General features: G+C 33.6%; 12 protein-coding genes, 1 long non-coding RNA gene, 1 other non-coding gene and 1 pseudogene across 24 annotated transcripts; 8 read left to right on the top strand and 7 right to left on the bottom strand.

Annotated features, from left to right (window-relative positions):
• Positions 1-5,243: 5,243 nt before the first annotated feature.
• Positions 5,244-8,417, bottom strand: LOC112328993 (uncharacterized). The gene is made up of 4 exons (XM_024610928.1): positions 8,304-8,417; positions 7,260-8,255; positions 6,768-7,175; positions 5,244-6,392 (listed from the first exon to the last, which is right to left on the bottom strand). The coding sequence occupies exons 1-4, from the start codon at positions 8,415-8,417 to the stop codon at positions 5,244-5,246; spliced, it is 2,667 nt and encodes an 888-aa protein (XP_024466696.1).
• Positions 8,418-9,835: 1,418 nt separating this feature from the next.
• Positions 9,836-11,924, top strand: LOC112328607 (hypothetical protein At1g04090). Its single transcript, XM_024608068.2, has 2 exons — positions 9,836-10,053; positions 10,197-11,924. The coding sequence occupies exons 1-2, from the start codon at positions 9,930-9,932 to the stop codon at positions 11,747-11,749; spliced, it is 1,677 nt and encodes a 558-aa protein (XP_024463836.1). The 5' UTR covers positions 9,836-9,929; the 3' UTR covers positions 11,750-11,924.
• A 1,254-nt stretch (positions 11,925-13,178) lies between these two features.
• LOC18095012 (cleavage and polyadenylation specificity factor subunit 2) lies at positions 13,179-18,025 on the top strand. Its single transcript, XM_006369425.3, has 17 exons — positions 13,179-13,633; positions 13,714-13,810; positions 13,886-14,012; positions 14,091-14,206; positions 14,399-14,493; positions 14,581-14,732; positions 14,914-14,971; positions 15,057-15,164; positions 15,347-15,599; positions 15,697-15,881; positions 16,051-16,143; positions 16,254-16,352; positions 16,877-17,008; positions 17,101-17,145; positions 17,240-17,407; positions 17,506-17,580; positions 17,686-18,025. The coding sequence occupies exons 1-17, from the start codon at positions 13,316-13,318 to the stop codon at positions 17,785-17,787; spliced, it is 2,223 nt and encodes a 740-aa protein (XP_006369487.2). The 5' UTR covers positions 13,179-13,315; the 3' UTR covers positions 17,788-18,025.
• Positions 18,026-22,892: 4,867 nt separating this feature from the next.
• LOC18095011 (protein SOSEKI 1) lies at positions 22,893-27,701 on the top strand. Of its 7 annotated transcripts, none has more exons than XM_052449958.1 (7): positions 22,893-23,188; positions 24,948-25,147; positions 25,331-25,400; positions 25,500-25,621; positions 25,779-26,439; positions 26,566-26,673; positions 27,384-27,701. In XM_052449958.1, the coding sequence occupies exons 2-7, from the start codon at positions 24,976-24,978 to the stop codon at positions 27,550-27,552; spliced, it is 1,302 nt and encodes a 433-aa protein (XP_052305918.1). In that variant the 5' UTR covers positions 22,893-23,188; positions 24,948-24,975; the 3' UTR covers positions 27,553-27,701. The 7 variants fall into 7 exon arrangements, with proteins under 7 accessions (XP_052305918.1, XP_052305920.1, XP_024438489.2 ...); XM_052449960.1 differs by lacking the exon at positions 22,893-23,188 and adding an exon at positions 24,408-24,718 and having other exon boundaries at positions 26,569-26,682; positions 27,384-27,524; XM_024582721.2 differs by lacking the exon at positions 22,893-23,188 and adding an exon at positions 24,408-24,718 and having other exon boundaries at positions 26,566-26,682; positions 27,384-27,524.
• Positions 27,702-33,964: 6,263 nt separating this feature from the next.
• Positions 33,965-35,181, top strand: LOC18095010 (uncharacterized). Its single transcript, XM_052449957.1, has one exon. It carries the CDS (start codon positions 34,327-34,329, stop codon positions 34,870-34,872), a length of 546 nt encoding a protein of 181 aa, XP_052305917.1. The 5' UTR covers positions 33,965-34,326; the 3' UTR covers positions 34,873-35,181.
• A 1,705-nt stretch (positions 35,182-36,886) lies between these two features.
• On the bottom strand, positions 36,887-41,502 carry LOC18095009 (uncharacterized). 2 transcript variants are annotated; one of them, XM_006369422.3, is made up of 12 exons: positions 41,161-41,502; positions 41,011-41,080; positions 40,614-40,810; positions 40,259-40,334; positions 40,058-40,141; positions 39,900-39,979; positions 39,427-39,553; positions 38,998-39,057; positions 38,848-38,898; positions 38,596-38,754; positions 37,845-37,977; positions 36,887-37,403 (listed from the first exon to the last, which is right to left on the bottom strand). In XM_006369422.3, exons 1-12 carry the CDS (start codon positions 41,325-41,327, stop codon positions 37,234-37,236), a joined length of 1,374 nt encoding a protein of 457 aa, XP_006369484.1. In that variant the 5' UTR covers positions 41,328-41,502; the 3' UTR covers positions 36,887-37,233. The 2 variants fall into 2 exon arrangements, with proteins under 2 accessions (XP_006369484.1, XP_024460165.1); XM_024604397.2 differs by lacking the exons at positions 38,848-38,898; positions 38,998-39,057.
• Positions 41,503-47,262: 5,760 nt separating this feature from the next.
• LOC18095008 (non-specific lipid transfer protein GPI-anchored 14) lies at positions 47,263-48,564 on the bottom strand. Its single transcript, XM_006369421.3, has 3 exons — positions 47,939-48,564; positions 47,728-47,835; positions 47,263-47,615 (listed from the first exon to the last, which is right to left on the bottom strand). Exons 1-3 carry the CDS (start codon positions 48,285-48,287, stop codon positions 47,479-47,481), a joined length of 594 nt encoding a protein of 197 aa, XP_006369483.1. The 5' UTR covers positions 48,288-48,564; the 3' UTR covers positions 47,263-47,478.
• Positions 48,565-59,722: 11,158 nt separating this feature from the next.
• LOC18095006 (AAA-ATPase At4g25835) lies at positions 59,723-61,893 on the top strand. The gene has a single exon (XM_024606865.2). The coding sequence runs from the start codon at positions 60,157-60,159 to the stop codon at positions 61,729-61,731; it is 1,575 nt and encodes a 524-aa protein (XP_024462633.1). The 5' UTR covers positions 59,723-60,156; the 3' UTR covers positions 61,732-61,893.
• An 11,255-nt stretch (positions 61,894-73,148) lies between these two features.
• On the top strand, positions 73,149-74,023 carry LOC18095005 (uncharacterized). The gene has a single exon (XM_006369416.3). It carries the CDS (start codon positions 73,251-73,253, stop codon positions 73,689-73,691), a length of 441 nt encoding a protein of 146 aa, XP_006369478.1. The 5' UTR covers positions 73,149-73,250; the 3' UTR covers positions 73,692-74,023.
• A 365-nt stretch (positions 74,024-74,388) lies between these two features.
• LOC127905487 (uncharacterized) lies at positions 74,389-76,051 on the bottom strand. 2 transcript variants are annotated; one of them, XR_008059573.1, is made up of 2 exons: positions 75,271-76,051; positions 74,389-75,187 (listed from the first exon to the last, which is right to left on the bottom strand). It is a non-coding gene; the product is annotated as an uncharacterized LOC127905487 (long non-coding RNA). The 2 variants fall into 2 exon arrangements; XR_008059572.1 differs by having other exon boundaries at positions 75,689-76,051.
• Positions 75,865-75,946, bottom strand: TRNAS-GCU (transfer RNA serine (anticodon GCU)). Its single transcript has one exon. It is a non-coding gene; the product is annotated as a tRNA-Ser (tRNA).
• Positions 76,052-76,154: 103 nt separating the features above from the next.
• Positions 76,155-78,703, top strand: LOC18095004 (probable E3 ubiquitin-protein ligase RHC2A). 2 transcript variants are annotated; one of them, XM_006369415.3, is made up of 2 exons: positions 76,155-76,888; positions 78,472-78,703. In XM_006369415.3, coding segments are annotated over exons 1-2 (576 nt in total). In that variant the 5' UTR covers positions 76,155-76,313; the 3' UTR covers positions 78,473-78,703. The 2 variants fall into 2 exon arrangements, with proteins under 2 accessions (XP_006369477.2, XP_052310062.1); XM_052454102.1 differs by having other exon boundaries at positions 76,180-76,888; positions 78,284-78,703.
• Positions 78,704-89,929: 11,226 nt separating this feature from the next.
• LOC18095002 (VQ motif-containing protein 18) lies at positions 89,930-91,047 on the top strand. Of its 2 annotated transcripts, none has more exons than XM_024610185.2 (2): positions 89,930-90,522; positions 90,773-91,047. In XM_024610185.2, exons 1-2 carry the CDS (start codon positions 90,070-90,072, stop codon positions 90,791-90,793), a joined length of 474 nt encoding a protein of 157 aa, XP_024465953.2. In that variant the 5' UTR covers positions 89,930-90,069; the 3' UTR covers positions 90,794-91,047. The 2 variants fall into 2 exon arrangements, with proteins under 2 accessions (XP_024465953.2, XP_006369475.3); XM_006369413.3 differs by having other exon boundaries at positions 89,930-90,612.
• A 4,445-nt stretch (positions 91,048-95,492) lies between these two features.
• Positions 95,493-106,309, bottom strand: LOC18095001 (GTP 3',8-cyclase, mitochondrial-like; annotated as a pseudogene).
• Positions 106,310-109,369: 3,060 nt separating this feature from the next.
• On the bottom strand, positions 109,370-111,580 carry LOC18095000 (F-box/kelch-repeat protein SKIP25). Its single transcript, XM_006369411.3, has 2 exons — positions 110,252-111,580; positions 109,370-110,085 (listed from the first exon to the last, which is right to left on the bottom strand). Exon 1 carries the CDS (start codon positions 111,456-111,458, stop codon positions 110,259-110,261), a length of 1,200 nt encoding a protein of 399 aa, XP_006369473.1. The 5' UTR covers positions 111,459-111,580; the 3' UTR covers positions 109,370-110,085; positions 110,252-110,258.
• Positions 111,581-116,676: the final 5,096 nt, after the last annotated feature.

Here is a 116,676-nt window from a genome sequence, read left to right as displayed (position 1 = left end):
GGCTTAATTAATTTTATTGAGGACTTGTTTGCAAGGAAAATCAGTTTTTGGAGTCAATTTGGCTGTTAATTGGAAGAAATTGAAGTTTGGGGTTAGAAATTAAACTTTAGAAGGTTTAATTAGTTAAATCAGGGGCCTAATCATGAAAAAAAATAAAGTTCGGAAGCCATTTAAGGACTTAATTTCAGATTCACAAGACTAAGAACCAACCTGTAAGTGGTCAATTAAGGATGAAATTGAATAAATTGAAACTAATGTCTCGTTTGTAAAAGGCGCTGAATTCTAGGGCTGATATTTGAGTCTGACAAGGGTGCAGTTGTATGCAATAAAAAGTTAGAAGACAATTATGGGTGTAATTAAAAAGAATTGAAAAAATTATTAACTAGATTAAAATTGGTCAAATCCCAAATTAAAAAACTCTAATTTCTAGAGTTTAACCTAGACGATGTTTTTATTCATCCACTATTCATCTCCTTTCTTGGTAATTTTGGATAATCAAGGAGCATGTTCAAACGAATGAATGTGGCATCTCCAACCATCTTAAAGGTTGTAACCACCACCGTTCAACTTAGAAACACCTCCTCTATAACCCCATACCCATGAAATTAGACATTTACACCTCAATTCTTCCATAGAAGCCTTCAATATCTTGTCCCTGATCAGCTTCCCTATATTTTTAGATTCTAGGTTGATCGATTTGACACTTTTGAACGAACGAATGAATGTAAAGCTACGGACCTCCAAATTGAGCAAGGTTGAATCCAAATAAAATGTGTGCACCTCCTCTACCAACTTTAGGTAGTTTTTTTTTTATTATGTTTACATCAGAGTTGCTATGGTGACATCTTAAAAGTGGTCAACCCAGTTAGCCTCCATTGTGACACCTATTTAAAAAAAAAACATATATTTTTTCATGTGTTCACATTTAAAGCTTCTCAAATGGATTATATCAATGGCTTTAAAGCCTCTATCTCAAGATCAAAAGGCCAAAAATAGTTCATTGCCCTTTAAGTCTAGCAAAACCACCACGTACCCTTGAAACCAAAATCACAATTACAAAACCAGCCTAATATAACAGCTTCTAGATATTAGTTTTTATCCAGAACCCTCTCACTTTGATCAAAGGGCTAAGTTTTGATCAATTTTTAAGGGAATCCACCAAAAAATCTAGAAAAAACCCTATAAATACCCTTAGAAATCAGAGGAGAAAGAGAGAGAAAGAAAAAATATGGGGATATAGTTTGTTAATAGATCATATTGTAAAGGTTCAAAAGCCTAACATAAAAGGTCTAGTAAGTTTTGGATAGAAAAAGAGTGAAAGGGAAAGAAGGAATGAAGGAAAAAAGAAGTAGAAATAGTAGCCTATAGTCAACAAGCTTTAAGAAGGTATAACCATGTAAAAACTTAATGGTGAAGTCAATGTGGCCTGCCCATTCATGCTTTCTTAATGTTTAAACCTCTTTTGATGTTTTTTTTAACTTGTTTTAGTGTTATGATGTTTTCTAGTTTTATTTTGATTAATAGATAAAAATGTTATTTTTATTATTTAAATCTTGTTTGGAGTTGTTATTGATGTTACTAAGTGTTAAGACAATATATTTGTGACTGATATTGATAAAATAAAAGAGTTTTGGATTCTGTCAAAAGGTGGCAATGGGTGTTTAATGCCTTTTCTGTTTTTGTTAATGTATGTTCTTAGTTCCTAAATATGGTTTGAGTTCCAATTGTTCAAAGAATCATTTTTTAATCAAAATTTGATGTTTTTGTTGGCTGTTATTGGGGTTCCAGTTATGAAATTGGAATTTAATGCATATTTATGATCATTTGATATTTTTTGTTAGCTCTTTGGATTAAACTATACTTGGTATAGGTAATGTAGTTTGCGAGGACCAAAACCACTGTATTTAGAGGCCTAGAAGGCTATATATAGGTTTTGGCATTAGTTCTTCAATTTCTGGAAATTTTCCAGATTATGGGTTCATGTTCTCGCATGAACTTTGCCTTAACCTCTTATTTATGAGTTGTTTTGGGTTAATTCTCGGCATAAACATGTTAGCTTGCCATTTTTAGCAAATAATCTAAGTTTAAAATGCATCAATAACATGTATTCATGCATTTAGATTCTAAAATTCTTTCGACTGTCCAAACATATTTTGATCAAATTGTGGTTTTTGAGTGTTAATTGAAGAAAATGGATGCTTGATTCTTGATCTACGTATGATTACAAATAAAAGTGTGGCCTTGATTGCATGAAAACTTGTTTGGTTTGTGATTTGTGTTTGCTGGGTTTCAGTTTGAATATTTATCGTATTCTTCATATTCTTGGTGTTTGATCTATTTTTGTTAGGAAAATTTTTTTCTTCTAGTTTTGATTTGTTTTTAGTTTAATTGTTTGTTTTGCTTTAGTTTCGGGTCAAATAATGATGTTCAGTTTGTTCAAGGTTGAACTAGTGTTTTCTAGTCAACCCGATTGGTTTTGTTTTGGGTCAGGTAATAAGACTTTGTTTGGTTGATAACTTTTTTTGTTGTGGAATTTTTTACCTAAGGGGTTGTTTGGCAAACACATCTTTAGATCTATTTTCATAGTTTTGCTTTGAATAAAAAATATTTTTTTTGCCAAACAGACCCTAAATAAAATTCCAGAAAAAATTCTAAAAAAATTCAAGGACCAATTTAAAATTATTTATGGGTCATTCACATGTTTTTTCAACAATTTTATTTAATATTGAGATTATAGACTTATATTGTAAGATGTTAACATGATATTAAAATACTCGTTTTTCATCGAAATCTAAAAAACTTCCAAAATTTCAAAAAAACATTCTCATTTCAAAAAAATACAAAAAAAAATATTTTTTATTTGGTGTGCATATGACCAAGTCTCTCAAAAAATAAAAAATCATATTTTTGCTTAAAAAATATAAAAAATTACATGGTATGATTTAACATTTTTTTTCTATACACAAAAGTTCAAAAATATCTTTACATGAATTTTTGGATTTAATAACCAGTTTATTGAATCCATGAGAACTTGATCAATATTTCAAAAATCCTAATTTTTTTTTAGAATTAATGGTCAACATTCTGATATGAATATTAGACCTACGAGTAGACTGATATTTAAATATCAAGAACCTACGAGTAGACTGATATTTAAATATCAAGAGTTGATTAGAAATTCTCAGAATTTTTTTGGATATTCACCAATTTTAATTAGGAGTATTTTTCACCATGATATATGAATTGTGGAAAACTCTTTTGTCTTCCATGATAGGTGAAGCATGTCAAAGCACCTAAATGAATTTTTTCATACAAGAATTTATTTGGGTATACAAGCCTATAATAAATTCAAAATACTATATTTAATCATGAGCATAAATCTTTATTTTAAGACATAGACGAACCATCAATATCTTTAAATCATATCTAGACCATACAATGCAGTTTACCTTAGGTAACGTGCACTCGGGATGTTAATACATTCTCTAACTACAATCAGTTCCTTACTTTAAAATTTCATATAAGACTAGTCCATCTAAGTCTCTTAGTGACCTTGAATCATACAACAAAATGGCTACTCCTTGATCTCGACGTTCTGTCATGCCGTGTGCGCACGTGCAACAACACTAACATTAAAAGATGTGTTATTAACGAGGATTCTTCTATTTTATAGCACTGATGATTAAGACATATCTCCATAGAGAGAATTAAGATATTAGTAAATGATGAGATATTTAGTAATCTTCATTTTACTAATTTTAAAACTTGTGTGGATTGCATTAAAGGAAAACAAACCAACAAGTTAAACAAAGGTGCCAATAGGAGTTCAGACATATTAGAAATCATTCATAATGATATATGTAGTCTAGACATGGATTCACATGATCATAAATACTTCATCTCTTTTATAGATTATTATTCACGATACATGTATCTTTACTTGCTTCATAACAAGAATGAAGCATTAGATGCCTTTAAGATTTTTAAGGCTAAAGTAAAGAAAAAAAAAGGAAATAAATTAAGATTGTAAGATCAGATAAAGGTGAGAAATATTATGAAAGATACATAGAGGATGGACAAGCACCTGGTCCATTCACAAAGTTTTTTTTAAGAGAATAAGATAGTTGCCTAATACACCATGTCTGGTTCATCATATTATAATGGTGTAGTAGAAAAAAAACAAACATTATTGGGCATAATGCGTAGTATGCTTAGTAACTCTAATCTACCTAAGTCCTTGTGGACTGAAGCATTAAGACAACATTATACATATTAAATCGAGTTCCAACCAAGGTTGTTCCAAAAATGCCATTTGAGTTATTAAAAAGCTGGAAACCGAGTTTACGACATGTGCGTGTTTGGGGATGCCCGTCTGAAATAAGAATTTATAATCCACAAGAAAATAAGCTAGACCCATGAACCATTAATGGGTATTTCATTGGATATGTTGAAAGGTATAAAGGGTACACATTTTATTGTCCATCTTATAACACCAATATTATGGAATAAAAAAAATGCAATGTTTCTTAAAAATGACTTGATCAATGGGAGCAATCAAATCACGAACATAGTTTCTGAGAAAAATTATTCAGAATCACAACCTTCCATATCAAGTGATAAATCAGCTATTCTTCACAACATCCTCAAGTACAAACTGGTGTTGAATAATCAATTATTGAAGTTCCACAAGTTGTTGACAACTTCCAGTAGATTAGGAAGTTCAAGCATTACCAAGAATTTCTGAACAACCAGTTGAACCAAATACTTCTCAAGAAGATGATTGATGCAAATCAGGAGGAGACAGAGGAAGGAACCCTGTAAAACACAAAGACTACTGGAAGACAGAGACATGGGAAACCAAGGAATCGTGAAAGCTGATTAAAAGCTTATTAGATGTAGTTATTATTTCCTAGTTAGATTAGGATTTGAGTTCAAATACGTAGTACATTATAATTCATTAGTAGAGGGTATTTAAGAAGAGAGCATAACATAAGATAGACAGTTTTCTTGTAATCAGACAATTTGCTATTCTTGATATCTCTGTCAGACACAATGGAGAGGGGTACACCATGTAGTCGGATCACTTCTTGTAGGAATAAAACTACTACCTTGGATGCATCAAAGGTCTTGTTGCAGGGGATGAAGTGAGCCATTTTTTAGAATCGATCAACTACTACCATAACTGAATCATTTTGTCGAACAGTCCTGGGCAATCCGAGAACAAAATCCATGCTAATGTGCTGTCATGGGTGGTCTGGGATTGGGAGGGGTGTGTAGAGTCCAGCTTGGCTTTTAGTCCATTTGTTTAGTTGGCAAATCCTGCACCGATCAACCACTTTGTGCACATCTTTACGCAGTCGAGGCCAGTAGAACCGATCAGCAGCTATAGCATATGTTTTGTCATAGCCAAAATGTCCAGCCAATCCGCCACTATGGAGTTCAGTGATGATGAATTCACGGAGTGATCCTTTGGGGATGCAGAGCCTAGTACCACAAAATAAGTAATCATCCTTCAGCGAATAGTCTCCTCCAGTTATCGTGATTTTGGCTTGTAAATTGCTCCATATTGTGCCAAAATCATCATCATCAGTGTATTGAGTCTTAATTTCTTCAAAGCCCGTAGCATGAATTGAGAACATATGCAACATGTGCGGTTGTCGACTTAGCGCATCAGCCGCTTTATTCTCTGTTCCTGCTTTGTGTTTGATGATGAAATCAAATTGTTGCAAGTATGTTGTCCAACGAGAATGTCTTGGGTTGAGTTTGCTTTGAGAGCCAAGGTGTTTCAAGGAGTCATGATCTGTGTAAAGGATAAACTCTCTATGGATCAGGTACGGGTGCCAATGCTTAATGGTCTGAATCAAGGCATAAAATTCCATGTCGTATGTTGAATATCTCTGACGAGTGTCATTGAGCTTTTCGCTGTAAAAAGCGATTGGATGTCCTTCTTGACTTAGGACTCCCCCGATTCCTATATGTGAGGCATCATAAGCCACTTCAAAGAGTTTGGAAAAATCAGGGAGTCTTAGGACTGGTGCATTCCCCAGCTTATCCTTGATGTTAGCAAAGGCTTTGTTTGCTGCTGTTGTCCAATTGAAATTGGTACCCTTTAGGCACTCTGTTATTGGGGCCATGATAGTGCTGAAATGACGAATAAAACACCGATAAAATGTAGCTAGACCATGAAAGCTACGGACCTCAGAGACGGTTCGAGGTGTTGACCAATTCTGAATGGCTTGTATCTTAGCGGGATCCACTTCAACGCCTTTGCTGGAAATGATAAAGCCTAAAAAATAGACTTTCTTCTTCAGGAATGAACATTTGGCATAATTTATATAGAGTTGCTCTGTCTGTAATGTTGTTAAGACTTGTTCCACATGGGCTAAATGATCCTGCAAACAGTTGCTGAAAATTAAAATATCATCAAAGTACACCACAACACATTTCCCCAGGAATGGTTTGAGAATTTGTGTCATAACACGTATGAAGGTGCTTGGTGCGTTGGTTAATCCGAAGGGCATGACTAGCCATTCGAATAGCCCATCTTTTGTTTTGAAAGCTGCCTTCCATTCGTCACTAGGACGGATGCGAATTTGATGATATCCACTACGTAGATCAATTTTGGTAAAAATGGAGGCGCCGTTTAGTAAGTCCAACATGTCATCCAGCCGTGGGATTGGGAATCGGTATTTGACCGTTATTTTATTAATTGCTCGACTGTCGACACATATCCTCTAGCTTCCATCTTTTTTTGGAGTGAGCAATACTGGAACTGCACAGGGACTAAAGCTCTCTCGAATGAATCCTCTGTCCATTAGCTGTTGGACCTGTCGGTTGAGCTCTTCATTCTCTGCAGGGCTCATCCTGTAATGGGGTAAATTGGGTAAATATGACCCTGGGATGAGATCAATTGCGTGCTGTACATCCCGCATTGGTGGCAGTTGGTGGGGCATCTCATCTGGCATGATGTCTTGGAATTTTTCAAGTATGGATGCCAGCTCCTTGGGCACTAGGCCATCAGTTTGTTTCACTTCGCGCCTTACTACAAACAACAACATTTGTTCTCCATTTACAACTTGAGAGAACTGCCGCATATTCAATACTGGTACCTGTTTTTGTGTTGTTTCAAATTCTGCAATCGGTAATGGGACTAGGACTAGCTTCTTGCCTTTAAACTAGAAGGAGTAGGTATTGGTGTAACCATTATAGGAGACTCTTCTATCGTAAAGCCATGGTCATCCCAATAACATGTGGCAGACGGTCATCGGAATGATATCGCACCATGCTTCATCTACATACTCTCGTCCCAATGAGAACTGTACTAGGCATCGGTGTTTTACTAAGACTGAGTTGTGTTCATTGACCCAACTTATTCGGTAAGGAGAAGGGTGTGTCTCGGTCTTTAAATGCAGTCGTTCTACTGCTGTTTCAGAGATTACATTGATGCCACTACCGTTATCGATTATCACATTTAGTGCTCTGCCCCCATGTTCTAATCGTGTATTGAAGATGTTGGTGCGCAACCATTCCTGATTGGTTTTGAGTTCAATTTTGTTTCTTGTTAATATTCGATGAATAACACAGCTTGGAAGATCAGAAGCATCTAGGTGTTCCTCCTCCTCAGTTGCAAGTTCTTTAGTTTTTTCTCCTTCCGCCTCACTCATTACTGTCAGCTCTTTTTCACATATAAAGGCGAGTTTCTTATCTCTGGTGGGACATACCACAACATAGTGTCCAAACCCTTTGCATTTGTAGCACTGTGGACCATCACTTGTAACCTTTGCTTTTCCTCTTTGTTCTCCCAATATTGAGCCTCCCGGTCTGTCATATGGTAAGTGTGGTTTTTGGATGGAAAAGTTTGTCGAATGTCCTAGTTTTCCCTCCATTGGCATGACTTTCCTGCCTGTTGTGTTCCCTAGTTGTTTCTCAATACGCAGTGCTAGTTGGTATGCTTCTTCCACCGCAATGAGTCGTGCGATCAACATTTCTTTGTATAGTTCTCCACATAATCCATTGCGATATCGGGCTAGTGTCTGTTGGTCGGTCTCTGCAATTCTGCTACGAACAGTCAATTCATGGAACCTGTCTGTATACTGATCCACTGTTAAGGACCCCTGCCTTAGTTGCAGCATTTCTTCAAACATCATCTGCTCATATTCAATGGGTAAGTATTTCTCTTTTAGTCGTTCCTTCATCTCCTCCCAGTTTGAGATCGGTGGGCGTTGAGTTCGTCGCAGTTGTTCTTCCACGCTTCCCTACCAGACACGAGCATGTCCCTTCAATTTCATCCTGATATACCGGACCTTTCGATCTTCTGATACAGCAAACCAATCAAAATAGTCTTCAATGGCGATTAGCCAATCTTCAAAAGCATGTGGTTCCAGTTTGCCATAAAAATCAAGCACATCCACCTTCATTCGTTTAGTGAGTTCATCGATTGGTTAAGTCTCCAGCCCTCGCCTGTCACGGTGTCGTGGAAGTTCTTCTCTGTGATGTTGCAGTCGGTGGTGCTGGGGTTCAACGTCTCTATAATCAGCGTCCAGGTTTTCCCCTAGTGCCTCCTCACGAAATTGTCCACGCCCCCTTCTATTGGGAGACCTTGCTCTACGTTCACACACAACATCTATTCAGTTAGCAAGCTGTTCTAACATAGTGATGATATGGATGATTTGTTGTTGTAAGTCTGCATGTTCACATGGAGAATTAGTAGGGGCTGAACTGTTCGACATTGGATAGGAATTACCGCTTCGGGTTACAGTTATGAACCGCTCTGATACCAAATTGATGTAATTGCTCTCTATTGCAACCTCTCGTGCTTACAATAAGAACAATAATCTAAAGCAGAATCTCTCTGTAGAGGAATCACTCCAGATTTTGTATTAAGAATAGCAAATTGTCTGATTACAAGAAAACTGTCTATCTTATATTATGCTCTCTTCTTAAATACCCTCTAGTAATGAATTATAATATACTACGTATTTGAACTCAAATCCTAATCTAACTAGGAAATAATAACTACAACTAATAAGCTTTTAATCAGCTTTCACGATTCCTTGGTTTTCCATGTCTCTGTCTTCCAGTAGTCTTTGTATTTTACAGGGTTCCTTCCTCTGTCTCCTCCTGATTTGCATCAATGATGGTACATCATTGAGAAAATCTACTAGAACAAAGAGATCAACGATTTCTAATAGTTATGTTGTATATCTACAAGAATCTGACTACAACTTTAGAGCCTAAAATGATCTTGAATCATTTTCATAGGCTATAAGTTACAAAGAATTAGAATTAAGTATAATTTCATAAAGGAAGAGATGAATTTTATGAATAACAAAGGAGTATGGGATTTTATTGAGTTGCCTAATAATACAAGAGTCAATGAATGTAAATGAATAATGTAAATGTATCTTTAAGACAAAGATAGATTTATTGGGCAAACATTGAAAGATACAAGAAAAGAATTGTTGCTAAGGAATTCACTCAAAAGGAAGGAATCAAAAACTTTTTCCTGTATATCTAAGAAACATTCTCTACATATTATTTTGGCATTAATAATATATTTTAAATTGGAATGCAACATTAAATTTTAAATCTATCAGAGCTTAAAAATACCAAATTTTTTTAAAAAAATTGTGATTGTTTTTATCAAGTAGTAAATTTCGAACTATTTATTTTTCCACGTATCTAAATATAAATTGTTTTAAAACCATATTTATATCTGTAAACAGAATATATGTATCCCTTACGCTGTCCTATAAACAGAATATATGTATCCCTTACGCTGTCGTATAAACAGAATATTCGTCTAGTCTCGGCTTTGATCTCCTTGTACATGTGCCTTTAATATTTATAGTATAGCTAGCAAGCAGTCCGTAAGTGTTCCTTTTCAAGCTTAATCCCTCTCTCTTTGAAAAAACTGTCAGCCGGCAGTTATGGGGAGCTGTCTTTCCTCGAGACAATCTGCAATAAGTTGTGAAGGTGTCTCCAAGAAACAAAAAGTATTGCCAATTGATGCTTCTTTCAAGCTTCCTGCTCCATTACCATCTTGGCCACCAGGTAGGTTCCTTTTTCTTTTTCCTTTCTAGTCCTTCTTGCCTTCCTTAATGCTGTCGCACTGTTTATATCGTCCTGCCAATCTTGTTTGTTTTATTTTGCTCCTTAATTCGAAATACATACGCACGCTAATGATAGATGAACAGGTGGTGGTTTTGGGAGTGGAATCATTGATCTAGGCGATGGATTACAAGTGTGCCAGATATCATCTTTCAACAAAGTCTGGGCCACCCATGAAGGAGGACCAGATGATCTTGGAGCTTCCTTCTTTGAACCCTCACAATTGCCACAAGGTTTCTCTATGCTTGGCTGCTACAGCCAACCCAACAACAGGTCGCTCTATGGATGGGTTCTTGCAGGGAGAGACGAGACAGGCTCGGCCTTGAAGCAACCGATTGATTATACTCTGGTTTGGAGCAGCGAGTCTTTGCAAATCAAGCAAGACGGCGTTGGCTACATTTGGCTACCTACTCCTCCCGATGGTTACAAAGCTCTTGGCCATGTCGTCACCAAATCTCCTCAGAAGCCTCCCCTTGGAAAAATCCGCTGTGTCCGGTCTGACCTCACCGAACAATGCGAGTTTGACTCTTGGGTATGGGGACTAGGTAAGGAGAGCGATCTAAATGGCTTCAATGTTTTCAGTCTGTTTCCTAGCAATAGAGGGACTCAAGCTATGGGTGTCTGTGTAGGAACATTTGTAGCCCAAAAAACTACCACCGCTCCTGTTTCTCTATCTTGTTTGAAGAATGTCGTGTCTAATCTGTCTTGTATGCCTAACCTAGACCAAATTAAAGCAATCTTTCAGGCATATTCTCCTTGGATATATTTTCATCCTGATGAAGAATACCTTCCTTCTTCAGTTGAGTGGTATTTTGTAAATGGGGCATTACTATATGAAAGAGGTGAGGAGTCCAAACCTGTCCCAATCGAATCCAATGGTTCGAACCTTCCCCAAGGGGGTTCAAATGATGGTGCATATTGGCTGGATCTTCCTGTGGAGGAAGGGGCCAAAGATAGGGTAAAGAAAGGAGATTTACAAGACTCGCGAGTCTATCTACATATAAAGCCAATGTTTGGTGCCGCATTCACTGATATAGTTGTGTGGGTGTTCTACCCTTTCAACGGTCCTTCTAAGGCTAAAGTTGAATTCATAAATATTCCATTGGGAAAGATAGGAGAACATGTTGGTGATTGGGAGCATTTGACCTTAAGGATCAGCAATTTTAATGGAGAGTTATTGAGTATCTATTTTTCGGAACACAGTGGGGGAACATGGGTCAATTCTTCAGAACTAGAGTTTCAAAACGGCAACAAAGCTGTGACCTACTCATCCTTACATGGCCATGCCATGTATGCCAAGCCAGGTCTAGTCTTACAAGGGAGTGGGAGTATAGGAATTAGGAATGATACAGCTAAAAGCAAGAAATTCATAGATACAGGAACAAATTCCTTAGTGGTGGCAGCTGAGTATCTGGGCATGGCCATCACTGAACCACCATGGCTCAACTATTTCAGGAAATGGGGTCCAAAACTTACCTACGACATTGCGGAAGAGATCAAGAAGGTGGAGAAACTATTGCCTGGAAAACTCAAATCTGCTTTTGACAAGTTTGTCAGGAGTCTGCCAAATGAAGTGCTTGGGGAAGAAGGGCCAACAGGACCCAAACTAAAAAGAAATTGGACTGGAGATGAAGTTTGAAGGTGGCTAATTACATGTCATGATTAAGCTTGAAATTCTTTCTTTCCTTTTCCTTTCCTTTTTTTTTCTCCCTGAAAGGGTAGTTTTAGCTTTTATCGCCTTCGATATTTGCACCAAAAAATAATCAGGCGCTTTGATTAAATTCATTAATAAAAGAAATCCCGATTTGTAGAGTGGTGGTTCTGTTCCTGACCCTGATCATACTATAGATAATTAGTGCGCTGTGTTGCCGGCGGATAATTTTTCTTTAACGTAAACAAATTATTCAATTGTTATTAACGTGTTTTTTTATAAAATTTTTTTAATTATAATTTAAAATATAATATATATTAAATAATATTTTTTATATATCGATAATATATTAGATGATATTTTTTTAATTATTAAAATTATATTATATTAAATTAACTCAAGTTATTACGTTAAATTTACGATTTAAATCATAAAATCATAATAATTTTATAAAAAAAAATAAAAAATTCAATTACTAATCAATCCAATATTAAAAAACAAAATTAAAAAAAATTAAAAAAAATAGAAAACCACTAGAGTTAACACATGTAAACATTCCAAACCTATAACCCATCCGGGTTCTAAGATCATGATAACAATATAAAAAGCAAATAAAAAAAATTATGAAACTCAATTTTTAATCAATCCAATGTTAAAAGATAAAATAAAAAAATCAATTAAATAAAAAAATCTATGTCAATCAGGACTAACCTGTTAACCCACGACTTGAGTCATGAAATCAGGATAACTTTATAAAAAACAAATAAAAAAATTAAAAAATTCTATCTTTCAATATATTCACTATTAAATATTGAAATTGAAAAAAAAATTAAAACTCTAGAATAACTCAACATAAAAAAACCAGAATCAACTAAACGAGGATCAATTAAACTTGGATTATTCTATTAAATTCATAACTTAAATCATAATTATAAAATTAAAATAAATTCATAAAAATAAATTATGTAACCGAACTTCCAGCAAGTCTCTAATGTGTTCTACTTAATTAACTCCTGAGATCAAATGAAACTATATATATATATATATATATATATCCACCACACCATCACTTTTATTTAACTTAAGGCTTAGACTATTCGTGTTGTTAGCACATGTCGGGATAAAAAATAAAATTAATTTGGTTAACTTGAAATTATTATTTTTTAATTTTTTATTAAATAAAATTGTTTTGATGGGCTTGGGCTTCTTCTAATCTAGATCAGTTTAAAAAACAAAATCAATTGACTTGAAATATATATATATATTTTCTTAAAGCAAAATTATTTTGTTTCTCTCAATTTTTTTTAGTAGAAGATAATTTTGAGCACCAGAATTTAATAACTATGATATGCATGGCTAATTATCAGATGGATTTATAAACAGTATTGCTTTTATAGGTAGTTATTAAAAAAAACGCCGTCGTCTTGCGGCTTCTCCTACTCCTCCTTTAACAGAAGCGCCCTGCTCCTAACACCCTCTAAAACCCTCGAATCTAGCCAGCCAGCTAGCCTTTTCACCTTCACAGAAGGAACGAGGAGCAGAGCAGCAGAGAAAATGGGAACATCAGTGCAAGTGACACCACTCAGCGGTGTATACAATGAAAATCCACTCTCTTACTTAGTCTCCATCGACGGTTTCAATTTCTTAATCGATTGCGGTTGGAACGATCACTTCGACCCCTCTCTTCTTCAACCTCTCTCTAAAGTTGCTTCCAAAATCGATGCAGTCCTGTTATCTTACGGTGACATGCTTCACTTAGGCGCGTTGCCTTTTGCTATGAAACAATTCGGACTCAACGCTCCTGTTTTTTCCACTGAACCTGTTTATCGATTAGGTCTTCTCACCATGTACGACCAGTCTTTCTCTCGCAAGGTCAGTTTTACTCATTTTCAGTGTTATTTTATTATGGTAGCTGTATTTGTTGCTAATTTCTCATTTTAATTGCATTGCAGGCGGTTTCGGAGTTTGATTTGTTTAGTTTAGATGATATTGATTCTGCTTTCCAGAATTTTACTAGGCTTACATACTCTCAAAATCATCATCTTTCCGGTGCGTACTTCTTTTTTGTTTTTTTTTTTTTTGGTTTAATTTTTACTAAAATGTGTGCAATTCTGATGGTTTTAGGGAAGGGAGAGGGGATTGTTATTGCGCCGCATGTGGCAGGACATTTACTGGGAGGAACTGTGTGGAAGATAACGAAAGATGGAGAGGATGTTGTTTATGCTGTTGATTTCAATCATCGAAAAGAAAGGTAGGTATGATGGAAAATTAGTGCAATGAATTGATGGAAAAAGGGAATGTAATTATTGGTGTGGTTGTTGATTACCAGGCATTTGAATGGAACTGTTTTGGAGTCGTTCTACCGGCCTGCTGTTCTGATAACTGATGCTTATAATGCTTTAAATAGTCAGCCTTCTAGACAGCAAAGAGACAAACAATTCCTTGGTATTTTTTCTTTCTGGTTTGTTGACGGTTGACGTTTAATTCTTCGTGACGATAATTAATATTTCCCAACCATGATTGCATTTTTTTTCTTAATTGTGCTGTGAAGAAAGAAAATAAATATTTGCTTGTAGGTAACTGCTCAAAAGCATGGTTCAACTATTTCTTATGTTTGTTTCTCTGTAATTGACTTAGAGACTATTTTAAAGACTCTAGAAGGTGGTGGAAATGTATTACTACCTGTTGATTCTGCTGGCCGAGTTTTGGAACTTCTACTAATATTGGAACAGGTCAGTAAGGAGAATGAAACTGGTACTGGTTTTGTTATAGCTGATCATATTACATTCATAAAGTTTGAGTCTTAATGTAAATTGCAGTTCTGGGGACAACGGTTTTTGAACTATCCCATATTCTTTCTCTCGTATGTTTCATCAAGCACCATTGATTACATCAAAAGTTTCCTGGAGTGGATGAGTGATTCAATTGCAAAGTCTTTTGAAACTTCACGTGATAATGCTTTTCTTATGAAGTAAGTGGTTTGTTCATGCTTTTCTTAAGTCTATTTAGCTTCCACATTGTCCTCGATTTTCAAATCTATTTTGCAAATTAGGCTTTACTAATAATATATCTAGCTCTGCTCTGGCTTATCTCACTGTTGGTATATTTTATTAACTATTCATCTTAGGTGACTTTATGACCAAAATTTGCAGACATGTGACACTTCTGATAAGCAAGGACGAATTAGATAATGCTTCAACTGGTCCAAAGGTTACACATGCAGTAGCTTGGAGGGTAAATGATATTAATGTTTTCTATTATTTTCAATGATGTTGACTTGGAACACCTCAATTAGGTTGTTCTAGCATCTGTGGCTAGTTTGGAAGCAGGTTTTTCTCATGATATATTTGCTGAATGGGCGGCTGATGTCAAGAATCTTGTTCTCTTTACAGAAAGGGGCCAGGTATGAATGTTGATGTCTTTCAGTGTTGCAATCATTGTGAATGTTAGCATTTTCATTATTTGTTGTGCATGCTGCTCGTCTGCATTAGTTCTGTTTCTGAGGCTTGAGCACGATATATGCGTAGTTGGTTTTCAATTTTCTGCATGGAGTGCATATCCTAAGAACTGGCTGTGCACATGTAGTTTGGCACGCTAGCTCGCATGCTTCAGGCAGATCCACCTCCAAAAGCTGTTAAAATGACCATGTCAAGGAGGGTTCCCCTGGTTGGGGATGAGTTAATTGTTTATGAAGAAGAGCAAAAGCGGTTGAAAAGGGAAGAGGAACTCAAAGCTAGTCTGATCAAAGAGGAGGAATCAAAAGTGTCTCATGGGCCTGACAACAATTTGAGTGATCCAATGGTCATTGATTCTGGCAACACACATTCTCCACTGGATGGTACTCTTCTTCCAGTTTATGATAAAGCACTGCTGTGATTTCCTTCAGTTGCACCATTATCTCATGCACTACTAAATCCTTTGATTGTACTTTGCAGTGGTTGGTTCACGTGGGAGTGGACACCGGGACATCTTAATTGATGGATTTGTTCCTCCATCCACCAGTGTTGCTCCAATGTTTCCATTCTATGAGAATAGCTTAGAGTGGGATGAATTTGGTGAAGTCATAAATCCTGATGATTATGTAGTTCAGGATGAAGACATGGACCAAGCAGCTATGCATGTGAGTTCCTTTTCAGTGTAGAACATCTGCATTCTTGGTTGCTTTATCTGTGATATTCATCTATGGAGAGTCCTCATCTGCTGAAGTTGATAGTTTTGCTTCTATCTTTTATCTCCTTCAGCCTTATAAATGGTTGCTATATTATCTACTACTTCATCTTTCGTCGCAGGTTGGTGCGGATATTGATGGAAAACTTGATGAAGGGTCTGCTAGTTTGATACTTGATACAAAGCCATCAAAAGTTGTCTCGAATGAACTGACAGTAAGTTAATTATGGGTGGAGCTATCTGTGAATAGGTTTTGTTGGTTCATTCCAATAGGGTGAGGAAAGGGTTTCATATTGCTGAATCTTTGTTCTTCAATGGTAATCAGGTGCAAGTGAAGTGTTCATTGATTTACATGGACTATGAAGGGCGTTCTGATGGACGCTCAATTAAATCCATTCTTACCCATGTGGCACCCTTGAAGCTTGTAAGAAAACCCCGCGCTTGGAAATTTATATAATTTAACATGTACATAAAGATATATGATTTAACAGCAGGTTTGGAAATTCGGTTCCTTTGTGTTATAGTTTTTCTTGTAGCAAGTGGCTTAGCAATAGGATTTTTCTTGGGTTGTTAGCATGGATCTTGTGAATGACTTTTGTTTGTTCTACTTTGCTTGCGATTGTATTGCTCTTATTGGCTCAATATGCATGCATAAGCACAAGAGTCGCAGTGTTATTCAAAGTGGATGGACAGTACTTTTTCTCAAGCATTAGGAACTTCACCAAGTCCAGGGTGTTCTTTTCTTTTTTGCCTTTTGGGTTGAAGTCAGAAGCCAAATAGCTTCAAAATGCCTTTGAAGTAGGATTTTCCTGTTTAAGGTCCATTTATATGGGTGGATCAACCCCAACAATTTTATTATGCACAAAACATGGCACTTTTAAGGATTCTATGTGGAGGAGATCCTTACTGAAATAATTAACCACATGGGCTTTATCTTTTTCCTCGAAGGTTATGGTGCATGGATCAGCTGAGGCCACAGAACACTTGAAGCAGCATTTCCTAAATATAAAGAATGTCCAGGTTTATGCTCCCCAAATTGAAGAGACAATTGATGTTACCTCTGATTTGTGTGCATACAAGGTACGAATGCAGGAAAACTTTGATTCCTACAAGAACATTTATTATCAATGACCAGCCTTCATTTTTCTTTTGCCATCCATTGTGACATACAGGTGCAACTTTCAGAGAAGCTGATGAGTAATGTGCTTTTTAAAAAGGTATCATCTCAGCACACCAACATTTATGATGTTTAACAGCATTTATTTATCTGCATGTACCACTAATTGTGACTGGCATAATTTGCAATTTCAGTTGGGAGACTATGAAGTAGCGTGGGTTGATGCTGAGGTAGGGAAGACAGAGAATGGTATGCTGTCATTACTGCCCATCTCATCTCCAGCCCCTCCACATAAATCTGTTCTTGTTGGTGACTTGAAAATGGCGGATTTCAAACAGTTTCTAGCCAGCAAGGGCGTTCAGGTACTCTTTTTTCCCATTTCTATTTTACAAGAAAACTTAGCAAGGAACACATCAATGAGTACTTATATAAAAAGATTGATGATTGATAATCTTTACAGGTAGAATTTGCTGGCGGGGCATTGCGATGTGGAGAGTATGTGACACTGCGTAAAGTTGGGAATCCAAGCCAAAAGGTGAGTCATTGTATTTGTGTGTCTTCTGCTTTGTGAATGAAACAGAGAGCACGTATATCAGTTGCTTGGAAATCCTTTCACTTATTTAATGCTTTTTTTTGGCAGGGTGGCGCTTCTGGCACTCAACAAATTATCATTGAAGGTCCTTTATGTGAAGATTATTATAAGATACGTGAGTATCTATATTCACAGTTTTATTTGCTTTAATTGAAAATTTAATGTTGTAAATGTTTTTAATTTCATATTTTGTTGTACAATTCCTTGTATTTGTTTTGGAAGTCATGCTTTGAATGTTCAACTTTAGGTAATTTCACTTTTAGCTGACTTGTACCCCGTTTCTTCTGCATGTTTTGGGCAATGCTCTGCGAACTCTTTTTTTAGTTTCTTAAATCACGTTTTTAAGTTTGAGTTTTATGAAAGTGGTGATCGATTTTCTTATTTTTTAGATTCGGAATTGTTCTGTATGTTGAACAAATATTTCTTCTTTACCAATATGCATTCGGATTACAGAAATTTTAGGATCTTGACATCCTTGCTTCGGATGGATTTCTGGATTGCCATCTCGGTCTCCGTTTAGTCCTCTTCTCATCTAGCAATCAAACATTAATATAATATTTGTCGTTTTTTTCTTCTTCCTTCTTACGGTAACCGCTCTTCGTTATCCTTTATCATCTCCTTCAATAGTCATCCATTGCCAGGGCTTCTATCTCTAACTCATCTTGGGCATGGCTTCCTGATTACCTCTTACATTACATTATGCACAAGTTAGTTCCCTTCCCAGATCGCATTTGCGGTAGTGCAGTTTCAGGACGAAGGATTGAAAAATAGGTCTACTATTCTCCATCAACAACAATTACCTTATGATCGCAACCAAAGATAATGAAGAAAAACAGAGTTTATATAGCTCCACTGAACAAAAAGTATATGAAATCCAATTGTCAATAGAAGCTAGGGGGGCTCGTCTCATGGTTGGTTGATAACTGTCGATTGAAACATGGCTCGCTCTCTTTTGAATCCGTTCTCCCAAGTAGATATCCGCCTTCCTCCAGTTATAGATAGCTACTAGTTACATGAACCGCGCGATACTGTGGGTTATTTTTTTGCATAAAAAATATAAAAAAAACTAAGATTTAAAAGTGTTAGGTCTTTCTGCAAAGTTATACCCAAGAGTTTTGGGTTTGGCTGCAACGCCTGATCTAAGAATAATATTTATAATATTAATAATAACATTAAACTTGCATGACCCAAGTCTAAGAAAGTTTGGCTGCAAGGTCGTGTCATAAAAGTGTGATAATTAAATAGAAAAAAACAAAGAAAAAAAACCAACAGAAAGAAAAAAACTAATGAAGAAGAAGAAAAAAAATTCTGAATTAATTGGGTTAACCCTTCAAAGCATGTTAACTCGTCAAACCTTGGATTCGTGTCGTGAAAGTTTGATAACTAAATAGAAAAAAAAAATTGATGGGTTATCCAGAATTAACTAGGCTAACCCGTCAAACCCGGAATCCATGTCATGAAAGTTTGATAACTGAATAGAAAAAAATAGAACATTAACAAACTAAATTAAACGTAAAAAATTATTTAAAAAGGAAAAAAACCAAGACAAACAAAAGGCATCAGCCTTTTCACTGTGGATTACACTGTGCAATCCATAGTGAAAGGCATAAAAACAAAAACAAAAAGCAAAAAAAAAAGCAAAAAGAAAAAAAAATTCTTCAATTAGCCAAACCTAAGATAACTAAATAGAAAAAAGGTATCAACCAATAATTAAATAGAAAAAAATCATATTAATGAACTAAATTAAATAAAAAAATATTAATTCAAAAGAAAAAATAACAGGAAAAAAAAACTTATAAGAAGAAAAAAACTAATGAAGAAAAAGAAAAAATAATCTAAATTAACTGGGTTAACCCGTCAAACTTAAGATCCGTGTCATGAAAGTTTGATAATTAAATAGAAAAACATTTAATATCAACAAACTAAATAAAAAAAATTAATTAAAAAGGAAAAAAAAAGCATCAGCTTTTTCACCGTGGACTGCACTGTGCAGTCCACAGTGAAAGACATAAAAAGAAAGAAAGAAAAAACTAAAGGCATTAGCCTTTTCACCGTGGACTGCATACAATATTAAAAGATGAAATCGGAAGAAAAAAACTAATGAGAAAAAAGAAAAAAAAATCTGAATCAGCTGAGTTAACTCGTCAAATCAGGTTAACCCGTCAAACCTGAGATTCGTGTCATGAAAGTGTGATAATTAAGTAGAAAAAAGATTTAATATTAATGAACTAAATTAAAAAAAAAGATTAATTAAAAAGGAAAAAGCAAAGAGAAAAAAACATATAGGAAGAAAAAGGAAAAAAATCTGAATCAACTGGGTTAAACCATCAAACCTGGGATCCGTGTCATGAAAGTCTAATAATTAAACAGAAAAAATTTAATTTTAAGAAACTATAGAAAAAAAAAATAAACTAAAGGCATAAGCTTTTTCACTATGGACTGCACCGTGCAGTTCACAATAAAAGGCTTAGAAAGGAAAAAAAAAAAGGAAAAAAAAACAAAGTCATACGCCATGGTTTTTTTTTTCTTGCATAAAAAATATCAAAAAAAGCTAAGATCTAAGAGTGTTAGGTCTTTCGCAAAGATATACCCAAAAGTCTTGGGTCTAGCTGCAACGCTTGACCCAAGAATAATATTTATAATATTAATAATATTATTAAACTTACATGACTATAAAAAAAAGTGTGATAACTAAATAGATTAATTAAAAAGAAAAAAAACAAAGAAAAAAAAAACCAATAGGAAGAAAAAAACTAATGAAGAAAAATAAAAAAAATCTGAATTAACTGGGTTAACCCTTCAAATCAGGTTAACCCGTCAAACCTTGGATTCGCGTCATGAAAGTTTGATAACTAAATAGAAAAAAAAATTGACGGGTTTACCCAGAATTAACTGGGTTAACCCATCAAACCAAGTTAACCCGTCAAGCCTAGGATATGTGTCATGAAAGTCTGATAATTAAATAGAAAGAAATTTAATATTAACAAACTAAACTAAACGAAAAAAACTAATTAAAAAGAAAAAAAAATCTGGGTTAACTCGTCAAACCAGGTTAACCCATCAAACCCGGAATCCGTATCATGAAAGTCTGATAACTAAATAAAAAAAATTTAATATTAACAAACTAAATCATTGAAAAAAAAAAAAAAACAACGAAAAAAAAAGGAAGACAGTTCTATAATATAATATAATATAATATATTAATAAGGGGAAAGTAAAAGGCATGGGAAAGCTACAGTACTTTCCCCACACCTTTTAGAGTATTACTTAATGGTACGAAAACAGAACATGGTCGTTTCTTTTTTTTTCCTTTTTTTCCTCTCTCTGTCAGAGAAATACACGTCTGTCCTCTTATTTTTTAAATGTGTTTTATTGCTTATTTTCATCATTGATCTTTTTATAAAAGTTTTTTATATTTCAGATTATTCCTTAAATTATAATTTGTAATATGTTTTTTTTTTTTCAATTTGATTCGTATTCTTTTGATTTTTGATTTTTTCCCTTGGTTCTTTTGTTAAAGCTTTATTGGTTTTCAATTTTATTCTTTAATCAAAGTTTATGTTTTTTTTTTTTTAACTTAGCCCTCACTCTTTTGATTTCTTTTTTCTGTTAAAGTTTTTTTCTTTTCAATTTAATCTTTCAATTTTATTTTTTTATGCCCTCTAATTATTTTTTATTTTGATTTTCACCCTCATTCTTTTAATTATAATTTTTTATATGATTGATTTTTTTCTAGTTCACGTTTGATTTGTTGGGGATTGAGTTTCGTGGTTTTGTCATCTGTGGTGCTTCCAATCTAATGACAAGGATAACGAGTTTGAAAAGTTAATGCGGTTCAATAACCTTTGTGTTCTCATTTTCTTTTACAATTTTATCATTCTATATTATTTTTTTTAAAAAAATATTAGTTTTGTGGTTATCTTTAATTTCTTTTCTATTGGTTTATCTTGATTTCATGATTTAGGTCACATGTTTTGTAAGTCTTTTTTGAATAAAGGTTTGTTTTTTTTTTAAAAAAAAAAATTTGTTTATATTTAATTTTTGAATAATTATTTTTATTTTATACAGATGATTTTTAATTTATAAAAAAATATTTATTTTGAAATAATATTTTTAATATGTTTGACCTTGCATAATATATCTTTTATTTTATTTTACTCAATCATATGCGTTTCTATTTAAAAGATTGTACTAAATAAATTTAGTAGACACAAACAAGTAAATATTTTATTTTATGAGATCAAATATCTTGATTTATTTTTCTCTTATTTTTTTCAGTTTTTCTTTTAGTTAATGTTAACTATTTTATTTATTTATTTATTTATTTACATAGATAATTATTATTAAATTTAATTAGATACTTGCATAAACTTATTAATATATATTTTAATTTTTTATATATAAAAAATCATGTCAAAATAGCATATACATTTAATTTTATTTTTTAAAAAAAATTTATAACATGCGGCAAAACACTGGTTGTCGATCTGCAATCATAAATTCTTGTAAGAACAATTGATTTCTTGACCAACTGAAACTGCCCTGTCTCCAAATAATGGAGAGCGCTGTAAGGTCTTTAAATGATTGTCCACATTAAGATGGCTACGATCGATTAAACTTAATGGGGGAATCAATAGAGTAGAGTTAATGTATTAAACATTAAGTGAGCGCTTTTTGTGCGTTATATTTTTGTTAAAATATTTTTTTAATAATATTAAATTGATTTTTAAAGATATTTTTGGATGATTTTAATATATTAATTTTAAAAATAAAAAAATATTATTTTAATATATTTTTTAAAAATACATTACATCGTAATACTAAACAGAAAATAAAACCTAAACACAACTAATATTTAAATATTGTATTTAGTTAATAAAAAAAAACAAATAAAAATAAACACGAACAAATTTAGTTGAAAGAACGAATTTTAAAATAATTTTTTTATCATTTCAAAACACAAATAACAGATTTAATAATTTATATCTTTTATATTCCAAACACATTAATTAATCCACGATCCACATTCCACCCACATACCTATGCATCATTGAGTGTGATCGACGAACTAACCACCTCTGCCACTAATTCTCAACTGTCAACAGAAGACAATATTATACCCTTAAAGGTATAATTGGCAGAACGGATATATCATGCACAAAATTACAAATATGCATGTATATATATATAATTTTGTCATAGTAATTTCAGCTGAGACGAACGGCACGTAATTTGTCTGGAAAAATAATATGCAATTTCACCATCAACAACATCCCAACACGTCGTCCAAGTCACCTAACTAGATTAATCCCAGCTCTAGCTATGTCATGTAAACATCTCCTTCTTCCTCTTGTAGACTGGAACCTGCCAATATTAAGGAATCATCTTGATGTGTGCGTCTCGATCTCTTTCTCTCTCACTGAAAGATCATATATTAAGGTTCAAGTTAGCTAAAGCTTCTTTGCATTTGGCTGCAGTCTGTGTCTGTGTGTAAAAAGATCATCTCTTCCAGAATCTTGCGATATTGAAGTGAAGGAATGGAGGGAAAAGAGTAAGAATCAACATTTTCTCTTGATTTCGATTGATAAATTAATGAATATATCTTCAGTTTTCCTCTCGACTCTAATTAAACCAACTTGCATGCACATTTAGCAAAAAAAAAAAAAAAATAACAGTGATTTTCGTTGTTTTCAATGGAGGAATACTCATAATAAAACAAGTGTATTTATGCTCGCTTAAATTCATTAAATACATAGTTAGAAACTATTTTTCGATGACAAAGACCATCTTTGAATCACCTAATGTGTAAACCAAGATCAAACCATTTTCTTGAGTGCTTTTGAGAGTACTGCATGCAATCTATACATCGATTTATTTAGTCCCTTTAGAAAAAAAAAAATTTCTTAAATATTAACTTTAAAGTTTAAATTTCTCTATTTTTTTAAAAATAAAACATACTTTCTTCATCACCAAATCAATCATTTAAAACTCTGTAGCTAAATAGTTTAAGATGCATTGCTTTTGCCTCACTAGGAAGAAATTAGATATGTAGCCAATAATATAGTGTGATCCATTGAAATTGATAGCATAATATTCAAAGTTTGTTTTTAGCATAATATTTTGTCTACTCGTGATCAACATAATCATCAAAGTATTTTTGGCATAATAATTAATCGATTTTTAGGCCAATTCATTCCATTTTCTTTCTTTTATTTTTCTTTTCAAATTAATATTACGCATGCCTTGGTTGTTTTTGTTTTCCTAACCTTATTATAACAAGGTGAATCCTTGCACTCTTCCTAGAATTTTCACGGTGCACCTAATTATTTGCCTAAGTAGCCCTTGAATTTGATTATGGCTCGTAGACAATATCATGCAGCAATCGCAACCACAAAAATACATGAAATCATTAAATTTTAACTGTTTTTTTCCCCTTCCAGGAGCTACCTATGGTAAGTTAGGTATGGTAATTAAGTTAGTTAATCAATCGCGGGAAATCTGATACAAAGGTTGGCAGCCACACCGTCATCTTTTCTCTACAAATATATATATATATATATATATATATATATATATATATATATATATATATATATATTTGTATTTGCATAATATTTATATAGAGTGAGCAGAGCTCTCTCTTTCTCTGTAAGCCCTCAGTACAAGTCACCATCTCCATTTCTTTTCTTTTCTTTTCTTTTCTTTTTCTTTCTTATAAATCTCTTTATCTCGCTCTCGCACAGAACTAGACAAAGTGAAAAGATCGAGGGCAAAGTAATTAATCTTTACTGGGCAATTAAATCTCGAATTTTAATATGTGTCAGTGGTAATACTCCTCTTTTTTTTAATTATAAGAGTCTTCTTTTTTGGTAGGCCTGCATTAAATTATCTCTAACTATATGCTCATGCATTACTAAATAACCGATCGATCGATGCTCGAAACATCTATAGAGGAGAGCAATAATTATATATATATAGTTGAATTAACTTTTTAGATAGTAGTGGAGGTGCACCTGCAGGCCGGCTGCTGAGGGACAAACAGATCCTTTCCTCTCTCTTTCTCTTGGATTATCATGCTCTGGTGATCATCTACAGATACTATAATATTTACTTACATATGGTGTTGCAACAATTTATTTTATAATAATGTTTAAATAATATAGATTGATATAATCAATGTGCGCGAGAGGCAGTGGTAGTGCCTGAAAAGAAGTGGACTGTTGTTTCTTCTTGTTCTTGTTCTTGTTATATGTGTGTGTGTGTGTATATATATATATATATATATATATATATTTAATTAGTTCAAACAGATTAACGTGCAGGAGAAGATAAAAAAGAATGGAAGTATCATCAGGAATACCCACAAGCTGCAGCAGCAGCGGGGCTGGAGCTGGAGAAGTGAGACGTATTCATATCATTTACTTTCTCAGCCATAACTTGGGCCGTATTGATCAGCATCCTCATCTCATTCGTGTCCATCATTCTAATCGAAATGGTGTTTATCTAAGAGGTAATTAATTTCTTCATTAATCCTTCTCCTAGGTCCTAACTACATATATATTATCACCCTGATTAATATTAGTTTCTTAATTAATTTACATGTTTAGTGCTGTGTGCAATAACATTGCAAGGTTTTGATTGATTGTTATATATGTTGGCGATCATAAATTTTGAAAATTAATATTTAAGATAGATGTCAAGAGGTGGCTTGCGGACTTGCGAGGAAAAGACATGCCAAAAGCCTTTGCTTGGTCCTATAAGAGGTTTGATTTTGTGTTATTTTAATTTGGACCACAATTTATATATGCTTATTTAATTAATGGTGATTACATTAACCTTTTTTTTAATTTGAAATTAAACAGGAGATACAAGAAAGGTTATGTTTGGCAAGATTTACTTGATGATGATCTTATTACCCCAATCTCTGACAATGAATATGTCCTCAAAGGATCTGAAATTTTAGCCCCTCCTGCTAATCCCTTTGGTACGTTAAATATTCCTCATAATCACTGATGCTACCATATATATATATATATACACACACATACACAGTTCTTGATTTTCATTTGATTTAATTTGAAAATATTATTTTGATTTCAGTAATTAATGTCAGTTTTTTTTAGTGCTTGAAAATGATACAGTTGGTAGTGCAGATGGTGAAAAGCAAGAGAATACTGGAGTTGAATTAGTTGAAAACAAAGCACAGAATCATGAGCAACGCCCTTCACCAAACCAAATTTGTAAAGACACTACCTCAAGAAATACATCATCAACTGAGATACCTAAAGAATCACCTACATTCACCTCAGAGATTTCTACAGTGACTGACGATTCCATCGAAGAAGAAGAAGAAGAAGAAGAGGATGCATGCAAACGCAACAACTCTCGTGACCAAGAACAGATAGATAATAAGGTGGAACATTCACCCTTTTACACCATTTTTCTGGGCAAGAGCAAGAAAAACCAAGACGAGAGGAAAGACAACACCAGCAGCATCGAAAAGATGGGCACCCCAAGTTCATTCCCCTCCCCATCATCATCACAATCTACATTTGCAAGGAGTAAGAGCTATTCAACTGGAACATCCAAGGTGCTACGTAATTTGATTACATGTGGTGCTGTTGATACAAATGATGCCGCATTGGTTCTCCAAAGCCAAAAAAACAAAAATAAATACAAGCCAATCGACAAGCCGGCTGGTCATATTTGTAAAGGAGAAGAACTTGGAGGGTCTGCCAGAGTTTTTGGTACTCCTTGGAATCAAGTCCAACAACAACGGCAACACAATACTGCTATTGCTAGGTATATATACGAAAAAAACTACTTAAAAATTAGTTCTAGTACTCTATCAAAACTTGCCAGTGTCATGAATGTACAAATGCGCCATTAATATTAAGAATGCGGATTGGTTGTACTGTATTGTATTAGCAGGAAAAGCTTTGACGGGGCGAGAAGTTCAAAGAAGCAGCATAATGGATTTGGCAGTCCAAAAGTGGTTTCTCCTGCATACAAGCCAGTGGCTGTACCCACCTGCTCGTAAGCCAAGTAACCCATTTCCTTTCTAATTTAAGATTTGACCATTTGGGAAATTCATAATTAATGTTGTATTCTAAGAAATTAGTAAAACCTAATGATGGGTGATGCCTTGGACAAATAGACTTGCATGAAAAAGTCATGGTTGTTTAATAGTTGACCTACTCTTACGTTGTGTGGTGATGGAGAAATGAGATCAGAAGCGGCAAACGCTTTGGGATGCTTATACAGTTATTGCTAGCTCCTTTTTGCCTGGCACTAAAGAAGGAAGAGGAGACAAGAGTCTCTTTTTTAGATTATGACAATATATTGTCCATCTGACGGGTTAAGTATCTAGTTCCTAGTCAAAAGAAAAGCAATCTCTCAGTCAAACATTATTTTTTGCTCGTTATAGATTTTCTGTTTGTGATCTGATATCTTCTTGCCTTCTCCTTACGCTAGCAGATTGACAAGTTTCTGTAAGCCACAAAGTTCATATATGAATTACAATCTGAATCAATATATGTACCCTTCCTTTTCTGGGGTCCTTTCTCTCTCTCTGTTATTTCTATGCTATTCTTGTTGTTGATGAGACATAAATAGTTGCTTCATCTCCGGCCATAGATTATATATTGGAGTGTCTGTTCTGATCCAAAGCCTACCCATTATTATAGTACTTAATATCCTCCAAGTTTGTGTTATTAGCAACTAAAATCTACGTTGCAAAAACGCAGGCAGTGTGGGAAGTCATTCAGGCCAGAGAAATTGCACTCGCACATGAAGTCTTGCAGGGGATTGAAGGTCCTGGCAAAAGCTGCTTCGACTTATGTTGAGAAAACACCATCACCTTCACATAACCCAGTTGATTCAGCATCTGGGGATGGCTATTTCTTGACCAACTGAATGTTCAGTGATAGATTTTCCGTAGTTTATTCTGTCCAAAGCATCAACTTCTTTACAACTTCCACTGTTATTTGTGTAAAGGGAATATAGGAACATGTGGAATGGCATTTAAGAAATGGAGATCGATTATTATATATTTCTTTTGAAAATTAATCACTCCAACAAGATTATATGTCAAATGCTTCTTGGGGCAGCATCACTACATCCATAAACATCGCTTACACTTTGCATATGTTTGAAGTTGAACTCTGAAGTTCCATCATAATTCATAAAAACTAGACTGACAATAGATGCAAATTGTTCAAGCAATCTATTGTATATAAAAGGAACACAGCTTGCTATATCTCTGGCTGTCAGCTTTCCTAATCCTAGGCTAACTGTGGTTTACCAGTGAAGAAAATGGAACATCTGAATGTTATATATGATATGCATCCCAGAAATCCATATAATTTCTTCTTCAAGCCTTCTATTCTTGCATCAACCTTAACCACACCCCCGAATAAGTCATCCTTTTAAGCAGCCCAAGAAGACCTGCAATCTCAGAAGGTTTCCCTCGGCATAACCCAAAACCCACGTTCAATGAATACTCCATACACCTCAAGAACCATTCACGAGAACCTAAGAGCAGTATTTCTGATAAAGTTGCCGTCTCGTTTAATTCCCTTCCCATGGGACAATCCCTACTTCCAGGATTCACTTTCTTTACAGAGGTGAGGCATCGTTTTGAAGGGGATGAAACCTGCCTAGTACTTGAATCTGGTATGAACTTGTTTTGGTTTCCAGGGCTTGGTTTTTTTTTAAGGTGATTGATTCGCGGAATTTAGTTCTTCCATGGAATTATCTAGGATGACTTAATGACGTTTATCACTGTCAAACCTACACTCTTCCCGGGCTTCTTGAACAAACTGAATATAGAAAGATTAGTCTGTATAGCAGAATGAACCCAAGATGCTACATTAGTATTTGTTTAACTTTTACATACACGAGGTTATACACATCACAGGCTATCATAAATGCTTGATTTTGCTTCAAGAAGGCTGGCGTCACTGAGTAAAGAATGGTATTTCCGACTCTGCATGTTCTGGTAGAGGTCCGAATATTGCTCCGTTAACGGTACTGAAGATGCTGTTAGATGAAATTTTTCCATGAGGTGCATCAGTAAAAATAGCTAGCTAATTTATGACTTCCCTAAGCTAAATTTTCTTTGAAACATACTGGATCTCTACATAAATCGACAAGTTGAAGATTGATATACATCTCCACTAGCCAGCTGTACGAAGATTCCATACATTAAGATTATCCTTAAAAACAAAAAAACAAAAACAAAACCAGGTTCTTAATGATCAACACAGAAGATAACATATGTCGTGAGTTAAACTTAGCATTCAAATTTCTCAACTCATCATCTATATTCTCGGCATGCTCAATGACTCTCACTTAGGAGCTCCTTTTATTGTTCTCTAAACAGTCACTTCGGGTTTGTAACAGGACGACTGGGGGACAGCATGTTGCGTCCTTTCAGCCTTCCAACCTGGCTTTCTAAGCTTGCTGATAGATTACTGGTATGAGTCCTAAATCCCCTGACTCTGGTTCTTTTGAGCAAGAAGTCTCAGGACCTCTCTTGCTTCTCTTTTAGCCTCTATGACAGTCAAGACCAATGGTTAATTTCATCACCTAAAAAATGGGCAACGTGATATTTGGGAGGAAATGGCAACGGTACGTACTTTGTTCTTTTTCACTAGCTAGAACCATTCTTTCCCTGAGTCATGTGGAAATTGGCAAATTAGCTCTAAAAATATGGTGAGACACGTCTGAGCGAGACACTCACTCTGTTAAACAAAACATTTTTATTAAATGAATAAGAAAAGGGTGTTGAGGCCCTGATGGAAGGGGGTTGCTCATCGGTCAGCAACAATGCGGGAAATGAAAAACATAAGGATGCCAACACGTTGTCAGTAAAATGATAGAAAAGGTCAAGGGATTGCTACTGCGTGCACTGAATCACGTTGTCAACAGCCGATGCTTCTTCAAGTTCACGTGTCGCAGCCAAAACTGCAGCATTCTTACAGCCTAGAGTTTCCCGAAAACACCAATAACATAAGAACCGAGTTCTTTTCATGATGAAGAAATTACAAAGAAATCGGCAATGGCACAATCTGGATTGGAATCTCATAATATGGGTATGACTCAGACCTTTCCAGGAATGTGAATGGCAAGAGGAATTGCATCAGGAAATTCTACTTTTGGACCAAGTTTTGGAACTCAGGGTAACCTGAACTATTCGGAACAACATGGTCAGTTGCTGACTTCAAGTCTTTTTTTCAAAGGCTTGACAGTTGAATGGGTGACGAGGTCTCATTCCTGGTTTTCAATGGCGAAAGCATAGAGACAGGGACTCGTGTGACGAGTCAATCTTGGAACGAACCTGCAGCAACAGCTAGTTTATCACTGACAGAATAGTGAAAAATATTTTAATTAGAACCATTAATATTTGTCGCATATGTCAAGCAAAAGTGCAGTAATCTTTATCATTTGAAGCGAAGAATCAGTCAATAGATCCTCCTAGCAGAGTCCAAACAAAATCTCCGCGTCTGATCCAAACCACATTGCACCTTGCTCCCGCCATTCCCCAAAGAATCCCTTTTCCTGTGGTTGGACTTGGAATAATCCACAATATTTCCTGATTTTTTGACAATATTGTTAATCATTGATGGTCTTGGCAGCCTTCATTTTTTCTTCTCCTTGTCCTTGCTAAAATCAGCTGATGTAATATTACGACAACTATTGGGCAAAGAATCACTGGGAACCAAATCCTTGGGGCTCCCAACACAAAGCTTCTGTTGGAAAAATGAACTCGGAGGCTCCATGGGAGGCTCACTCACACACATACACCACAGGGTAGAAAACAAGAAACTGATATTGGTACTCACACACTTTCATTAACAGAACACTTACAACTATATAGACATTTAATAATGTTTTTTAAAAATCTCAAAGGCCTTAAATAAAACTATTGACTCAATTATGATAACACTAACTTCATGACATTGCTACCTTAAAGATTCTTAGTTTCCAATACAAGTTTAATCTTCAACATTCTCCCCCTTTTAAACTTGTTTTTTCAATCGTCATAACTCCAAGTTTCTTCTGCAAGTAACAAAACGTCTTTATCTTCAATGGTTTCGTAAAAATATCAGCCACTTGTTTATTTGTTCTAACATAAACTAACTTCACTTCTCTTTCTTTCACATACTCTCTTATGAAATGGAAACGTGTATCAATATGTTTTGAACGTTTATGATGGACTGAATTCTTTGCTAAATCAATTGCAGACTTGTTATTAACAAAAATTCGGGTAGTTTCCTTCTGCTTTTGTTATAGTTCTTCTAATAACTTCCTTAACCAAACTGCATGACATACACAAGAGGCTGCAACAATGTATTCTACTTCACATGTTGATAATGCAACACTTAATTGTTTCTTGGATGACCATGTAAAAGTTAATTCTCCCAAATAAAACACAAAACTAGTTCTGCTCTTTCTATCTTCAAGATTTGTAGCCTAATCACTGTCACTATAACTAGTGATCTCAAAACTTTATGAGGATGAATAGAATAAACAATAGCTTAAGGATACTTTAACAAAATGCAGAATCCTCTTAGCTGCTTTCAAATGTAAACTCCTTGGTTATTCCATGTACCTGCTGATGAAACCAACTTCATACAAAATATCTGGTCTGGTACATGTTAGGCATCACAAACACCCTACAATGCTTTTATAATATGTTGGATTCACCGATGCTCCTTATTCTTCTTCTTTAGTTAGCTTGATTCCACACTTGACTGGAGTATCCACAGGCTAACAATCTTCCATGACAAACTTCTTCAAAACATTTTCTACGTACTTAGCTTGTGAAATGAAAATTCCACTGCTATATTATTTTACTTCAATTCCCAGAAAATACGTCGTAAGATCTAAGCCATCATTTCAAATTTCTTCATCATAAACAGCTTGAATTCCTAAATCATGATGGAGATCATGATGGAGTCATTACCTGTAAAAATTAAATTATTTACATACAAACAAATAAACATTATATTGCTTAGTAAATTACCTAATGACATGTAATTTTAAATACTCAATCATTTTTGTCATGCTAACGTGGGTTAACTAGAATTAATTTTTTGTATTATTTTTTTAACCTATTTTATTCTTTCATATTTAACGACCTATGAATTAAGATATGTCATACAAACAAATAAACATTATATTGCTTAGTAAATTACCTAATGACATGTAATTCCAAATACTCAATCATTTTTGTCATGCTAACGTGGGTTAGCTAGAATCAATTTTTTGTATTATTTTTTTAACCTATTTTATTCTTTCATATTCAACTAGCTATGAATTAGGATATGTCATTTGCCTTTTTTTTGAAAATAATATTTTTTCCTTGGGTAATTATAATTATTTTTTAAAAAAATTTATTTATTTATTGTCGTATCTTTTTTTTTTATCTAATTGAATTAAAACCAATTATTAAACCTAGTTGGGTTTATGATTCAAAGCATGTTTATTTAAAAAAAAAAACTCTTACAATAGCAAAATATCAGTTTTTATGCAAAAAAAAAAAAAAAAAAAAAATTGATACAGCAACAAAGCGCAAGCACTGAGTCTAATTTATCGCTAAAAAGGAGAAGATATGGTTGCCTACATTTCATTGTAAAAAAGAATTACTTTTGGGAAATTTCTCATTAAAACATATGACGAAATAAAGCTTGAGATTGTTTTGAACCATAAATTATATTTTTAGGCTATTTTGTATATCAACAAAGACTGAGTTTTCTCCCTGGACCCAAGAACACATCATCAAATCATCATATATATCAGCTTGGTGTGTTTAGAGAAATCTAATAATTTGCTTACATTTCATCGTAAAAAAGAATTACTTTTGGGAAATTTCTCATGAAAACATATGACGAAATAAAGCATGAGATTTTTTTCAACCATAAATGATATTCTTAGGCTATTTTGTATATCAACAAAGACTGAGTTTTCTCCCTGGACCCAAGAACACATCATCAAATGATCATCATATCAGCTTGGCGTGTTTAGAGAAATCTAATAATTTGCTTACATTTCATTGTAAGAAAGAATTACTTCTGGGAAATTTCTCATGAAAACATATGACGAAATAAAGCATGAGATTTTTTTCGACTCTAAATGATATTTTTAGGTTAGTTTATATATCAACTGATACTGAGGTTTCTCCCTGGACGTCCCAAGAACGCATCATCATATGAACTTAGTGTGTTTAGAGAAATTTAATAATTTTTCTGGGATGTTGAGCCTAAGATTTGAATCCAAAAAGTCAAAGAACGAAGCATACCTTCTTAACCATCTTAATTCCTAATCATCAAGATAATCCCATGAGATTAAATAGAGTATGTGATGAAAGTGTGCAATTTTTAGTAGAAGATAGTCAAGTTTATAATAAATTATGGATGGAGGGGTTTTATTGGAAAATGAAACATAGGTGGGGGCCTAATTGGAAATCTCATAGTAATTTGGGGACAAATACGTCCTTTTCCCTTTTTTAATTTTTTTTGCTGGGAAATGGATGTGCTATGATTAGGTCCGGGTTTTTTTTTTTTTTGTGTGTTTGGAATTGTGGTAGTGGTGGTGATTTAAAATGTTTTTTTTCTTAGAAATACATTAAAATAAAAAAAAATTATTTTTAATATTAACACATCAAAACGATCTGAAATAATAATAAAAATTTTATTTTAAACAAAAAAAATTTAAAATTTAAAAGAATATGGTTAGCACCATGTTCCCAAACACATTCTTGACCGGTGAGTTTACTGACCTTAATTGTCAATGATTTTCCCTTTTCCCTTTTCCTTTCTTCTTCATATAAAAGCTAACACATAGGAGATCGATGCCTTTTGCTTGGTTTATCATCCTTGGAAGGGAAAAAATGTTCTATCCCCTATTCATGATTGATTGATGCATCATAAATTAGGCTCCATAAATCGATCCAAAAACTTTCTTAACTTGTTCCCTTCCTTTATTCAAGCTCAAATCATGAAAATTTGTGATGGATACCAAAGAGAAAATTGAAATTTCAAGCTTCTGCTAATTGTTCATTGAAAGCAAGCAAGTCACCTACCCCATAAAAAGGTTACATCAAAAAAAAATTACCATTCACATGGAAATGGTTGTATTCCCTTTCTATATCATTATTCATTAGAATATAAGAGATATATTGGTATTAATTCAGGAGAACTAAATAATTGTTTTTAAAATGTTGGTTTTAAAATTTAAATTTAAAAAATAAAAGAATGGAATATACCTTGTTAATCAACAGGTAAACCCTCGGGATCTCCGCATCTATATATATATAGAGAGAGGGGGGGAGTGATTAACACACAACGAATCCATTGTAGGTGTTTGGTGCTGCTTCGTGTGTTCTAATGAAGATTTAAGAGGTGATTATAATAATTCTTGGCGGAGGGTTACCAATCATTTGGTTGCAAGAGATGGACAACCACCAATCGATCGAAAACAGACGTTTCACCTTCTTGATTGTTCACAAAGTAAACCTCTTTTAACCACACAATTAGACCTAGCTAGACCCTCAAATTTTCTCTCTTTTGATCTTATTTTCTATCCTTGCCACAAGCATATATTTAGTTTTTTTTTTATGCATCAAGCACTCAAAGCTCTTCCCTTCTGCAAGTACGTAGTAATAGTGGTCGCAGATAAAGAATAATGGGAAGTGAGCGGTGCAATATTCCATGCAAACCCCGTTATGATATTACTATGTCCAGGAGAACAAGAAAGCCGTTCATGAATTTCGAAGAAGCCAATCGAAATCCCACAACAGTCTCGACAGAAGAAGAGAGAGATGCTAAAGATGTTGCTGTCCATGATAAAGAAACGGAGAGCTTTCCTGCAACAGATGATGTTGAAGAAGATCGTAAAAGCAGCCTGAAGCAACTTATAATCGACAACGCAGGCAACCAAGAAAGTGAACCCACCAAGCTGGTGCTGCAGGAAACAAGGGGCGGAGATGATGAAAACATTGAGAGGAAATTATCAGGAAGCAGGAATTCCCTTGGCCAGCATTTCAAGGGAGAAGAAAAGCAGCTTCAATTAGTAACAATGAAACAAGCAAAAGAAGGAATTGAAGGAGTGAAGCTTAAGGGAATGGTGGGTCGCTATGTCAAAGTGTTAAGCCATTTGATCAGAATCAAGCGTGACACACGCATGAATAATGGATCTCGGAAAAAGTCACTTCTCCGGTTGCCCATGTAGGCCATGCATATTTTCCAGGGACTCTTCTGATCACTACTTATGCATATACATAAAATACTCCTCGACATGCCTTGATTTCGATTGGCTATTAATCCTCCAATGGAAACTCTCTCTCTCTCTCTCTCTCTCTCTCTCTCTCTATATATATATATATATATATATATATGTATTTATGTATGTAATGTATTTATGTATATCTATGTATTTATGTATGTTTCTACTACACATGTACGCATCTGGCAGATTTTTTGCTATTCTCCTATAATTTTGCACGATGATATTAGTAGAAATTAGTAGTCCTTTTTGGTACTCTCTGCAATTTTTTCTTTTTGATTGTTTCTTCTGGATGAACCATTTTCCTAATGCAAGATTTTTTTAATCATGCTTTAAATTTTTCATTTAAATAGAATCGGAAAAAAAAAATTTTGCAACAAAATTAGTAATAACAAATGTTTTGAATCAACGCTGTAACGGAGAATTTTCTTCATTAGTACAGCGCATTAAGGAAGGCCTGCATTCTTAACTGAGTCTGTGAAGATTAACTTCACATAAAAAAAAACAATCTGGGGACCATATTGAGAAGATATTGAAAGTAAAGGGCTGAGATATGCGATTAACCTTTTCTATGGCTAACAGCAATCTTTGCTTTTTTTTTTTTTTTTTTAACGTGGGTGTCGGGTCAGCTTGCACACACTTCGACTAATCTCACGGGCCCTAAAGTTAATGACCATATAAGTTTCTAGTGACTCTGAGGTTTGTGGGACTCGAACTGGTGATCTCTAGAGAGCAAACTTAAGACCTGACTAGTTGAGCTATATCCTTTAGAGTTTTTTGCTTTATATTTCTTGTTTTATGTATTGTTATAAAATCTTGATGACATGTTAATTTGAAACTGGTTTGAATCAAATTTTATTTTGAATTAATTTTTTTTATAAAAATAATATTATTTTAATTTTTTTTTTAAAATAAGCTAAATCATTAACTTGCAAATCAATCCACTCAACTTCTAACCTTAAAACTCATAAAAAATATTAACTTGAAATATTGAACTTCAAAAGTCTTTAAATTATTCGAAAACTAGAAATTTAATTTGTGAGAAGAAATGGGCAATGGATACCACTTAACAAAACTACAAAGTAGGAAAAAAAGGTAAAACGACTTTAAAAGAAGATTTATCTTGCGTTTTGGTATTTAGGTTCATGATGTTTATCATTTCTCAATTATATTACTGTGAGCATTAAAGTACCTTTTAACCCAATGAATGTCTCATATCTTTAATCCTTTTATTTTGAAAGACAAATTTAAACTTAGTTTATGATGCTAATTATAATCATTGATATCATCTTTAATCGTCTTTGCAAGTACAAACAGCTCGCGATCACTAGGCAAAAAGCTTATTAATAATAATAAATTTTATAAAATAAAAATAAATTAGGATTTTATTTTCTATATTGCATTAAGATTTAGTAAGTTTTCCTATTTTGTTATTTAGTTTATTTGTTTATTGATAAACAAATAATTGATTTTTTTTATTATGATGCAGGGCTTTATTTTGCTGTAAAATTATTTTTTAAAATGTTTTTCGTTTGAAAATATATTAAAATAATTTTTTTATTTTTTAAAATTTATTTTTAATTCATCACACCAAAATAAATAATTTAAAAGCATCCCAAAAAATTAATTTAAAAAAAAAATTAGAATTTTTTAAAAACATGATTCAACTGCACTCCTTCATAGCTCTACAAGAGGTTATTTTGACATTCCAAAAATTATTTTTGATAAAAATTATTTAAATAAATTTTTTATTTTTTAAAATTTATTTTTGATTCATCACATCAAAATAATTTAAAAGCATTCCAAAAATTTAATTTAAATCAAAAATAAATTTAGAATTTTTTAAAAACATGATTCAACTGTACTCACACAAGGTTATTTTGGCAGAATCCATGCACAGGGTTTACTGCCTCTAAACATGACAATAACTCAGCTCAAGGTTTCCTAACACACAGGGACACAAAGTGAATGCCCTAACTTGAATTAGACTTTAATTTCGTGAGATTTAATACAACTGTTTGACAACATTGTGCGAAACAATGTAAGAATTATAATATGAAAATTCTATTAAAAAACATCTTGTGAGCATAAATGAAATATCAATGATTACATCCCAAAAGGGAGTAAGAAAAAAAAAAACAAAAGATCCCCCAACTTGGTACGTACAAGTATATCTGCAATCCAACAATCTTCTAGCTGCTTGGAATCGCTTGGCCTTCGGCACTCTAGCATTCAGATTGGTAGTCAAATGGCAGCAATGAGGTGAGCGAGTCAAGGCTTTTTGTACAAATTGGGAGCTTTGGTAAATCATTCCAGCAGCGGTTCCATCAAGGATTTTGAATCCTGTGTCTGGAGTTTCATAGTGTATGTAATAGCCACCCCAGCAAGTGAACAAACAGCTGGAAGTAGACCCAAGCCATATCTTGTGACTGAAAAATAATCTGTAGAAAGGGCTTCCTCTGTTTTCGGTGAGGAGCCTGCGTAAAAGAGTGTGGATGGTGTTAAGAAGATTCAGGCCATGAACCAACTGAAGGGCTTTGTAAGTAAAATGTGAGTGCTGAATGATTATGAAATGGGATTATATCATCCTCGCTTTAAATTTGTGGTTTTGTATCTTCCAAATTAACTCATGGCGGTAGTGGTAAGAATCATCTACTTGTGATGGTTATTCCAGGGCATTGTAAAACACATTCAACCCTAAACCACCGTTGGGGTTTCATGTTCAGATGCAGCATATAGAAACAAAATGTTAAAAAGGTATATCTGCAATCTTCCATCTTTGGCATAAAGTTACTCTTAAATAGAAATATAGTCTACTAACCACATTTCCATGCAAACACCGCAACCAGCTTTATTTTTTCTCTACTTTTTGTGCAGAGAAGAGATCAGAAAAGGCCTTGCAATTGGAGAAGACTTACTCTGAAAAGACTGAAGGGCAAAGACAGCAAGCCCACATGAAATCTTGTCTAGGAAACTCAAAGATCCATAAACAAATGCACAGCCATTTAGATCTGAACCAACTAGAATACTTTGCATGCTTACTCCAGTTACCTGTTATTCATATTTGGGTAAAGAAATAAAAAGAAAAAACCCAGCAACAACAACAACAGGAGCAGCAAATTTAAGTCATTCACTAAATTTTAAGGCAGTAACAAATTCATAACAATAATAAATAAAACTAAAATACAAGATTTTAAAAATAGGATATCATGATGGCAGGTGAAACCAGCCTTGGAATCCCAAAATGACAATCTCAAGGTCCATATATTTCTTTCCATTGTACTGGTGTTCCATGTAATAATTCTTCCTTTTCTTTTCACCAACAATCTACAATTTTCATTTCTATTGCGGTGTCTAAGAAGCTAAGACCATGTTTAATAAACTAAGATCAAGACTACCAACTGTCAATGACAGTTAAAACTGGAAGCTTTGTATGTGAATTTGGCCAATCTTTGTCACGGGACTGAGAGAGTCCATCATACAAATCAAGCGCATATGTAAATTTTCTTTCGTATTATTTCCTTTTGAATACAAGAAACACATTTACACTCATGGGGAAGCAGAAAGCCACTAGGACTTGTGAAACTAAAGAATAACTAAGATTGGAGACTAAACCACATAATTCCATGACATGAAGTATAGTCTAAAGTGCAAAATCATATATCATACCGTCATTAGAGCATTTGCTATCCCAATAAGTACTGATATGACGTACATGAAAGCACTCATGTTTCTAGGTAAAAAGAGGATGCCTGCCCCACAGAATACCCAGAGAATGCCACCAGCAGAATAGTAGGCTTTCAGGCGTTGGCCAGTCCATGACATTTCCTAGAATATGAATGCTTGAAACTTGATTATCAATGGAAGAAAAGAACATGCAGAAGTAACATAAGGATTTCAAACAAGGTATGTGAGGATCACCTGCATAATGACAGATACAAAGAAGCTGCTCATATAGATCATTGCAGGAACCTACTTCCATCAATCAGGCATCTTATTAGTTTATTCATTTCCCAAAGTCAATGCATCTAAGACTGATAAAATTGATGGTGACAATGTCTGGGAACCTACCAAAGCTTTAGCTGACTTGGCCATCTGCAAATCATCCATAACATAGAATGCAAGATATACCTGAAGAAAATGAAGCCATTTGGGTGTAAAACCTACTTATAATGAATGCCTATTTCTCTCAAAATGACAGATAGCTTGCACACACATAGTTATGCTCATAAAATATCAGCAACAAAAAAAAATGAATGCCAATTTCTTGCAAAATTCTTCCCATGTTCTTTATGGACTTAAAAGGACAATTACTCCAGGAAATTTATTGACACGGTGCAATTTGTCGTTTAAAAAAGAACGGATCCGGCCATGGTGAACTTTGGCTTCCCACATATTTTAAGCAGAGAAAGTTAAGTATCTTGAATACTTACATGCATATATATAACTTGAGATTAAATGAAACAAGTGCCAAGTGAGACAAAGGAAATGTGTTCTGACCTGTGAAACATTTTGTACAAGTCTGGTAAGCATATAGACAAGACCAACTTGATAGTATAAAACTTTCTTGAACCAGTATGCCCATGATATCCTTGCATTACTAGTTCCATGTACGCATATCTTTAACCTGCAATAAAAGGGTAATTCTATTACTATAACTAACTAGCAGCTACTGGTACTCATGTCCCTCCCACCCCAAGAAATCTCAAGTTCGAGCCCTCACATTATGCTTGAGAACCATGAGTGCAGTGTACAAAATTAAAATACCAAAGTGGCATCCATATTATGATTTAAATGGAAAAAGGGTTGACATGTTTCTTCAGTATTACACCTTGAAAGTAAAAGCATGTATATCGACAAGTGATCAGTATTCATCAGAGTCATTCACTGCCACTGTGCTACACTATTCAACATTAGCAACTACCAAAACACCATCTAAGAACTGCAAAAAAGATCAAGACGATTGGCAGTACCTTGGCTCTTTAGTGCCAAGATGAAATATTCCCACAAAGCAGCATCCAATAAAAATTGATGTATACGCAATCCAGCGGTACTGCACATTTGAGGCAAATGTAAAGACAGGACCCAAAACAAGCTCTTAGAACAAAATCAACATAGAGCAATCTCATACCTGATTTTCAATATCCGCATGAGTTGTTGCTTTAATGGAACTGAATACTACTAGTGCGACAGCATAAAGACTGAGGTTTGCAACCTATAAACATTTGGAGATTAAATCAACAAAAGAAAATGAACATCACCTCCAATTCTTCTGCATTAATAAGTACTGAAAGAAATAAAGCACTAATTCAAAATTTAGAGAGAAGATGACCATTGTAAAAGCATTCCGACAGCTTGTCATTACCACCCTGCTTGATGAATTCAATGAAATGCAATTCACCATCGACCTATAACAAAAGGAGAAATTGAAGTTGATAGTGCATAAGCTGCAGCTTTATAACAGATAAAATTACACCATATCTGTAACTCTTCCATGGATTCTATGAGAGATTATTGTTTTTCTTTGTTTATCTCTAAACAAACAATTGGACACTGCTTCGGCTTTTCTATCAAGCAGTGGAAAAATCAGGAAAAAATTAAAATTATTGGCTTATGTTCTGCTTTGAAGAATGAATAATAGTGAAAGCACATTGTAACTAGCAGAACTAGACTACAGAGATCATTACATGTGTGAAACTTGGGTGGCAGCCCAACCCACATTGAAGATTGCAGCAGACGTGCTGTATGAAACAGTTTCTACTACGGACGAACAGGAAGCCAAGATTTTGCATGGCAAGCAACCGCCAAAAACTGAAGAAAATGAGATTGCAACCAAGATAGATCCTGCACCATGCCATACTTTGAAATGTCCAAACCTGTCTATCTATCAAGCAAGCAAACAAAAATTACTCCCAGAAAGGATGACCAAGAATTATCCAAAAATTAAAATCATTCGACAATTTAGAAGACAAAATTTCAGATATAGAGCAGAGCATTCATCTGTCAAATTCAAATTCCAAAAATCAAAACCCTCCTTAGACAAACATTTTTTTTTTGCTAATAAAGAGAGTTAGGCATAGATACCAGTTCTCCAGCAAATACAGTAGCAAAACCATCAGCTATCTGACCTGCAAGCATAGCTATAGCAGCATCCCTGTGCAATAATAATAAGTGGCGTAAATATCACCAATACTACAACAAGGATAACATAAAATTGTATGGCAGCATAGTTACCTCGGGGATAGTCCAATTTCCGTCAAGAACAGTAGAAGATAAGTAAACCAACAGGCAGCTGTGATGTCGTTGAGCATATGACCGACGCCGTAATAGAAAACACACCGTCTTCCGACAGGCTTAGGGTACGAATCATCATCATCATCGTTTTCAACATCATTCCTCATTATGCTTGCTTTACTTTACTACAAGGTTGCTGCAAGGGGAAGGGAAGGGAAGGAAAGGAAAGGCGGTTCTGTTTTGTGCTTTACCTTCTTTTTGTTTCATTTCCATTATTTACATAAGCTTCTCTGTTTGTATCTGGCATTTAGCCAACTGCCTGACCTTTTGGAAATTCGGAATGTCAGTCTCTCTCTTTCATTTTTCAAGGCAATGCAGTGATTGATGGTCCAGATGACAAGATTGCCCCTCCCTTACCCTAGCCTGTTCGATTTTTGACGTTTTTATTTAACGGTTCAGGATTGATTTGTTTCTGCATCGGTTATAACCTAATAAATTTATTCATAAATTGAGATTTGGTCAAGACTTGAATGAGATTCCGTCAATGATTTTTTTCCAAAACAATATTATTTCAGTTCTTTTAGGAAATATCTAAAATGATATCATATTATTAACAAAAGTTAATAAACCCCGTTAAATCCATTTAAGCCTTAAATTGGGTCAAAAGTCCGGGCCGGATCTTGTAATAAAGATTTTTTAGATATTTGAAGAGGGCAGTGTAGTCATTCAACACTCCAAGACTCGAAAGAAAGAAAGAAGGATAAAGGAATTTAACTGAATCAATCAGTGAGTGACAAAGGACCACGTCATCCATGGAATCTCATTTGTTTAAGGAGAGCGGCAAGTAACAAGGTTGTAAATTCCGTTGGCTGTCAGTTTTTTTAATTATAGCGATATATCTTGTTTTTGAAATATTTTAGCATGTCTTTTCAAGGTTATATACTTAAGATAATATATATATATATATATATATATATAAATTAAAATATTAATTCAAACAACATAATTTAAATTTAAATTCAAAAATAAATTAACTTGTAATTACACAATTTGAATTTTAAAAACAATATCAAATATCTACATATAATTTTCAACATTTAAACATTTTTATTTTGTAATTACTAGATTATTGATTTGCGTTACGCTGCAGTTCAGATTAATTATAGTTCAGATTAATTATTTTAACGTAAAAAAATATTTAGACGTACCTAGCGTTTTTCTAGTATGGAAAAAAAATTAAATCATTTAAAAGTTGATTCAATATGACCCGATAAACTCGACAGGTCCAAAAACAACCTGGATGACTGGCAAAAAACATACTTTTACTCAAAAAAATTCAGGACATCCTTTTTTTTTAATATTGAGACAACAAAATATTGGATCAATCAAGTTGACCTTCTAACTTCATAACCCGAGTCATGAGACCATAATAATATTAAATAAATTAAATTTGAACAAATGAAGCTCAATTCCCAATAAACTCATTGTTGAGTGATAAAATTGAGACAAAAAATCAATCTAATTCATAAGTTTACCTGGGTTAACTTGCAAAACTCATAATCTGGGTCATGAAACTGAGATAACTTTATAGAAAAAAAATCGAAACAAATGACAAAGTCTAATTCATAATCAACTAAAAGTTGAAAATGTTGAATGATGAAACTAAAAAAAAATATCAATTAAAAAAAAAAACTTGAGTCAACTAAGTTAGCCCACCAAACCTGTAACATTAATCATGTGATTGAGATAACCATAAAAAAAGAAACCATAATGAATTATAAAAGTTTAATATCCAATAAATAAAATGTTGAAGGATGTAATTAGAAAAAAAAAACTATTCATAAAATAAAATGGACTGAACAGAATGAAACTAAATTCCAGCCAAGATATTTTAGTTTCATTCCGTTCAGTCCATTCTATTTTAAGAATAGTTTTTTTTGTTTTTTTTCTTTTAATTAGCTGAAATTTGATTGAGAAATTTAGAATGAACCGAAATTGAAAATTAGATGAAATTTATTTTGGGTTGTTATGTATTTTGAAAAGGCATGATATATATATCGATTATTATGGGCGAAACTACACGAAATCAACAAGCTTGAGAAATAATCAAAATACGATGGATTCCCTTCCCTTTTATTGTTTTGATTTTGTCTCACAAAAGATTTACAAGGAATAATTAAAAAAGCACCTATTACTATCAGTCCCCAACTTATAATCCCTTTACCAATTGGGTCCCCAATGTATCCAGAAATTCTCAATTTCATCCTTCCATCAACTCTTTTGGTTAAGTATACAAGAGGGAAACCAATTGAGAAAATTATAAGATTACCCCAGAAATTAAGACAATCTCGTGTTTCTATTACGCAAATGCCTTCTTCTTTACGTGTTTACGGATGACACGTCTCTCTCTCTGTCCCTTCACCTAACAGTCTTTCCTTCGTTGAGGGAACTTCAAACATGTGACTCAAGCGAACAACACTTCAAAGTTCAAACTGAGACAAAAGCATCGGAACTAAAGGTTAAATATCAAATCAGTCCCTGAAAATCTACTCATTCTTAATTAGGTACCATCGAGTACCATCTATGCTGCCATAATTCGATCCAATAATGCATAAAGGATATATTCTATATATGCAAGTATAATATTTTGCTCTATCTATTGTTTATAATGCATGTTAATAATGAAGTAAATTTTGATTATTTTATCTCTCTGTTTACTTCATTTCCTTTCATTTGTATTTACAACGGGATCATGTCAGGATAACTCTTCACACAATTTAATTTTAAATTTGGGTTAGACAATAAGATAGGTTAGAAGGTTTTTTTTTTCCAGACAATTTCATCTTTGTATTTCATTTCATCGTCATATTTTTTTTATTAGTCAATTGAATTGTCTTTGAATCAACCAAGTTAATTAGATCATATTAGAGTAATTTTTACATGATTTAATTTTAAATACAATGTAAACAAGAAATAAGATCAAGAGGTTACAAAATTGAGTTGTTGAGTTAATTTAATAATAATATTAAATATTTTTCTAAAACCTGAATATTTTTTACTATATTTAATTTTTTTTAATAGGCATGCAATATAGCGTGGGTAAATAAACTAGTATCTATTTTATTCTATAATAAGGAGTGGTATTTATTTTCAATTACAAGATAGGAGAAATCAATCAACAACTTTGGGAAAATCTCAATTACATCACTGTAAACAAACCCATATAAAAAACGTATACGATAGGAGATTATTAATATAAAATATAAAAAAACCATGGTGGTCGCAAAATATATCACAAAAGGGAGTTCTTCTACGAGGGAGGGAGAGAGAGACCTGAAATTTTCTTTTGATCCGCAATATTAAAAACTAAAATGCTCTTTAATAATCAAATGATAACGGAAAATGTTTCCAAAAATATCAATCACTGAAAGCGTGAATATTGGAAAGACTGAATAGTCAATGGGACGCACCAAATATACTGATTCCACACGAGAGCACCGCTTTTGTTTGATTTGAGACCCCATTAATTAATTTGTCCTTTATCGTTAAAAAAATCAATTCAGATTTTTTCATTTTAATTTGGCCATCCAATCGATCCAATAACATATTTGAAAATATTGTTATGATTATTTTTTAAAATATTTTTTATATTTAAATATATTAAAATAATATTTTTTTTATTTTTTAAAAATTATTTATAAGATCAGCGCATCAAAACGATCCAAAACACATACAAAAATTAACTTTTACTAAAAAAAATTGAATTTTTATGGAACGCGGTGCCCAAACGGTGCTTAATTCATGTATCAAAACTCATTTTAATTTAAATTTTTTAAAAAAATATTGTTTTATTTTTTAAAAAAATAATAATAATTGATTAGTTAACCTGTTTAATTCATAACTGAGATTTTATGTTCGATGAACTCCGGATTGGATTTAATAATTATTTAAAAAATATTTTCATTCAATATATTAAAGGAAAGGAGAAAAATCTAAATAATTTCCTAATTAATCCATATTTCTAGACAAACTAAATATTTTCTAATTCATATCTCGAAAGTTTCGAACTTTTGATTAACTGAGTCTCTATCCACGCCTGTGGAGGTGTTGATCCTTTATATTTAAATTATATTGTATACCATAAAAATGTATTTTCCATGAGAGAGAGAGAGAGAGAGAGAGAGAGAGGAAAACAACGGATTTGGTTGGATGGCGTACTGGGTGTGGAAACTGGAAAGTAAAAATAAACAGGTTTGGATTTAGGTGAGAACAAGTTGAGTATTGGACTTTTGGTTGGTCATGCTAATTAGTTGTTGAAAAACTGGACGAAATTATGGAGAGAGATATTTAACAAAATTGCAAACAATTAATGTTTTTTCAATTATATCCTCATTTCGGTTGATATTTTTAGCAGCCAAGTCATCTAGAAGAATATCCCACGTTTGCGGAACTCAATGACATTATATTGCTTACTTGAATTCTCAGCAACCCAAATTATGTCCTCAAGAAGACTATCTACAGAGAGAGAGAGAGAGAGACCGCTGCCTTGGTGAACTGGCCTTTATTGAGCTGCCGTTTCTTTTGGAAAGGGGGGAGAGAGAGAGAGATTTGATTATTATTTTTTATTTAAAATTACTTTTTTATTACTTTTACTTATATCAAAAATAAATTTAAAAAAATAAAAACAGCTTCTATGCAATCTAAACAGTTATAGAGGGAGGGAGGCAGGAGCATCCGTGCAAGTGCTGTAGCCTGTAAGACTGAAATTTTAGTTGCTAGTTGACTAATTAATTGACATGTGTTTTGGATCATTATTCATATGTTAGGCTACGGAATTACAAACTTTTTAGTGTAAAACGATGATCCCAAAATAAATTGATAAAAAAAATTTTCATTCAATCCTAAATTTCTATTAAAAAAAAAAGAGAGAGAGAAAATATTTTATTTAATATTATTAACTCACAATATAAAATCACTCCACTATCATTATTAACACTAATCGGCGCAGCCGCCGCAACACTAGTCATGCCACCATTGTCGATCACTAATACAACCATGGGAATGTCAAATTTAACCACTAATACAACCATTAATATAATTACTGTGCATTTCACTGCACGATGGATGGTTAAGTTTAATAACAAGAAGACGCCATTCAAAATATTCAAGCACCTCCCACATATATGTTAATAGCTTTTTGAAATCTAGTATTATTTTTCTAGTAATATAAAATAATATCCTTGATAAAACAAAAAAAATAACAAGATTATCAACGTGAAAAGAAATAAATATTCATTGACCAAAAGCTTGGATTGTTTTGACATTTTAACCATAACCTAAAAAAAAAAAAAACAATAATATATCTGGATTAAAGGAATATAATTTCTTGTCTCCAAATTCAATTTAATATTTTCACTATTTATATAAAATAAAATGACTCTAATATCCTTCGCAATTTATTATTTGAATGAGGGGTAAATTAATAATTTTATTATTCTAGTTCACAGTAGAATATCTTTAACGGGCGTGCTCTAGAGTGCGGTTGTGGTTGCTTTTCAAAGTGATTTTCGTGTCGAAATGCATCAAAATGATGTTTTTTTTTATTTTTTAATAATTTTTTTAAGATCAGTATATCGAAATGATCTAAAACATACAAAAAAATTAAATTTTTTAGAAACACGGTTTGCACCGCGTTCCCAAACGGGCACCTTTGTGCCCGTTTACCTTTTACCTTTAGCATATTTGTTATTTTGACTTCTTAGCATAATTATTAAACGGTATTGGGGTTTTATCTAATTTAAAGTTTAGGTAATAAACTTGTTGGGTTAATTCTAAAATATATTGTTTTCGTTTTTTAAACAAAATAAACATTGATTTAGATAAAAACGATATATATAAAAAATTATTAGAGTAAACAGTGACTGAGTAGATCAATCAAGAATGATTAGATCAACCTCCAATTCAATTTAAAATAAAACCAAACTTAACCTCGGTTCTGAATCAATAAATTACTGAATATATACAGATCAGTTTAATAATTATGCATCCAAGACGAGGTGTTGTTTTCATTTGAATGAGAAGAGAGAGAGAGGCTAACAAGTGTGAACAGCACGTCCTCTGTATTTTCTCGGTTTCACCAAGTCCAAAATCATTAAAATTGCAGGCTGAGACATCGAAATTCAACACTAGTGCTGGGAATTCAACAATACTTTATACAAAAGCCAGTCCTTATTTCGCTTTTTTCTCAAAAGATTGAATTCAAGCTATATATATATATATATATATATATATATAGCATAGATAGATAGGATGGGATGCCTACATGAACAAGTGTGAATAGATATTGAAACACCACCCTAAAACCCCTAAAGAAGCAATCTGCAAGCCAAAGTTTATCTTCCCACTGTGGCATCCATTACTCTCTTGTTGAGCACTTCTTCCCTGGGGTTGGGCACCTGCCGCCACCATACCATGCATCGAATCAATACAACAATCTTGCTATAAATCTAATTCATTTCAGATAACAATAGCTTCTAGTTCATTGAAAGGAGCAAGCACAATAATTACCTCCAGGGCTGGGGCTGAGAGCGGGGCTGCTGGCAATATGATTAGAGCTGTTTGCTAATTGATAGAAAATCTGAGCATCTGGTGAGTTTGGAGGCAGGTTGAGAAGAGCTGCGTCGAACATCAATAAATCAAACAGGGCACTGATATCTTAATCATCAACATATATCAGTTATTGGAATATATCATAACCTTCTTTCTGCTAAATACTTACCGGGACACTGGGAAACGTTGGCAGGGGCATGGCAAACAGAAGGGAGGCTCAAAGCAAGAGTGGCGTTGATCTTGAGACCCAATTCAGGATCATTCCTGTCTTTAATAATGACACACAAGCACTTTTTGTTGTCCTTCAGGACCTGCTTTAGACCATTGCAGCAATCTGGGGTAGGAGCTTTGGCATCTCCTCCAACATAAGGCAGACATGTAGCCAGTCCTACCAGCTGCTCTGCACATTCTTCACTATCTTTGTCCTTACCTGCCATTGCTAAGCTAACCATAACTGACATCAACACTATGCCGAACATTGTTAGTCGAATTGTAGTGTAATGGGAATGGGAATCCATTGCTACAGGGTATGAACAACAATACTATACAGTTATAGAGGACACCCCAAGAAGTTAAGCATGCATACAAGGAAGACAGAGGTTTCAATTTATAACACTTGTGTGATCAATTTATTTGATTACACACGGACTCACTCGCTAAGAACAGAGCCAGCGCATGCTACTTTTTTGTTGGAACTTTCTTCAATGGATAACATTTTTTAATCTGGGGGGTTTCAGCTGTTGTAAAATCAAGTAAAATGCGAACAGGAAGATAGTGGAGCTTGGATGGAGCGCCCTCGCTAATAATAAAATCATTTTTACTCTTCGGTGTATCTGAAAATAAAAAATAATATAGTCTTGTGAGCTGTATCAAAAATAAATTTTAAAAATTAAAAAAAATTATCAAAATAAATATCAGACACTAGTCACACTACCTCAGTGATAGTCAAGTGGGGTTTACTAAAATTCGTGGGGGTGGCAATGTGAACAAGAGACAGTGTAAAGAAGGAATATCGGAGAAGAGCATGCTGTAGTGGCCAGCCACTGCAAGAGTCCAAAGGGGACTGGAAAGTGGGTCACTTCACCAACCCACCATTGGCAAGAACAATGATGATATGTGCCCTGTAATTCTTTTGTCATGATTGGCAGAAACATCCAGGCGCCATTGGCCTTAATTGATGGTGGCTTCTTGTGACATCATTCACCGTTTTGATGACACCATACATACACAAACACTAGATATTTCAATATAGCTTCGCGTCGCAGCAGGTTATATAATTTATTTTTTTAGTAAAAAAAATAAATATACATGTTTTTCAATATATTTCTGGATATAAAAAAACTTCTCTATCATGAATTATACACACATCTAATTAAATAAATACTAAGATTAATATATTTGATTTCATAACACGAATCATATATTCAATTGTATTTAATAACTTTGTTTTTTATAATAAATTTTTTATTTAATCAAACGATTATTCATACTAATAAAAAGTAGAAAACAATATTTGTTAACGAAAGCAAATTGAATAAAATTATAAAGCCCAACTATCAAACAACCCAATATTTAATGATGAAACTTGAAAAAAAAATTAATAAAAAAACAATGATAAAAAAATATGGATTAACCTGCTAAACCCACAATTGGGGGCACACAATTGAAATAAACCCATGGAAAGGAAAGTGAAAATAAAAATAAAAAGATCAATTCCCAAAAAATTAAATAAAATTGAAAAAAGAAATTAGTATTAAAAAGGACCTAAAAAAACCAAAGTTTTCTTGTGTTAACCTTCAAAACATGTGACCGTAGTGATGAGATCGAGACTAACACATAGAAGACAAACCTAAAAGAACAAAGCAAAATTCTTAATAAAAAATGTTAGTAGTGAAACTTAAAAAATTAAAAAAAAATAATGAAAAAAAGATCTGGGTCAACCAGGGTTAAATGGCTAACTCTCAACCATGAACCTAATTGGGATAACCTCATAAAAAAAAAGTAAAAAAAAAGAAGCATGAAGACCAATTAAAAAAATAAACGCTAAAAGATGAAATTGAGAATAAAACAATTTTATAAAAGGATCTAAAAAAACTAAAGTCAACTCGTGTTAACATTTGAAATGCATGCCCTACTCATGAGGTCGGGATTAACCCCATAGAAGGCAAACAAAAAAACAAAGAAAAATTCTTTAAAAAAAATAATGAGGGATGAAATTGAAAAAAATTACAATAAAATAAACAACAATAAAAAAATAGAAACCAAATTCGACATAAATATAAATTAGAATAAAATATTGAGAAATAAAATTTAAATAAAATTCAATTAGTGAAAGGGTTAAAAAATTAAAAAAGATGTTATAAATAATTTTCTTTCATAATTCCTCCTTTTCTTATTAATTGTTTTTCAACAAAAAAATATTTTTTTTTTCATGGAGTCTTAATTCAATAGAAAAAAAAGCAATTAGAATCAATATAAAAAAAATCATTTATCTCATTAAATAAGGATTAAAAAAGCATATGTTTAACGAAAACCATTTATCTCATTAGTATGCTTATTTTTTTAGTATTTGTTTCACCAAGATATTTTTTTAGACAACAATTTATCATTATAATAAAAGCAAGCTCTAATAAATAAAAAATGCTTTGATGATCTTGACAAAAATGCATTTAAAATATATATAAACAACACATCAAGGATGATCATTTTCGGTTCGGTTCGGTTTTTATCAAAAAAAAAGTAACCAAACCGAATTTTTTTAAAAAAACCGAAACCGGTTCAAACCGACTGGTTTCGATTTTGTTCGGTTTTTTAGGAAAAAAACCGGTTCAAACCAGTTTGGCTCGGTTTTTTTGGTATGACTCGGTTTTTTTTCAGGTTTTTTTTTGTTTGGATTCAGTTCGGTTTTTTCGGTTTTAGGCTTATAAAACCAAACCAAACCGGTCGATTTTTTCAAAATTTTAATCGGTTTAATCGGTTTTTTTCACGATTCAGTTTTTTCGATTATTTTTTTTATTTTCTCGATTTTCTTGGTTTTTCAGTTTCTTTACTCATCCCTACAACACACCACTCTCGTGTTGGCATGTAAAATTAGATATGCATAAGGAAGACCATGAATAAGATTAAAAAAAAAATTAAAAATTATGATGGGATGTAAAATGAGAGCATTTGCTAATATTAAAAAATATATATAATTTTATAAAAAAAAAGTAAAAATTGAATAGCATCTAATAAAATAAAACCTAGAAATATATTTTTCATTATTTAATTAAAATCAAAATAGAAGAAAAAAATAAAGTTCTTTACAAGCAAACTCCATGCCTCTCTGACACGTAAAGAGAAGTCAAGGCGGGCGCGGCGCGTAGTGTGTCATCGTGCGTGCGAATTCACAGTAGAATTGGGTCAGGTAAATTACCCGCTCGTTTAGTGTTTTCTGGAGGTATAGGAAATTGAAGCTTTGTATTGATAAGGACAGATGTCAGCCCATTGGAATTTAGAAAGGTATTTGGACCTTAAGCCCATTGGATCACCAACTCTGATCTTTATCTGATCCATTAATATATCAAAATTTAAGCTTTTTAAATATATCAAAATCTAATTTCAAACTATTGAACCTTCAAATTAAATATGCTTAAATTTTGATAGCTACAAATAAACCTACTCATGTAAAATTCTATATCTTTAGTCTTTACTGGTGGTAATAAAGATGAATCTTCACTCTGGTAAAATTAAATAAAATTTCCACAAGTAATTGTTTGATTAACTTACCCCAACAATTAAATTACGAATTAAGTATAATTAAGCTTAAACAGCGAAAGAAGAATCAATTTAATTATATTTAGAATATACTGCTATATATATATATATATATAACCAAACTAAGTCAAATTAAAAAAACCGGACCAAACCAGGTTAAACTGGTTTTTATCCTAAATAAACTGAATTGAATCAAATCGAAACCGGTTGGTTTTGGTTTATTACCGAAATAATCACCTTGAAATTAAAAGAATTAAAGGTAGAGATCGCAATAGAGTAAAATGAAATATCAGCCATATAAAATGTAGTCAATATCTGGAAATCTGTTCCATGGACGAGGCAGTTCTTCATTAGTCAACTTGTCACAAGATGAATATCAGCCATATATATAATATTGTCACCGTCCGTTGGGAATATCCAGTTGGATTTTTATTTTAATCAAAAGCAGGGATCTGATTGCTTATTTTGCAAGTAAAGTCCTCGCTTTTCTTCATTGTGCAAAAAATAGAACTAAATTAAATTAATTCTGACATGCATCATTTCTCTATATAAACCCTCTTAGTGTCTCCCCTCTCTTCACAACACATCAAGGCTAATTTTTTTTTATTAGGGTAACAATTAGAAATAATATTGAAGAAAACATGGGTAATAGTTATTCATCGTCATCTTATAACTCTCATCCTCCATTACCGATACACCTTTGCTTTTTCCTGCTTATTCTGCTAATGTTCATTGGTTTAACTTGGTACATCAAATATGAGCCGGTGTTAGAGGGCATGTTTGATCAAGGGAAGCTGATTCTAATGGCGTCTCCCTTGCTGCTTTTGCTACTTGTTCATTGGTTTTCGAATGATGATCATCAATATGGCAGGAGGCTTTCCTATTACCTTCCCTTTCCAGAGAAAGACTCTCTACATAGAGCTGGAGGAACTCCTTGGGGAGTCGGGTTTCTGCTTGTTTTTCTCTTCTTCCTGATCTCTTACCACTCTTATTTCCAAGAGCGTTGGTTTCCTCTTTTAAGCAGATCATAATACAGTATGCCTTTAGCCTTTAGCCACCATGTATGTCCACTTGTAATATATATCAATATCTGTAGTACTGTAACCAAATGAAAGAATCACGCATAGTTTTCTTTGCTGGGGGAGACTGTTGATCAAGGGCTTGCTGAGGAAAAATCTATGGTGGGCATCCAGATTTTGCGAGCCGTTTAATCTTTGCTGAGTTGTAATTAATATGATTGTAGTCATAGAAAGAATGGTATTTGTGTTTTTATTTCTTTATCTGTAATCACAAGGTTGTCAAGATCAATTGCTGCTGACTTGTGCTATGCAAATAACTGTGTAAAAGAAGGACTGTGTGAATAGCAGCGCAATGATGTGCAGCCTTGGATGCCACTTTTCAATTTTGTAGCAGTCAAAAAAGAAGCAAAGAGTCCTATAATCCAGCAGTATTATAGCCTTTGCATAAAGCATTTTGCTTTGATTTGTTTTGGATCCTAGAATGTCTTGTGATCTGAGAGCCTTGCTTTTCACTTGGCCAAACCGACCAATTAGTCCCTCAACTATGAACTTGTTTTAAATGTAATCCCCATACTATCAATATCTCAATTGGGTCACCAATGTATCATGTATTCCTTTATCGAGTCATCTGTTTAAACTCTTCCCCTTTTTTATTGAAAAAAAAAACTCAAAATTTAATTTCCCAAGCAATTTCTTTTGGGCATTAAAAAATATTTTGATTCACAAAGGGTGACTAGATTGAGGAACTTCTGTCACTTTGGGAGTGAAATTGATAGTTTGGGATCCAATTGAAAATCGATTAACACGGACTTATATGAGTTATTTTATTTTATTTTTTGCTAAGGTTAATTATGATTTTCTATGTTTCAAATGGAGACACATCCCTTTTCATAGTGTCCACAGAAAGGAATAATATTTAAAAATTTTGGGTTTTCAAAATTAGGATGCATTAGGTAGGAAAATGTCACAACAATTATGAGGTAAGTTAACGGAAAGATAAGAAGAATTCAAGGTAGATGAGTGCACAACTTTATTTTGGTTTTTGCCTAAGACAACAAGTGAGATCTTCAATTATGTACCGGAAAGATAAGAAGAATTCAAGTTATATTTTTCCCACCTTCCAATTATTTGAAAATAATATAAAATTATTTTTAAAATCTCATCTAATAACTTAAAATTTTAAATTGAGAAGATTATTTTAGATACAACATAAATGTAAAAATAAGGTTTTGATATATGATTTATATGATTATCTAATACACTCTCTAGCGAAAACCCTTTGAATTTGAAACCTTCACATGCTAACACTACCTTGTGCTTGATTCTTATCAAACAAAATAAGGGTAATGAGATTCAAATTCGTGACTATTTGGTCAATAAGGCTCTAATACTATGTCAAAATTATCTCAATCTAAAAGTTTAAGTTATTACATGAGGTTTCAAGCACAGTTCTATATTAGTCTCTAAAACACTTCCTCAAGTGAAAACCCTTTGAACTTTAAACTTGTACGTGCCCATAATATATTGTGCTTAATTTTTATTAATTAGAATGAGAGTGATAAGATTTGAACTTGTAATTATTTTGGTCATTAAGGCTAGCTCTAATATCACAAAGAATCATTTCACCTAAAAGCTTAAGCTATTAGGTGAGACCTTAAGAAATTATTTATATTATTCTCTAATATATTTTCTTAAATGAAAGCGTTTTGGGCTTGAAACTTATATATATTCATACTACTTTGTGTTTAATTTTTATCAAATAAAATAAGGGTAATAAGATTTGAACTCGTAATTACTTGGTCAACAAGACTCTAATACTATTTTAAAAAATCATTTCAAACTAAAAATTCAATTATTCTTGGTGATTTACCTAATAAAAGAAACATGTTCTTTCGGTTTACATTTAACTTTGTTGACTCTAAAATATATTTTCCCTCGTTAATATAATTTTATAGCGGTCACTCATGACATAAAATTATTCAGTGTCTGATGCACCATTTTTTTACAATGTATTGTACAAACAAATCAACCCTTAATAAATGAAAATTACTGTACCCCAGATAAATTAAAAAATAAAAGAAAAGAAAGATCACTAATTAATTAATTATAAAAATAAGAGAGCAAAAATAAACGATTCAGCGAATTAGAAGAACACATGATTTCAAGTTACTGAGATCTTCTAGGTCTTATACATAATGGGCCGAGGACCATTTAGAGGAAAGCCCATTTATTCTTGCGGGCTCTCCACTCCATTTCACACGTTTCCCCTTCGCTCTCTTTCTATACTTACCACTACTGCAACTAATTGCATTTGATGACATTTAAGTAACGGAGAAAATATTAGCGATAAAAATATATTTAGTTGATAAAATAAATGTAAGAATATAAAAATTAATTTTTTAAAAAGATAATTTTAGAGATAATTTTGTATTTTTAAAATAGGAGGTACAAAGAAAATAAGTTTTAAGATAATATTTATTATTTTAATTTTAAAATATCATTGTAAAAAAATCTTAATTTTAAAATTTTCCAATTAAGATATTTATGGATAAAAATAATAATTATTATAATTTTAAAATTTAACTCGAGGATCAATCCGGGGCAAATCCTGGGTCACTGGTCGAGGCCCTAGTCATGGGTCGGGATGACTCGAGTTGACTCGAGTCAGCGTAAGAATAAAAATAGTTATTATCATAGTTTTAAAATCCGATTCAGGGCTCGACCTAGGATAAGACCCGTATCACGAGACGGGTTGACCCGGGTCAGCATAACAATAAAAATAGTTATTATCATAATTTTGAAAATCGATTCGCAAAATGATCCAGGGCAAGGTTCGGGTCACGAGTGAGATTGAAAGTTGACCTAGGTCAATATAAAAATAAAAATAATTATTATCATAATTTTAAAACCCGACTTGGGGATTGATTTAGGATAAGGCTCGAGAGACGTGTTAGGAGGGTCAACCCAGGTTAACCTTGGTCAATATAAAATAAAAGTAGTTATTATCATAGTTTTAAAACTTGATTTTGGGTTAACCTAGGGTAAAGCTTAGATCATTGATCAGGAGAGTTAACCTAGATTGATACATGTCAATGTAAGGATAAAAATTGTTATTATTATAGTTTTAAAACTCAATTTAGGGATCGACTGAGGCAAGGTCCAAGTTACGAACCAGGAGGGTCAACCCATGTTGACCCGAGTCAATATATGAGTAAAAGTGATAATTTTCATAGTTTTAAAACCTAACTAGAGAGTCGACCCGAGGCAAGGTTCATGTTAGGGGTGATCATTTTTGGTTCGGTTCGGTTTTTATAAAAAAAAGTAACCAAATCGATTTAAAAAAAAACCGAAACTGGTTCAAACTGACCGGTTTCGGTTCGGTTCGATTTAGTTTTTTTGGAAAAAAACCGGTTCAAACCGGTTTAGCTCGGTTTTGGCTCGGTTTTTTCCGGTTTTGCTCGGTTTGGATTCGGTTCGGTTTGATTTTTTTGGTTTCAGGCTTATAAAACCGAAACCGAACTAAACCGATCAGTTTTTTTCACGATTCGATTTTTTCTGTTATTTTTTTCCTGGTTTTCTCGGTTTGGGTTCGGTTCGGTTCGGTTTTTTCGGTTTCAGGCTTATAAAACCGAAACTGAACCAAAGCGATCAGTTTTTTTTCACGATTCAATTTTTTCTGTTATTTTTTTTTCCGGTTTTCTTGGTTTAATCGGTTTTTCGGTTTTTTTGCTCACTCCTAGTTCATGTCATAGGTCGGAAAGGTTAACCCAACTGACCCAGTTTTCTTTTTTTAAAAAAATCAAAGAAATCTTATTTTGACTAAATTTGTATTTCAAATAAGACAATTTGACTCGTGTTTTATCTCTGTTGACACGAGTTTTTAACCGGGTCAAGTCAAGTCAATCATTTCTTTATTTTTTCTTAAACTCTGAACAATTCATGTCCCGGGTCAATCAGTCAAGTAGTCTTGGTTTTATAACTAAAGCAAAAAAAATATCTAATTGTTTTTTATTTTTAAATATGTAAGTTTGATAAAAATATATATTAAAGATAAAATATATTTTATTATATTTTATTATGTTTTGTCCACCATAACCAAACAAAATATAGAAACAATTATTTTATCTTGTACATCACTACCAAACATAATTTTGTCTCTGTTTTCTTTTCTATCTTGTCTCTTCTATCTCCGTCTCTTTTATCTAGGGATAGTAATCAAATATTATCTTAGTGCTTGATTGGTACATTGATATTTTTTCTTTTTTGTTTTCTAAAATTTATTTTCAAGATTTTTACTTACTAGCTTGCCAAATTCTATCATTTTTTATCCCAATTGTTAATTCTTCTACCGTTATTCTTTATTTTCTATGTTTAAAAGTTGTTTTCAAAATTCTAAAAAATAGAAAATAAAAATAAAAAACAATAATAATAACGAACGAAGTTGTGGATTTTCTAAAATATAAAATTAGATATATCCATGTATTATCTTACAATTCTATTTAGAAATTTCATTACAATTCTTATTCTTGTTTTATCAACATATATAATCACTAATTCATTTTTTTCAATTAATTTGTTTGAAATTCTTGTTGTAATTAATTACAACAAGATGTCTCAATGTGAAATAAATAATTTAAAACAGTACAATATAGGTAAATGCAAGTATGCTTTCCTTTTTATTTTTTCTTCTTATCCCATTTTTTAGTGCTCAAACAGTGACTACCAGGATTATCTTATAAATGATGTAATTAGATGATTAATGTCATGTGAAAATCCAACCCTCCCTTTTTAGTATATGCCATCTCTACTTGTGAAGCTAACACACACAGAGACAAAACTTAAATTAAAAATGGAAAAAGGGGCATTTTAATTGATTTTTCATTTCAATTTCCTTTTAATCGGACGTTGTTTATTCATAAGAGCTTCTTAATTTATTAATAATTACATACAAAACCCAATCTAGCTAGCTGCTTCTTCTTCTTCTTCTTCTTCTTCTTCGTTGTGGGGATATAAATTATAATGAAGTTCAAAACCCAATCTAGCTAGCTGCTGCTTCTTCTTCTTCTTCTTCTCATCATGTGTGAGTGCGCAGTGTGAGGTGGATAAGTTGCCATTCCAAAGCTTCTTTATCTCTTTCTTCTTCTTTTGTTAATAAAGCACTGCTTTTGTCCACGCACTGTCTCTCCACTTGTTAATAAAGTACACTTAGTACAGTCCTAGTCTAGGACAAGAAGAATCCCAACTGTCAATGCCTCTTGACTGGTCGTTAATGATCTTAATTTGATGATTTTCAAGGGAAGAACTATCGTCATCCATCATCACAACAAGTAGTTATCTTAGCAAACCAACCATCATATATAGAGACGCAAAATATACGTTAAAATAACCCTAAAAACATGAGATTTTGACAAGGAAAGCAATGCAAACTCATGTTGAAAAGAAATTAATTACAGTGCATGCATGGACAACTCTACTGTGTTTGGTCATCTTAATTAACTATGCTTTATATACTACACTGATAGTGTGCATATATATATATATATATGATAGAATTCTTGGTTGATGGAATCCTAGCCACTTGATGTTTGACATTGGAGGTGGAGCCTTTATAATCCATGGCTTTATTCTTGATTCTCCTAGCTAGCTAGCTAGCTAGCTAGCTAGAAGCACAGCTTTCCGAGTTTTCTCCAAGCCCTCCATGCTTGCTGGTTGTGGCTTTTCATGTTAACAAAAACCCTTTTTTTTCTTTTTTCCCCTTTTGCTTTGTTTTCTCCTTTAACAAATCTCAACCATTTTTCATAGCTTAAAAAAACTAAAAGTGTAACCAAAACACATGTAGGACAGCGGTATATCACCGCTAGATTGCAATCTGAAGGGTGAGCAATCCCTCACTTTCTTCAAAGTATTTTTGGACCAAATTTTGGCAAAAGAACTGTAAATCAAACTTTGCTTAAAAGCAAATTAAAGCATTCAAAGTTTTGAGAAGTTTTCGAGTGGAGCGGAAGAGAATATGTTCGATCCGCTCATTATCCACCGCCACTCTTCTTTTCACAACAAAAAAAGTGAAGAAAATAGAGCAGTGATTAATTCTTTCTTTCCCAGCTTGGAATCGGATCGTGCATTTACCAGCATAAATTTGGTTAAATCATGCATTCTAAAATTTTATAATGCCATGAAAAAACTACTGATGACATGAGGAAACAGGGCATGCACGATCAAGGTGATTATATAAGATCCAACGTCGGAGTACTCCTTTTAGACTAAGTGGACTATCCAAATGGATCTTTATAATTAATTTCGAACAAATTAACAATGAAATTTCTACAACTTTTCCACATTCCCTTTCATGTGAATTTTATTCCTGGGATTTCTCAAGAAACTTTACTCGTCATCTTCAAAGCTAATTTTCTGAATATAAAAGGATATAAAAGTGGCAGCATTAATTTTTGCAATATGCCCTATTTCCCTTTCTATTGTTCTCACCTAGCTAGACCTCTCTCCTGCTAGCTTCACTTTCATCATGATCGGACCTGAAATTAGTAGTCATAGCTGATTATCAAGTGTGCAACCAAGCCACGTATTAAACCTAACATAACCTAGCTAGTAAGACAAACTAATTATTTATTAACTTGGATGGAGTTTTATATCAAAATTAAAAGTTAATCTAGTCAATTTAGTAGATTAACCTCGACTAATTTTATATCTTTTCTTAATCTGAATTGACCTATTCAACTTAATTATAACATAACAAGTCTTGAGCTAAATCGGGATTTATATCTATACTTCTAATACTTTTTTTTTAGCAATCATCCGAAATTAAGTGGCTAGCCACGGCAAATCTTAGCCTCTCAAGGTATATAACACATTTCTCAATATTAATTCCAGTGATGATGCATGTATAGAGAAAAGAAAGTCAGATTAAGAAAAGAGAACCAAGTTGATTGATTGAATGGGAGAGCTATGTAATACAGTGTAAATGTGAAACATCATGAATAGGATTTACGGGACTACTACTATATGCTGTCACCAATTGCACAATTATCATGCATATATCCTCTGATCATGATGAGTGTAATTATTCCCAAGAACATTCTCTGACCTAAGCGAACCCCATATTAAGAGAAGGAAAAAGCAAAAGATGATTGGTAAAGAGGGGAGCAAAAGCAAAAGCAAAAGCAATCTATCTTCTCGTGTGTTTACATGCACACTCCATGCCCTAGTGTGCCTCTTCTCTACTTTTTTTCTTTCTTTCTACTCTAGCTAGCGCGTCTATTAGTGCTATTGCAGCTTACATGGAAAAACAAAAGCAAAAGAAGACTGGTCGGCTTCACCTTTAGCTTTATCTTTGCTGCTGCTTTTTCCAGACCTCTGAACACTCACTGTCTTTGCCTTCATATGTCTCTTTTTAGAGTTTTCCATAAGGTTGCATATATCTTACTCAAAACCATATACATACACTATATACCCAACATAATCATCAATCAACAATCCCCACCCTCCTCCCATTTGTCATCTTCCATGATATAAATGCCGAACCTCCTCAAACATTGCATATAGCTAGGCAGAGACAAAATCACAATTCACCAACCCAAAAAACATACAACAGACAAACATGGAGATATTGTCACAACTTTGGTCACTCTTAGGCCTTCTCACAGTTCTTCAAAACATCTTACCTACACAACTCCTCTCCCTTCTTCACTCCCTCTATGAGTCCCTCCAGGACTTCATCTCCCCATATTCATACTTTGACATCCCTGAATTTAATGGCTACTGTGGTGTTGAAATCAATGATCTCTACCGCCATGTCAACCTCTATCTCAACTCTGTCAATTCCTCTGCCACTGCCTCCACCTGCCGACGCTTCACCCTCTCCCGTTCCAAGTCATCCAATTGCATTTCCTTCACTATAGCTCCCAATCATACCATCCACGACTCCTTCAATGGCCATTCTCTTTCTTGGACACACCATGTGGACACTGTCCAGGACTCATTAGAAGAGAAACGTAGCTTCACTCTCAAGCTTCCAAAGCGACTCCGGCATTTGCTGCTGTCGCCTTATATCCAGCACGTGACATCACGTGCTGAAGAGTTTGAGCGAGTGTCAAGAGAAAGGAGGCTGTTTACTAACAATGGCAATGCTTCATACGAGTCAGGCTGGGTCTCAGTTCCTTTCCGTCATCCATCCACCTTCGAAACGCTGGCTCTGGAGCCTCACTTGAAGAAGCAGATGATGGAGGACTTGAAGGCATTTGCTAGTGGCAGAGAGTTTTATCACAGAGTTGGACGGGCATGGAAGAGGGGATACTTGCTTTATGGTCCACCAGGGTCGGGCAAATCAAGTCTGATAGCTGCAATGGCTAATTATTTGTGCTATGATGTTTATGATCTTGAACTCACCAAAGTCACTGACAACTCAGAGCTCAGAGCTCTACTAATCCAGACTAGTAATCGATCAATAATTGTCATTGAGGACATAGACTGCTCCCTTGATCTGACTGCTGATAGAATGATGAAGGCCACTACTGCTACTGCAACAAGAAGGAAAAGATCATCATCATCAGGTTATAATAAGGACCTGGGTACAGGCAATGATCAGTTATTAGAGGAGAGTGGGCGTGTTACCTTATCAGGTCTCCTCAACTTCACAGATGGATTATGGTCTTGTTGTGGGGAGGAGAGGATAATAGTGTTCACAACCAATCATCGAGAAAATGTGGATCCTGCATTGGTTCGATGCGGGCGGATGGACGTGCATGTTAGCTTAGGCACCTGTGGGATGCATGCATTCAAGGCATTGGCTATGAACTATCTTGGGATAGAGTGGCATTCTTCTTTTGATGTGGTAGAGAGCTGTATACGGTCAGGTGGCGCACTCACTCCTGCTCAGATAGGGGAGATATTGCTGCGGAATAGAGGGAACAATGTTGATTTAGCAATAAAAGAAGTGGTGTCTGCAATGCAAGCCAGAATTTTGAGTACTGGCAGCACTGAACATCTAAATACCAGTATAGAGTATGAAGATATGGCGGCCTTGACAAGGTCACCTCAGAGTGTGTTAACGGTGGGGTCACCGGAGAATTGGGACTCATCTCCGGGGAAGACTAATGGAAAGAAGAGGAAGGCAAAGTTTCTTGTTAGATTAAGATCTTTGACCAAGTCTGACTCTGGTAGAAGGGGTGTGTGAGAGTTTTGATGTACTCTTCTGTTATAAAACTTTTGAAAATTGAAACTAATCTGTCAGCTAATAATTAAGTAAATTAATTCTTCTACTGTATACCTCCATATAATCTAATCAGTAAGTAAATACCTTCAGAACACAGCTTTTATGTGATCTGTTTATTATAAATGTCCTGCTCAATCAATGCCAAGAAGTTGTCTTGCTCAACTCATATTAGTAGTTTAAGCTTACAAATGGACTACACCCTATGAGTGTGAAGAGATTGAAACATACATGCAAGAAGAAACGGAAGAAAATGAATGGCATTGACGATGACAACATCCTGCACAGTCCAGAACACTTACCTTTAGACAGAGCAAAAATATTGCAACTGTTCATTGAAGTTGAGTCACTTTAGGAAGATAATCCGCCACCATGTTCTCTATCCCATGCAAGATATCTACAAGTAGCAATAGCCGTGCCTGTATTACTAAAAGCATTAGAGGTAAATTTATCAGAATGGCTCGCATGTGTAGTTGCTGAGACTTTCTACATATCAGAAAATGGAAGTTGCTGCCTATTGAACGCCTTAAATCCTCTGACACAACTGATATCAGAATCAAGTTTCATTGCTGAACGAATTGAAATTTTTTTGAACCAGTTTTCCAAGCATTGGCATAAGATTTCCAGAAGATTGAGCTAGAATTTTGGCATAACACTGATAAGATTAAAAACATCCGATTGAGAGTGATTAAAACCCAGAAAATCAGGTTACCAAAAAAAATCAGACCATTAATTGGAGATAGATTACAAAAATCAACTGAGATAACACTGAGACATGTTGTTGTTCATCATTCACTGACAAGATAATACAAGAAAAATGAAGTTGTATCCCAAAACAATAGATAATATAGCGGCATAAAAAATGAGTCTTTTGAGAACTTCTTGTAGAAAAAAATAGAACTTGATGATGTGAAACTTCTTTGTATAAAGTGGAGATCCATCTTGATTTGTGGGATACCAGAAATCCTGAGCCACTCAGAACCACTAGCTTCAGTAAATTTTTGCTCTAGCAGGCATAAACAAGCACAAGTCCCACTACTTCTCCAAAAATGAATCAAAATATACAACAGTAACACAATCCAAGACCAGCAATCACAAGAACAAGACACGATAATTTTACGTGGAAAACCCGCAGTATGGAGTAAACCTCATGGGACTGTAGTCCACTTAAACTGTTCCAGTAAATCAATAAATAGACTACAAAGTGGGGTTCTTCTCTAAGTGACAACAGGCTGTCACTGTCAAGATACTTAGAAAACCTAGAGAAAACAGAAACAGAGAACTTTGTTTTGAAATCAGTATCCCCTAAGTTCCACTCTTCTTTTATATATATATATATATATATATATATATATATATATATATATATATATATATATTTCATCTGTACACACGGAAATATGTGTTATAAATGGAATCTAACTCATTCTTAATATTTAGCCTAAAGATAAATATTAACAGAGTACTAAAGTTATATACAATAACATCCCCCCTCAAATTGATGCTGGTAAGTCAACTAGCAACAATTTGTCAATAAGAAATTGATGTCGCTGTTGAGTCATAGCTTTGGTGAAGATATCAGCAACTTGGAGATCGGAAGAGATGTTAGGAAGAGATATCACTCGACTTTCCAAGGTGTCTCGAATAGAATGACAATCAACCTCAATGTGCTTGGTACGTTCATGAAAAACAGGATTGGTGGCAATCTGAATAGCACTAGTGTTATCAGCATGAAGAGGAGTAGGAGTAGTATGAGGAAACCCAAGCTCCTAAAAAAGACCGCGTAGCCATGCTATTTCAGAACAAGCAGTAGACATGGCACGATACTCAGCCTCGGTAGAGGATTTAGAAACACGATCTTGTTTCTTACATCTCCAAGAAATTAAGGCATTACCTAAAAATATACACCAACCCGTAGTAGATCGACGTGTATCTGGACACCCAGCCCAATCAGCATCACTATAGGCAACAAGTTGAAGAGATGAGTCGGTAGGAAAGAACAACCCACGAGTAGGTGAACCTTGAAGATAGCGGATGATGCGTCGAACTGCAGCAAGATGGAGATGCCTAGGAGAAGACATAAACTGACTAACCTGATGAACAACATAGGAGATATCAGGTTGAGTAGTGGTCAAGTAGATAAGACTCCCAACCAGGCGCCGATAGAGAGTAGGATCATCTAGAAGGTCCTCTTCATCTTTCCTATATTTGACATTTACCTCCATAGGAGTATCAACAGAAGAAGTGTCCTCTAAACCAGCCAAAGTAATAAGATCTTGAATATACTTATGCTGGTTCACAAATATACCATTGGCCCGATGATGAAATTCCAATCCTAAGAAGTATGTGAGGTGACCAAGATCTTTCATATGAAAAGTTGCATGTAACAGTTGTTGAAGCTTAGTAATCAAACCACAGTCAATGCAGTAATAATAATATCATCTACATAAACCAAGAGAAGGACTATACCCAACGCAGACGTGTGAAAAAAGAGAGAAGAATCATACCTACTTTGTGTGATATTGAAGTCAAGAAATGTATTGCGAAACTTCTCAAACCAAGCCCGGGGTGTCTGTTTAAGCCCATACAGAGAACGCTTTAGTTTATAGACATCATGAGGAAAAGAAGTAGTCATACCAGAGGGAAGCTTCATGTAAATCGCTTCTTGCAAATCACCATGAAGAAAGGTATTCTTCACATCCATTTGATATAGTTGCCACGACTGTGAAGCGGCAATAACTAAAATGGTTCGAACTGTGGTCATTTTAGCAACAGGAGCAAAGGTCTCCTCATAATCAACCCCATATTCCTGCTTGTTACCCAGAGCTACGAGGCGAGCTTTGTGTCGGTCCAAAGAGCCATCAGAACAAAGTTTTACAGAAAATACCCATTTACTCCCAATAGGTTTTACTGTAGGAGGACAAGGAACAATATCCCAAGTATGATTCTCCTCAAGTGCTTGAAGTTCTGTTTGCATTGCATGTTGCCAACACTCATGTTTCATGGCCTGTTTGTAGCAAGATGGAATGGAAATAGTGGATAATGTAGCAACAAGAGAGACAAGAGAGAAGAAACCATACCAATTAGGGGGTCGAGAAGGACGAGTGGACCGACGAAGGGTGGTGGAAGTAAAAGCAGGATCAGGCGTCGAGTCAAGATCGGAAGGGAGCACGGGGGAAGTAGAACCAGACTCATGTCGATTACGTCTTTCATAAATAAAACCAGGTTTGAATCTTTCCATAATTGTTGTGGAATCGGAAAAGCTAGGCAAACGAGATAAGAATGCAGATGGCTGCTCAATATGAGATGGAAAGAAATATTGATTTTAAAAAAAAATCACATTCCGAGAAACTCGTATGCGACGAACATGTGGATCATAACAAACATAACCCTTTTGAGGGATAGCATAACCAAGAAAAGCACACTTAACAGACTGAGTAGTAAGTTTATGTCGTTCATGAGCAGGGAGATGCAAAAAACAAACACAACCAAATGTACGAAGATCAGAATATAAAGAAGAATGACCAAACAACTTAAAGAAAGGAGAAACATGATTTAACGTAGGAGAGAGTAAGCGATTGATCAAATGAACTGAAGTGGAAAGTGTTTCACACCAAAAACGAGGAGGAACAGATGATTCAAGTAAAAGAGTTCGTACCACATGAAGAAGGTGACGATTTTTCCTCTCAGCAACACCATTTTGCTGTGGTGTAGAAGGAGAAGAACGCTGAGAGATGATCCCTTTGCTTTGAAGAAAGGCATAAAACTCATTAGACATGTATTCACCGCTAGAATCAGAGCGCAAGACTTTGATGCGGGCAGAAAATTTAGTCTCAAGAAGTGCAAGAAAGCACTTAAAGACTGAGAAAACTTCAGCCTTAGCCCGGAGGAAGTAAACCCAAGTAAAACGACTAAAGTCATCAATGAAAGTAACAAAGTACTTGTAATGCGCATGAGAAATAACGAGTACAATACCCCAAACATCACTATGAATAATGTCAAAACATTGTGAGGCACGAGATGCATGACGAGGAAAAGGTAGAACTTTACTTTTTCCAAGTTTGCATGATGTACAATCAAAAGAAAGATCAAGAGAAGAACATGCTTTATTTCCCAATAATCCAAAATTAATCAAAGTATGAAGTACATCAGAGTTTGGGTGGCCTAGACGTTTATGCCATATCTTTTTTTCAGAACCAACAACATTACATGCAAAGGACAATAAAGGGAAACTAGGAATAATAGTGGAAGGAGAAATGTAAAGAGGAAAGAGTCGGCCCACTTTAGGCCCCTTCGCGATCATTTTCCCTGACACTTGATCCTGCACAACACAACCAGAATGAGAGAAATGGACATCACAATCATTGTCAACTAATTGACCAACAAAAATAAGATTTGTAGAGAGGTCAGGAGACACAAAAACATCGGTTAAGGAAGAGGAAAGATCACCAACAACACTGATAGGCAGAGAGTTGCCATCGGCAGTGTTAATTTTTAGACTGCCCTCATAATTTCTAACATTGAAAAGAGGAACAACAGTATTGGTCATATGGTTAGAGGTCCCAGAGTCAAGATACCATGGCTTAGAAGAAAATTTATGATTACCTGAGAGCATAAAAGCAGAAAAAGCAGAAATGATCATCTGGTGTACCATTTCAGGAGTGAGTGTATTCGGGTTTGCTAAAGCTATAGGAGCAGGAATAGGAACAATTGGCGAGGCAACAGGCAATGCAGTAGAACTAGAGGCACTAGTGGAGGCATGATAAGCAGTACCTTGCTTCCGTTCAGGTCGAATGGGACAAACAAAGATGATATGACCTTGTTTCTTGCAGTAGTTACAGAACTTCTTAGGACAATCCCGAGCAATATGACCAAAAGCTTTACAACTAAAGCACTGGATAACACGCATGTCTCTACCCTTATTCCTCCCCTGTGCTGCATAAGCCACATAAACAGGTGCATTAACATTAGCCTGATGTTCCATGGCAGTCTGAGTGACAATACGTTGTTCCTCACGAAGGAGTTCACTCAAACAGGTATCCAGAGATGGTACAGGATGACGATTCATCAGATTAGAACGTGCAGTTTCAAAATCAGAACGAAGCTTCATCAAGAATTGATCTCTCTTGCTTGTGTCATGCACTGCTTGAACAACAGATAGAGCTACAACGGGAACATTAGCATAAACAATGTCTGAATAATCAGCCCAAAGATTTTGAAAACCAGAAAAAATATTCCTCAATGGAGAGACTTCCCTATGTAAAATTAGCCATCTCATACTCTAATTGAAAACACCGAGCCATGTTGTCTTGATTGTAAACTTGATTAAGATAATTCCACATAGTGGCGGCAGTTGTATAAGGCCTCAGATTGAGAATAAGGTGAGGCTCAACTGAGCTAAGAATCCAAGTCATAACCCGAGCATCCTTGATTTCCCATTTAGACAAAGCCTCAACCTCTTGAGGTGCGGGAGTACTCCCATCAATATGACCCCATAATTTTTTGCCTTTAACAAATAATTTAAATTGAAACTTCCAAGCAGAATAGTTTTTACCAGTAAACCGAATATGAAACGAGTCAACTTTATCGTATGACATGATGATGCAGTGGAGGAAAATAATCACACGCGAGAATAACAACAGAGGTGCCAAAAGGAAGTAACTCACCAGAATGCTTGAACAGATGGCGCTAAAAAGTGATTCCCAAACCAGAAAAAATATGAGCTGAAATAGCCCAACTGAACCAGAGAAAAAAAATGCAGAAATCCAAAAACCACTGAAACAAGAATAGAACCCAAAAACAGAATGGAAGTTGATGAAATCCTGGTTGTTGAACTAAAAAGCAAGGTCTCCAAAAATTGACTAAGACAGTACCGAGAATAGAGAACCCACAAGGAAGCTCTCCTGAGAAGGAGAAAAAAAATCATGAAGGACAGATAATCTAGTAACCTGCTCTTGATACCATGTCAAGATACTTAGAAAACCTAGAGAAAACAGAAACAGAGAACTTTGTTTTGGAATCAGTATCCCCTGAGTTCCACTCTTCTTATATATATATATATATATATATACACACGGAAGTCTGTGTTATAAATGGAATCCAACTCATTCCTAATATTTAGCCTAAAGATAAATATTAACAGAATCCTAAAGTTATATAAAATAACAGTCACAACCACAACTGTTTCAAAAAATCATATCCCTAGGTCCACAATATCAACATCATCATATAAGGTGGATTACAAGTAGTGCAGACTAAAACGGCTTGTCATTTTGCGAAATAACCAAGAATCTGTCAAGTTCCACATCTGTACTAGCAAACCATCAGCTCTTGCCTATGCTAATCTATGTATAATAGCTTGGACTTCTGCAATCTGTGCACATGCCTGATTATCCACTTTCTTGAAATCTGCAAGTATTATCCTTCCTTCAGAATCCCTAAACCAATGTGTGATCATTCAATCAGGTTCAAAAAAAAGAAAAGAAAAGAAAGATTAAAAAGCAAATAAACCATCATGCAGGACCTTCACAACCAAATTGGCATTAGGAAAATGAAACAAAAGTCTAGAAGTGCAAACAATGAATCAGGCAGGTGTTTTACTTGTCTATGAGCTTGCTAAAATTTAAAAATAATATAATAAGTTTATTATTTTAGAACCAACTATTGTGCTTAACTCCTCACCTATGATTTAAAATTGAGCAGAACGGCTGTAAAAGCAATTAAACAAAACAATAAAAGACACCGTAACCTTAAACAAAATATCAGAAATAGATATCTCTAGTGTAAGCTGCACAGTCAATTTTTCTACAATAACGAAAGCAACCCTTAACACAGGAATTAGAAATTGAATCTGCTATATCAAAGCAGCACATTTGCACTCGAAGAAAGCAAAAAAAGTCATGCCTTGCGTTAATTATGAACCAAAATTATGAACAGAAAGGTAGGTGTAATAAAAGCAAGCAATTATTATCTTACATATGGAAACAGGGATTGCAAAAAAAGTCATGCCTTGCGTTAATTAAGCAGAAAGGCAAAAATTTTAAATTTTGGACATTTAAATAGAAGCTATGAAAGAAACCAACTCTGTGAACACTGACTACATACAATCAATTAGATGCCAGAGAAAAAGAAAAGAAAAGTAGTGTACTTAGTAGGCAAGCAGTTAGCAGCATGAGAAAGAATTTGCAATGAGTTTTGGCAAGCTATCATCTTCTTCTTTCTTTTGTTCTAATTCATTAGTAAATTCAAAGGGAAGATAAAACATGAGAATCAAATAAACATATAAAATATAAAGGATAAAGGTAAAAATTCCTCTCTCCAATTTCGGAAGTGAGGTGTTGAAGCTGATGTGGTACAACGCTCCAGTTTATCATCCCATCCCATTATGAGTAGGTTTTCAAGGGAGCCAGAAAATTCCTCCAACTCCTATGAGAGAGGACCAATTTGCGATTTCTTCAATTGGGTAAGGCAAACTCTAATTGGTTAGTAATTGAAACCTTCAAAATATAATTTTAATTTTATTATTGATAGCAAAATAATTTTGTAGTATGACCGTGAAAACCAGAGTGAACCTAAGAAAAATCTTGTTTAATCTTCTTATAAGATACTGAAATAAAAAAGGACAGAAGGTGATTTGAATCAAAATTTAAACAAGATTTTGAAAATAAAATGCTGAATCGATATATCGTTAATTTAGTTCAAGGGTCTAGACATTCATTCCTATAAATCTATTGATCATCAAACTAACATAAATATCCTTACAAGTTAAGCAAATAAATTCAATATCATTTAAAGCTAAGAGAGGTCGAGGAGATTATGAGTAAATTAATTAGACAAAACTTTCTAATCAATTTCTTATCATCAAGAGAATTTAATATTGAAAAACAATTCTCATTCACTCGACACTAGCCTTAGGAGAAAATTCTATTAAATTTATTCTAAGCAACCATTCAAAAACTTGAACAATTTAACTTAGCTTATTCTTTTCTAACAAATTAAGGTGAAAGTTGTATCAATCAAGTTAATTCTTTTGCTTTTCATTCTTGTCCCTAACAACAATTATAGATTGAAAGAAACTAGAAAGCACATGTGCTATCTCAAAACAATTCAATTACCATGAAAAGAAATCAATAGCATAATGATAAATAAGTACTTGAATATGAAAGAATTACAATGAAAACGTTACTTTTCACAACTGCTAAGGGAGAGAAAGTCTATTTCTCTTGAACTGAACTCAAGATTTAATTGCTCATCCTCTAGGAAATTCCAGTAGCTAAGTCCTTTGTGAAAATTCCAACAAAAAAAAAAAATATCCCTTCTCACATTGATCTCTTGGTATTTTTATATCTTAATAGGTAGCCTTCATAATAAGATATCAAGGGTAAAGATTAGGAGGTTATAGGTTGTAGAGAAAATCTATTTGATCCCATTAGATTTTTTTCTTAACGATAATACTCTCAAACTGTTAGTTTTCCTTCAGATTAGGAGATAAAACTCGTCCTTCATCTTGCGTTAGACTTTTCATCTTGAAAACGATTCTTTCTGATATGGAGCCCTTCATAAACATTGTCACCCTGAATGTGCCGATGAATTTAGGCTTTTGAATTGCCTGACTTCGATATCTAAAGCTCAAGATATGTCCGTCGGAATATTAAGTGTGAAAACAGAGAATCTTGCTACAAGTAGGATTCCGACATGATCTTTGCAGTTCTATTTAGAGATCCAAATAAACTCGGATTTATGCCTATAATACCTTTCTGAAAAGCTTGATATGTGTACTTAAACTTAGATTAAGCCTACGTTCACATTCTGGAACTCTAACTTGGTAAAAAACTTATCACAAGAAGTAAAGTCCAAAATATAAAATGCAGAATTTCTTATCTTTTAGCAATTAATTCTCAAAGTTTTTTAGGTACGCCAAACTCATTAAATAACTTCTAATAAGCTCAAATAAGATCAAGAAACATTAAAAAAACATAATGTAAGGATTAAAATCATATGTATGTCTTGCATTTATCAAATTGCCCCACACTTATATTTTGCACGTCATTAGGCAAAATTCAAATTTACTTTTCCATTGTAAGAAATATAATGCCATTAATGAAAAACAATAAAACTCTCACATTTTCTGAAGCTATTAAAACCAATGACGTAATGATGTATGATGCTCCACTAGTTCTATTGAAACCAATGACGTAAAATACTCAAAACCAAACATAAAATATTATACACTCCTTCCAACCATTTTGAATTTTAAAAACATTAAAGCTACATTAACCTTTTCTATTGAAAAATTTATCGTTCAACATAACAAAATTTTGGTTCAAATTAAAAAACGATCTTTCACCCTTCCAAAACTTCAAACCTATACTAGAACTTTTATTTTCAAAATCTTTTATAATGATGTATGATGCTCCACTAGTTCTACGACTTGGATAAGACATTGTTTGGTTAAGGCTTGTAATGCGGGTTTACAATCAAAGAAAAAGTTTATCAACTTAAAGGAGGTCTCAAAGAGAATATTTATTAAAAAGTGGGCCGCTAGGCTACGTAACAAAAAATATCTTAATCATGTTTATGTACGCATGTAAAAATATGGTCTTAATGAAAATCAGACCAAGTTCTAAAAAAACAAGATCAATAAAAAAAATCACACAAAAAAAATAAAAATTGATATAGATGTTTCAGTCTTGAAGGTGGATTTGGGAAACCCGCGGCACCAACAGCACAACATGACAATAGGACACCATCTGTCCGTCGTAATCATTGGGCCGCTAGGCTACATAACAAAAAGTTTATCAACTTAAAGGAGGTCTCAAAGAAAATATTTATTAAAAAGTGGGCCGCTAGGCTACATAACAAAAAATATCTTAATCATGTTCATGTACACCTGTAAAAATATGGTCTTAATGAAAATCAGACCAAGTTCTAAAAAAAAAAAATCAATAAAAAAAATAAAAATCAATATAGATGTTTCAGTCTTGAAGCTCAAAGTCTGTGTTCAACATGGCATGACTCATAATGTACAACAAACACTTCAAGGCAAGGAAATACTAGTTGTATTCCAGTAGCTGCATCACCACCTTCAACAGCAGGCAGGTACCATCCATTCCAATAGACTAGCCATATAAGCTACAGAGAACCTTTTGATGCTGCAAACAGCTTTGAATCCCCTCTACTACATCCTCTGCTAATCCCACTATACAACTTAGGCTGTCCATTCCGTGTATCTCAAGCTGGGAAGTTGTCGTCCGAGTGTTTGGAGGAAAAGAAAAACGCTCACATTTTCTGCAGAATTCCAATATCAGCACCATCAAATTATTCAGAACTGGAAAAGGAATCTATAATTGCAGCCCGGACCTCATCTCAATCCTCTCTTCATTCCTCCTGTTCTTCCAGTTTCCTTTGCCTTTCATTCCTTTCTTTGTTCCTGTTTAATGGCCTTAAATCATTAGATATTTTCATTTCATTTCATTTATTTATTTGCTCTTTTGTCACCCATCATGTCTCATTGGGCCGATGGGCTCTCACAAGAACATGTTCAGCCTGTGCCCTGGCATCATAGGAGGACTTGGTCCATTTGTATAATGGATCCCAAGCCTATTCTGGTCAATAACCTTTTTTTTTTCTTTTTTTTTTCATATTTCAGGTGTAAAAACAAAAATATTGCAAGCTGTCCTAAAAAAATCAACAAAGCATAGCAAGTGGATTTGGGAAACCCGCGGCACCAACAGCACAACGTGACGGTAGGACACCATCTGTCCGTCGTACACATTTGTAGCCTCATGTTTTTGCCACCTGACTTTGCACTCCCTGAAAATCAGAAAGAAAGGCACCGGCCATGAAAAAGAAAACAAAAGGAATATCTCAATGGTCTCCCCCAATCTATTTACATATTCTCAATTGAGTCCTCCTTTTAGTGTTCTGGAAAAGATGGAGTATCTGAACTTTCAGGAGTCCAATTAACAATTTCTTTTTCTTTTTCTGGTAAAATTGAGAATGGTTAATTTGAAATTTCCCCTAGAAAAACCTTCAGCCTATATATACGTGTATTAAATTGGATCCCAAACTGCTAGATTTTATCAATTAGGTTTTGAAAATTGCTTATTTTTCTCAATTGCATCCCTTTATCAATTTCTATTGATAATTTAAATTTAATACGCATATTCTATACGCTAAAGAAGCGTTGACTTAACGCAATTGAACAGAAAAAATTATAAATATTAACACTGTACTAAAATGGGAGTCAATTGGAAGAAATTTTGATGGAAATCATAAGAAAGACCTGATATTTCTTAAGAAAACGTTGAGGATCAAATTGATAGAATTTATAGAATTGGACTCAATTGAGAATGAGTATATATAAGATTGGAACTAATCTAAGGTCTCCCTAGAACAGTTAATAATCGCCACCGAAATCTCATCTCAGTCCTTTCTTCATTCCTTCAACAGAGAAAGGGGAGCGGAAAAAATTTCAACGAAAAATGGGAGTGGTGATCATAGATGGATCAACAGTACGTGACTTTGTTAACGACGAGGCTCAGTTCAATAAGAGTGTGGACGAGGCATTTACAAAGCTTGACCTCAACAACGATGGAGTCTTGTCCCGCTCTGAACTCCGCAAGGCCTTCGAAACCTTGCGTTTGATCGAAACCCACTTTGGAGTGGACGTGGCCACAGCACCTGAGGAGCTCACAAATCTGTATGACTCAATCTTTGACAAGTTTGATTGTGATCAGAGTGGAAGTGTTGATCTTGAAGAGTACAGGTCAGAGTTGAAGAAGATCATGCTTGCTATTGCTGATGGGTTGGGGTCTAGTCCTATTCAGATGGCTCTTGAAGATGATGACCAGGGTTTTATCAAGCAAGCTGCTGATCTTGAGGCCTCTAAGCTCCCTCAACAGTCTTCTTCGGCTGGACCGTAAACTCTCTCTCTGCTGAGATCTTGTTGTGTTAATTTTGAAACCCTTAATAAAATGTGTGTAATATGCGTTACTGTCTCTGCCCTCTTGAAGATGACGACCAGGGTTTGTATCAAGAAAGATGCCAATCTTGAGGCCTCTAAGCTCTCCCTCAATAGCTTTCTTCAGCTTGAGCATTCTCTCTCTCTCTCTCTCTCTCTCTCTCTCTGCTGAGCTCTAGTTGTGTTAATTTTCGAATCCAATGTCAATGCCCCCTTCAATAAAATTTGTGTCATATGTGTGTTACTGTCTCTGCCTCTTTGATTTGCAATAAATTTTTGTTCCTATTTAAGAAATGGCGATCTTGTCTGAGTTTCACTTTTCAATTACAATATGGGATCTACAGGCTGATTAGATGTAATCCAGGCTTCAGAAACTGGGATGAGGCATAAAATTCCAGGGCCTCAATTAGTTTATGACTGCAATCTATGCTTTGATTTTGCACCTTAACTTGCCAACTTAAGCCAGTTTGAAGGCATTTGTCAAGGGTTTTGCATACAATTTGTTCAGATAGAAGCTTTGAAAGGATCCCCTGCACTGAACAGAACAATATCATTTCATTTTGTTGAATGTCATCTGCTCATCTACACATCATGGCATCCACTTCAGTCCTCAAGAATATGGTCTTTCCTACCAAGTAACTAGAGAGAACAGAACATGATTCCATTGATATGCTTATTCTCCACTAAGTATATATGCCAACTGCATCAAAATCTCAAGTGTTCCTTATTTAACCTTTACAGGGCATTTGAAAAAAGAAACCACCACATTCTGTAATGTGCTAAAGAAGACTCATCAACAGTATCAATAGTGAAATGACACTGTTCAAATCACCTCACTCACAAGCAATTATCATACAGAAATATCTATCTTTACACTAATAGTTAACTTCCCCAAATTGCCTGCTTTCCTAGACCAGATTTTAGACAACCAGAATGTATAGTCCATAAAATATAGTCGGAACACAGAGTTTACAATAACGAAAGCAAACTTAGCTGGCTAAGAAATTGTGAGAATTCCTGGTAGCCCTGAATCTGCTAATGAAGATGAAAGTCAATATTGTGAGACATCAATTTCAGTATTTAGATAATTGCTAGGTTCTTCTAGGTAAAGATTTACCTCTGCCTTCTCCACTTGTGTTTAAAACTAGGACTCCGTTGATGTTTTATCATCTTCAAACCCATGACTATCTAAATTAGCAGCAGCAGCAGGAGGAGTAGGAGGTACCAGAGCAGAGGCAGAAAAGGAGGAACAGTCTTCCTGACCATCACAATGTCTTGCCGCACAGCACAACCATACAGCTAGTATGGCAATACTGGAAAACCTAATCTTGCGTTGCAGATCCAAGATTTCAGCACACAACAACATCAATATTGGTTGAATTTCAATTGCATTTGCTTGACCATACTAGCCATGACAATTTTCTGAGCCACTCCTCAAGCTATTGTAAATCTGCAGCACTGCATTGAAATACAAAATAGAAGTCGGATCATCATTTCTCTGTAAAAGCAATCAATCCCATAAAAAAAAAAAAAAAACCTACAAAATTTTGCACAAAATAGAATCTCGGACGTCCCCTGACTTCATAATTACTAATCACTGGCGCTCAGCGCTAAATCTCAGACTACTGTCCACTGGGCTATAGGGTTGCTATGGGAAAACATATGTATCTGTGTGTACCAGCACATACAATTCCACCTTTCAAGACTACCAAGACACCCTTCTACCTCTCATTCCACATAATCAGATTCTTGGTAAAGATATGAAAATTCTTATTCTTTTGTAGCATTTGCTTCGAAACCTAATAAGATATAATCCAAATATGTAAATGTAACCCACATGACATTGCAAAAATAAATAAAGATGGTTCATCCAACAGTTTCAAAAACAGCAGATTCTGCAAATCACCATTCAATGGAATCGACGAAGTTCAAAGTACCGTAAGGACTCGCAATCTTCACCTGAGGTGTAGTCTGTAGCCAACATCTTGTGCCAGCAGCCATAATTGCAGGCTTGTATTTGTCTTCAGTTTTACTATACTGAAACCTCCACCTGTTAACTAGATTATACTAGTTGTGGATTTCCTGACAATTTTGATTGATGTTGGAAAGAGTACGGGGAAGAAAAAAAACAAATACGTCGCCTGAGAGATTCGAACTCTCGCGGGGAAACCCCATGTACTTAGCAGGCACACGCCTTAACCACTCGGCCAAAGCGACGTCAATGATGGTGATCCGTCTTAAATATTACAATGTAATGAATGAGAGAGAAACGTAGCTAAGATGACAAGAAAGGGCAGCTACCCAAGGCCACAAGAGGACATCACATCACAATATCACATAGATAGACCCCACCTAACCTCCTCGTTTCCTTTCCATCCTCCAAACTCCAAACTAGAAGCAAACAAATAACAAGTTATCCTTCAGATTCACATCCACATCTCACAACCCCCCCACCCCCCCCACTCCCTTCTTTCCTCTTTTTTATTACCCCATTATTGTTCAGGGAATCAGCCTAGCCAAGAAGAGATTACAACGCCAGAAGCTAAGTCACACTGATCAGAGCAACAAAAAAAGTACACCAACAATGTCTTCCACCCCAACAAATGAATGGCAAACCTACTGGTGTCATGAATGTGACCTCAGCATCCACCTTCTCACCACCACCACTCCTCTTTGCCCTCACTGCCACCATGACTTTCTTGAACTCATGGACCCCATTCCCACCTCCACCGCCGCTGACACCACCACTTTCCTCCTTGACAGCCCCTCCTTCCTCAACTTCCTTCAACATCTCAACACCAATAGCCATTGCGATTGTGAAGATGATAATATAAACGCCACTATTGACTCTATCATCCCCACCATAAAAATCACTTCTTGCATGCTAGAAATGGATCCAATGCTTGTGTGTGCAGTGTGTAAAGATCAGTTCTTGATTGATGTTGAGGCCAAGCAGCTGCCCTGCAGTCACTTGTACCATCCAGGCTGCATTCTCCCCTGGCTTTCTAACCACAACTCTTGTCCTCTCTGTCGCTTCCAGTTACAAACGCCAGTAGTCAGAGAGGAGAATTTGGAAAATTGGTCTCCTGATCATCCTCATCATGATGCTAATCATGCTCATGTCGGGGTTTTGTCCACCTCTCTTCCTCCACACTTTTGGTAATCTTTCAATTTCTTTAATTTTAAAGTTTTTTTTAATAAAAAATACTGGTGGGATATATTTTTTCATGTCAGAATTATGTGGGTTGCTTAGATTTTAGGGGTGAATGCTTGGATTTTTATTGACTGTTGCATGTTTTTCTTCACATTGGTTTTGTTTCTTTATGATATTGAATTTGTGCTTCTGAATTTTGTTGATTTGCTGATTTGAGTAGCAGTAATTAGGATTGTCTAAACTTGTTTTATTAGGTTATGGGTATGGAAGCATAATTTCAACGTTGCATTGATCTTGGATTGACTGTGTCTAACTGCTAACCTCACACAATTTCTGCTATCTCTGACAATTCAATAGGAGTATGTTGTCTGCTGTCTTTTTACTTGCTGTCCCTATTTTAGGTCAATCAAAAAATTGTTTCATTTGAATTCAAAGTCCTTCTAAATGCTTCTGATTGAATTTACATATATCAAATCGATGGTAATACTTTCTAGTTACTAAATTTCAGCAATGATAGCTCGCTAAATTTTGCCTTGCTCTTGTTCTTGGCATATATATGTTGAACAGATTTTGTGTCTGTTTTCAACCATGTTAAAGTAATTTGTTTCCTCATATTAATGTTCTTGCTCGGTTCTAATGAACTTAGTCCTGTACAAAAGTCTATAAAACCGTGTTGTGGATGAGAATAGAGTAAAGTTTCTTCTCCCATTATGACTGAGCATACTGCCTGGTCAATTTCCTGTAATGCATTCTCGTTGAACATAGATGACATACAGGGTGGTATTCATGGAATTTGGGAAGATAGACTATAACGCAATTAAAATCATACCAAACTAGAAAGCTAAGCCCTGAGGGATAGGGATAATCTACTGGTTTTAAGCTAGATTTGTATGTATGGAATTTGATTTCACAAATCATTTTCTTGGATATAACTTGATTCCAGATCATAACATTCTAGTTGGGTGAGATAAAAGAATGACCAGAAAACTAATTCATCCAGTTGTATCCTCGGATGAAATATATAGATTTGCAACAAATTTTAATGTATAGAGAGAATTTTCAGAACTTGTACCAATGAAATCTAGACCATGAGAAGTAATGTTTTGGATGAGGATGGATGACGAGATTCTTCATATACTGTAAATCTAATGGTGCTTGAAATTCTCATAATTAATATGTAGTCTTTGTTTAGGACAAATACTCTTTGTAGGTTTTACCTGATGTGCAGTAAATTCCTTCGAATTATCATCTATGAAGCTCCAGCTTAGCCTGTCATAGGATTGTGCCTCGTAAAGTTGGCAATCAGAGAATTGTGCTATTAATCTGCAAAAGAGTTAATGGATACAGAGACTGCTATGATTATTTGTTGATTCCTAACAACGAACAAACCATTTTGGCAGGGCATAATATAGATTAGGAGATCTTTGCAAGCATGTCTAGCTCTGGCATGGTGTCCCTGCACAATTGGGATAACCAGGTCTTGTTAGCAAGCTAGTTAGTTAATTTACGCATATATGGTACACTGTTTCTTTATATCAGGCTGAGACTTGGTATTGGTCATTAACTAACTAATACATGTCCATTTCAGAATTTGAATGCAGGTAAATAAACGCTTCTGGGGATTTTGGGTTTTTGGTTTGGAATTGATCGAGTGAAGTGTAAATCAACAGTGAACGATTGTGTTACACAAAGAACTTGTGATGGTTGTGCATCTCCTTCTCCCCTTCAGACTTTCACTATGGATATTGTAAAGTAATACCTTGTTTGGGATTGGATTTTGGCCAGAAATACAGCGTGGTTGAATTGATTTTTCTTCGTCCTATCATGTTTTCTTCATCTTGGGAATGCTTCAAGTTCAAAAATAGTTCAGATATAATATCCAATTGCCTGATTTTACCAACTTTAGTCCTTCGAAAGCGTTGCAAAAGGCAGCTTAGCTGGCTCTTCATCATTTTATCTTAATGAGGAACAAACAACAATAAAAAAAAGTTGGCAGTAACTACAAACTTCGAAAGTCTACCTAATATTTGTTTCGGCCGTTAAAAGGTCTAATAATCATTTGAGCCCTTTTCAGTAAAAGATCGTGATCATCAGATTCTGGAAAAAAAGTAACCTTTTATATACAATTACTATCAAATCTAATTTGTATTTGCGTAGCATCAAGGTGCTTGTGGGGGCAAATCCAGTAGTTTAGGCACCAGCTTTTGGCTAAGGATTGAAAATAATGTGTCACGTGCAGCAAATGGACAACACGGAGCGTTGTGGAGCCGCATAATGCCTTGGAAGCAAACACCTTCTGCCTTGGAACTCGTCCTTTCTTTCTTTCTAGAGATTTTGATATAACAGCAGAAAGCTCTCTCGAGTCTCGTGTTGTATAAGTAATCTAATCATCATTCTTCATGACCCCATCAATAGAAAGTTTGATCAGTTCTTTAAGAAATGAAATCAAGCATTCATTAATTTGAACCATTAAATGCACGTGAAACTAAGCCTAATCACGTTCACTGAACTCTGAATAGTTAGCAGGATTCCATGTTTACTTTTCCATTGAACAATAGTAATTATATCCCTACCATACCATAAACCAAAGAATTAGTAATCGCTAATGTTCTTGCGTAGCTGGTGATGTTGACCGGTGAATGTTTAAGGGCTTTAATTGTAGACCATGAAATCAAGATTGACCAGGTCCCGTAGTAAACCCTACCTGGAAACTTCCACGCGATGCCTTTGGGGCGGTAAGTTTCGGCCAATTAGTTGCTGTCTGGGCACGGAATACAGAGGGTAGGACCCTGTCCTTACAATTGTGTGAACATCAAGTTGTTATCATCCTACACGTATCTATGCGTGGAAAGGATTAAAGATTATATATTTATACATGAACAAGAAGCCCACTTGCCCAATGATTCAAAGTTTAAAAAAGTGAGCCTCCCAGTCAAACGAGCAAGGCTGAAGGCTGATGCCTCTCACTATATATGCGTGGTTTTATGAGATGAAATTGGAGCAAAGGATTCGGCAAGCTATTCAATTGTGTGTACACTGAGACCAAACGAAAGAAATATTATGATGATGGAAAGCAGCACAGGGGACATGTTATTGAAGGTGGGGGTGTTTGTTGCGGTGCAAGCATTGGTTTATGTCATCCTTTCAAAATCATCCAATATTTTCTCCAAGACACATAGGGAGAGGAGATCATCTAGCTTCAAGATAGCTCGCTCTGTTAGCATCCAACGGATTCTTGCTGCTCTACAAGACTTGCCTGCTGGTGGTGAGTTGTCTCCTGCTTCTTCAAAGACCACGCCAATGCAATCCCCTACTGTGGAGAGGTCTAAAGATCGAAGGTCTTGTTTTGCTGATTAATTAATTGATTAGGCTAGCTAGCTAGCTTCATATATATACTGGGTTTTGATCAAAATATACGTGTTGTGATTATAGCTAGAATTATAATTTTATTACTTGTGCAAAATTGTGTTTAATATATTGCATGCATGTATGAGGATTTGAGTGATTCTTTAATTTATTGGTTCATTTTTCAGTATTGTATCAATGTTCATATCAAGAATATACAGTTTGAAGTTTGAAATTAGTTAATTTTCTATAGAATGCGTACTTTAAGTTATGTTTTTTTTTGTGATCAAGCTATTTGATGCTTTAAAATTATGTTTAGTATTATATATAATTGAAGAGGAGGTGGTGGAGTAAAAGGAAGAAGATGAATATAGGAACAAAGTAAAAGGGAGAAGGGAGGGATGAGGCGAAAAGGATTCAATGTCTTCCTAGCTAGATATGATTCATTCCTAGCTAGTTAAAATTCATTTTTATTAGTTCTCATTGAGATGAACATTAAGTCTTGTTTAACTTAGTCATTAAATTGGAAGAACTTGATAGGTCAATTCAAAACTTAGTCAATTTGGAATTTAGACTGGTCCAAGTTAAAGAAATAAAAAGAATGATCTCACCTAACCTAATCTAGTAAAAATCATGGATTTAACATCCTTATGTTTAAATATCATATATATTATGGTTATTCTCAACTCTTTGACAAAAAAAAAATCTATTTTTTAGATTTTATTTTTATATTTCACATGTCCTTGCAGAAAATTTAATATAGTTTTTTCTATTTTTAAGCATACTAAATTATTGATATTTACTCTAATCACACATTTAATTTCAAATCTTATATTTGACCCGACCATCATGGATCACATCTCATCTCAATTTCATTTTTAACATTCCAACAACATACATATATTCTTTCTTAGTATCAAACAATCATGTTACATAGCAAGTGAATGAATTTAAAACATAAGTTTTTACTAAACATGTTTTTAAATTTAAAATTAAACATACAATTCATCTACTTAAATTACTTCATTAATATATAATAATCAACATACCATACACACTATTATTTACAAGTAATTAATCCTATTCAAAAGCTTAAAACATCTAGCCTGAAACTTAATACCATACATCTCTAAAAGATATAAAGTATATTATTAATTACATTTCTTAATTTATTATCAAGCTATAAAATTTATTATACTAGAACATAAAGCTCCGCTTGGCTTGTGAAGAACTTGTAATGTGAATAACTTGTAAGTGCACAAATAATAACATAAAGATTTAATAATAATAATAATAATAATAATAATAATAATAATAAACAATACATTTTGCCAACTATATATATCTACATTATTTTCCTAATATTTTGATCAAATCAACACCATTAACCCATATATTTTAAATTAACATTTAATATTTTCAACTATTCTACATTGTTGCCGCAATTTCAGCAAACTTATTTGGTTGCCTATATTTTAGTTATTTTTTTATGGTTGTGAATAATCTAGCTATTTCCTCACAGATACCAGTTAATCTAGTAAACCTATTTGGTTGTTAATAATTTAGCTATCCCCTCGTAGATCTCAATCAATCATTACATTCGCGACATTATTCCTCTCTTTACTTTACATTTCCAACAATCGCTTCACATCTTGTTTATAATAATACCACTTCATAACTTTTAAATTCAAATAAGATGATGAACACCTATATACACCTCTAGCAAGTCAATCCCCTCCAACTACAATCGCTCCAACTCTTGGTGGCTCCAACTCTTGGTGCCTTTCATAGTTTTCAAAAAGAGAGGCAACACATCAATATCTTTTCAATCTCAAATGTTACATACTTAACCATATTACTATTAATTTCTTTCAATATTTCTTTGCATTATTTACCATATATCAATTTACATTTCACCAAAACTATCATATATTAAAATGTAACATTTTACTGTAATATCACAATCTTTCTTTATCCATCTTCCAGGTGTCACCTTATTAATTAATTCATTAACAATATTTCTTTTTTGGGTATATCCTCTCCTTTAATTTCCTTTCACTTTCCTCCTAGGTACAAAAGAAAGAAAATGTGCAGATCTCAAAAGTATTATTTATTTATTTAGAATCTCAATAGTCTTAAATTAAATTTGATCGTGCTGCAGATTCCTTGGTAAATAATTAATTAAGGGGGACAAATGCGAGAAAATGATATAGTAGCGTGCATTATATAATCTCATGCTTTAAACAAAAAATATTAAATGAAGTAGGTTAAGATGCATCGGTCAGTCTACGTAGCCCAACCCAAAAGTTTCCCAGCAAGTTAATGGTTTTAAGAATTTTCTTTTCGGAACTTGGAAATTAAAATTTTATATATATATATATATATATATATATATATATATATATATATATATATATATATATAAAACTAACTGTAAGCAGGATGAATTGAAATAATATTTTTTTATTCTTCAAGCATTTTTTATTTTATTCAATTTTTTTTTAATTTTATATTTACTATGTTTTAAAAATTATATTTTATTTAGATTTTAATTCTTGAATTTGAAAGATGAAAAAAAATAATGATGGAAAGAAAAAAATGTTTCTGCTACAATTTAACAACAAAAAAGGCAAATTATCTTAGCTTCTTAACTTTAAATATTCATAGAAGATGGAAGATTCTAAAGATTTTTATTTTATACGAATTATTCAAGATTATTATATAGATTTTTATTCAAAGATGGAGTTTGGTTTTCTTTGATTGTCAATTTTAAGGCAATATATTATATTATTTATAAATTAAAAGTAACAAACTATCTAGATGGTGGCCTAGTGGTAAGAGCTTGGAACCAAGAGGTTTATTCTCTCTGTGGTCTCAGGTTCAAGTCATGTGGTTGCTCATATGATGGCCACTGGAGGCTTACATGGTCGTTAACTTTAGGGCCCGTGGGATTAGTTGAGGTACACACAAGCTGACCCGGACACCTACATTAAACTAAAAAAAAAAATAACATGAATATATCACGTGTGGAGCACTCGATAATAAACCAATTATTTTAAATACCAAAGGAATCATTTAAGCATCCATAATTTTTACCACCAAGTCTTTCGAAATAATCAAGCTTCAATCAAGTTGGTTGGACATTTAAATTAAAATGAAAAAAAATATATATCAAGACCGTGTCCTCAAATTTATTCGTTGATAGTAATAACTCACATCCTTGTTTTCCATGCTGAACCAACTTGATTGAATGAATTTTTTTTAGATAATTATTTTATTTAATAAGTAATAAATATAATATAAATATTGTTAAATTCAACTTGAAATTCTACTCACACTTAACTTGATATATATATATATATATATATATATATATATATATATATATATATATATATATATATATATATATATAACATTTTTTTTAATCCAATGTAATATTTACATATCTTAATATTGATATGATACACTATAGTATTTATATCATTTAATACATATATAAATACTTCAAATATATATTACTATTTTGTTTTTTATTGAATATTAAATAATAATAAAATAATAAATACTTATATGAATATCTAAAACCCAATAAATATAGTATGAATATCTAAATTCATTATTCGATAGGTAACGAGTTCTTATGAAAATAAAAAAAACTCGACCAATGGTACCTATTATTGTCCTTGTTTGTGGTATCGTGTAAATGTCTTTTTCTTTTAAAATATCTTTTTCTTTTCTAGAAGGGTTTTCTGTTTTAAATAATAGATCATGTACACGTGATATGGTAACAATATAGAAGCCCGAAGTTATTACACCAATCTAGATAAGTTAATCTAGAACTCGATTGATCCATTTCTTGATCTGAAATGGATTAAAAGAAAGTTAATTTAGAGTTGTCCAAATTAATTAAGTCAAAACTAGATTTGACTTGTAAAAATATTAAAATTATATTATTTTAATTTTAAAATTTAAAATGCTTATTTTTATAAATTCTAGTTCATTCAATCAATTCATAACTGCAGATACTTCTTGTACAAGAAAAGGAAAATAACAAAAGAAGCCAAAGAAAGCTGCAAACCATTTAACAATTATGTCAAATGTTAATCACGTATTGTAGACAGTGACCTCCAAATATTTGGTGAAGTTTACGTCCGGGGAAGGATATGTGTGAAAACAAGCATTTTGCAATTACTTGTGCTAGTTGCCACGCTCCTATACTAAGGCTAAAATACTTTTCTAAGCCTTAATTTGGTATAAATTTAGTATTATCAGCTTGTAATATTACTTGCTCAAAGTCAAATAGAATTCAAATCAAGCTAGCTAGTTTTTAAAATCAAGATTTTTAGAAGAAAAGGAGAAACGTAGGAGAATTGGAGGCATTGTAGGGTTCGTACCTGTTTCCCAACTTTGCCTAAATTATCTTTTAAATGTCCATTAATTTGTTTCTAAACTTTCATAAACAAGGTGCGTGGCTAATCAATTAAACAGAAGAAGGAGGGGGAGGAGGGGGAGGAGGGGGAGGAGGAGACGTCATTTCACAAAAATCCCAGTATTTGATTATTATTATTATTTTTTACGTACCTCAAATGAAATCTGTATAAAAAAACCAAGAAAAAGTCTTGCAATTTATCTTGATTTTCCAAGACTTTTTAGCTATATAAAAACTCCAACTTGTAAAGTCAAACTCTTTTTAGAAAAGTTGTAACAATTTTTAATTAATAGTCATGATCCAATGAGTTATGATAAAATATTTTGGAAACTTTTTGTAGCTAGCAGAGGAGAATCCATGACAAAACATTGCGCGAGTTGTAATCGGTTGTTAGGCTAAAAAGACAACTTAACAATCATCTTGATCGTGCATGCCCTGTTTCCTTTTGGGTTTTTTGCATAATTTAATCCAACTTATTAATAATATATCACCTTCTAATTACGCATGCTTCATGTTGATACAAATCAACCTCCTGCTGGTTCTCTCCATTACCAGTCAAAAGTACTCACACCTTGTTTCAATGTCAAATAGTTCTTGAATCCAAACTTGTGTCTTAATTTTGCCAATGCAGCTAACTAGTTAATTTTGAACTTTGCTTAGTTTCTCAGTAATATTAACGAAAAGAAAATCTTAGTTCTTTTTTTATCATATCAAAAAACTCGATTTATAATTAAACTTAAAATTTAAATCATGAGTTAGTATAGTAACCTTTAATTAACCTATTTAATTTAAAATAGTTTTGTTTCAAATTTTTTTAAAAAAATCAAATCAGTCTCTGGCACGACATACAATGGGTGAAGAAAACTAGCTGCTGGTATTTCTTTCCTCCTCATTAAACAACCAAATATATACACACATAAAGGATTTAATCTCATCATGCATGATGCCTTCAAATATGAATTGTAATCACTGAATTTATAAACAATTTAAATACAAAACGAAAGCTAGTTGACGGCCTTTATAATCTTTGAGAGTTAACCATTGCTGGTTTAGTTAATTCAAATAATCTTTCTATCCAATTGTGGCATATGTGACTGGAACATGTAAATAAGAGGGACGTCAAGAAAAAGTTAATCAATCGAAATTTTTTGTATAATCAGAATGGTGGATGGACGTAATTCATGCAAAAAACAATTTTTTCTCATCAAGTCCATAACTAAAAAGGATAAATAAAAAGAAGATTCATTACAGAAATTTAGTAGAGGCCAAGACCCATAGCATGGGGTCTAGCAAAATGCCAAGCTCAATCCCTCTTGGATTTGGCTATATATCAGGCTCAAGCGCTTATGAATCTAGCAAGATATTATACCTAACTTCTTTGGGCTCGGTTGTGTGCTATGCCCAAACATCTGTGGATTTGGAAAGATATCAGATTCAACCTCCTTGAACTCGACTATGTGCTAGACCTAAGTGCCTATGGATATGGCGAAATGTAAAACCCAGCCTCCTTGAGCTCGGTTACGTGCCAAGCCTAAAACGCCAAGATCAATGCCCTTTCGAGCAAAGGATTTCTCTAGATACAAGCATTAAAGGTGAGAATCTAGGTTCATCATGTTCCTACACCGTAGCTGTGTAAAAAGTCTTCTAAGAGTCTTCCATACATCAATTAGTATTAATGTTGATTATAATGGATGATTTCATCAGTATTAATATCATGTGTAGATTGATGCAGGGTCATTTTCTATAGACACGTGATACTTCCATCAACAATTAATGTCATGTAAGGAAACACTTACAACCAATATTAATGTTGATTATAAGGGTCTTCCTCCCACTTTGATATGAAAATTGAAAAGACCTACGACCCCTCATGTAAGAAAATAGAAAATTCAAGGTTATAAATACTCTATGAATGACTCAGGAAAGAGGTTTATCATCTTCACTCTCTTGCAACTTATTCTCAGCATTTATCGTGCATAAATTGAGGATAAACTTTCTTGTTCTTAAAATTTAATGCTCATTTACTACAACTTCTTATAATAAAGTCACTGATTTAATCATCAAGGATCCTAAAGATTCTCAAAAAAGGATTGTTTTGCAGGAAATTCAGTCCTCATCACAGCCCCCCAGATTCTTCAGTTATGAAGAATAGAAGATGGACATGAACATGTCATTATCCATCATTCAAATGTGAAAAAAAAATAACTTCCCTAATATTTTGAATTTTACAACATCATAACAGAAAAAAATTAATTAAGCTGAAATTATGTGAACATTGTGTTAGGATTATTGCATGCCACTACTAGAATATTTAGATTTACTAGTAGGATTATTGCATGCGACAAGCAATGTGGTTGATACGTACGTGAATAACAATTAGATAAAATTAATTGATTAATATTATAAATAAATGGTGTATCTATAATTTTATCATCATCAAAACATATCAAATAACTATATCTTAATTTTAAATTGTTGATCTTTGTCTTAATAGTAGGGTAATCTATCAGAAGAATAACTTGCTAAAGTATTGGTAAATGGGTAATCGACATGGTAGTGGAAATTAATAACATTTTAATTTTCTACTTAATTATAGTTGAAGTTAATCCTTCCAAATTAGAAAAGAACACTTAAACTAATCTTTGAATATTACCAAGCAGCTTGGATGACGGCAAATCGATTTGGCTGCTTCATAATTTTTCTTTCTATTCATTGCTAAGTCAAATTGATGTGTTGGCAGCGTTTTTGCAACTCTCTCATCCCCATCATCATGACTACACAAGCTTGGCAATAAACTTGTTGAAATTAATACACATTTAATTAATTAATTTTATCGTATTTGTTCATGTGTCAACGCCATTTTTTATCACTTATTTCTTCTTGAAAACTGTCAATTTTTTTCTTAAAAAGAAAACAAAAACGGGGTAGCAACGAGTTTTATAACTGAAGTATCAATTGAGAAATCCCTCTAATACATGAGAGATAAATTCACGTATGAAGGCGTAAGAACATAGAGAGGTGTACATGCAGAGCATGTTTTTGTCGGAATAAACCCCAGTTTCTTGACCCGAAAGGAATTATATAAAATGATGCCATGGAGATATAACTACATAATCCTATGGGGATGGATTCCTAAGCCCGATCCATAGAGGTGATAGAAGAGACAATTACGAGGAAAAGTAGAAAGAATCATGAATTTCCTGTGACAAATCTTGGTGTCAGCCATGGTATGATCTCTGCAGGATCATGACTCTATGAGCATGTGGGTTTCTCATGCACGAGTCTTGTGTGTGTCGTCGTCTCCGATTTGATTCTCAGTACACAGCACAGACTTTTGCAATTGTAAGGCGTCTGCACTGCCACCTTCACGTGCACATCCACAAGCACACATCAAGCGGTTACTCTCTCTCAAGACCTCACCTCACCAGCCTTGCTAGCACCTTCCCTAATTTGACAATTTTCTTACACGCTTATTGTTCTTGTTAGATATCCCAGTCATCTTGTAGTATCAACCATGGTTTCTGAACTTGATCCGGGGTTCTACCTGATGTAAGGCCTGGTCAAGGATTAAGTGTGTTGATCAAGGTAGATCATTTTTAAAAATAAAATAAAATAAAACTATATTATTTAGCCCCGTTTGTTTGCTGGAAAATAGTTTTTTTTTGAAAAGTGAATTCCGAGAAAGTGAATTCCGGGAAAGTGAATTATTTTTCGATATTTGGTAGTGTAATAAAAAATAAGTTGAAAAACATTTTCCAGTGTTTGGTTATGTCATGGAAAATGAGCTGGAAAATAACTTATTAATGTTTTATTTTTTTTTAAGTTTATAAAAATAATGAGGAACAAATCTTACAAATTTAAAAGTTGAATGAGAATGAAATTGAAAAAAAAAATTATAAATTATCTCAAATAAAATAAATAATAATCAAAATAATAGAAATCAAATCTAAAAAATAAAAAAATTGAAAGATGAAGAAATTAAAATAATAATAATTAACATTTCATAAATTATTTTAAATAAAATAAGTAACAATCAAAAGAATAATGACCAAATTTAATAGATAAAAAATTTTAATTAAAAAATAATAAGGAAAAAGCAAATAACAATTATAAAAATGAGGACCAAAGTTAATATAAAAATTAAATTCTAAGGGATGAAATTGAAAAACAAATATTCAAAACAAAATATATGTAGCAATCAAAAGTTTGAGAACCAAATTTGATTAATCAGCAAATAATATGACATTTCTAAATTTTTCACAACTTCCGAAAAGTGTTTTCCGCTCAAAATCAAAGGAAAACACTTTCCTGGAAACCAAACCAAATTTTTATTTGACTGGAAAGTGTTTTCCGTTGATCGGAAAGTATTTTCCGTTGATCAACTTTTCTAATGGCAAACAAACACAAGAAAGTTTGGAAAGTGGTTTTCTGAAAATCACTTTTCAGGAAATAAACGCAGCTTTAACTGGGTTTTTTACTAGGTTTTGTCTGGTTTGCGAGTTGATCTGTTGAATCGACCAAGTTAATTTCAAGTTAATTTTTTTTTACACTGGCATGAGTTAGATAATAAGATAATCGGGTTTTAAGTTAATCTGTCGAGTCAAATCGAGTTTAATAATGGTGGCATCAATATTTAAAACAATTTTTTTCTCAATTAAGTTCTCACATTGATTTAATATATTCAAGGAGCTGGTTTTAAAATTTAAAATAAAAAATCAGAAAAAAAAAATAAACTTTAACTATAAAGTGGTCTGTCTCTTAAGGTTTTTCTATAGTGTTGTTAATTTTAATTGATCGATAATCAAAAAATTAGAAAATTAAATCATTAAATTTGTTTGAACTCCTTCCTTCGACATTCTGTGTTTCTCTTGTCACTAAAAGTTCGAAAGTCAAGAAAGTTCCTAAAGATTGAATAATCATAATGAACTTGATCTGACAAGGTTCTGTTTTATTTTAATAGCATATTATAAAAACCCCAAAAACTCTGTGGGCTGTAATAAGATGGGAATTGAGATAATTAATGTGTTATATAGTACATGTACGTAGTATATACGTATTTTGTACTTGGCTAGCTGCAGGAAGGCAAAGGCAAATCAATGTCAGTTGCTGGATGGTTTATTTCATTGACCCTTGTAATTCTATATTTGTGATTCTATGAATATCCAAAAGACAGCCTTATCGACCCTTAATTAATTACCAAAAATCCTTTTTTTTTTTTTAATCAAGTCAATTGCCCGACTTCTCTTCTATTTAAGCCTCCGTTTATTCCCTGCAAAAAACAACGGACACGTTAATTTCATCTGAACCTGGCTAGCTGCATGCTACAAGCCCCGGCCCTTCTCTCTTCTCCTAGCCTTCTTTCTTGCTTTATTAATTGTAACTTCGTATTGTGTGTGTGTGTGTGCAGCCATGGAAGGCATAGTAAGGCCACGCTCATGTAACCCTAGTTCATCAGCTTCTTCCAAGCTAGGCATGCACAGAGAGTCACATGTAATATCACAGTTGATCAAGCCCAAAGTTCGCATAATTCACGTATTTGCACCAAAAGTTATAAAGACTGATGTTGCAAATTTTAGAGAGCTTGTTCAAAGACTCACTGGTCAACCTTGTGGAAGTGAAGGCATGATCAAGAAGAAAGCAAGAAGCAGTGCTCCAGGCAAGAGAAAGAAGACCGGTTCCTCAATATGTGAGTCAAGCAAGAAAGCGATGCAGCAGCTGCCAGAGCTAGGATTGCCTAGTTTGATGAGAGGAGAGAAACTCAGGGTGGAGGTGGAAGCAAATGAGATGTTGGGGGGTCAGAATTGTTCGAGTAACTTTAATTCCCTTGATGGGTATGGAGATTTGAAAGGTTTTGTACCTGATGTGAGTAACAACTTTTCTTTGACAACACCTAATTCACAATCTTCTCATGAAATGGATGGTTATGAAGACACGCACCTTTCTTGGCAAAAGGTGGATTAGTTTAGTTTGAGGGCAATTATCCAAAAAAAAGTTTAGTTTGAGAGGGCATGGCCGGTTTTATTTTGTGTTTCTTTGTTCTGTCAGTCAATGACTCTCTCTTGCCAGAAAAGTTGAGATGAAATTAGATATTGTTTCTTTGATGGGTTTGCAGGTATGGATGGCGCCTGATTGATTTCGTCATATATAGTATGGGGCTTGCATGGACTTCCTCGATCTTCTTACATGGTTTCTCCAGGTTTCTGTTTCATGGGGTTTGCTTAGCGAAACAGCACTATGGAGGATTGACTTCAAGAACTGGGTTCATTGGGGGTTTCTTTTCTTCTTCTTCTTTTGGCTTATATGCCTTTGCATTATTGACTTTATGATCTGATCTCGACCATGTACGCATTGAAACGTATATATATTTTGCTGATCTTTTATATTGCATGCATTGCACTGAGCAACTGGACTTAATTAATTGGAATTGCATGCTTGCTTTGTCATTTTTGCTGATGACTATTCTCCATTAATTTTTCATTTTTTCCTTGAGTTTGAAAAACTGGGAAGGCTGTGAGGCAATAGCTACAACCCTGTTTTTTATTTGTTTCTTCCTAGACTTGGAATCACATGCTTGCTTTGGTATTTTTGCCTAAGATTTTGCTCTCAGTTTGATGTGAAGTGGAGAGGCGTTCAGGGAGGCTCCCTAAAACCCTATCCTCTCTCCTCCTCCTCCTAGTTTTTCTGTATTATCATATGAATTAAAATGTTAACTGTTGGATAACCGAGAGTTCATTCTATAATGTTGGCCAATCATGGTTAGCCATGCTGATAAGACAACAATATTCATATTAGAAATCAAGATTCATCTGGTGTCATTTCGCTTATTGCTTAAGCTTGTTTATCAACAGAGTTCTATCCATTCTTGCTCGAAATGTAAATCTTGAACCATTCGATCAATTTTACAGTGAAAAATAAACGCAGGCACCAAGAATTCCGTTGAAAGAGCATATCCAATAACTTTCAATTGTAATCCTTTTGAGTTTTACAAACTCGAGAGGAGAAAATCCAAAGTTTCAGACAAGACACAAAGTCAACACCTGCCTCTGTCAACTTCCTTAACAAATAAATCTTGAAAGCAGCTGCTAATTGAACACCTTCCATGTTTCTTCAATAAAATATCTAGCCGCCCCAAATTGCAAGATTACGGTGATGTGTGCTACTTTGTGAAATCTTATACTACACTCAATATGATTTACTTCCGTTTGTCTTATAGTATGATCATACATGGACAATCATAGACCAGAAAATTCAGGAGAAATGTCTATTTAGTCTGACAAGCTCACGCCCACCTCCTCTCTAAACTCATAATCTAATTAGCTCGTTTTGTTGTTTCTCTTTCGTGTTTGTTTAGAAATGGCATCATGCTGTTTTTAACTGACTTTCATTAATCCGAAATGTATTAAAATAACCAGAGAAAACAATGTGAAAAGAAGAACATTAGAAGGAAACTGCCCCAAGCTATGCTGAGAACAATGATCTCATAGCGTCCATTGACTTGAGATTTTGATGAGAAGAGGGGAAACTGGAGATCCCTACAATATTTGACCAGTAATAATGTCAAATCTTTCAGGATGCTAGATTATCATCCTTTACACACATATAATTCACATTACACTATGCGGAGGACCAGTTGTTTGTTCATACAAATGCAAAGAAGCATGTAAATTAGAAGAGAAAAAAATTGATGATGATGATAATGTTAAAGCAATCCAAATTAACATTAAAAAAAATACAAACATATATAAGAGAGAAGGAGACTAGGGTTTTCATTGATCATTTTATTCTGAAGTTATTGTTTTAACCTAAATATAAAGAGATTATATATAGGTTAAACTAAAAGTATTATTCTACCATTAACAAATAAAACAAAATAAATATATTTCTTAACATCTCCCCTCAAACTCATGATGCGGCAGCTACAAGCATTGAGAGTTTGCCAACTAGAAAACGACAACGAGAAATGAAATGTGAATTGGTAAAGAAATCTGCAATCTGCAAAGAAGAAGAAACAAAAGGCAAAGTAATGGTGTCATACTTAAGATGATGACGAATAAGATGACAATTGATCTCAATGTGTTTAGTTCGTTTATGAAAAAACCAAGTTGTGAGCAATCTAAATAGAACTCTGATTGTTATAATACATAGAAGTAGGATGAGAAAGACAAACTCTCATATCCACAAATAACCAACGTAACCAAACAATTTATTTGGTAGTAGATGTCATAACATGATATTTTGTTTCGGTTGAAGATTGAGATACAATATATTGTTTTTTGCTCTTCCAAAAAATAAGAGAATCACCTAACAAGATACAGAAGCCAATAAGAGACTTGCAATCTATGGGATCACGGTCATGATCAGCATCAGAGTATGCACGCAGCTCCAAAAAAGAGATGGATAGAAGTAAAAGACTCTAAAAGACTGTACCCCGTTTTTAGTACCCTAAAGATATCGTAAAATACAAAGAACAATTTCCTAATGAACGGTAATAGAAGAAGCAACAAACTAACTAACCATATGAACAGCATATGCAATATCTAGACGAGTAATAATGAGATATATTAAGCTCCCAACAATAGTACAGTATAAAGTAGGATTTGTCAAAGGTAAACCATCATAAGAAAAATACTTTGCATTAACCTCAATGGGAGTATCTACAGTCTTGTTATCAGTAAGTCTAGCCCGCTCAAGAATATCTGCAACATATTTCGACTTAGAAAGAAGGTAACCTATGGGTGAGTAAGCTACCTCAATACCCAGGAAATATCAAAGATTACTCAAATCCTTCATTTCAAACTGTCTAGCCAACTCTGTCTTCAAAATTGAAATACCATCAATATCATCACCAGTAATAATCATGTCATCAACATATAAAGACAGAATGATAAGACCTGCACCAGTGCACTTAATAAAAAAAGCAAAATCATGACTACTAGAAATAAATCCAAGAGACGAGATCACAGCAAAGAATTTCTCAACCCAAGCACGAGGTGCTTGTTTGAGACCACATAACGCTTTCTTGAGCTTACAAACTGTTAAAATAATTAAGATAAAACATAAAAAGAAGGCTAGAATTCTGAATGGTCTGTTTATTATGAGTGCTTAGTCTTAACCTAAATACAAATAAAGTATATATAGGTTAAACTGAAAGCCTTAATAAATAAGACTACATAAATATTATTTAACATCTCCCCTTAAACTCACAATGCGGCAGCTACAAGCATCGAGAGTTTGCCAACCAGAAAACAAAAACGAGAGATGGAATGCGCCTTGGTAAAGAAATCTGCAATCTGAAAGGAAGAAGGAACAAAAGGTAAAGCAATGGTGCCATGCTTGAGATGATGACGAGTAAGATGATAATCGATCTCAATATGCTTAGTTCGCTCATGAAAAATCGAGTTGTGAGCAATCTGAATAGAACTCTGGTTGTCACAATACATAGGAGTAGGATGAGAAAAGGAAACTCTCATATCAGCAAGTAATCAACGTAACCAAACAATCTCTTTGGTAGTAGATGTCATGGTATGATATTCTGCTTCGGTCGATGATTGAGAAACAATAGATTGTTTCTTGCTCTTCCAAAAAATAAGAGAATCACCTAAAAAGATACAGAACCCGGTAACAGACTTGCGATCTGTGGGATCACTACCATGATCAGCATCAGAGTATGCACGCAACTCCAAGGAAGAGGTGGATGAAAGTAAAAGACTCTGAAAAACTGTACCCCGAAGATATCGCAAAATACGAAGAACAGCTGCCCAATAAACAGTAGTAGAAAAAGCAACAAAGTGACTAACAACATGAACAGCATATGCAATATCTGGACGAGTAATGGTGAGATATACCAAACTCCCAACAATAGTGCGGTATAAAGTAGGATCTATCAAAACCATCAGAAGAAGAATACCTCGCGTTGACCTCAATAGGAGTATCTACAGTCTTATTATCAGTAAGTCTAGCCCGCTCAAGAATATCTGCAACATATTTCGACTGAGAAAGAAGGTAACCTCTAGGTGAGTATGCTACCTCAATACCCAGGAAATATCAAAGATAACCCAAATCTTTCATTTCAAATCGTCTAGCCAACTCTGTCTTCAAGACTGAAATACCATCAATGTCATCACCAGTAATAATCATGTCATCAACATATAAAGACAGAATGATACGACCTGCATCAGTGCACTTAATAAAAAGAGCAGAATCATGACTGCTAGAAACAAAGCCAAGAGACGAGATCACAATAGAGAATTTCTCAAACCAAGCACGGGGTGCTTGTTTGAGACCATATAATGCTTTCTTAAGCTTACAAACATATCCAGAGTCATGTGAAATACCAGGAGGGAGTGCCATATAAACTTCTTCTTGAAGATCTCCATTCAAGAAGGCATTTTTAACATCAAGCTGAGAAATATACCACTGACGAATCGAAGCTACGGCAATAAGAGTACGAATAGTAGTCATTTTTGCAATCGGGCCAAATGTCTCCTCATAGTCCATACCATACTGTTGAGAGTATCCTTTTGCAACCAGCCTAGCTTTGTATCGCTCAATAAACCCATCAGAATTAGTCTTTATTAAAAGGTAAAGCGAAAAATTTTGCTAGTTTACATCCACTACAATCAGAAATGTCATAAGTTTTCAAATTTCCTAAAGCTCCTGTAGATGCCAAAAATCTCAAACGAGAGGACGAAACATGACCTAGACGAGAATGCCATAAATAAAAACTAGAAGATGAAAGACTCAAACGAAAGGAAGACAAATCAACAGTAGTAGTAGTAGCAGCAGCAGCAATTGGCACTTTTAACTCATCCAAAATATATAGTCTATTCTCCCTAAGGCTTGTCCCAATCAGCTTCTGAGACTGCAGATCCTATACACAACAAAAAGAACCAGAAAACATGACTAAATAATCACCAGAATCATATATTTAACCAACAGACGCAAGATTCAATTTGAGTTTTGGAATAAGATAAACATTAGGGAGAGACAAATGAGGTGTGATAACAGAACCAACACCTGCTAAGGGCATAGGAGTGCCATCAGCAGTCATAACAGGAATGGAGGAAAAAGGGGACAAAGAGGTAAAAGATGAAGAATCTGGAGACATGATGGGAAGTACCAGAATCCAAGACTCATTCAGAGTGTGACATACCTGAGCAACGATAAGGCAACTGACCTATGAAAGAAGAAGTGGACATTGCTTGTGGCTGCAAGGAGAGAAACTTTTGAAATTGCTCAACCAAAGTATTGTGATCGGTAATAGAGCTTGGGGAAGCTACTGTTGCGGTATTGTGGTGTGGTGGTTTATAACCCTGAGGTGGTCTATGAGCATTAGATTGTGACTGGCTGTCAGACTTCCAAGCTTGATTCTGATGTCTCAACTTAGGACATTAAGCCTTCCAATGACTTTTCTACTTACAGAAACTGCACTCATCGAAGCCAACCCTTGTGTAAGACTTGTTCTGATGATTAGAAAATGGCTTAGAAGGTACTGCTAGTACCGAAGAATTTGAAGCAGAAAGGATTCCCTTTTCAGAATAAGACTGAAGACGTATTTCTTCAGCCAATAACTCACTGACAACAGAGTCAACAGAAGGCAGTGGAGAACGATTTATCAGATCTAGACAAGTTATAAGTAGTTGATAGAATAGAAAAGAAAGGCATATGCTCGAGAAAGACAACATGACAAAACACATAAAGTTTCTGAGTTATTGGATCAAAACAACGATACTCGTTTTTACCTTTATCATAACCAAGAAAGACACATATAACAGATCAAGCGAACAACTTACTACGTTCTACATGAGGATAAAGAACGAAACAAGTACAACCAAAAACTCTAAATGAGGAATAATCAGGGGTTTACTAATATAACTTTTTTAAATGAGAAAACTCTAAAATATGAGAAGATGGAATTGTATTAATCAAACTTGCAGTAGTAAGGACAACTTCTCCTCAAAACTCACTAGGAATGGAAGCAGGTAACAAGAGAGAACAAGCAGTTTTGACAATGTGCCTATATTTTTTTCAACAACTCCATTTTGCTCAGGAGTATCTGTATATGAAGTTTGGTGAATGATTTCATCTAAGGTAAGCAACTCATAAAATTTATTAGAGGTGTATTCATCACCCAAATCACACCTAAAGCATTTGATAACAACAAAATATTGAGTTTTGACAAGAGCTTGAAATGTTGTATATATCTTAAAGAATTCAAAACAATATTTCATAAATAAACCAAACAATAACGAGTATTATTATCAATAAATAAAAACATGATATCGAGACCCTCTTTTTGAAGCAACAAGAGAAGGTCCCCATATATCAGAATAAATCAAGTCAAATTGGAAAGAAGAAACAGAAATACTTCGATTAAAAGGTAAAGCGAAAAATTTTATCAGTTTATATCCACTACAATTAGAAATATCACAAGTTTGCAAATTTTCTAAAGCTCTTGTGGATGCCAAAAATCTCAAACAAGAAGACAAAATATGACTTAAATGAGAATGTCATAAATAAAAACTAAAAGATGAAGGACTCAAATGAAAAGAAGATAAATCAATAGTAGTAGTAGTAGCAGCAGCAGCAACTAACACTTTTAACTCATCCAAAATATATAGTTCATTCTCCTTATGACCTGTTCCAATCAACTTCTGAAATTAAGATCCTGCACACAATAAAAAAAAAGGAAAAAATGACTAAATAAGCACTAGAATCACATAACTAACCAACAGAGGCAAGATTCAATCTGAGTTTCAGAATAAGATAAACATTAAAGAGAGACAAGGGAGGTGTGACAACAAAACCAATACCTGCTAAGGGCATGAGAGTGTCATCAGCAGTCATAACAAGAATAGAGGGCGAAGGGGACACAAAAGTAAAAAATGAAGAATCTTGAGACATATGATATGAAGCACCAGAATCCAAAACCCATTCAGAATGTAACATACCTGTCGAACTATGAGGTAACCGACTTGCAAAAGAAAATGTGTAAATTGCATGTGGCTGTAAGAAGAGAAACTTCTGAAATTACTCAGCTAGAGTACTAGGATCGGTGACAAAGCCTGATAAAACTATTGTTGCAGTGTTGTGGTGTGGCGATTTATAACCCTCAGGTGGTCTATGGGCATTGGATTGTGACTGGTTATCAGGCTTCCAAACTTGTTTTTGTTGTCTCAACTTGGGACACTAAGTCTTCCAATGACCTCTCTGCTTACAGAAACTGTACTCGTCAAAGGCAACCCTTGTGTAATGCTTATTCTGATGATTAGAGAATGGCTTAGAGAATACTGCTAGTATAGAAGGATTTGAAACATAAAGAATTCTCTTTTCAGAATAAGATTGAAGATGTATTTCTTCAGTTAATAGTACTGATAACAGAGTCAACAGAAGATATTGGAGAACGACGCAGAATTTAACCTCTAAGTCCTTCAAAATCACTGTGAAGTGCTGTAAAAAACTATATCAATTGTTGCTCCTCTTTACGATCAATATAGGCACCACATACCTTTAATTCTGCCGATTCTGTAAGAGCCAAGTAATCCTAAAAATCTATCATAGCAAAATAAAACTCCTGAATACTCATATTCTTCTAGTGAAGAGCTCGTATATCATTCTCTAATTGATACTGTTATGCAAAATTTGATTGCATAAATAACTTTTGCAGATGATCTCAAACCTCTTTTGTTGTCTCATACTTTACCAACTACATACCTATGGAATTCTCAACAGAATTGCTAATTCAAGTAATAATCTTTGCATTGTTTGCTTCTCATGCATCTATCAAAGTACATCATTCTCCTCAGTATTCTTAGGTATCACATAAGTTCCACTAACATATCTCCACATCTTTTTACCCTCAAGGAAATTTCTCATTACATAACTTCAATACAAATAGTTCTTTCCATCCAACCTCACACTTATAGACTAAGCGAATCATCTCTTTCAATAGCCATAATCAACAAACAAATAAAACCAGAACACAAAAGCAGCGAAAAACAAAATACCAGATTGCAGAAACTGAATAGATATCATATAAACCAAGGTTGTTAAAATCATAAGTTAACTCGTAAAATTGTAGGATTTTACGAGTCAACATGTATCTAACGTGCTAAATCGGACTAAAAACTCGAAACCAGTAAAATCGAACTTAAGTCGTGCAAAATCAGTAAAATCGATAAACTCGGTTTGATTTCACGAGTTTACTAAATTTGTGATATGAACCAAGTCATGTCCAAATTTGACCTTAAAATGTCTGCTGACTAGTTTTGCGAGATTGAGCATATCTTTCAAACCGTATATTGGATAAAGCTGAAATTTTACAGGGAAATATTAAATATATGAAAATATATTGTGGTATATTTTCAAGTCAAATGGAGTTAGGGAACATAATATTTCAGAGGGTCAAATTTAGTAAACTAATATTATCAAATATGTCAAACAATATCTTTGTGTACTGTTTGAGACATATCTAGAGCTACCAGTGGAATTTTGCTTCGATTAAAGTTAGGATAGAAACTAGACATCTAAAACTTTCCAACTATATATTGTAGGTCCAATAATTCATCTAAACGAGAGAGAACGACATGTTTGAAATCAGGACTCAAATCTGTCAAGAATATACAAAAATTAGAGATTCAGGCTATATGGAGGAATTTTAACATGAAGACTTTTTTTATTATTCTATTTTATTTATTTATTTATTTATTTATTTATTTATTTATTTTTAAATAATTATTTTTAATTTGAATTTTTTCTAGCGCATTAGACATTGTTTAGGAGTTTATTTTATTATTGAATTTATGTTAGTTGATTAGTAATTTAAACTCATTAGTTTGCAACCCAAAAGAGGTCTATCAAGACTTATTGTGATGGGAACAACCAGGTTGTCACTAAGTTTATATGTGCTTCCTACCTTTCAGTGATTTCCTTGTATTGAGAAATTTTGTTCTGAGACTTTTTATTTCTCCATGTCATTAATTTATTAATTCATACTATCTATCTCTCTCATTTTATTTAGATCACTCATTGATTATAATATTGTTGACTTATTTTATCAGATTTTAATGTAATTTAATTTCTTGACTAGAATTATCAATATATAATTAGTTAAAAAAAAACTTCTGATTTTATGATTTTACAATTCGGGTTTACTATCCGAGTTTATATTGTATTTTTTGTGCCATGTCAAAAAAGCATTTTTGACAATCTTAACAAAAACTAGGCAAATATTTTCTCAAAGTTATACAATTACTCCAAAACAAAATAAAAATACAAAAACAGAACGCAAAATGACAAATGATTGTAAAGGTAATCATCACAACATTCAGCTACAATGTCAGAAAGTTCTTCTAAGGTCTTGGATGAATTTTGATCACGTCTTGCCCATTGATTTCGAATTTTTGGGGGTGGTGATGGCTCATGGTTAGCCACCAATGTGTTTTTCATCTCAATGCAATGACATCAACTAAATGAGGGGATGAAAAGAGTCGTTTCTGCTCTGCATCGCCTCACCAAACCTGAAAGGAATTGCAATTGTGTTTTAAAAGTGACTCTATTTTAGCTTTAGATTTAGTGTTCATAGCGGACTTTTAGAAGGGCAATCAGTTGCTATGCTTTTCGCAGCATCTTCGTAAGATAAAGTGGTCCTAACCATAAAGACAGGGTAAATGGAAACATAATTTATAAAGTTTCGCTCTCATTTATGCACCTATGCTTCACTGCCTTAAGTAACTAAACTAACCAGAGAAAATGCTTCAACTATGGGTTTGTCCAGAGAGAAAACAGGGGTAACAGGTGATATCTTGATGGGTTGAGTGCAGATAAATTTGGGCTTGCAAGATTCACATGCTGTATAAGAGTAGGTGGAAAAGCTCGAGGGAAGTTTCAGATTTGTAACAACTCAAGTGAGCTGGCTAAGATTTTTGTAAAATTTCTCCAACTCGTTGAGTGGACGCTGTCATGGTGAAATCCCGAGGGAAGCTTGAAGAGCAGACTAGGTACTTAGTTTTTTTCCAAAACCACCAAATCTCTGTACTATATTAAGAGTGCACTGCAGTACCGCACTCTCATGCTTAGGATCTTACCTGTAAGTAGCTTTTTAGTTGGAAGTATTTTGTCTGTGAGAGCACCAATTCACCTCCCACGAAAGGTGTGACCAAGCCTAATATTCTTCTAATTAAATAAACACCATAAGATATGCTAGTTTTTTGAGGTTGAAAGCAACTTTAAGAGAAAAAAAAATTCACCGACAATGGAGTTGGACCGATCTGAATAAATAATGCAGTAAACATTTCCATCTGGATGAACACTAAACAGAAAAGGGGTCCGCGGACACGCCAGGCCTTGGCCACTTATATGTATCATTGGCCTATTCACCGTTTTTGCAATGTCAAACATCCCGGCATGTGAAGCTTTTTTTCTTCTTGATCTGAAGCAAACAAGATAAATTCAATGAGACAAGCAATAAAAGCTTAATAACAAAGTATATTTATTTTTAAACACAATACTGCTAGAATCTCTTGGTTTCTACATGAGTCAAGCTAGATTGGTAAACTTTTAATCATTTAATGAAAAAGGATGCATATTTTTCACTAGAATTAAGGCATGCATTGATTTAAGTACTAGTATTTTTATTTCCAGTGAAATTCTTTTTAAATTCATTCATAAAAGATAGGCAGTGGCGGAGCCACGTAGGGGCAAGAGGGGGCAATTGCCCCCCCTTCCCCCGATTCCTTTCTCTTATCTGTTTTTAATAAAGAGAATTCTATGCATGGTCTAATATATATATATATATATATATATATATATATATATATATAATTATAATGAGCCAGCTGATGGGTTTGAGAAAAGAGTTGGCTTGCCCAGCAGTTATATTTTTTATACTTGTGCTGTTAGAGACTTTACTTGTATAGAAGTGTGATTGCGACTGCTTTTCAAAGTGTTTTTTATGTCGAAATACATCAAAATAATTTTTTTTATTTTAAAAAAATTATTTTTAAGATCAGCGCATCAAAACAATCTAAAACATACTAAAAAAAATTAATTTTTAACAAAAAAAAAAATTGAATTTCACTTCATCTCTTCCTAATAGGTCAACCAGATATGGAAGCTCCAAAAATACTGGGTCTACATCTCCAAAAATTAGTTATTAAAAATGTTAGGGTTTATAATAATTTATGGGTTTGTTGAATTAATATGTGTATGGGTAATATTATATGCTAATAGATATGAATTGAAATGAGTTTTGATGAATTGATAAGTTTTGTTATGAATTTCATATGAAAAATGATGATAATGAATTTACTAATGATTAAAAATGAAGTACAAGACAACTAAAAAAATTAGGGATATAATAGATAAATTAAAAAAAAATATTTAATAATTATATTTAATCTACTTGTACAAAACAACAAGTCAGTAAGAACAACATCAATTTGTAACAATTCTTTTAAGCTATGATTTTAGATGTTATGTACCATATGTCAGCATATAATTGTTGTCAACAACTTTCCTAGTCTTTGGAAGATTTAGAAATAGATAAATGAAAGTTTGTAGTATATATTGAGAAATATATTTTTAATGAAATTAAAAATAAAATTATTATGAAGCAGTTTTAAAATATAAAATCTCGAAGAAAACAATTATAATATAAGTTTTTTTTATTTTAAAAATATTCTTAAATTAATTTTGCTTGACTTGAGTTGGTACATGTATTTCAAATCAATATATATATATATATATATATATATATATATATTAAATATTTATTAGTAATTTGTTGCTAAACATTAATAAAAATTCATGTGCATTAGTCCCAAAACTATAGCCCGGAATGGAGTAACACTGGACCAGGGAAGTAACTGCAATCGCAACTTAGGACAGTGCAAGGAATGTTAATCCTAATGATGATCTGCAACATCTATCTATTTTAGAAAACGCTGACCTGACAAGACTACAAATTGCATACCGCTGCCCCAATTATTTCCTTAAGCTCACGTTCTTCAGCACCTCGACCGAAGGGGATCTCCCAAGCTAACCTGGAAAGGACAAATAACCTTTAGAAATCAAAACAAAATATTGTAATTTCTGAGTTTGTATGAATCCCAAGGATGCATGGAGTTTAAATCTTACAGGTTTTTCTTTCTTTCTTTCTCTTTTTTTTTTTTTTTTTTTTTTTACCATTTAGTATGATAGCACAACTCTGATCTCATACAAAATGTTCTCTTGTTAAATGGTTTTGGCTGCTTTTATGTCAGTCAATGGGAGGCAAGATGGACGGAGACAATTTTAGGTTGAGCCAATAAATATGAAACACGCAAGGAAAAAGTCTGCAATGAGATAACTCAATTCAACCAAATTCAATGTAATAGTTGCAACAACCACAAGAAGAAAAGAAAGAGGACGCTGCCCGAGCAAGTGGGATAGAAGAACTAAAGTTTTCTCTTCGATGGGTACCAGAAAGAAAAGGAGAAGATCCTTAATACTAAGAATGTTACGAGCACTCCTACTCAATTGGCAACCTGTTAGTCAAATTGCAGATAATATTGTGTACACTAGAGTAGAGTAGCACTATGTGCCGTGGTATGACAGTCATCTAAAAGAGAATGCTGTGATGGATCTGTGGCACCTGAAAGGAAGAAAAATAAATATAAATATTTCTACATTAGATGACAATAGTTAAGTCATTTGGAATAAAAATGAACTTGGAAGATTCAAATTAAGACAGGACAAGATTAAGGATGTAAGAACTGTGAAATAGGTTCTGAAGAAACATGGCATCCAGAATTTTAGCAGAAACAAAAGATGATATCTGTAGCAAACCCCAAAAGCTGAATTGTACTCTACCTAATTGACTAAACTTGTACCTGAAAATCCCACATGCTCAGCTAAATAAGGAAACTGCAAGAAAATGAAGCTTATAGTCTTTCTATCTGACACTGGCAAGTCAAACCAATAGACAGTCTGATAATAAATTTGTGTTATGTATTCCAAATTCAGTACGCGTGCGAATTGGTTCTTATGCCCAGGAATACATGAGAAAAATAAAAAAAGACAAGCATGACCATATTGAAAAGTTAATCAGGTTAGGCAGACGTAATAAACACACACAGCTGAAGATGAAGCAATAGCAATTATATGATCTGGTTCTATAACTTGAAGAAAAGAGAAGTTGAGCAATAAATCGCTATGGCATGGAAGAATGTGGTTCACCTCTGAAGGATCAAAGAGGCATACTTTAAAGTTTCCATCAGCTAAAAGTCGCAATCTATTGCAACCAGCACAGAAATGCTCAGTCATTGAGGTGATAAAAGAAACCGTTCCAATATGCCCAGCCATCCTGAAGTTCTTGGCTGTATCAGCAGGGTGATCCTGCAGTCTCTTTAGGCCAGGAAACAGCTTCCCCTGTTCAGTTAACAGAAGTTACCAAAAGAATTGATAAGGGGAAACTATAAAATTTCCTCACAGACCTGTCAGAGTTCTACCTTACCACTCTGTCCACCATTTGTGAGTAAGGAACGAGTTTCTTGACATTCCACATTTCCATCAAAAGGCATGAACTCAATAAACCGAACATTAATTGGTTTGTCACGTGTCAACTCCACAAAATCACAAATATAATCATCGTTAAACCCACGCATCACCACACAATTCACCTAATTGCAACCAACAAAGACAGGAAAAAAAAAACTAGTTTAGTTTAGAGTCAGTGGAAGCCCTGAAAATAGTAAATAAATAAATATGTGACTAATAGTGAACTTATCGTTGCAGCAGTCAATAAAAGAATTGTACGTGTTAAGATATTGAATATGAAGAGAGCATAATTAGGAGAAAGCAAAGACCAACAGAATTGCAAAGATGATATATACTTTTGCTGGATTGTACCCACAGTCCACAGCAGTATTAATTGAATCCACAACTCTTTCATGCCCTTTCCGCCTGGTCAAAAATTCAAATTTTGCCGGGACCAATGTGTCTAAGCTGATATTTACAGAAGTAAGCCCGCATTCTTTCAGCTCTGGAAGTTTTCTCGGAAGAGTGATTCCATTGGCTGCCATGGCCAATGGCTTTAGTCCTTTCAAGTTAGACAGCTGTAAGCATGTCTTCAATACCTTTTCTAATGGTTGGCTCACCACCAGTCAAACGAATTTTATCTACTCCAGAGCTTACAAAGAGATTTGCCAAATGAACAATCTCATTCTGCGAGAGTAATTGAGGGCTAGGAGTGAGCTCCACACCCTCAGTTGGCATACAGTATTGACAATGTGGATTGCGACGATCTGTCGAGGAGATCCTCAAGTAAGTGTGCATCCTCCCAAATGAATCAATTAACATTTCAGAAGTGAGATTAGTGCTCTGTGGATCTTCTGACAACTTAGCACATGAAGTTGTATACGCCTTTGTCAAGGAACCATTAAGATGGCCGCTAAAAGAACCTTGACATTTGCTCTTTCTGGATGCAGAATAAGATCCAACCTCACAATCAACCTACAAGTGAATTCTAAACATCGTTACCATTTTAAACTTGCATGTTAACTAGAGTAGCAATCAAAATACTGAAAATCATCAAGCATGCTCAAGGTGTAAACACAAGCACGTGCAACAAGCACATAATTGATTAACATAATTTCTTGAGATGATAGAGATTAGTGAAAACACTTTCAGAATTGTATTTGGGTATACATCAAATAATTGAACATCAAAAGGAATAACCTAATGACTATGAAAAGTGATCAGATAACAGTAGTCGTATACTGTCATCAACCTTGACGTGAAGAAAGACCATCCTAAAGCCAAATCTCCCAAGGTTAACAATCATAAAAAAGACACTAAGATGGAAGTTTGTTGAGAAAGAACAGTTTTTTTACTATAATTCCCCTTAGTAGTTACAGAGCAATGAATTTTCCTCGTGTATTATGAACGAAAAAATTAGGAGATTGGCATTAATGGCGTAGCATGTCTAAAACATGATGAGAGGAAAATTGAAGATGTTCTGCTAGAACAAACAAAATGAAAGATTAAAAATTTGAAAAAAAAAATTCACGGGCTTCACTAAGTAGCATTGTGATCAAATGAAAATTAAACATAAATAGGATGCTACAAGTATGTCCAGTCATGCAGAATCTTAATGAAAAACTAAGAGTGCAAAGAAAAGAAAAGGAATAGAAAATGGCTACATACCATGGAGGGACTGGAATTCTTCAAACCCAAGAGCCAATTAATAAATTTTGAAGCAGACGGCCTCATCATAGCTTAGTAACTGCTAAACACACCAAAAAAAAATTTCCTTGCAGCTTAAATCTTTAACTCAGAGGTTCGAGAATCCTAGCTTTATATCCACGCTAGACACTTCAATTGCTTTTACGAGAGGTGATCTTTCGCCATTTGAAAAGGTTAGAAAAGAAGGTGTGCCAAGTGTAAAAAATGACGGCCATGACTCTTGTACTTGTCCAAAGAAAGAAAAGGCAACGGATCCAAGCTCAATGAATGCTTTTGATCTGAGTAGTTTAGCCAGTTCGTCACTCAACAGCACTGAGGGCTTTAAAGATTTATGTTCGTGTGTGTGTTCTAATTATTCAACGTACGAGTAATTTATTGTGATTTGTTCAATCTAGCAAGTCGAGATTAAGCTCGTTACCACCATTTCAATGGTGTTCTAATTCAAACAAATTCCACGTTGTCATAGTTTTAAGATCTAGCTAACCTTAGTTTAAATGTGAAATAATAGGTTGTTAAAGGATTAAAACGTTAAAAAAAAATTAAATAATTTTAATGTTATTATTATTAATATAATAATTTAACATGGCCGAACTATCCAAGGTTCTTGAGTTCGATGTTGCAGCCAAACTCACTTAAATTTAAAATATCTAAGTTTAATATTATTATTAATATTATAAATATTACTTTTGGGTCAAGCGTTACAGCTAGATCTAAGGCTCTTGGATATATCTTTGCAGAAATATCTAACACTCTTAGATCTTAACCTTTTTGAATTTTTTTATGCAAGAAAAAAATTAACCCGTGGCGTATGCCTTTGTTTTTTTTTCTTTCTTTTTAAGCCTTTTACCGTGGACTGCACCGTGCAGTCCACAATGAAAAAGTTTATGTCTTTAGTTTTTTTTTTCTATAGCTTCTTAATATTAAATTTTTTCTATTTAATTATCAAACTTTTGACACGGATCCCAGGTTTAACGGGTTAACCCAGTTGATTCAGATTTTTTTTCTTTTTCTTCATTAGTTTTTTTCTCTTTGCTTTTTCCTTTTTAATTAATCTTTTTTTTTTAATTTAGTTCATTAATATTAAATCTTTTTTCTATTTAGTTATCACACTTTCATGACACGAATCTCAGGTTTGACGGGTTAACCTAATTGATTCAGATTTTTTTCTTTTTTCTTATTTGTTTTTTTCTTCCGATTTCATCTTTTAATATTGTATGCAGTCCATGATGAAAAGGCTGATGCATTTAGTTTTTTTTTTTTTTGCTTTTTTATTCTTTTTATGCCTTTCACGGTGGACTGCACAATGCAGTACACGGTGAAAAGGTTGATGCTTTTTTTTAATTAATTTTTTTTATTTAGTTTATTGATATTAAATTTTTTTCTATTTAGTTATCAGAATTTCATGACACGGATCTCAGGTTTGACGAGTTAACCTAGTTAATTTAGATTTTTTTTTCTTTTTCTTCATTAGTTTTTTTCCTCTTATAAGTTTTTTTTTATATATATTTTCTTTTTAATTAATATTTTTTATTTAATTTAGTTCATTAATATTAAATTTTTTTCTATTTAGTTATCGGCTGATGCCTTTAGTTTTTCTTTTTTTTTTCTTTTTGCTTTTTTGTCGTTTTTATACCTTTTACTGTGGACTGCATAGTGAAAAGGCTAATGCCTTTTGTTTGTTTTTGTTTTTTTCTTTTTTAATTAATTTTTTTCATTTAATTTAGTTTGTTAATGTTCAATTTTTTTATATTTAGTTATCAAACTTTCATGACACGGATCCCGGGTTTGACGGGTTATCCTGGTTTGACGGGGTAGCCCAATTAATTATGGGGTAACCCGACAATTTTTTTTTCTATTTATTTATCAAACTTTCACGACACGAACCCAAAGTTTAACGGGTTAACCTGCTTTAAAGGGTTAACTCAATTAATTCAGATATTTTTCTTTTTTTTCATTAGTTTTTTTCTTTTTGTTGGTTTTTTTTCTTTTTTTTCTTTTTAATTAATCTATTTAATTATCACACTTTTATGACACGACTTTGCAGCTAGATCCGCATCCATGGCTATTGGGTCTGGTATTGCAGCCAGACCCTTTTAAACTTGAGTCATGCAAGTTTAATGTTATTATTAATATTATAAATATTACTCTTGGGTCAGGCGTTGCAGCCAAACCCAAGACTCTTGGGTATAGTTTTGCAGAAAGACCTAACACTTTTAAATCTTAGTTTTTTTTATATATTTTATATAAAAAAAATTAACCCCCGCGGCATTACGCGGGTATGTAACTAGTGAACCCTAAAACAAAACAAAAAAAAAAAAAGTAGCATTAGGTTCCCTTTTGCACACATCGTCAAGAATAAACTTCTTCCTTCTAAAAGCGTGTCAAACCTTGGGATCTCACCTTGGTAGATGATTGGAAAGAAGCTTCAAGTTCAACCGCTTGCCAAACTGACTTAGGAGAGCAGGGCAGTGACAGGCGAGCTTAAGGTAAAAACCCAATGTTTCACGCTAAACTAGTCGAAAGCTAAATCAGTGACACATGAAAGCCAATATATAGCATTGATGACAGAGAGAGAGAGAAAAAATTATAAGTATCTTAGGTTTGAAGGAGAGAATTGAAAAGAAAGAGATTAAGAGAAATAGAATGAGAGGAAACTATGCAAGTGAGAAACAAAAAAAAACATGAGAAGAAAATAAAAAAACACTATTTATATGGATTGAGCAGGTTTTAAAAATCTATCGAAAGTACTGTGATATCAATTTATTATATGTTTTTATGGATTGTATTTATGAACGACCACTGTAAAAATGACCCGGCATAAAGGCATGGCTTGACTTTAGCAATCAAAACGAGAGAAATTACAAAGTAGAAATGAATACGAAAAGTTTTAGTTGCTGGTGTGGGGGCGCGCGGTGGACAGAAATGCTGTTGAGTGGTTATGAAAAATTGCCTTTTCTCCTTCTTAAGCATGCAATATTCTACTGTTGCATTCTCCCACCGTCGACTGCTACTGCCGGTCCCTCTGTCCCATCCCAAAAGCTTTAAAAGTAGTTTACCTGTTTGCTCTGTTCTTATTCTAAAACTCAGATGAACCGAAGATTCTTCGCTTTCGTTCGTAATTTGACTAATATTATTATCAAATCTTAAGGGAGCATGATCGCTGTACATGCATACATCTATTTACTACAAAAACAACAAGAGTACCGTACGTTTGATTAAAGACTCTTTCAATAGCCTAGAACTTGCTATATTAAGGCTGCTAGTTCAGCCTTAACACGGTGCATGTCACAACTTTTTCATTAATCTCCATTTTCCCAGCTTCACATGCATTAATTATATATGGGGAAAATGTCTCCGTTAACATTTATATATGAACAGGTCGGTCTTCGACGAGCATGGTTTGAAATCACTTGTATGTATGTATGCGATCCAACAGTATAAATGAATTGAAATTAATTAGAAATTAAACCCTGATCAAGAAAACAAGTTTATAAACGCACCAAAACTATAACCTACAGAACTATATATTATTGAAACAACTTTTAACACAATTCATGAGATTACAGGCTTCGAATATATTTACAAACAATTATTATTTGACGTTGTTTTTATTATGAGGCCATCGTTAATATCTTTGCTAAGCATATTCTTGCTATGTTTATCCTTTAAGGATACATTTGTTTTGCAAAAAAAAAATTAAAAAAAAAAATAAGTTATATCCGTTGTATGATTAATATACCAATAAAAATGTTTTTTTTATAAAATAATATTTTTTTATTTTTTAAAAATTATTTTTGATATCAACGCATTAAAATAATCTAAAAACATCAAAAAATATTAATTTAAAATAAAAAAATTAAATTTTTTCAAAGAAAATTTTAAAACTTAAAGGCCGTTGGAGAATTATAGTAAAATAATAATAAAATTGGTTAATAGTGATTAAGATAATATGATTATAATGAATTGAAGTAATTACATAATAATATATTGTAAATCAATGGAAAATATTTTTCTCTTCGTGAAGTTAAAGGGTACAAAAACATTCTTTTGTTAACTTAGTTTTTAGCATTTCTTTTGCAATAAAAAAAATTTTAAAAATGTTTTTCTAAATATATTTTTAACAGCGGTGGTTGAAGTGGGCAAGCAAACTATACTCTGGGCAAACGAAATCTTGCTGGGATCAGCATCAGTGCTGTATTGATCCTAGAAACGACAAATTTGCACTTTCAATCAGAATAAACTGAGATTAAAAGAATGATAAAAAAAAAAATGCAGTACAACAATGAGCAGAAAATTAGGCCAAGACGCAACATAAGATCACAGATCATATAAGATTTTTAAAAAATAAAAATAAAAACCATGGCAATACCAGGAAATCAAAAATCTGGCCGGCTCATCCTTGGCAAAATATGAATTGCCAAGGCTTCAAATCCCGGTGGCGTTTTCACCACCCATAGTTTCACCGGAAGCGCCGCCACATCTAGCACCACAATCTCAGTACTACAGCCGCGAATAACACAAACTCTACCGCCACCAGCAGCAATCTTCTGTGCTCCAACAAGCCTTTCTGACTCCATCATATGCTCCCAATAATCCTTTTCTGGATCATACTTTCTAAGCACACCCCTGGCTTCATCCACCACAAACATAGTCTCTTCATCCATGGATGCCACGGGTCCTCTCCACCCTGCAAGCATACCCTCTGGCATGTTCTCCCATGCGTCTTTCTCAGTGTCATAAACAAGCCCTTCTTTAGGTGCATCTCCTTTCATGTTCACCATACAAAGTTTCCCTCTCCACCCCACTGCATCGATAGCATCCCTACAAAATCTCCCATCTTTTAGTCCTTTAACCTTTTCCCATTTCCATGTAATTGTTTTATTGGCGATGGTGGAGATCCCGACGTTCTTGCTTTGCAAATCCCACTTCTCTACTGACTTGGACACGTCCGTGTTGAACTGGGATCCGATCCCACTCGCCACATAGACCGTGTCCTTTGCTGAGCCTGCAGCACACCAGCGGCGAGGTGTGGTGAGTGGGGGGCCAAAGCCCCATACGCCTGAGAGTGGATTAAAAACAAGAGGGCGAGAGAGAGCTGGGGAAAAATTGTGAGAAGTAGCAGCAATAAGTATCAAGCGACCACAAGCAGAGATGGATTGGATAGGAAGGTCACGGGAGATGAAGCAAGGGTGGCGGAGAAGGAGATGGAGTGGTGGGTCTGGTGGTGGAGGAGGGAGAGAATCCCATTTAGAAGAAATGGGGTCAAAGTTGAAGGATTGGATTGGATTGTTATTGGAAAGGCGGTGATTTATATTTGTTGATGATAAAACCGCGTAGAGAGATAGAAAAGGAGGGAAAGAAAGGGAGTAGATTAGGCGACGCCATGAGTGGCAAACAGGGTAAAGTGTAGAAGGGTGGACAAGGGAGAGGGAAAGTTGGGCTACGTGGTCAGTAAGACCTGGTATGAGAGGCTGTTCTTGGTGGTTCTGGTGTTGGTCTGTGGTTAGCTTTCTACGTTTGGCCGAGGGGTGTTTGGTGGCAGTGTCAGTGGTGGAAGTTTGGATGGAATTGGCCATGGATTGGAATGGAAGGGAAAGAATTGTGCTGTAGGAAGAGCTTTAATATTGGGTGTTTTTTTAGTTTTTAGGGTTTTTTTTAGTTTTTAGAAATTTTATCTTTTTGACTTTACTTTCATGTGAAGAAAAGATAATGGTTGTATTGTGTTTTGAAAATCTTTCAAAAATTATTTAAAAATATTTTATTTTAAAAAAATAATATATTTTTTATATTTTTAAATTATTTTGATATATTGATATTAAAAATAATTTTAAAAAAATAAAAAATATTATTTTAATATATTTTAAAATAAAAATACTTTAAAAAATACTCAGAATTTTATTCCAAAAAAAAACATTATTAAAAGTAGGTTGACGGAGATAAGCCCAAAAGCTCGTCAGAGCTGCTTAAAATAGAACGCAAATGCAGGGAGGAATTGAAAATGTAGTAGATGGGCTGGCATGCAAGCGCGGGAGGGAGGGAGGGAGGGAGGGGGGTACGGCGGTCACACCATCCACCAAGAAAGGTATCGGCAGCCATTCAATGCAAGCCGATGGGGAGACCACATGGGCTTTAGTTGGACTTTAGCAATAAAAAGGAACACGGTAAACTACTGTGTGGCTGTAGAGAAATATAGACTTTTTCAATGTTAGTTAGATTCTCTAATGTCTCTCAAAATCCCTTCTTCCTTCCCTACTTGAGGACGTATCTAGAAAAGTTTGGAGGTCAAGAGGTTAAGGACCGTTTGGGAACAGAGTTCTTTCCAACCATATTTTTTGTTTTTTATTTTAAAAAATTTTTATTTCAAATTAATATTTTTTAAATATTTTCATATCATGTAATTAAAAATAAATTTTAAAAAATAAAAAATATATATTATTTTAATTCATTTCTAAAAAAAAACACTTTAAAAATGAATCATTAGTACAATATCAAACAAGTTCTAAGAGAGCGTTTGGAAATGCGGATTTTTCAAAAAATTCAAAAAAAAATATTTTTATTAAAAATTATTTTTTTATGTTTTGGATCGTTTTGATGCGCTGATCTCAAAAATAATTTTTTTAAAAATAAAAAAATATTATTTTGATGCATTTCGGAATGAAAAGCACTCTAAAAAGCAACTGCAACCACACTCCCAAACAAACGTTTATAAATTTGCTAGCCATAGGGTTTTCAACAATATTGAAACCAAAAAAATCAACAAAATATAAACTAAACTTGATATTTTAAATACTCAAATAAGAAAAATCATAGACATAATTTAAATATTCATATTTAAAACCAGATTTAAATTATTAAATATGTAAATGATAATAACCATAATTTATAATTAAAAGATTAAAAGAATTTGATGGAATAAACATATTAAATTTTTAGATATTTAAATAAGCAAATCCTGGATGAAATGTCAATGAATTAAAACATTTCAAAATCTATCAAATCATGCTCATCAACGTCATCTTCAAAGTCATCAATATCTATCAAATCTATAATGAAAAGATAATTAATAAACAAATACTATTTGTTAATTTGACTATATTTTATTTTAAAAAATTCATAACTAAAGGGTAATTATCCATTGCTAACATTTAAAATGTCTTGAATAGTTCTTATTGATAGGTCACAATGAAAGCTCTCCGTTACCTCACTTGTCAAGATCGAAAGATTTTTTTTTCTAATACTGATCAAGTTCCATTGCCACACGTACCCCTCTTGAATCAATCGGATCGTAGATTTCATCTCCACAAGAATTCTTATTCCATGAGAGCAAAATTCCATCACAAAAACTATATTAATATAACTAAATCAGATCAAATTGTTCTTTAAATATTATTAATATTAAAAAAAGATTACCCTAATTCTTTTACATATTAATTATTTCCTCACTTCACTTTTATTCTCTTAAAAATTACAATTTATGTTTATAATTTATTAAAAATAACTAAAACAAATAACTGAGAAAATTAAATTATAAAAAAATTTAATTAAACTGATTAAAAAATTAAAAAAAAACATTGGTTTAATTTTAGTTTTGTAAAGTTGAAGCTAAAAAACCAAATCAAATTAAACTAATTTAAATATAACTTAAAAAATCATAACACTATAAATAAATAAATGACCTTCCATATAAATCAACCTCTAATTGACAGGCTGTGATGGCAAGTGATGTTTCTATTTTCCAGTTCCAGTTTCTTGAAAGATTTTTAGGATGTCTTGATGATAGTTGTTTTTCAAAGTATTTTTCACTTAAAAATATATTAAAATAATATTTTTTTATTTATTAAAAAATATTTTGACGTCAGCATATTAAAATGATCTAAAAACACCAAAAAAATATTAATTTAAAACAAATAAAAAAATTTCAAATATTTTTAAAATGTAAAAACAAAAATGTCTTCATATCACTAGTCCTCCAAGAGAATTTTTATTTCAATTTTTTTTTAAATTCATATCATTTTAATATATTAATATAAAAAATAATTTTTTTAAAAAAAAACATTATTAAACTTACAAGACACTCCGGACATAACAGCTATGCATGAAAGCATTGCCTCGTGACTGATCGAGATATTATTTCCCGTGAGCTGACGCCTCAAAAATTATCGATGTCAATTCCAGTAGGACCAAGAAATCCAAGGTGCGGTAGGATCTCGAAAACAAATGATCAAGGGTAGGCCCCTCTTACCCTGTAGAATTTCTTATAAAATTCACATGGAAATATATTTTACACTAATTATTTTTAAAAGTGCTAAATATTTTCGCAAATATGCAATTGTTTGGAATAAAATTAGCTTTAATTAAATATAAAACTTTTGATTTGCTCGTGACCGATCCAAAGCATTAAATATTTTATTTTTTAACTCTTAAATTTTTAATTAAATTTTTGAAATCTAATAGTAAAAAATATCGAAACACAAAATTCTAAGAAGTGATTGGTTTATGTCTAGTTTTTGCATTTAATTTTTTAAAATGTTTCTTAATTAAAAATACAATATGATAATATTTTTTAAATTTTAATATCAGAACATATCAAATACGTAAAAAAATACAAATCTAATATTTTTTTAGGATTTATGGCATTGCAAAACGGGGACCTACCGTAATGTCATACTGTAATAGATTTGAAGCCCTAGAGAGTGAAGAACAGTAGACAATGAAGAACTAACGAACCTATCCTTTATCGTTTATAATAACAGTAGAAGTAGCTACAAAACGACTGTTCATAGCAGGAAATGAAGCACGGCTTGGAGTCGGTGGGGGCGGCGCTGTCCAACGAACATTATCACAGACCACTTAAACAATAACACGCGTAAATTATTGGAAAAACAATTTCTGAAAAAGGTAATTTTGTCGTTTTCTTGGGTGACCACGAAGAGGGCCTTTTTGTCACGTGCAATCCCAAAGAACACGCGTTTGCCTCCTACTTCGGTGCTCAATTCTCAAACCTGCCGCCATGACATCAGCTTCCAATCGGCTTTCTTTTCATAACACTAAATAAATTATATTCATGACCAAAAGAGGAGAGATTTGTCGTCTTAAACGACAAAATCTTTCTTTATTTATCTTTTGGAAAGGCATGACTTGCAGTATATGTTATAGAATTTAAAAAGTTTAGATAAAACTATTTTTTTTATGTCATGCTTTTTAATTATGACTAGTTCCATTATGACGCTATGCTATTGGTTAATTTTTTTTATAAAAAATATTAAAAAAAATTAAAATTTAAAAATGTTAGGTCTTTTTACAAAGTTATACCCAAAAGTTTTGGGTTTGGCTACAATGCCTGACCCAAGAGTAATATTTATAATATTAATAATAACATTAAACTTCCATGACCTAAGTTTAAGTGGGTATGGCTGCAATACCAGACCCAATAGCCTTGGATGTGGGTCTGGCTGCAAAGTCGTGTCATAAAAATGTGATAATTAAATAGATTAGTTAAAAAAACAAAAAAAAAACCAACATGAAGAAAAAAATTAATAAAGAAAAAGAAAAAAATATGAATTAACTGGGTTAACCCTTCAAACCAGGTTAACCCGCCAAATCTTGGATTTGTATCGTTAAAGTTTGATAACTAAATAGAAAAACAAAATTGGCGAGTTAATCCGGAATTAACTAGGCTAACCTGTCAAACCCGGGATCCATGTCATGAAAGTTTGATAACTAAATAGAAAAAAATTGAACATTAACAAATTAAATTAAATGAAAAAATTTAATTAAAAAACAAAAACAAATAAAAGACATCAGCCTTTTCACCGTGGACTGCATTGTGCAGTCCATGGTCAAAGGCACAAAAATGGCAAAAAAAGCAAAAAGAAAAAAAAACTAAAGACATCAGCCAATAACTAAATAGAAAAAAAATTAATATTAATGAACTAATTTAAATAAATAAAATATTAATTAAAAAGAAAAAAAAACCTATAAGAAGAAAAAAACTAGTGAAGAAAAAAAAATCTAAATTAACTGGGTTAACCCTTCAAACCTGAGATCCGTGTCATGAAAGTCTGATAACTAAATAGAAAAAAAAATTAATACCAACAAACTAAATAAAAAATAATTAAAAAAAAAGAAGGCATCGGCCTTTTCACTGTGGACTACATTGTGCAGTCCACAATGAAAGGCATAAAAAGAAAAGAAAAAAAGCAAAAATAAACACTAAGGCATCATCTTTTTCACTGTGGACTGCATACAATATTAAAATATGGAATTGGAAGAAAAAAACTAATGAAAAAAAAGAAAAAAAAATCTGAATCAACTAGATTAACTCGTCAAACCTGGGATTCATGTCATGAAAGTGTGATAACTAAATAGAAAAAAGATTTAATATTAATGAACTAAATTAAAAAAAAAAAGATTAATTAAAAAGGCAAAAACAAAGAGAAAAAAACCTACAGGAATAAAAAAACTAATGAAGAAAAGGAAAAAAAAATATGAATCAACTGGATTGACCCGTCAAATCTGGGATCCGTGTCATAAAAGTATGATAATTAAATAGAAAAAATTTAATATTAAGAACGTAAATATAAAAAAAAAATTAAAAAAGAAAAAAAGAAAGAAAAAAGCCAAAAAAAACTAAAGGCATACGCCACGGGTTAATTTTTTTTCTTGCATAAAAAATATAAAAAAACTAAGATCTAAGAGTATTAGGTCTTTCTGCAAAAATATACCCAAAAACCTTGGGTCTAGCTAGGGGTGAGCAAAAAACCCGAAAAACCGATTAAACCGAGAAAACCGAAA

This window comes from Populus trichocarpa, chromosome 1, assembly GCF_000002775.5.
Source record: "Populus trichocarpa isolate Nisqually-1 chromosome 1, P.trichocarpa_v4.1, whole genome shotgun sequence".
Taxonomy (NCBI): Eukaryota; Viridiplantae; Streptophyta; class Magnoliopsida; order Malpighiales; family Salicaceae; genus Populus; species Populus trichocarpa.
The sequence above is the reverse complement of the archived record's forward strand: the minus strand, read 5'-3'. Positions and strand labels throughout refer to the sequence as shown.

What these genes read in the sequence shown, in the direction of transcription:
- LOC112328993 (XM_024610928.1), bottom strand. Translation starts at nt 8,417, where the DNA reads ATGAAGGTGGATGTGCTTGATTTTTATGGCAAACTGGAACCACATGCT. An exon ending in CTGTATCAGAAGATCGAAAG is followed by an intron (nt 8,256 to 8,303) that starts GTCCGGTATATC and finishes CGTGTCTGGTAG; the next exon opens with GGAAGCGTGGAAGAACAACT. An exon ending in TTAGTCCCTGTGCAGTTCCA is followed by an intron (nt 6,393 to 6,767) that starts GTATTGCTCACT and finishes AACTGTTTGCAG; the next exon opens with GATCATTTAGCCCATGTGGA.
- LOC112328607 (XM_024608068.2), top strand. Translation starts at nt 9,930, where the DNA reads ATGGGGAGCTGTCTTTCCTCGAGACAATCTGCAATAAGTTGTGAAGGT. An exon ending in ATTACCATCTTGGCCACCAG is followed by an intron (nt 10,054 to 10,196) that starts GTAGGTTCCTTT and finishes ATAGATGAACAG; the next exon opens with GTGGTGGTTTTGGGAGTGGA.
- LOC18095012 (XM_006369425.3), top strand. Translation starts at nt 13,316, where the DNA reads ATGGGAACATCAGTGCAAGTGACACCACTCAGCGGTGTATACAATGAA. An exon ending in ACCAGTCTTTCTCTCGCAAG is followed by an intron (nt 13,634 to 13,713) that starts GTCAGTTTTACT and finishes ATTGCATTGCAG; the next exon opens with GCGGTTTCGGAGTTTGATTT. An exon ending in GATAATGCTTTTCTTATGAA is followed by an intron (nt 14,733 to 14,913) that starts GTAAGTGGTTTG and finishes CAAAATTTGCAG; the next exon opens with ACATGTGACACTTCTGATAA.
- LOC18095011 (XM_052449958.1), top strand. Translation starts at nt 24,976, where the DNA reads ATGGAAGTATCATCAGGAATACCCACAAGCTGCAGCAGCAGCGGGGCT. An exon ending in TTTGCTTGGTCCTATAAGAG is followed by an intron (nt 25,401 to 25,499) that starts GTTTGATTTTGT and finishes GAAATTAAACAG; the next exon opens with GAGATACAAGAAAGGTTATG. An exon ending in CACAATACTGCTATTGCTAG is followed by an intron (nt 26,440 to 26,565) that starts GTATATATACGA and finishes GTATTGTATTAG; the next exon opens with CAGGAAAAGCTTTGACGGGG.
- LOC18095010 (XM_052449957.1), top strand. Translation starts at nt 34,327, where the DNA reads ATGGGAAGTGAGCGGTGCAATATTCCATGCAAACCCCGTTATGATATT.
- LOC18095009 (XM_006369422.3), bottom strand. Translation starts at nt 41,327, where the DNA reads ATGAGGAATGATGTTGAAAACGATGATGATGATGATTCGTACCCTAAG. An exon ending in CTGTATTTGCTGGAGAACTG is followed by an intron (nt 40,811 to 41,010) that starts GTATCTATGCCT and finishes CTTGCTTGATAG; the next exon opens with ATAGACAGGTTTGGACATTT. An exon ending in GTCGGAATGCTTTTACAATG is followed by an intron (nt 40,142 to 40,258) that starts GTCATCTTCTCT and finishes AAATGTTTATAG; the next exon opens with GTTGCAAACCTCAGTCTTTA.
- LOC18095008 (XM_006369421.3), bottom strand. Translation starts at nt 48,287, where the DNA reads ATGGATTCCCATTCCCATTACACTACAATTCGACTAACAATGTTCGGC. An exon ending in CAACGTTTCCCAGTGTCCCG is followed by an intron (nt 47,836 to 47,938) that starts GTAAGTATTTAG and finishes TGTTCGACGCAG; the next exon opens with CTCTTCTCAACCTGCCTCCA. An exon ending in TCTCAGCCCCAGCCCTGGAG is followed by an intron (nt 47,616 to 47,727) that starts GTAATTATTGTG and finishes TGGTGGCGGCAG; the next exon opens with GTGCCCAACCCCAGGGAAGA.
- LOC18095006 (XM_024606865.2), top strand. Translation starts at nt 60,157, where the DNA reads ATGGAGATATTGTCACAACTTTGGTCACTCTTAGGCCTTCTCACAGTT.
- LOC18095005 (XM_006369416.3), top strand. Translation starts at nt 73,251, where the DNA reads ATGGGAGTGGTGATCATAGATGGATCAACAGTACGTGACTTTGTTAAC.
- LOC18095004 (XM_052454102.1), top strand. Translation starts at nt 76,314, where the DNA reads ATGTCTTCCACCCCAACAAATGAATGGCAAACCTACTGGTGTCATGAA.
- LOC18095002 (XM_006369413.3), top strand. Translation starts at nt 90,070, where the DNA reads ATGGAAGGCATAGTAAGGCCACGCTCATGTAACCCTAGTTCATCAGCT. An exon ending in CGCACCTTTCTTGGCAAAAG is followed by an intron (nt 90,613 to 90,772) that starts GTGGATTAGTTT and finishes ATGGGTTTGCAG; the next exon opens with GTATGGATGGCGCCTGATTG.
- LOC18095000 (XM_006369411.3), bottom strand. Translation starts at nt 111,458, where the DNA reads ATGGCCAATTCCATCCAAACTTCCACCACTGACACTGCCACCAAACAC.